This window comes from Schistocerca americana, chromosome 6 (assembly GCF_021461395.2).
Source record: "Schistocerca americana isolate TAMUIC-IGC-003095 chromosome 6, iqSchAmer2.1, whole genome shotgun sequence".
NCBI classification, from domain to species: Eukaryota; Metazoa; Arthropoda; class Insecta; order Orthoptera; family Acrididae; genus Schistocerca; species Schistocerca americana.
The window spans coordinates 310,015,742-310,159,920 of record NC_060124.1 but is presented as its reverse complement, the minus strand read 5'-3'; the positions used below and the strand labels follow the sequence as shown (position 1 = coordinate 310,159,920).

The following is a 144,179-nucleotide window of genomic DNA, read 5'->3' as shown; positions in this document are numbered from 1 at the left end:
ATAGAGGTGATAACGTGGAGAGAAAAGGGGGTTGGAAGATATGGACAGACAGAGTGGGGGCAGGAGGAGAGGGTCACTTACAGGGGGGGGGGGGGGGGAGGAGATGGAGTGAGAGGGGAAGGGGAAAATGTACAGAAAGGGAAAAGATAGACTCATTGAGGGGAGTGGGGGAGATAGTGACAGACAGGGGAGGGGGATATAGATAGAGAAAGGAAAGAGGAGGACATGGAGAGAGAGTGGGAGGAGGAAGAGGTGGACAGAGAGAGGGAAAAGAAAGAGATGAACAGAGAAGGGGGGGGGGGGCAGAAAAATGTGGACGAAGGGGAGGGGGGCAGGATCGTGAGGGAGGGAGGAGATGTACTAATAGAAGGTTAGAATGAGTACATACCTGGGTAATGCCGGATACTTAGCTAGTTCCGGGTAGTAAAATAAGAGCTCATACAAAAAGGTACTGACAATCTTTCATCCTGCTTAGCATCAACGAATCGAATAACAAGGGGAGCAATTGGTAGTAAGTCACTACTTACTGTCGATCACGTACCATTTGAGGAGTGCAACAAAGATTTTGAATACACATTTGACCAAATTTATGGATTACGCCACTGTCGCTTTCAGGACTTCATATTTTGTGGATCGTATTCTGTATGGTAGCGCTTGGAAAGCACGAAGGTGAATGAAATATAATGTGGGATTTTTGTTTTACACGCTTTTCTGTAAACGGTGAGCGGCGTGATCTCAGCTCTTCATTGCTTTTGTGCCACAGCCAGAACGTTGTCGTATCATTTCTTTAGTCAGAATCCCAATGTCAGAGAAAGAGGTCCCATCATGTGTTGCGCATCGCGTTAGTCAAGTTTCTCACAACAGAGGCTGCAACACCATCCGAAATTTTGGAAAGACTTGCGGCGCAGTTCGGTGAAAACATCCTGAGAAAGTCTCAAGTGTACGCATGACACAAACAGTTTTTTCGCGAACGAGAAACGCTTGAGAATGCAGTTCATCAACGTCGCCCAACGATCAGTATGACTAAGGAGAATATTCACGTTGTTAGCCATCTTGCTGGATTTTGGAAAGTGTCTGCAAGGTGGGTGTCTCGTCTTCTCACCGCAGGGCACAAATTTCATCGTCTCGAGATGTGTAGACGGCTACTGACCACAACCACTTCTCAGAAGGGGAACATTTTTTGCACAGGATTGTGACCTGTGACGAAACGTGGGTGCACCATAACCTCCCGGCATGGGAAAACGTAGCATGGAATGGCACAAAAAGGACGAATCTACACCCATCAAAGCCAAAAACCATATCTCCGAGGGGAAGGTTCTTGCAGCAGTCTTCTTTTTTTATTTTAAATGAGTTTTTCTCGTCGATTTTCTGCAAGAACGTCGTGCTATGAACCCTTCATACTGTTTCCAACTTTTGGACCAAACAAAATGTGTACATAATCAGAAAAGGCCTGTTTTTCCGACCGGGAATATGATCGTGTTTCATGACGACGCTCGACCCGACACAGCTACCCGAACTCAACAAAACATCAGAAGTTTTCTGGACCACTCTAGAAAGTCCCCCATACCGTCTGGATTTATCGCCCTTCGATTTGTATTTGTTCGTACCACTAAAGGAAGCAGTCGGAGAACACAGATTTGGCGACGATTGTGCTGCCGAAGTGTTCGTGAGCAAATGGCTGCAGTCACAATCACTTTCATTTTGCGATAACGGGATCAAACACCTGCCTATCCATTGGAAAAATGGTTCAAATGGCTCTGAGCACTATGGGACTCAACTGCTGAGGTCATTAGTCCCCTAGAACTTAGAACGAGTTAAACCTAACTAACCTAAGGACATCACAAACATCCATGCCCGAGGCAGGATTCGAACCTGCGACCGTAGCGGTCTTGCGGTTCCAGACTGCAGCGCCTTTAACCGCACGGCCACTTCGGCCGGCCCTATCCATTGGAAAAAATTATTTCCCATTCAGGAGACTCCGTATAAAAATATATAAATTCGTGTGTATCAGTTTTCCTGAAGCTTAAATAAACTTGTAAAAAACAAAATCCAGTTTGTATTTGATTCGCCGTCGTATTTGGTGACACTCTGTCTCAAAATTAGTTGCCCTCCCCATTTCAATGTCCATGTTTATCTTCCACGTTGCCAGTAACAAGTGCAGAGCCTGTTTCTTTAGTTCCGCCGCCAGCTCGTGGTCTGTACGAGGAAACGTCTGCGTTGCTACTGCTTCTCTCGCCGCGGCATCCCTTCCGAAATACTGCCATCCAGTACGTGTCCGCAGGCCCTTCTTTCCGTCCTACGTAAACCGATAGGCGCCGCGCACTCGGTAAACACAGAGACGCGATCCGCTGGCAAAGCACGCCTTCCCGCAGGCCACCGCTGCTGCTGCCAAGTGGGGGCTGGTTAAAACTCTCTGCGTTAGCAAACAGATCGCCAGCTCTTTCATTCGACTTGTAAGGTCGACGCCCTATCGACTGGGGATGCGTCCATTAAATGCGCGGCATTTGTTCAGTTTTAATGGGGCCGAAGAAAGCCAGGGCAAGGTCGTAGCGCAGGAAAACATATAGTAATTCGTCTAGAACTACGTTCCGAGTTGCGTCTATATTTTATGCGTCAATATAATGTACGTGCTGGTGGATACTTTCTCTATCAAATACTGTGGTTTCTTCACTTCTGTTCACTAACTGCACGTGGACAGAAAATCGTAACAACGTACATACAAGGCGTGATCAAACAATAACGGGAATTCTTGTTTTTCTCAAATAATCTTTATTTATTCATCAAAATCAACTTTGTCTCCTTCAAACTAGTCCTCCTCATATATAATACAGTTGCGCCAGCGTTTTTTCCAAACTAGGAAACATTTATGGAACTCACCTTACGTTATCAGCTCCTTCAACTACCCTGTTTTTATCTCATCGATGGTGACAAAGCGACGTTCTTTCGTGGTTCTCTTCAGACTAGACAGAAATCGCAGGGGCGCATTTCCAGCGAATACGGTGGCTGAGGCAACATAATTATTTCGTTTTTTACCAAAAAAAAATCACAAACAAGCACTGAGGTGTGAACGGAAACATTGTGTAATTTCCATGATTAGTTTTTCAACCATTCTAGTCGTTTTCTTCGGACTGCTTCAAGCAAACGGCGCATAACTTCTAGACAGTATTCCTCATTGACCGTTCCAGGCAGGAACTCATGATGTACTAGCCCATTGTAGTCGAAGAAAGCAGTGAGAAGAACCTTCAGGTGTGATTGAACTTGTCGAATTTTTTTCGTTCTTGGCTCTTCAGGCAGATTCCACTGGGGCAGTTGGGCGTTGGTTTTGACGTCATAGCTGTATACTCACGTTTCGTCAACTGTTATAACCTTCTTTACAAGTTCTGGACCATTGTCGACTTCATTCAGCAATTCCCGCACGATGTCTACGAGACGCCGTTTTTGGTCGAAATTCAACAATTTTGGAACAAACTTTGCTGCTACACATTTCATGCCCCAAACATCCGAAACAATTGCTTGGCACGAACCAAAGGATATGCTGACATCATCAGCAATCTCTCTGATGGTGATTCGGCGATTTTTCAGAATCACTTTCTCTACTTCTTCCACAATGTCGTCAGTAATTAATGTGCTAGGGCGGTCTTCATCTTCAACGTCTTCTCGACGCTCTTTGAAAGGTTTATACCAACTGCAGACTCTTGTCTTACTCGTAGTAGCCGAAATTCACACTCAACATTACGAATGTGGTGCTGCACTTTATTTCATTTTTCAAGTAAAATTTAATGTAAATTCTTTGATCCGTCTTTTCCAAAAGTAAAAATTTGCCTAACGTTCGAAAACACTTACAACCTTTTCGACTGTTAACAATTAGCTAAATATTGAAAACTGCTAAAAAGCATACGTCAGAAACATTTGTACCAAGATATAAAAAATTGAGAATCGGATGTATAAAGTATGCGAAATTAAAAAATTCCCTTTACTTCTTGGTCACACCTCATATGTGCGTGTTCTTATTTCATACAGGGTGAACCTGAACTCCACCGACCAAATATCAGAGGCTGCTCAGAGATATTTCCAGAATATTTTGGCACAAGGAACCAGCATTCTCCAATGGCTCATTCCAGTGTGACAACGTAATTATGAATTATTCAGTTTGTTACTTCAATAATCTTTGTCACTGCGAAAATAGCTTCATAATATAGGAATAATCTATAATAGGCAACCACTACAATGTACAAACGTACCATAACAACAAATGGAAAAGTACTGTGATGTCACTGCTGGACCATTACAGCACAGTGCTGCAGTGATGTCCTTCTATTGCCCATGATGAATACGTGCATGAGGTGCATATTGGTCAACTATTATTAATCGGTTAACTTATTCAAACTGCTACGTATCACTGTTAACATACAACACTGACGGAAAAATAAACACGAGAGAGAACCAGTCAGTACTGATTGCAAGATTGACGGCAAAGAGTTAAGTGTGCGTAACTGTGGTCAATGGCAAGTACAGTGAGCTACTGAATAGAACAAGTTCGCTTCCACGAAAGACATGCAGAGCATACTGTCGACATCGCTCTGTTGTACAGATATTTTGAGTTCAGTACAAATACAAAAATAAATGAGAGTAAGAAATTACGTAGAGTGCAATTACTCTATAGCACCAATGACCACATGTCCCTTACACCAAAATATTCGGAAAACATTCCTGAACAACCCCTGCGGATTTGGTCACTTGTATATGCAGTCTACACCCGAGTGATTTGTATTGAGGTGCAGGGCATTAGGAGACTGTGATTACTAGAGCCTGGATTTTTATGTGTAATCACATAATACTCTTTCCCATCGTTACTACACATGTGAAAGTTGCAGTTGTTTACGAGTTATGTTGTCAGCGTTGATATATTTCATTTTATCGTTATATATTTTAATATATTTCACTAAAATTATAAGTTTTTTTAATGGCATTCTAGTGCAATAAAACGTAGTTAATGACACTTTCAGATGGATTGCGTGTGGTCGAGCGGTTCTAGGCGCTTCAGTCTGGAACCGCGCGACTGCTACGGTCGCAGGTTCGAATCCTGCCTCGGGCATGGATGTGTGTGGTGTCCTTAGGTTAGTTAGGTTTAAGTCGTTCTAAGTTCTAGGGGACTTATGACCTCAGATGTTAAGTCCCATACTGCTCAGAGCCATTTGAACCATTTGATGAATTACGAAGGCTATTTTTCTGCTAAATTATCTAATATTAGGAATTTCGATTCTCGAAAGCAAAGCAGATACAATAACAATACTGTATATGGCATACTAGTAGCCTTATTGGTGTAGTAAAGGGTTTTGTTTACTGTCGAGATTGGCAGTGGGGCAAATGAAAGAGTAGTGGCCTGAAGTTTCCCGACTACTAGCGACTTCTACCGATTCATAACTCGAGAGTGCTTACGCCAAGATAAATCTTAAAGAGTTCACGACTGTTTGTGAGTCCGTGATGTCTTATTTCATCTAAATTTACCAGTTGTGGAACTATGAAACCAAAATTTGGTTGGAATAATTACACGTCTGTTATTTGAAACTAACAAAAAATATTTCATCCAAAACAATCTACATTGCTATTTATACATTTCTCCCATTTCTCCGGCAGGTTATGAATGCCACGCAAAAAAAAGAAAAAATGGAAGAAAAACCAGTTCTTCTTAAAGCGAAACACTCAGCGAGCCATTTTCGTACATTTTCATACGAACTGAGGCGCTGGTCAGCGAAAGCGTGTCCCAGTGATGCAAATAGATGATAGTCGGGCAGAGTCAAGTCTGAAAAATATGTCGCATGCCCTAGTATTTCCGAACTGAACACCTCGATAGTTTCCCTGAGCCGTTTAGCTGTGTGTGATGGGGCGTTATCATAGAGCAATACGAATCTGTGTTGACTTCTTCCATATTCCGGTCGTTTTTCACGTAATGCTCGATTTAAATCGATAATTTGCTGTACGAGCGTACGACATTGTGAGCCGGAAGTCCCCCATTCGGGGAAGTTAGGCCGCCGAGGGCAAGTGGCCGGCCGAAGTGGCCGTGCGGTTCTGGGTGCTACAGTCTGGGACCGAGCGACCGCTATGGTCGCAGGTTCGAATCCTGCCTCGGGCATGGATGTGTGTGATGTCCTTAGGTTAGTTAGGTTTAATTAGTTCTAAGTTCTAGGCGACTGATGACCTCAGAAGTAAAGTCGCAAAGTGCTCAGAGCCATTTGAACCATTTTCGAGGGCAAGTGCTTATTGCATTCGACGCCACATGGGGCGACTTGCGCGTCGGAGATGGAGATGAAATGATGATGAGGACAACACAACACCCAGTCCCTGAGCGGAGAAAATCTCCTGCCCAAGCCGGGAATCGAACCCGAGCCCCTTGGCCTGGCATTCCGCCGCGCTGACCACTCAGTTAACGGGGGCGGACTGCTGTTTGTAACGATCAGTGTTAACGGTCTCACCAGGTTTCAGCAACTCGTAGTAGATACACCCTCCTGATCCCACCAAACACAGAGCATGTGTTATTTCCAGAGCGATTTAGTCTTGCAGTGGATGTCGATAGTTTGCCTGTCGCCCATGATTTACGATGCTTAGGATTCTCAAAAGATATCCATTTTTGGTCACCCTTCGCTATTCGATGGAGAAACGACCTTCTTCTGTATCTGGCGAGCAGCATTTCACAAGTGGTCTTTCGATTTTCTTGCTGTCTTTCATTCGGTTCTTGCGGAACCCATTTTCCCACTTTCTGCATCTTCTCTGTACCTCTCAATCGGAGAGAAACGGCTTTCTGCGTCACATTCAATTGTTCCCCGAGTTCTTTTTTAGTATCATCTTCATCCAATAAAGCCTGCAATTCGTTGTCTTCGAACTTTTTCGGAGGTTTCCCGCGCTCGTCGTTTCTCACGAATCACCACTTTTGAATTTTCTGAATCACTCTTATGTGTTTTCCCTAGAGCACGTTCGCCGAAAACTACAAGCATTCGATGCGATTCTGCAGCAGTTTTCTTCAAATGATAACAGAAAACCAATGCTTTCCGCAAATCGAAGTTTGTAGGCACAAAACTTGACATGTTTCCGGTTTTGTAATAGATGCCGATGTTTTGAACTTGGGTTACTGCGTGTTGACGTTCGGTGTCAATTGTTACATGAAGCAGATGGCGCTGGAGACGAGGTCTCACGGGCTCTACACCGACGGCTAGCACCATCTATAGCGATATTCCGGTTTCATAATTCCACACTTGGTAGATTTTAAGTTCCGATGAACGACATTTTCATTACTGATGGAGAGATTGTTCTCTTTCGAGCACGCAATGAAGTCCCTACTTCAACATCATACATGTGTAGCGTGGCGAACACAAAGAACAAAGCAGTGCTATCGTCTAACAATAAGAAGCAAATGTTGTCGACTCAGAAGCAAAAGACTCCAAGGTCCACAAACGGATTTTTCCACGGTATTTGATCTGCTAAAGAACAAATTTCAAATGACTGAATACTACACATTTCTACATAAATACTACGGACAATAGGTACCTGATGAATAGACATTGAGGAAAACACTACTTAGATTTTTGTTACGAGGAGGCTCTGAAAAGTATATGCCACATTAAAGATACCACCACATATGGATAGCCGTCGACGAAACAACGAACGTATGTGGACATTTCATTGGCAATCTCGTCGTTGGCAAACTCGATGGAGAGGAACGTGTAAAGTAATTATTGATTTCCGGCAAAGTGTTAGGATGCATAAGGCAAAGCCGTGCATTCCGGGTATGCCAGGTAAGCGCCGCTTACCCATACGAATTTCCAGCAGTGAAAATAACTCAATTTTTTCTGTTATCAGTCCTCTGTGTTCTGGAAATATAAATGTTTCTTCCGCAACTCGTGTTTCTGCAATAGAAAAGTTGCAACACTTACCGCTGAGCTAAGAGCTGTTGTTGCATGGTGGAGCACATATGTGTGTGTGTGTGCGTGTATGGGCACAAGCGACAGTTTTAACGACTCGGGGAAGCTGTGAGCGGTGAGGCTTCCGCTGCCCTGTTAGCTCACGTGTGGCGTGCGCATGCACCGCAGGCAAACTCCCGGCCTTCCACTGCCCAGTCAGCTAGCTAACGCATCGCGACAGTTTTTTTTTTTTTTTTTTTAAGTGAAAGTCAAGTTATTGTTTGTAGACATTCCAAGTTCAGAAACAATAGTTTTTTCTATAGAGTGAAACAGAAGTTTTAATTAGAACTGTTGCGTGAAGGCGTTCGAAGTTCAGAACATAATATGAGTATAACGTAAGTATGGTATTCATTTATTTATTTTACGTTTCATTGTGGCGGTTTCTTAATTACGATACGATGAACAATTACAGTCTTAAATGTATGAGACTGATACGACAAAGTACTATTTACATATAGCTTCCGAGCATATATTTTTTCGAGGGTGGGAAGGAGTAATGGACTGCGTGTGTGGCTCGTAATTTGAAGACGCGAGTTCGAATCTTGGCATCAGCAAAAGTTTTATTTTTTTGCCTCGGTCTCATACGTATATCACTGATATATAACACTGTGAAAATGTCTCAAGGATCGTAAAAATTTCATTTATTAATTACGTTTTTTATTCTCTCTAATTACAGTATGGTAGAGGCGGAGTGTATAATACAACAGTTGTTGCTGAAGATGAACCTCCTGCTAAACGGAAGCGTTGTACATCCCTCCATTTTAAGAAGGTTCCTCTATTCTGATATTGTTGACAATGTAGTTGTGCAAATTGAAGAAAGGTTTGAATTATTGCATCAACTTGAATTCATATCTCTGTTGGACCCAAAGACGTATGAAACGTACAGAACAAATTTCCCTACATCTGCATTTGAAAAATTGAGACAAACTCCTAAGGACGTGTTTGATTTTGTTCGACTGACAAATGACTAAATGGTTCAAATGGCTCTGAGCACTATGGGACTCAACTGCTGAGGTCATTAGTCCCCTAGAACTTAGAACTAGTTAAACCTAACTAACCTAAGGACATCACAAACACCCATGCCCGAGGCAGGATTCGAACCTGCGACCGTAGCGGTCTTGCGGTTCCAGACTGCAGCGCCTTTAACCGCACGGCCACTTCGGCCGGCGACTGACAAATGAACTATCCGTGTTATATGCATATGAAAACTTTAGTAATGATCTCCCACATGAACTTGTGAGATCACTAAAGAGCAGACAATTAGATACAGCTCTGCCTGAAGTGTATAAACTAGGTTTACTTTCTGTTTCTGTCCAAAGCACAACTGCATCTGTAGAAAGGTCTTTTTCTGCATTGAGAAAATTAAATCGTACCAAAGGTGCACACAGAGTCAACAACGTCTTTCTAGTTTGGCACTTCTACCCATAGAAGCGGATGTTCTTCACAATCTAAGAAGTAGGCATACCTTCTATGACGATGTGATCACTGAGTTCACCAGACAAGAAAGAAGAATGGAATTTACATACAAATAAAAATTGATAATAATTTAGTTACGTAGATAATTGTAAAATCTAGTTCATTAATCGAAATTTGTCAAGTACACGTAACAATAAATATCGTGTTAAATGTAATAAAATCTCATTTCCGATCCTTTCCGTACATTGACCTAAATCTCAAAGTCGTTAAGTATTACGGGCTGAGGGACTTCATGAAGAAGTAGCCGTTGTTATGCATTCAGATGTTTTGCCTAGGTCCTGAACGCAGAAAATACCCTACGCTTGTTCTACCCACATTTGATTCGTTTCTCCGAACTGGCCCATGCAGTGCAACGTACCACAAAAGAAGTAAAAAAAAAATTGTTTCATGCACCAAGGAAAAAGCCTTACATCATCATGTGCCGCTCTATGAAGAACTGCTGCTGAACCTAGCGTTGCTATCTGAGCCTGTTCTAACGAGGTGGGGTCCTTGGATTGAAACTGTAGGTTTTTATAATGAACATTTTCAAACCATTGAAATCTGTGATTGATTCAGTTCTGAGAGAATCTTTAATTCAATACGAGGAAAAAAAGGAAGGAAGATTAAGGTTTAATGTCATTAGAGTCGGAGCACTATAATCCAGATGGCATAAGAAGTTCCCCGACAGCTCGCAGCACTGTTGCCAACTTTCACTGTGAAGCAGTAAGGGTTGCAGTAGAAAACAGTAGGTAGCCGTTCAAATGGCTCTGAGCACTATGGGACTTAACATCTGTGGTCATCAGTCCCCTAGAACTTAGAACTACTTAAACCTAACTAACCTAAGGACATCACACACATCCATGCCCGAGGCAGGATTCGAACCTGCGACCGTAGCAGTCGCGCGGTTCCGGACTGAGCGCCCGGAACCGCTAGACCACCGCGGCCGGCGGTAGCCGTCAATAGTGCTGTGACAGTGAGGTACTGCCATAGAGACGTTTACAAAATCGTGTTACGGTATTACAATATCATTTTTCTTTGTCAAAGTGGACAAGTCAAATAAATTTGAGAGTGCAATAGGGAACTTTGTGAAATCTCGCCTTTTGTCAAAGAAATAGGATCAAATCCGGTACCTCGCACTAGCCATAGCAATAAACAAATGTCTATCTTCTGGTGTCTTCCTAGACTTCCTTAAACTGGTGTGCACAGTACCAATATATAAGAAGGGGGATCCAGTGTCCAGCTTCAGAACAATCTCAGTGGAACCACTACTAGCAAAAGTTACTGAGTCTGTGATGCACTGCCTGGTACTGAATTACTTCGAGGAAAACAACTTATTCCAAAACACACGGCACGGATTCCGCAAAGTGAGATCAACAGTGACAGCCACACTGGACTTATTAAAAATGATTTGACAGAGTTTTGAAGAGAGAGAGAGTGTGGCACTGACACACTGTGATCTCAGCAAAGCCTTTGACTGCATCTCACACACAACACTAATAGTCAAGTTAAGATGCTATGGTGTTGGAGGTGTTGTTCTATCAACACTCCAATCTTATTTGGAAAACCGAAAGCAGGTAGTATCAGTGCACGGAGCAACTTCTCTTGAACAAAAACTGGAACATGGATCAGTCTTAAGACCTCTCCTATTCCTCATATATGCCAATTATATGAGCTGTAATAGTCAAATATTGCAGTTTGCAGATGACACTACCCTTATTGACAAAGGACATACAGCTGCAGAAGCTCTTGGTACATCAAATTTGATGTTTGAAAAAATAAAAGAATGGTTCATCATAAATAAAATGAAGATCAATGAAGAAAAAACCCAACATTTGATACGCAGTCTAACCAACATTGAAGAGCAAGAAAACATGGAGACTGTCAGACTACTGGGCTTCAAGATTGACAGCAAACTCTCCATGAATGATCACACTGCATGTGTATGCACCAAACTTTCTTGTGTGATATATCTTCTGAAGAAGCTGAAGAGGTAATAACTGACCAGTTTCTGACAATAGTCTACCATGCACTCTTCCACAGCCACATTAGCTATGGACTGTTGTTGTGGGGACACTCCTCAGGCTGCAAAGATGTGTTGCTACTACAAAAAAAAAAAAAAAAAAAAAGCCATCAGGATCATATCCTCTAGCAAAAGACTGGACCACTGTAAGCCTATTTTCACCAGGCTAGGCATAATGACTGTTTTTAGCCAGTATATGTTTTTCTGCCTCATTTATATAAAAGAAAATCAAAGGTATTTTAGCATAAGACAAGAAATACATAATCATGATACTCACTGTAACAGGAACATTGAAGTACCAAGGTGTCGCCTATCAAGTACACAAGACAGCTATCCAACAGTCACCCCAAAAATGTACAATCAACTGCCTCCATCTACATCTACATCTGAAATCCCTGCCACCTGAATTATTTTGGAAAAAAATTGCTCAAGACTTGAAACAACATGTACTATATTCCCTGGAAGAGTTTTTCAACAGTGATTCTAGTGAATGGACAAAATAATAAATATTATTATGTTTTATATATAATTTTGCCTAAATTTAATTTTCTTTTTATGTTTTCAGTTAACTGCACATTTAATTTTGTTTTCCTTAAAGAACATATTTTGCCAAAACGAAACTTTGTGTGTGATCTACATGGTTTTGTAAACATTTGCTTTATGGTATTTTCATTTGCTGCTATGAAATTTTATTTTCCTGTTTAGTTATATTTCATGTTCTATGTGTTTTTGTGCACTGCATAAATATTTTCTTTTATTTGTAATATAAATTTTGTATATGTGACGCAGTCTGCCCAGCCATGGCTGGTAAACGACGAAGATAAAGCATTTGATCATAAAATGTGACCGCTTGGAGTGCTGACATTGTGACAGGCTGACAGCTATTTGACGTCTGTAGTGTGTGTGTACAAAGACGGTGCAAAATTTAGTTGTTGGTCCCCCCCCCCCCCCCCCCCATCCCACTCTCTCTCCACCCCCACCTCTTCCCCTCTGGCATGTCCCTGGACTCGTACACGACCAGTGAACATTCGTGCACCGGAGATCATCGCCAGTGTTCGTGTGCACGTGTCCTGTCCTGCTTAGAATATCTGTGGCCGAAGAGCGGCGTAGTTTTCCGCTGCCGGCATACCTGTATCAGGTTTCAAAATAACAATAAAGAGAATTAGTGTGTTTCTTCTACTCTTTCTATTCAAGGCATGGCATAACTTTAAGAGTAGCTGTTACATTTTTGGAAAACGCCACTTGACGTCCGATGTTCCAAAAAACGTTGAGTGTCGTTACAAAATCATTATGGGAAATATTTGGCATGTGTCCTTATACTTTAAATTTCTGTAATCCATTATTGAGAAGTATATTTTAATATAACATTTGGTTCTGCCTCAGTACCTTTAAATATGAGCTGTGCCTTCTGATAAATTTGTACATATTTTGTGCACTGATATTACATAAAAATTCAGGCTCTACTGATCACATGTTCATGAAAATTTCTGAGTGGATTTTAGTGGCATATTAGGTCTTTCTTTGACTGTCAGCTAGTTGAGATTTTGCAACATTTCTGTCACACCGGCTTACAGGTCAAACAATATTATGACACTTCCTAGTGATAAAATGTATGCCAGACTGGGACTCAAAGACGAAACCTTGCTTTTTGTGAATGAATGCTTTTATCTACTGAACTATCCAGGCATGTGCAACTGTCTTCATAGTGACAGTTCTGTCACTACCCCTCCGCTATTTCCAAATTTTATAGGCTCTGACCTGCACACTTTTCTAGACTAGCACTTTGAGAAGAAAGAATGTAAAGGGGAAATAGCTTAGCCACAACCCAGGGCTTGCTTCCATAACTGATCTTTTCCTCTTCAGTAGAATGTGTGCTGTTTTGAATCATCACTGCAGAATATATACTGCAGTGAGACTCAAATTCTGAACCTTGCCTTTCATATTCAATGCTTGGAAAAGTAGGTACTAGCATAACTGAAGATATGACAATGTATTGTGAGTTGTGCAAGGATAGTTGAATCAGAAAGAGCCTTGCCTGTTTAAGACACTTAAAATTCCACTTCTACTTGCACTAATTAATATTCAGTGTATTACATGGCAATTTCATTAATAGAAGAATAAGTGTGGGAATTTTTGATCACCATATTGATTTTTGAAATTTAACCTTTTAAACAGAGTTATAACTTGCATTACTTTCTGTTAAAATACTCTTTGGAGGTCCTGCACATTTTGTAAAGGATATTGGACCATTTGTTTGAGTATTTTCTGTATAGGCTGCCAGAACAAAATGGAAACATTATCAGCTCTGAAAGGACAGAAGATGATGTCAGATAATAAAATCATCATTATTTGTAAGTGAAAATGTGTGCTTAATTGGATTCATATCAAAAAGTAGTTACATATTTTTTCCATCAGTTTCTAACAGATATCACACACAAATTGTGGACTAAATGATCTGCACAATTGGCATAGTACCATTTTTCACAGATAGTTCTTTTCATCCACCTTTCACTTTGTAAATCATCAAAGAATTTTCCTGAGCAATAGGCACATGTTGGATCTTGAGCCATTTTATCGCCATTGTGGACATAGTTAGCACACCACTGTTCGCGCTATCTGTAGTGAGCTCTTCAAGCAGCTTGTGTTTAGTTCCCTTATTAATGGATTCCTCCAGATGCTGCCTGTTATTGAACCTTCTGGGCTTTGGGTCTCCCACATTTTGATACTGCATTCTTCAAAGTAGGGACTGGTGATATGTCTTCAGCAGTGATACAACTTTTCCAAGTTCCTGGAACTTTCTGTTGGGCTTTATTCACAGGGATGTGGTTGTTACAAGAAATGAAGTTGAATGCTGAATGGAATCAGATGAAGAGACATTCAAGTTATTTGTTTTTGAGGGAGGGATGGATACCGACCTAGATGCATTGCTTCAGATGTAGCTGGAGAATCAAGAATTTCCAATTGTAGTAATTGGTTCAGCATACTGCAGAGCTCGGATACTTTCTTCCTCTCCTTTGATCGAATCAGGATCAAAATCCTGGAAGATTATTCATTTACAGAATTTAGTTCCATAGCCTTGAACCCATTCATAGCTATCTGACCTGTCTGAACCTTCAAATATGCTCTACCAAACAGCTCAGAAACCTCATAATATGTTACCACATTTTTATTTTGCAATTGACAATCCCCAATTTCCTCACTGTAGTAATGTCTTAATGGCAAGGGGCTGGAGCTTGAGAGTGATATGTTGTGGTTGGTTGGTTGTTTGGGGAAGGAGACCAGACAGCGTGGTCATCGGTCTCATCGGTTTAGGGAAGGAAGTCGGCCGTGCCCTTTCAGAGGAGATATGTTGTGGTAGGTAAATATGCTGACATGAGATTTCTGAGCTCCATTCATCAGATGAAGATTTCTAGTAGGGCTGAAGTGGCCATTCAAAATGAGGAGAACTGAAGGTTATGCAATGAAAGTGAAGTGATCAAATTAGTCCAAAAAAGCTTCAGAACTAATCCACCCAGACTACTGGCATCAGAAAATATGTCCTAGATAAGCCCATCTTGCCAGAAAATGACTGAAGTCATGGTAATATCATAAGAGGAAGGATAAATATGCCACTCAGACTCATTGAGACTACAGTTGTAATTAAGAAGCCCCTCTCAGGAGATGTCATTGACCCTATTTGTCACGTATCATTCAAAGCAAGGATTATGGGCAGCTTGCCCTGGACTACAGATAATTCCACTTCATCCCAGTTAAAAATACGTGAAGGAGGGCAGTTATGAGCTTCTAATGCTTCTTCATAGAGATCAAAGAATTTCACTCCCTTTCTCTATTGAAGCCCTTGACAGTAGCAACAGATGTACCAGTCAGAGTACAAAGGAATAATTTGTGACCATGTCTTTGCATGAAGCGTTTGAATGTCTTTATCTGCAACTTCTTTCACGATAAAAAACAGACTTGAAATAATATTCAGTTCACCCAGCTGACATTCAAGCCTCTTAACATCATTCCTTGTGCAAACAAAATATTTCTTCTCCATCATTAGCAAATTTTCAATTATATTTTTTTCGAGTTCATCTGGTAATACTGGTTTCCATCCACATTTAGACAGTACAGCTTCAGTGAGACAGTACAGCGTCAGTGGGTTCAGTGTGTGATCAGACATAATCAAGTAGCTTTGCATCACTTACATCGAATCTCTTGAAAGAGATGGAAAGAGGGAAGTGCATGATCACCATCTGGCAGCGTACCTTCCCTCAAGCTTCTACACTTTGCTCCCTTCCCATCCACCCTTTACATCCTGCAACACAAATTATCCCTTAGAGTTAGATGTGGTACACACATTTAACATTTGTTCCTAACCTACTTCATTTAACAGTAAACATTAATTTTATACTATTAAAATACTATTTTTAATAATATGTGATTTTTCCACCCCCTGCAATGTAGTCCTAAAGAAAAAATGAATAGGACCTTTTATGTAGTAATTAAATGTAGTTTAATGTTATATAGGGAAACATTTCACTAGACATTGCAGTTGTTGACCTTTCAAATGCCACTCCACCCCACCAGTCAGGATTTTTAGTATATTGCACACGACACCTCCTCCAACTACTGCACAAAAATTTCCCCTATTTGGTCTTCATTGAGTGGGCTAACTCTTAATAGCACAAATTGCATTTCTTAATTATGTAAGCTTTTATTAGATCACAAACAATGCCTCTGATCCCATTTCTGATAGCTTTTCTAGGAGTGTTATACTGACACACTCAAATGCCTTTTAAAGATCAAACAATATGTCTAACACATTCCTTGTTCTTGATGGCAGTAATTACATCATCAATAAACTGAACAGCAGTTATCACACTTGATTTGTCTTTAATGAAACCACTGTTCCTCAAATATTAGATTACGTTTATTTAACATCTTGACTGCTGTGATGTCAGACGCAGCCACTGCAGGCGCCTCTGCTGCATGGTCGCTGGCCTCGTGGAAGTCAACTTGTTAAAAATGTGGTATTTCTACTGGATATTACCTTTTCTTTGCTCTTTTAGAAGAGGCGCAAGATAGAGAGTGGTCTATAGCTATCTACTTTCAATATGTTTCCTTTCTTGAAAACTGGGGTTACTTGGGCTATTTTCGAAGGGTCAGGAAAACTTTGAAAAGTGCTATTAATTGCAGTGGAAAGGGGTCCAGATATGTTTGCCGTATAATAGGATTTTCTTATTTAGCCCATCATATTTCACAGACTTAAAGAGTTTTGTGATGCCTTTACTGTGTTTTTTGTATCATTGGTGAGGTAAAGAGAGTATTTATCTGTCTTTACAAGTAGTTGATAGAGATTAGTTAGAAAAATATCTGTACTTGCACATGGATGTCTGTATATACAATACCCACAATTATAATATATTATCTTTCCCACCTATAGTTTATAACAGGCAGTTCAATGACACAACACTTACATTTATAGCACAGCAATTACTACAACTTTTTGCAAATACTGAAACACCACCACCAAGCTTGATCTCCCAGATGAAAGATGAGCAAAGATTCATTGTTAATGGGTGCATAGTGAGAATTTTTTCTCCAGGACACCAGTGCTCAGTGATAACTAATACATCTGACTTATTAAAACATGCTATGGTTTCCTAATCATTGTGCTTATTTTGTAGACTTCTAAAATTCTGGTCGATAAACCTCAAATTGAATGTTTCTTTACCTGAACTTTTTTTGTGTAGTATTTTGTAACACAGAGGTGTCACCATTGCATCAGCGTGTAAATTATTAATTATGTCACTTAAAGTATTATTTTTACACATATTACTTGTCTCGTGATCCCCTTTCCTTCTGCCTGCAACTAAAAAAATTCAAACTGGCATGCAGCATTATTTTTTGCCTGTGCACAGTGTTTGACCATATTTCTTCTAAAACGAATGTCTTCTATACTTTTGCTGGTATTGCTGTAGGTGATGGTGAATATGTAGCTTTTGTAGTTACTGCTCATGCCTGGTCTGGTATTTCTGATGTTGATGGCTGCTCAGTTGTTTGTTGAGACTGGAACTGATGCTGCTCCTGTTGGCTTCACTATTGGAAGTACACCCACTACTTTTGCCTATTTTTGTTTCTGTTGTCACGTCAGCTGAGGTTGTATTTTCTATACCACTGCTTTCAGAATGGTAGTTCACTAATGCTGATGGCTGCTCTGCTGTTTCAGGACACACCACTGGAAGGCTGGTTTGTACAGATTATTACCTTGCAGGGTGAGTTTTTCTAATGTTTCAGTGATTTTTCCACTGAGTAGTCTCTTGGAACTTTGTTCAGATGGATTCTACTATTCATATACTTTTGCATAATATCCACACTAATGAAATGGGCATTTGAGTACAATTTGCAGATCATATGGGACCATCTGTTTGCCTTTTTAATTTCAAACTTTACATAGGAAGTAGGAATGAGAATGTGTCTGCATGTATCCCTGTTACAATTACGATGTCCTTTCTTGAAGAATGAAGAACTTGCCTTAGGTTACAGACTGCAGTCACCAGTTCATTACTATAATCATTGTTTCCACCTCCAATCAACACAATAAACTGTCCCGCTCAATGTTTTTGATAACTTCACGCATGGGTGCCCCACGTTTAACACTGCCACGTGAATTCACATTGAACTCATTATGCAAGAAGACTGCATCAATAGCTGCCAGAATACACAGCTGTTTCTGTAGTTTACATTATTGAGAAAGTTCTTACTTGTGTTTACAAATTTGTGCAAAATTCTTCACTTCACATTTTTCCACAGTTGTAGCATTGACACCTGTAAGTGGGTTCTCACAACTGGTACTACTACTACAATTTAAGCTGTCTCAAAATCGAGCATTTATAGACACTTCAGTGCAGAAATGTTTCCCACATTAACTGCATTTCTTCTCTAGTTCATCAAATCTACAGCTTAACATGCATATTTTACTTAAAAGCACCACAATTACGTCGTCTTTACAGTATTTTTCATTTTGTTTGTGAGCGAGCCGCCACTGATACATCATGAACAAATCCATATCTTCTAATTTGAAGTGCTAAAATGATACACAGTTCTGCACTTCACACAAATTATTCCTTTTACTGCATGCTTCTGCCAGTGGCAAGAATCTGAGTTACTTTTTTTTTTTTTTTTTTTTTTTTTGCGGATCTTCCTAAAATGACATACTAGGTACACACGCAATTTTTGTGTCGCACTTTTCTGTTTCACCTGTGCTTGTTTCAAATACTTTTGTGGCAATATACATCACACACAGCTGGTCAGAATACAAACCAAGATATCTGCAAGACTAACACTTCTGGTCTACTTTCATCTCATAAGCCACAGAACTGCATTTTATCGAAGAAACAAACTGTATGTGGGACTGAGGCTTGCCAATACTTTACCAAGTTGAGTCACATCACTCGCCACCATGAAATTTAAAACAAGACCAAAAAGAATATTCATTGCTAATCCACACTGCTCATCTAGTGAGTATCTTTGTTTTGTGCAGAATAAAGGCAATTTTAAGTAGGCTTTATGTGTGTTTAGATTCATTTAATATAAACACCTTATCACCCAGCTTTGTTCAGTCATTTCTTAAATAACAAATCTCAAATAATTCTTAGTTCCTTACATGAAATGCTCTCTACCTTCAAATCAAGGCTCACCTATAACTAAATTACTTATAAACCTGTCTTGCCATGTCACTGTTTGCTGCAAAAATTAAAAAAAAAAAGTAAATACACATATTTATTTGTTAGAATGTATGCAAGAAATTCTCTCCTAAAGATTAAAAAAGTGATTACAGACCAGTTTCTGATGATTGTCTACTATGCTTTGTTCCATAACCACATTTTGTATGGATTACAGCTATGGGGTCATTCGGCAGGCTGCAAGGACATGCTGCTATTGCAAAAGAAGGCAATAAGAATTATTACATCGAGCAGCAGCCAGGGACACTGCAGACTGTTATTCAGAACATTGGGAATAATGACTGTTTATAGCCACTATGTATTATCATGTCTCATCCACATAAGGGAAAACCTAGACACCTACAGCAAGAGGCATAACAAATCAATAAACATAACACTCACAGCAAAGAAGACATAAATTTACCAATCTGCCGACTGTCCAAAACAAGAGACAGTTTTCCGGTGATTGCTGTGAGGATGTTCAACAAACTACCTGTTGAATTGCAGACCCTGCTGCTGGGCAACGTCAAGAAACAAATTGCTGAAGCCCCTAAACAATGCCCACTATACTCGGACCAAAAATTCTTTTGACTGTGAAGAAAGCGAATGGACACAGTGAACACGACATATCTATATACATTACCTGTATAAAGTTTAGATGTTATTCTGTAATTCATTATATTGTAAATCACTTGATTGTAACTTTGACACAGTCTGTCCAGGCATGGATGGTGAATGACAAAGACCAGTTAATAAATGGTATGAACTGACAAATTCAGAAAAATAATCAATGCATCATCTGATGTTGAGTAAAAAAATTATTATTATTATTATTGTTGTGGATTGGCAAGAGAGCCAACCCACTATGAGAGGAAGCCGAAAGGCACGCGTTTTAGCTCACGCAGGCTGGCGTGAGGTCTGAAACAGGTCACGGAAATTAGACTAGCAAAAAACGTACGTAGCTGCTGGAATACTTAACTTTAATCCACAATTGGTGAACATCGCTCTTGACGGTACATGTTTTACAGCATCAATAGTAACTGGTAATGGCGCCTTGCTAGGTCGTAGCAAATGACGTAGCTGAAGGCTATGCTAACTATCGTCTCGGCAAATGAGAGCGTAATTTGTCAGTGAAGTCTCTACTAGACCTGTCGTGTGGCGGCGCTCGGTCTGCAATCACTGATAGTGGTGACACGCGGGTCCGACGTATACTAACAGACCGCGGCCGATTTAAAGGCTACCACCTAGCAAGTGTGGTGTCTGGCGGTGACACCACAATTATTACTATTATTATTATTATTATTATTATCAATATATTGTTACCACATATGATACAGACAGTCTGTTAGAACGTATCTGTTTAAATAGGGGCTGGTCCTTGTTGCATATAAAATGACTGTTTGATTTTGTCCATTATAAATGGTTTTGTGAAAGCCTGTAACTTTGAAAAGAATGGGTTTGTTTATAAATAACTTTTCGTCTAATAGTCATGGTTTTCTTTTATTCATATTTTACATGACACTTTTTTGGAAAATGATTTCCATTTTCAAGTATGTTCTCTCTTTGTGCTATGCCATTTTTACTTAAAGATGACATAGTACAAAGAGAAAAACCACTTGAAAATGGGAATCATTTCCCAAAATGCATCGAGTAAAATATGAATAAAAGAAAAGCATGTTTGGTAGCAGAAAAATAAGTGTAATGGGTGTTTCTTTTATTAATTTATGTACTCTGCATCTATATGTGATTGGTATATGACAAGTTAGTTGGCAACCATTCCCTAATACATAATTGGTGAACAAAGAACAAATGTTTCACATGAAATTTTACCACATAAACCAACAATACATTTAATTTGCAGTTAGTTACTCATATTGAAAGGAAAAAAAAAATGAACCGTACATAGCTTTGAAGTTGTCTTGCTTCCACAATATTCCAACAATCAGCAGAAATTGCGAATGCATCTATTTATAAGTTCCATGGTACCTCTGAATACCTCATTATCAGAAGTTTTCCTAGCATAGTAGACCTTTATGTGCAACTCAGGCCTTTCTGGATGCATTTTTACTTACATTGAAGTGATGAGTCGTGGGATACAGCCTAATACTGTGCCAGACTGCCATCTGTCCGCTGTAGTGCACCAACTAGATGTGGCATGGACTCAACAAGTCACTGGAAGTCCCCTGCAGAAATATTGAGCCATGCTGCCTCTATATTTGTCCATAATTGCGAAACAGTTGCACGGTTTTGTGCATAAACTGTCCTCTCAATTGAGTCCCACAAATCTTCAATGGAATTCATACTGGACGATCTGTGTGGCCAAACCATTTGCTTGAATTGCCCAGAATGTTCTTCAGAGCAATCGCGACCAGTTGTTGCCTGCTGATGTGACGCACTGTCATCCATAAAAATCCCATTGTTGTCTGGGAACTCGACGTCCACAATGCTACCATCAGCTCTTGCCAACTGAAATTTGGACTCGTCTGACCACACCATGGTTTTCCAGTCACCTACAGGCCAAACAATATAGTCACGACCCCAGGACAGGCGCTGCAGGCAATGTTGTGCTCTCAGCAAAGGTACTTGCATTGGTCATCTTCTGCCACAGCTTATTAATGCCAAATATTGGCGCACTGTCTAGTGGATACATTTGTCATATGTCCCACATTTATTTCTGTAGTTATTTCACATAGTGCTGCTTGTCTGTTAGCCCTGGCAACTCTATGCAAACGCCACTGATCTTGGTCATTAAGTGAAAGCTGCTGACCACAGTGTTGAGCATGGTGAGAGGTAACACCTGCAACGTGGTATTCTCACCACACACTTGTGTGGATCACGGAATATTAAATTTCCTAACAATTTCCGAAATGCCATGTCCCATGCATTGAGCTCCAACTACCATTCCACATTCAGAGTCTTTTAATTTCCACTGTGCGGCCATAATCAAAATTCAAACCTTTTCGCATGAATCGCCTGAGTACAAATGACAGCTCCATCAATGCACTACCCTTTTATATCTTGTGTACACAATACTACCGCCATCTGTATCTATATCACTATCCCACAACTTTTATCCTCTAAGTGTGGAAAACAAGATGAATGTTTCAATTATAGCATTTATTCAAACAATCATCAATCTCATTTCAACAAAGTATTGATGATACTCATACACAGAACCTGAGCCATTTCACATCCGTAACATTTATGAGTAGAGATCAGTTACTTACGGTCAATTTTTTGTCACAACAGATACCCTGAATCCTGATCATGTAAGCAACTCAAGCTGAGCGAGTGAAATATGGAGATCACCTTTAACAAACAAATGATTTGAAGAGACTAATCCTTTCCCTACAGCAGCACTATTTTATCCAGTATTGGTAGTATCCTTAAAAAATATGAAGGTAAATGCGCTTTTCATCCTTTCACATGTGTCTGACCTTTCCTGGGTTCTGCGAAGGACAACATGGGCTTCATATGACACAGTATTCTTGAAATCTTTGAGAGTTTGGAAAATCTCAACATCGGTCAAAGTTCTTACACTATTTGGGACTGGGAGCAATGATAAAAAATAAAGCACTGTTGACACCACATGTAGTTAGGGCAGAGAAAGTGTTTGCATTTTTGCAATTGATAATTTAAGTAAGAGAATGGTATAATACAATGGCAAGGCATGGGATGTGCGCTGAGTATTCCGCAATTGTATCAAATACAGAGTGTGATGTAACGGGAGGAATAAGGAGGTGACCATGTGCATATTAAAATGTGGTGGTCTATCCAATGGCCAAATTTAATCATGTGCTGTATCCAAGTGCCAGCACTAGGGGCTGTAGATTGGCACCTGCAAACTTTGATTTATCATGATACTTTGCACCCATCTCAAGGACTGCATCAACTGTCAGCAGCATCAGCTAATGATGTTGAAGGAGTACTCAATCAAAATTTTTTGAAGTTTCAGTGACTCTATCTGACACAGTGCCTGGGACCTGCAGCAACAATAATAATGTTCATCCAAAAATGCATAACTACAAATTTTAAACAAGGATATTTGCTTTAGTATAATTACTGTGTAGACTATCTAGTTATTAGCACTGTAGGATAACATAACACTCAAGAACAAATTTTTAATATCAAAATACTTTGAATATACATGTGATTAAATGCATATGTCTCAATATGTAAAACATAAAGCAGTCAACAAATAAGTTCATGAGAGAGGCACTGTAGGTACGAAGTACATACTCGTTAATAATGCTTAACCAATCAACAGCACAGTTGCAACAAATGTAACACAGTCAGATGAATAAATACTGTAGTCTTCAACATATAAATATAAAAATATTTGCATACAATAATATTAACAAATAACCATTTGTGCAGGCTTAAAAAGACTGTACTAAAGGAAATGCTGCCCAGTGGTCATCACAGATCAAAAACAGCTTTGGCTTTGTCTGCTATCATCATGGCAATGGCTAGACTTGATGTAGCTCCAGGTGAAGGAGCATTCCGGCAATGGAGAATACGTTCACCAAACTCCCCTATTGCTCCAGTGTCAAAGACAAAGTCATCAACAAGCTGCCCTGAAGTATCCATGGCTTGAGCTCGAACTCCAGCAGGTCCTCTGAAAGACATGTACTTTCATTACTCAATGAACATATCATTTACTTCAAGATTACCACACAAAAAAGCAGGTTCAAATGAAATTATATATAATAAATTTATGTTGTAGCACAGGCATGTAAAAGCATGGAAATCGGTAATGTTGACTGACTGACTAATCTTGCATTTCTTCAGCTGGTGAAGAGAAGACAGAAGTTCAAATTTTGCATAGATCGCTGTCATAAGTAAAGCAAATTAATGGGATTACTTGTAACTGGGAGAACAAGAACTCTTCAGAAAATCTGCACACTATTGCCTGTTAGCTAATAACTTGCTGTTTTGTGTGACATAAAATTAAGAAAAATCGTAGAAAGGTAAGGAATCAAAAGAAAGAGAGGAACTTTAGTAAGCTGAAAGAGCCAGAAGAGTGAGCATTTTAAAGGGCGGCATTAGGCAAAAATTAGCTGAAACCAGGGAAAAGAATAGAATAGATGACAAATGGGTAGGTTTGAGGGATGAAACAGTGAAGGCAACAGATAATCAAACATGCAAAAAGATGAGGCCCAGAAGATACACTGAATTTAATAGATAAACAAGTAAATATAAAAAATGTGGCAACTGAAAACAGACACCTAAAAAAGTTAGAATGGCAGAAAGTGCAAACTGGCAAAGCAGGAATATGTAGAGGAGAAATGTGTAGAGGAGAAATGCAAAGTGTTGTATGGCCCTGAGAAAGGAACAGTGAGCTCATCAGCTCCCTTACCCTACTAATTAGAGACAAATATGGTGTATGCAGTGAAAAGTATGCACCAAAAGGTAAATTATAAAATGTAATACTCAGCCACCCTGTTACACTCTCTCTTGCCTCACAGTCACACTTTCAGGTAGCAGACCAAAGTCAGTTTATGATTAAAATATACAGACAGTAACAACAGAGAAGCTAACATAATGTAACAGGGAACTATGCCCAGTTAATAAATGGGAAAATACAAGGTGAAGCAATCTCCTTGGAAAAATATTAAAACTGTCTATCTAATAAACTACTGAAATAATCAATTTTTGACAATATAATGTGATTGGACAGGTAAAAAAAAAAAAAAAAAATATACTCACCAAGCAGCAGCAGGAGAACATGCACAAAAATGTTTAACTTATGCAAGCTTTTAGAGCCAGTGGCTCCCTCTTCTGGCAGAAGAGGAGAGAAGGAAAAGGACTTGAGAGGTTTAGGAAAAAGGATACAGTTCAGATAAGTCACCCAGAATCCTGGGTCAGAGGAGACTTACCAGACAGGATGAAAAGGAAAGACTGATTGTTAGGAACTGCACCAGATGATATTTGAAAACCTAAGATCTTAAAGATGGAAGACAGGGTACTTCCCAAGACAGAGATTACTGCTAAAACATCTTGCACGAGTTAATAAGAGTGAAAAGCTAAGAGCATTGTATGTAACGGAGGTGGGAGGGGGGACAGGGAAAACTAGACAGGTCGACAATGAAAGATGTAGAATACTAAAATAGAGTGAAGACAGGAGTAGTTACTGTGAAGAAATGCTGAGACCGAAGGAATTAGTGTAAATTAAGGCCAGGTGTATAGCAAGAACCAAGGGCATGTTGTAGTGCTAGATCCCACCTGCAGAGTTAAGAGAAACAGGTGTCTGGGGAAAGAATCCAGATGGTGTGTGCAGTGAAACAGGCACCGAGGTCATGACCGTCATGTTGTGCAGCATGTTCTACAGCATGATATTTGTATTTCTGGTATACACCCTCTGCCTATGCCCATTCATCCTGACTGACACCTGAGTGGTAGTCATGTCGATGTAAAAGGCTTTTAAGTGTTTACATGACAGCTGCTATATGACGTGTCATTTCACAGGTGGGTCTCCCTTTGATGGTATTTGTTTTGACAGCTATAGGGCTGGTATAGGTGGTGGTAGGAGGGTGCATAGGCCAAGGCTTGCAGTGGGGATGGTCACAGGGGTAGGAGCAACTGGGTAGGGAGATGGGTACAGAAGGATCATGGGGTCTGACAAGGATATTGCAGAGATTGGCAGGGTGACATAAAGCTATTCTAGGTGTGATGGGCAAAACCTAAAGACGCAAAGGATCTCATTTCAGGCATAATTTTAGGAAGTCATGGCCTTGTTGAAATAGCTGATTAATACATGAAAGAGCGTGATAATACTGAGTGTCAAGAAGTGTCTCCTGAAGTTCTTTTTGAAGGGATCAGCAGTACCAGGATTGGATGTGATGGCCTGGGAAATGTGCTTTTGAACTGGGCTGGTGAGGTAATTATGTTCAGTGAAGACTGAGGTGAAAATGGTGGCGTATTGCTGTAAAGAGTCTGCATCTGAACAAATAAGTTTGTCTCAAATGCCAAGGCCGTATGGGAGGGAATGTTTGACATGGAAAGGATGGCAACTGTCAAAACGTAAGTACTGTTGTTTGTTAGTAGGTTTAATGTGGACTGAAGTGTGTAGCTGGCCTTCGGTGAGGATGAGGTCAACACCAAGAAAAGCGGCATGGAATTTGGAATAGAACCATGTGGAATTTAACAGGGAAAATGTATTTAGAGATTCCTGGAATTTTAACAGGTCAACCTCACCATGAATCCATATGGCAAAGATGTCACCAATGTATCTAAACCAAACTAGGGGCTGAAAGCTTATCGATCCCAAGAAAGCCCCCTCCAAGCGACCCATGAAAAGTTTGGCACAGCTGCTATATGACGTGTCATTTCACAGGTGGCTCTCCCTTTGATGGTATATGTTTTGACAGCTATAGGGCTGGTATAGGTGGTGGTAGGAGGATGCATAGGGCAAGGCTTGCAGTGGGGATGGTCACAGGGGTAGGAGCAACTTAGCTGCTACATCTGCTGCTTCATTACCCTGAATTCCCTCTTGCCCTGGTAATCAGCAGAATGATACCTCCTTCTACTGCCTCTGTAAGTGAAAAAGTATACCACTGATCAACTGCATACACTTTTTTGTTGGGTACGTGTGACAAACAACCTGAAGGGCACTTAGGGAGTTGTTGCAGTTGTTGCATCCTGGTTCCCACAGCCATACCCCTGATCCATTTGTATGTCTGCCCCTCAAAGATGAAGTAATTGTTGGCAAATGTAAAGTTGATTATGGTGAACATGAAGGATGTCTTAGGCTTGGAATCAGTGAGCACTGACTGAGGAAATGTTTAGCAGCAGACAGACCATGAATGTGGGGGATGTTGGTACAGAGGGCGATGGCATCAATGGTGACAAGAAAGGTTTATGGAGGGAAATGAACAGGCACGGATTTCAGATGATCTAGGAAATGGTTGGTATCTTTAATACAGGAAGAAGTCTTTGTACTATGGGTTGTAGGTGTTAATCATCTAAGGTAGATATAAGTTTGAGGGGTGCCCTATGCTCTTTCTACACCCATCACAGTACCCTATGGCTCCTACAACTGTGACCATCCCCACTGCAAGACTTGACCTATGCACCCTCCTACCACCATCCATACCAGCTCTATAACTAGCAAAACATATACTATCAAAGGGAGAGCCACCTGTGAAACAACACACCACAAACCAGCTGTAATGTAAACACTGTTCAGCTTTTTAAATCAGCATGACTATCATACAAGTATGAGTTAGGATGAAAGGGCATAGACAGAGGATGTATACTGGACATACCAATATACTGTTGCAGAGTATGCTCTGCAACATGACAGTCATAACCCCGGTGCCCATCTCACCACACACACTATCTGGATTCTTCCCCCAGACACAAGTTTCTCCAAATTCCTTCCACAGGTGGGAACTAGTGTTACAACATATTCTTGGTTCTCACCACCCACATGGCCTTAATTTACATTAATTCCTCCAGTCTCAGCATTTCTTCACAGTAACTACTCCTTTCTTCACTCCGTTTTAGCTTTCCACTTCTTTCATTCTCTGACCCATCTATTTTTAGCCATTCCCCCTCCAACCGCTGTCACATACAATGCACTTTCCTTTTCACTCTTATGAACTCATGCACAATGTTTTGGCAGTAATCTCTGTCTTGTGTATTACCCTGTCTTCCACCTTTAAGCTCTCAGGTTTTCAAATCTCATCTGGTACAGTCCCCAAAAATCAGGCTTTCCTTCTAATCCCGTCTGGTAAGACTCCCATGATCTGGGATTCTGGGTGACTTTTCTGAACTGTATCCCTTTTCCTAAATCTCTCCAGTTCTTTCCTTTCACCCTTCTTCCTTCCCCTTCAGCTATTATGTCGGAAGGAGGAGACTCAGGCTCCAAAAGCTTGCATAAGTTAAACCTTTTTGTGTGTATCTTCTCCTGCCACCACTTGGTGACTACATTTCTTTACCTATCCAGTCATATTATATAATAAACTACTGTGAAGTTCAGACATCAAACACCAACAACATTCAATTCATCATCTCCTAAAATAGATGGCAGGTCTGCTGGTAAGTTGGATGCAGCGCTTATAGTCTGATACACAGCACACACTGTTAAAATGTGATGTACAGACACCTACACAGCACAAGCCAGAAACTAGCGTATTCTGCCTCCTGCTGGAGGAGAAATCCATACATCAGAGGACATTGTCCTATCTGGAGGACTGTTAACTGTACGTCCTCTCACTGCATTGGCCAGAAAGAGGAACACCACAGACGTTGTTTGTTTCACTGACCGCAGCATGTTGTTCCCCAACCCTAACTACTACTCCTCCCACAGACGCAGGATCCTATGCCTCAGGTGAAGTAACTGCACAGACATGGGCAGCATGCTCAGAAATTGTATTTTCCACACACGTATTCTTAGCTGCTACATCTGCTGCTTCATTACCCTGAATTCCCTCTTGCCCTGGCAATCAGCAGAATGATACCTCCTTCTACTGCCTTTGTAAGTGAAAAAGTATACTACTGATCAACTGCATATACATTTTTGCTGGGTACGTGTGACAAGTAGCCTAAAGGGCGCTTAGGGAGTTGTTGCAGTTGAGGAATTTGGTAGCATGATAACACTGGATCTGCTACAATCCCCCACACCACAAATAAGCATGTATATAATTGTCATATACAGTGATTGCTTGAGGCAAGCAAGCCTTGAGAACATATTTTGGAAATGACACAACACAGACAGTGGAATTCCCTGTCTTAGACCCAACAGTGCAAACCAGAATACATTCACAGTGCCCAGATAAAATTCTGTAAAACATTGATTTAAAAACATAGCCTGGGGTATAATTCCTTTTGTATGCTGACATATCAAAAAGAACTCTGTGAATCTTTATTAACCAAGGAATTGAACAACTCCAACCTCGTAGTACAGAAACATGGTCCACATTAAGAGCTGCTAGATCCTGCCGCACACGAATCCCAAATGGCATCATTGCTCGTGGTCTGTTTCTGAATAGTCGGTCCATTAGAGGGAAAACAATGGTATGGAATGCTGGTGGCTGTAGGGTTGATAGTAGGCCACATATATAGTGCATCAGAAGCATTCTGCCACTGAAAGATGAACAGTGGCTCACCAGCCTCAACACAAGAGGCTGAGAATCAGATTGGTTCTGTATGCTCCTCGCACAAACACCTCGTAATACTGGAGCAGACATGTTTGGTCTGCTTCCCATCATCCTTGGCTGACGCATTTCAAAATAATTCAATGGTTTTAGACCTGTAGCCTTTTATTCTTCAGATATGGCAACCATGTCAGCTTTCAATCAAATGTGAGACAAAGAAACTTTACCAAACTTTTAAAATCGAGAACACTACCCCTCATTTTAAGAATAGGCAGATTAAGAGGGCAACAAGAACAGCTAACTCATTCTCCAAAACAATGACTTAACTGAAATCCAAATTGGTCATTAATTCTTAAATATTCATATATTCTGAAACTACAACATTCAGTTTATGTTTGACTGAAATTTAGTCCACGTACGAGGGTTTCAAAAGGATAAAAAAAAAAAAAAATTATTTAAAATGTTTGATGGTCTGTCTCTCAATCTCAATATATTTCAGTTAAGTCACATTTCTCTGAGGAAAATTTAAAACATGTGCTATCTGCTCATTCCTCCAAGCACCTTATCATTAACTGCTGCTGATGAGATCTAATTGCAGTGTTGAATGAAGAGCAGAATATGGCAAAGTCATCCACAAACAATGAACATCAGATGGAAGACTCAACCACTGACATAATATCATTTATGGCAATAGCAAACAGACTCACACTTAAAACAGATCACTGAAGGACACCATTTTCTTGTTCAAACTGCTCAGAAAGAGTAACACCGACATGATACACAAGACATAAGGTGGAAAGGAAGGACCGAATGAATATTGGTGGTCATTCACTGAAGTCACATTTGTGAAGCTGTCCTAGGATGTGAAGTTTCCAAGTAGTGTTGTAGGCACTCTCAAGTTAAAAAAAATATATATGAGGTGCTGTCTGGGTAGGGAAGATAAGTTATATTTCCACCTCCAGCAGGATGAGGTTGTCAAGAGTAGAACGATACCTCCACGTATGTCAACTAAGTAATTCCCATGATTCTGGGACCTAAGTCAGATTCTGGTTGACCGTGTGTTCTAGTGTCTTTCCTACACAGCTTGTGAGGGTCGCACTTATGTAACTATTGGGCAATGTGAGATCCTTTCCTGGTTTCAGAAGGGGTAGTAAATTGTCTTCTTCCATGATTCAGGATTATTACCAGTTAACCGAATTTATTAAAAATATACTTTTAATCCTGTGTCGGGTACTGTAATATGCTGTAGGGGATTTGAACCTGGTGTAAACTCCTAAGTTTTCACATAGGAAAGGGACAGCTGTAGTCCTCGATTTTGTTGGAATGGAAATTCCAACCACTCCTCTCCATTAATTCCTGAAAGTGGCAGAAAGCTAGATCCTGGTTTTTGGTGGCAGTGATCAAACTGAAGTACTCTGTCATTGTCTGTGCTGTTTCCAGATACAGACTGGAGACATCCTAGCTTCAGTATAGTATTTATAGGTGCTCACACACATTCAGCAAATATCCTCTTTATGGTGTCCCATACCTTTGTAGAACTAGTGGAATGATTTATTAAGCCCAGAAATGCTCTTCATAGCCTCTTCTTGCTCTTTTTGACTGTCCTTCATGCTTTTTCCCTTGTAAATGAAAAGGCTGCAAGGTTGATAGCAGATGGGTGGCATTTGAAGTATTGCAAAGCCATCTGTCTAGCCCTAATTAAGGAGACACACTTGATGTTCCACCATGGGATGTGTTGCCTCTGAAACTGGCCTGAGGACTTTGTGATAAATGCATCAGCGGCATGGTGGAATATGCTGGTAATGTGATGCACTCAGTCTTGGATGCTGTATTGGTGTTCAAAAATAGCTAGCTGTTTCTGTAGCATCCAGTCTGCTCTGCTAAGCATCCACTGTGGTGGATTTCTTTCAGGATCAGCTCTATCTGAGAGGTGTAACAAGACAGGGATGTGGTCAGTCGAATGCAAGTCATCAAGCACTTCCCACTGAGCAGCATCTATATGGGCTGTGGTGGAGAATGACCCCATAGCAGGCTGATGTGTGCTATTAACAGAAATAAGAAGGCAAAATTCTTCTGACACAAGGAGGATTTCAAGAATTCAACCCCTGCCTCACCCTCACAGCACATTATGTGCATTAAAATCTCCTACAACCAAGAATGGTTGTGAAATCAGGTCAGAAAGAGCCTCTGTATTTGAAACTTCATTAGATGGCAGATACACATTACACAGTATAACTTCAAATGAAATGTGCAGTGTGATAGCAACTGCCTGAATAGCTTTTCCAAGAAGAACAGAAGCAGAGTCGTAAGTGTCATTCACCTTTAGTCCTGTCCTGACTGAGGTCATCTGTTCGATGGAGGCTGATCACTCAAGCACAGGGACATCAGTATGTTTAACCCTTTTAGTGCCAAATACGATCTGATCGTGATCCAGATTTTTGGCGAAAAATGCCAGTAACGATCTGATCGTGATGCCTTTCTCATTCATTTTTTCCGCGCTTGAAGGCAAAGTTGTTAGTATTTCCTAGCGAATGAGAAAGGCATCACGATCAGATCGTTACTGGCATTTTTCGCCGAAAATCTGGATCACGATCAGATCGTATTTGGCACTAAAAGGGTTAAAATGTGTTTTCCTGTAGACACACACACACACACACACACACACACACACACACACACACAGGGATCTCCCCCACGCCAACAGCTTTGGTTCCTCCACTTGTTCTGAGCCCGTTCATTTTCCACTGGAGCACAGGAGCCATCCATAAAGCAAAATGTAATAATTCTAGCATTACTTTTCCTCAATAGCAGTTGTCAATATCATTATTATTTTTTTGAATTTTGGACAGGTCAATATTATCTCAGCTCCTTTTCTGAAAACTTCCATATAATTTTATACACAATATGTTATACTTTAAGCTAAAATTTTGAAAAGGAATTACTTTATTTTCAATGTTACAATCAATAAGTACTAGCTCTCAATGCACAGTTAAAATTATTTTTTTTACAAACATTTGAAATTATGAATTATTTGGCACACTTAAAATTTCTATTAGTATTTACACAATTTAGTACTGTTTACTACATTTATTTCTGGGTTCATTTATGAAATAGTAAATGAACTTAACAGAAATTCATTTTTCAAGAAAAATTGTAATGCATTTTGTGTTGCTTCTGTAACAAGTGATGTTAAATAAAATATGGCGTTTCAGTCTTCGATCGCTATTCTTTATTTTCAATTACCGGTTTCGGGCTAGCTGCCCATCTTCAGGTCATATATTGCAGTTACTCTGTAACTTGTCGGTACAGAACACTCGGTTCGCTGTCATAAATAAAGTAAATTAATGGGATTACTTGTAACTGGGAGAACAAGAACTCTTCAGAAAATCTGCACACTATTGCCTGTTAGCTAATAACTTGCTGTTTTGTGTGACATAAAATTAAACATAGGATGCAGAAAAACCAGTAAAGATAGGAGACAAGCAAGACAGTACACATTTCTTCAATCCTCAAGTCCAAGCAAATTTTTCTCCCTAATCTTGCTACAGGTTTACATGGCGTGCTTTCCTTTCTGCAAAAGAACTATTACTTCATCGAAGTTTGTCAAATGTTTTGCTACATGAAAAAACGAAATGTCGTCTAATACTGATAAAGCTGTTAATACAAATAGTACCCAAGACTGGTGTGGTTACTCAATCTGATTACGTCTATTTTGTCACTGTGTGCTAGATAAAACAAAATAGGCCTTTCTAATATTACAACAATTGCACCACACACAACATGAGCGAGTCTGTTTTGGCAATAATGATCATTTTTATAGTACGACAATATAATTCACGAAGTGCCAATACGAAATACCTATTTGGCCTACTACAATGAAAAAGCTTTATGTTAGGAAATAGTTTCACATTCATTCATATGCTCCAGTTTCTCATGCATGAGACCGAAAAGTAGTAGAACGAAATTTTTGTATAAATTTGGAATCGTCATATTCTGCCATAATTTGTGTGACGTCCCAGTTTCTTCTCCTTCTTCGTTCTAACAAACAATCATGTCATCACTAATTCTGTAACTATTCCTACTACTGTCAAAACTCATTCTCCAGTTTACTTTACTAACCCTGCCACAACCACCGGTTTAGTTATCCAGCAATTACTCTCCGGTTAGGCCTTATTACGTGTTCGTACAATGCGTTTTCCGCGCTACTCCCAGAATGGAACTTAAGAGGCTGCCAGCCAGGGACTACAACTGGCCCTGTCTCATGTAGTGATCTGGCCAAAAAATTTTTTTGTCAGAATTTCACTTTCTTGGATACACCATGAAGATAATACTAATCTGTCTTGCCTGTTATTCCTGTTAGTTGTTTATTTCCACTCTGGTAGTCTGAATCTATGGATTTTGCTGGTAATTATAACAACGGTAAAAATTTGCAACGCTAAACAAGCAGCAGTTGGCATTCACCAGTTAGGCTTTGTTCCGCTCAGCTCCTATAGGCCCGTACCGTTTTGTCTGTAGGAAAGTTCATTTCTAGATGCGCAGAGACACCACGTACACTATGCAAACATTCAAAAATCAGCTTCTAATTCATTCAAAAATCAACTTAGACCGTGTTAAAAAAAAATGTTCAAAAACCAGCAGAAGTGAGTTTCAAAATCATACAAACAATCGATAGACCGACGTGTGCTGGACGCTAGGTGCTTTGTGAAACAAGGTTTTTTTTTTTTTTCTCTCAAGAATATGAATTTGCCCCCCCCCCCCCCAAACTGCCACCCAGTTCAGATACCTCGGTTTGCCACCCCCCCCCCCCCCCCCCCACCAGATCCGGGCCTGCTGCGCTCGTGTGAATCTGGCATCTTGGGCATGCCAGTAAAATTTTTCCGGGTACCATGTGGCTGATTGCTGCTACTGCTGCTTACACAGCCAACAGCCACACTTATTTAGCCAGAAGCGGGAGACGGTATTACTCATATGCGACTCAACTGCGCACGTGCATGAGCCCGTTCGTAACTGCTTAAATGAATCTAATGTAAACAGTTGTGACGTCACGCTCAATGGAGGCAATTTGTTGTTATGAAGCATTGCATAGTCTTCCTAAAGCCTTTGGCACATTTCGCTGTTGGCAGATGCTTGTATGTGCACTGTGTTATTTTATATGATGCATTTCCTTTGCAATTGAAGTTTTATTTCCGTTTTTTTCTCCCGTTCATGTTTTAATGCTGCAGTATTACCCTGCAGTAGCGGGATACAGTAATATCCTTTGTTAGAGGATCAGTTCTTAGCAGTCAAAATTACAAAAATTTAACTGAAAACTGAAACAACGAAAAATTCCCGGAATATAAAAAAATTCCTGGGTTTTTCCCGGTTTTCTCCCGGATGAAAAAATTCCTGGGTTTTTCCCGGATCTCCCGGTTGTCCCAGGTCGTATACACCCTGTCTATTATTCGTTACATATGATTGAACTTACTGATATATGATTATGAACTTTATTCATTTTGTTGTGACAAAACATTTCTGCTAGTGTGGTTTGGTTCATGGCTCAGTCCCCACATCTTAAGCATAGGCCCTAATGTTTTTAATTACTTTCTCCCTTCATGAGTCAACATATCTATAAATATTCTGGTCTATGTGGCTGATTGATTTTGTGCTACACTCCTACTTTTGATTGAGTTTATTCTTCTGGTCTGTAGCCATCATTGTGAGTGTTTTGAATTGGCTCACTCACCCTACACTTACACTCTAAATATTTTTTCTTCTCTTTTGATGATTTTGAAGGTGTGACTTTATAGATGTAAACTTGCAATTTGTAATTCTAGTAATTTACACTGCCTCTGCACTTATTTCTATAGTTTAGTGTTGTAATATTGTAGTTTTGGCTTTGTATCAACTGTCCTGAGACAGAATGTTCCACAGATCCGAAAATCTGAATGCCATGTCCTCATATATATGTATAGATTATGACTTGTATAGTAGATATTTTTCTTAGATTTTCTGTGATATGTTATGTATCAGATACTTCTATACAACTGTATTCTGTTTTCTGGCATGATTTTGTTCACTGTTTGGCAAACTTTTTAGAAGGTCACAAAATATTGTAAATACATTGTTTCCATATTATGTGAGGGGGATATTGTAACGGGACATCCCCCTCTATCTTACTGTTCCTCAACAGTAGTTGTTGATGCCAATATTATTTTTCGAATTTTGATCAGGTCAATATTATCTCAGCTGCTCTTCTCAAAACTTTCATATAATTTTATACACAACATGTTATACTTCAAGCTAAAATTTATGAAATGGAATTACCTTATTTTTGATGTTACAGTTGATAAGTACTAGCTCTCAATGTACAGTTAAAATTATTATTATTTTTTTTTTTTAAATTTGAAATTACGAATTATTTGGCACACTTAGAATTTCTATTACTAATTATGCAATCTAGTACTGTTTGTTACATTTATTTTTGGATTCATTTATGAAATAATAATCAAAATTAGTAGATATTCATTTGTTGAGAAAAATTGTAAACCCTTTGGATTATGGTTATTACAGCAGAGTGAAGTAGTAGTAAACACGTCTCTGATGTGATCAGATGTATTTTTGTATTTTGGGTGAACAATGTAATTTCAGTTTTGTTAATGTGAAATTCAAAAGGCTGTACGATATACTAAAATGTGACAAAATATATTAACATAACAACAAAAATTCTTGAAAAAACTATCTTCAGATTTATTTAGATAAATTCAACCATGAGGACCTAAAATGTGGGAATTTCAGCTTCAACAATCAGACACCTAGACAAGAAGAACTGGAGCCAACTCTACACAAAAAGCTATATAAACTAGAAAGTTTATTGTAATCTTCACTCCTCTAAAATATTTCATAAAATACTTTGCTTATTGTGAACAATAACTGGAATTAAGAAAGGAAGGGGGAGATTACATATATCAACAGCTATTAGATTGATATTGTTTTATTGGGCAACCAGTTTCAATGTTCCAATCACATCATCTTCAGGCCTGCTGCATGAATGACACCAGGTACCATTTGTATATGTTTTACACGTGGCACCAATACTCTTAGTTTCTTAGATATCTGAACTTCATGAGTATGTGTGCTCTTCACGCATGTGACAGGAGTGAGTAGGAGTTGCTGCCAAGTGTGTAAAGAGCACACATGCTCAAGTAGTTCAGATATCTATGGAACTAGATACAAATGCTGGTGCCTTATCTTATACATGCACGAGTGGTGCTTTGTGTCATTCATGTGACAGGTCTGAAGGTGATGTGATTGAAAAATCAAAATTGGTTGCCTAATAAAACAATATATTAATATAATGGCTGTTGGTATATTACAATTAGATTTCATTGACCAGCCACTGTCTCACACTCCTGAACCTAGGACAAAATTGCATTTATTTATAAGGCAGGTTTAGGTCTTCCCCTTTCTCTTCTGTGTGTAGAAGAAGCCATTTCACAAATGGTACAATGGAGAGGCCCGGTGAGATCATTTAAGCAATTCTCAAAGTAAACAGTCATATTGTCATCTGGGTGTTTTTCTGTCTTACGGTCATCTTGCTTTGATTGAGCCTTCCTGACAGTATGCTTCATCTTAGTCTTCTCCTTCAGAGTTGGTAACATCTTTAGACCAAGGCAAACTGTTCTTCTGCAGTTGCCTTCCAGTGTGATGTCTATGGCATGGGCTGAAGTGTTGCTTATGACTGGTATTTGTGATGAGATGGCAACAGTTTCTTTCAAATTTCTTTCTCCAAGGTGCATTTGCAAGACCAGTTTTTTCTATCAGAAACCATTGTGACGTCTATGTGGAAACACTTTTTCAGGTTTATTTTTGAGAGGTGCAGGAAACGAAACTGTAGCGGCTGGTTGTTGAAGATATTTGTACACTTTCTTCATTCCAGCATACAGTACAGTACATTGTACACTCTCTGCTCCAAGCTGTATGTGAACCTGAACAATTGACATATGACACAAGAGTTCAGAGGAGGTACAAATAGCTCCTTCAACAATGTCAGCCATAGCACTCTTACCACACATAGCTTGATTTTTATATTCCACAGTGGTTTGCCTGAGTTTATGGTATGTGAAACACGTCATGGGGTTGGGGAAGTATGGTCTGACTTTTAGTCTTATGAAGCCTGCTTTAATGTAATCTGGCAAAATCAGCCAACTGGACAGCAATGTAAAAAATTTTGATTTTGACAGTGTTCCACTCTGATCATGCATTACTTTTCACACTTCAATGACCCCTTTGTTATCTGTCCGCTCCTCCTTAAGCTCTGTAGTGTCCATATGCAAGCTGTCACTGCATGTTACTACTGCCTGACTGTAGCAAAAGGTGCAGTTCAGTGCAACCTCAATAGGACACTTACCGTATTTACTCGAATCTAAGCCGCACTTTTTTTCCGGTTTTTGTAATCCAAAAAACCGCCTGCGGCTTAGAATCAAGTGCAAAGTAAGCGGAAGTTCTGAAATATGTTGGTAGGTGCCGCCACAACTAACTTCTGCCGTCGAATACATGTAGCGCTACACAGGCATGCTTTACAGGCACAAAGACAAATACTGGCGCCAAAACCTCTGCGTCAGTAAATAAATTAAAAAAAAAAGGTGGAAGACGAGCTTTTTTCTCCGCCCCGAATTTCGACCACTGCATTTTCATACATTATCCAATGAAGTAAATACAAATTCCATATTGTTCATCTTCGAATGTAGCAGCTTTTCAGTGTACTACGAAAATCCGACTGGCAAGACAGTTTGCGATGTTTGTCAGTATGGCCAATTCTACGTTCTGATTTTTTTTCTACCTGTGAGAAGAGATGGTTGCTAATGGGAACTTTTGTGAATTCTGAATCACATGCAGTATTCTCTTCACCATAAGAATAATACGAATATAAACATTTTGCCACGTATTCTTTCGTGTTTGCTGCTATCTCATTTAAATCCTGTCCGCCTAATAAACTACGAAACTAGAGTGAGACAACACAAACGCGGAAGTATACACATATGTCATGTTCATATTCGTATTATTCTTATGCCTAATAGTGATACAGTCAGAAATGAAGGGCAATTGACTAGATTTTTAAATCTAAGATGACCCTAATTTCTGTACAGAAAATAATGTACTAAAGAGGCGTCTGCAAAGATTTTCAAACGGAGAAAAATTTTCGCCAAACTCTCGTTCAGAACATCTTCTATCATACTCAGTTTATTATTTGGTTCTTGTTGATCATTATCAAAGAAAGCAGCAGTGTAAATAACAACAAATAGCAGTATCTTGCCATTGTTTCGCTACTGAGACAATTACTCTCTCTTTTTTTTTTTAAATTGTAAGTGGCGGTAGCACGCACAAAAGCAAACCATGCCGCGAGCGGCGACAGGTCGTGAACATTCATTATCGGAATGCGACAAACAATGCATGACACAGTACAGTAATGCATTTTCAGCTTAGAGTGCCGAAAACACCTATAACAAAGAGAACGGCAATTATCAGATCAAAGAAAAATAAGCAATCAATTCAAACCAGACGAAGCATGTGAAAAACGAGGGGTACCCACATAAATAAGGACGGAGCGCCTGACGCATAGCAATGGCTACCTGGTAAAGCTTAACTGCTAAGCTTACGGCTCGAACCAAACTACTGTAGCTGTATCGTCATTCATTCGACCTGAATTCTGTCTCATATTACAATGGACCAACTTTGTTTCGATTTGGAGGTGCGGCCTAAAACTTTTCTCTCCCCTTGAATTTCGAGTCTCAAATTTCAGCTGCGGCTTAGATTCGGGAAATTATTTTTTCCTTTATTTCGAGTCTCATTTTTAAGGTGCGGCTTAGATTCGAGTGCGGCTTAGATTCGAGTAAATACGGTACTCAAAAGTTTTGACTTGAGGAAGCAAGTGGCTTGCTGTGATATAGCTGCTTTGACCAGTAATGTTCCATTATACAACCACTTAGTACCTTCAAGGGTTCCAGCCAATCAGCCAAAAGTAGTTACAGAAAAAGCACTTCACCCAGACAGAGCCTCGTATATCTGGGTAAGCCTTTACAAAAGATGTGCAGCAGGATCCACAGAGGGTGCCCACTAGCAACTGTTCCACACCACTGGCAAATAGCACTCCCGCAAGATTGGGGAATTTTTTTATAGAGGTTTGTAATGTCCTCTTGATCCCCCTTGCCTGTGATACACAACATTCCACCACCATGCCACACAGTGGTCACTGAAAAATGCCCAGAGCTTACGACGACAGCAGAATGGCGGCACCTGCCACTTACTACTTCATTAGGAAATCCATACCCAGTAAACGATTGCTGAGCTCCCTGAGATGCTTGACATTTAGAACAACACAGGGGAGCATGTGTGGCTTTACTAGAATATTGAGGATAAGACGAGCATTGCCCCCCCCCCTCCCCCCCATCCAAAATCCTGAAAGGTGGAAGTAAACAAATTTGAACACAACACAATATTATGGAAAGATAAGAGGAAGTAAATGAAGATGGGATGGGAAATATGATACTGTAAGAAGAATTAGACAGGGCCCTGAAAGAATTAAGTCAAAAGGAGGCCTCTGGAATAGATGACATTCCGCCAGAGTTGTTGAGATCCTTGAGAGGTCCATCCATGATAATAAAATTCCACTTGGTATACAAGATGTACCAAATGAGCAAAATACTTCAAGAAGAATGTAACAGTTCCAAGAAAGGCAGGTGCTGACCGGTGTGAATATTACCAAAGCCATGGTTAGAAAGCTTTTGACAATACTGATTTGACAAACTACAAGGAGTAAATTGTTATTTACAAACTGTAAAGCAACCAGGCTGAAGTCACAAGGCTCAGAGGACATGAAAGAGAGGCAGTAGTTGAGAGAAAATGGGACAGGGTTGTGACCTATCCCAAGGATTATTCAATCTGTACCTTAACCAAGCTGTGAAGAACATGAAGGAAAAATCTGGAAAGGGAATTAAAGCTCATGACGAAGAAATAAAATCTTTGAAGTTTGCCAATGTTGGAGTAATTCTGTTGGAGACAGTAGTAGAGGACTTAGAAGAACTATTCAATGGAATGGACAGTTTCTTGAAATGAGATTACAAGATCAACATCAACAAAAGTTGACTGAAGGGTAACTGGATGTAATCAAGTTAAATCAGGTGATTCTTAGGGAATTAGATTAAGAAATGAGACACTAAAAGAGGTAGATGTGTTTTTATTATTTAGGATGAAAAATAAGTGATTATGGCCAAAGCAGAGGGGATATAAAATGTAGACTGCCAATAGCAAGGAGTGTATTATTGAAAAAGAGAAATTTGTTAACATCAAATACAAATGTAAATGTTTGGAAGTCTTTTTTTAAATATTTGTGACAATTTATGATTTTCACAACAACTGTCACTTTTTTATAAACAACCAGTTTCAGTCAGACAACTAAACATCCTCAGGTATAACACAACTTCAATTGCATGAAATGTGTCATATCATGAGAACTCGTATATACATAAGACCCAACTGGTATTAAAACCACAGCATGTTGTAAAGCATCAAACACAACTAATGTAATAAGTTGATGTGGGCGAAGCATATGGACAGGATTTGAAAGAATGTGCCTCGATTGTAGCCTTTTACAGGAGTGAAACATGGGTGATAAAATAATACAGACAAAAAAAAGGGACGCCACTTTTGAAATGTGGTGCTACAGAAGAATGCTGAAAGTTATACTTGGATAGATCAGATAACTGACGAGAAACTACTGAATCGAATTGGTGGAGAAAATAAATTTATTTCAGAGCTCAATTAAAAGAAGGGTCCAATCGATAGGAGATATCCTGAAAAAAATGGTTCAAATGGCTCTGAGCACTATGGGACTTAACTTCTGAGGTCATCAGTCCCCTAGAACTTAGAACTACTTAAACCTAACTAACCTAAGGACATCACAAACATCCATACCCGAGGCAGGATTCGAACCTGCGACCATAGCAGTCGCGCAGTTCCAGACTGAAGCGCCTAGAACCGCTCGGCCACACTGGCCGGCCATATCCTGAAATGTCACAGAATTGTCAGTTTGGTAACATGCAGAACAGACTAGCATAGAGAGCTGCATCATACCAGTTTTTGGGCTGAAGACATCGACATCATCATCATTATCATCATCATCATCATCAACAACAACAACAAGTGCCACAGTGACATGAAAACTACTTGGGCACTTTCAAAAAGTGTTAAATATTTACACACTTATGATTGTTAGAATCACAAGATCTGAGTTTAACATATTTTTCTGAATTGAATTTTCCATTTTATATAATCACCTATCTACTCTGATGAAACAAGAAATGTGTATGGAGAGACTACACACGTTACTTCAAACATATCTATATTGTGATGAGAAACCAGTAAAAAGTGAATGCTACTGCCTAATAGAATGCAAAGTTATGGTTAAATTTTTAAGGTCAAGACACTTACAGAAATAATCAGTGTAACTACTTTACAGATGAGCAATATTATTTGCTTGAATGACTTTCTGTGATTTACTTTTAGTTGTAGCCCTCCTGCCAATACCTACAGTTCAGAAGAGGAGATGGTATGACAACTGGATTTGCAGCAATTCTTAGATTCCATACATTCCAGTACAACCTATCCATTTGCTTACTCACAGTGATATCCTTGACCAATCATAACAAAAGCAGATGGTAGTCTGAATCACCTGGTTGGTGAATAAATGAATAAGTATGATGGGGGTAACTAAACAATAGGCTTAAGATTCATTGCAGAATGAATTTTTTTCTCAGGGGGGGACTGCAGACTGGAATGAAATTTACACAAATTAGAACAGTTTGTCACAGAGAACTAAAATCTGGATTGTATTTCTATTTAAGTGGAAGTTTGGGTTTGAATACTGATGCCATATACAATTTTAAACTGTATAGAGTTTTGTTTTAGTTTCATTTAGACAACTAGCAAGAAATGGACATGAAGTGATATCAGATTACTAACACTGCACACCAGTGCTCAAAGCTCTGTTTTAAAATACATAGATCTCACTGTACAGTGGCTGTATTGAGCTCTTTGTCTTCTCCTGCTTCTTCTTTTTTACTTTTATGATAATAGGCAATTCAGGACAATTCGTTTTATTTTAAAAGTTGAAAATTACTCAAGATTTTAACAAAATTCCAAAATTACTCAATTTTTGTTTTCTAAGAATATATTTTAATAGGACATACATACCTTTCAACATCAGAAAATGTAATTTCTGGTATGTACTTCTGCAGCTCTTTCACTTGGAGGAAAGGGAATGCTGACTTTAGCATCTCTTTGCTACCAAACCCAAGATATTTAAATGCCAGTTTTCTAAATCCGGGATATGCTAAAACCTCTTTTAACTCCTTCCAGTCAAAATCTTTCCACCTTGAAAAATAAATATAAATCATTTAAATGTTCTCTCTCTCTCTCTCTCACACACACACACACACACACACACACACACACACACACACACACACACACACGCACACGCACGCACGCACACACACACACACACACACACACACCAATTACAGCAGCAATGAAATACATCATTGACACTAGTCTTAAAAGTGCCAAGAACAATGTTGCACAAATGAAATAGCACTGATGAAGGTCTAACATTACCTGTGGGATGCATAACTCACCTTGAATCAATGCAATTTCTCTCCCTGATATTAAATTTACCATATGCAACATCTCAGAATTAATCTAATGATTTTACACCACTGAGGACACAAGCAAGTATAATATTTAATTATATCAAACACAGAATACTATTGCTATGCTCTAACATATTGCATACCTGTAGCCTTCCCGTTTAAATGCAAGGATAGCATTTGGTCCAAGCCATACACTGCCATCCATTCGGGGTGTAAAGTGGACTCCTAAAAATGGATACCGCGGATCTGGAACCTTAAAAAAAAAAAGGGAAAATCAGTTAAACTGAATTACAAATAAACTATTGTGATCTACATCTACATTGATACTCCACAAGCCACTGCATGTGCATGGCAGAGAGTAACCCATACCACTACCAGTCATTTCTTTTCCCGTTCCACTTGCAAATAGAGTAATGGAAAAACGACTGCCTATATGGCTCCGTATGAGCCCTAATTTCTCATATCTTATCTTCATGTTCCTTACTTGCAATGTATGTTGGCTGCAGCAGAATTGTTCGGCAGTCAGCTCCAAATGCCGGTTCTCTAAATTATCTTAATAGTGTTTCTTGAAAAGAACATTGCCTTTCCTCTATGGATTTCCATCTGAGTTCCCAAAGCATCTCCGTATCACTTACGTGTTGTCTGAACCTACCAGCAACAAATCTCACAGCCAGCCTCTGAATTGCTTTAATGTCTTCCTTCAATCCATCCTGGTATGGATCCCACACACTTGGGTAGTGCTCACGAATAGGTTGCACCAGTGTCCTACATGCGGTCTCCTTTACAGGTGAACCACTCTTTTCTAAAATTCTCCCAATAAACCAAAGTCAACCATTCACCTTCCCTACCACAGTTCTCATATGCTCATTCCAGTTTATATAGCTTTGCAACATTATGCCCAGATATTTAAACACTTGACTGCGTCGACCAGGTCACTAGTAATACTGTATCTGAAAGTTGCAGGTTTGTTCTACCTACTCCTGCACATTAACTTATATTTATCCACATTTAGAGATAGCTGTCATCACACCAACTTGATATTTTGTCTAAATTGTCTTGTATCTTCCTACAGTCACTCAGCTTCGACACCTTACCATACACCATCAGCAAACAACTGCAGATTGCTGCCCATCCTGTTTGCCAAATCATTTATGTATATAGGGAGCAATAGCAGTCCTATCACACTTCCCCAGGCCACTCCTGATGATACACTTGACTCTGATGAACACTCGCTGTCGAGGACAACATAATGGGTTCTATTGCTTAAGAAGTCTTTGAGCCACTCGCATACCTGTGAACTTATTCCGTATGTTTGTACCTTTGTTAACAGCTTGCAATGATGCACCATGTTAAATGCCTTCCGGAAATCTAGAAATATGGCATCTGCCTGTTGCCCTTCACTCATAGTTCACAGTATTTCACTTGAGAAAATTGCAAGTCGAGTACTGCAGAAGTGATGCTTTCTAAATCTATGCTGATTCATGGACATAAAGTTCTCAATCTCAAGGAAGTTGATTATATTCGAACTGAGGATATTTTCAAGGATTCTGCAGGAAACCAAAATCAGGGATATTCGTCTGTAATTTTGCTGGTCTATTCTTTTACCCTTCTTATACAATGGAATCACCTGTGCTTTTTTCTAGTCGATTGGGACTTTGTGCTGGGTGAGAGATTCACAATAAATGCAGGCAAGGTTTGGGGCCAATGCCATAGAGTATTCTTTGTAAAACGGAATTGGGATTCCATCCGGACCTGGTGATCTATTAGCTTCAAATCTTTCAGTTGTTTCTCTATGCCAGGGATGCTTATTACTATGTCATCCATATGAGAATCTGTCTGATGATTGTATGAAAGTATGTTTGTATGATTTTCCTGCATGAATGATTTGTTGAAAGTGAAATTTGAAACTTCAGCTTTTGTTCTGTTATCTTCAATTGCCACTCCAGACTGGACAACAAGGGACTGAATGGAAGCCTTAGACCCACCCAGTGATTTTACATAGGACCAGAATTTTCTCAGATTCTCTGCCAGATCTTTTGCTCAGGTGTGACGCTGATAGTAGTTGTATGCTCCACACGAAGATCTTTTCAAAGATGCACAAATCTCTACCAACCTTTGCTTGTCATCATTTGTGCATTCTCTTTTGAACCGAGGGTGCAACAGCCTCTGCTTCCTCAGCATCTTTCAAATTTCATTATTAAACCATGGTGAGTCTTATTCATGCATTACCTGCTTTCTAGGCACATAACTCTCTAGACCATGATTTAAAATCTGCTTACACTTAGCCCATAATTCTTCTCTATCCATCTTACTGGAACTAAGTGATTTCAATTCACTATCTAGCAGAAACACTCTCCTAGCCCACTTGACTAATTTATTAACTTTTGTAACCATAGCTGCTATGATCATATCATGATTGCTAATCCTTCTTTCTATATTGACATTGTTGATAAGGTCTGGAATATCTAAGATATTTCCATTGCACGTGGGCAGCCAAGCTAGCTGCTCAAGACAGTTTCCAGAAAAGTGTTCAAAAGTATTTTGTATGACTGTCTGTCTGTACCCCCTGCAATGAATCCACAGACATTTCAGTCTATACTCGGTAGGTTAAAGTTGCCTCCAACAAGTATTGCATGAGCTGGATATTTACGCACTACTGACCATAGACCTCCTTTCAATGATTCTAGAACTGTCCCAGTGGAGTTAGGTGGCCAGTAAAATCACCCAACAATTAACTTGGTTTCATTTACACCTGTTACATGCAACTAGATAACTTCACTGCCACACTCAACTTCGACCTCAATAGAAAGAACATTTTTGTCAACTGTAATGAACACCCCCTCCTGATGTCTTTGCAATAGAGATTCCACGCCTCGCCAAGTATCTCAGAGCTTTCCGCTTCGGATTTCAGCCGGCTCTTGGTCCCAAGAGTAATTTGAGTGGGAGAACTTTCCTGGAGGGCAGTAAATTTGGGAACTTTATTACAGATACTTCGACAGTTTACTGACACAGTTTTGACAGTTGAAGTGTCTTTACTCTGAATGCAGTCTGCTCTGACTTCCCCTGCTGCGTATCAACTGGTGAGTGTTCATCACAGCAGCCTGAAAAACCCTCACATGCACTCCACAAGTACTCTGTGACCTGAGTAGTTGCTTCCTTTGTGTAGTGCATTCCTGACCTATCAAGGTGAATCCTATAAATCCCCACACCATAACAGAGGTCTAGAAATTCACTGCCAAGACCAGTACAGAGTCAACGAAGCCTTTGGTTGAGACCCTCCACTCGGCTCCAATCAAAGGATCCCAACCAATTCTGAGAACGTTGTTGCAAATTGCAAGCTCTGCTTGCACCCCGCACACAAAGCCACCTCTGCCAGCAGCCTGTGTGAACTGAGGATGGCCTCAGAACCCATGTGACAGGTATCGTTGGTGCCGACATGAGTCACAAGTTGCAAACGACTGCACCCTGCACGCTCGATAACCGCAGGCAAGGCCACCTCCACATCTTGGATAAGGCCCCCCGTCAGACATACTGCGTGCACATTGGCTTTCTTTCCAGCAGCCCTAAATGCTATCTGCCAAGGCGCTCCATAACACGCCTAACGTTGGAGCTCTCGATAACCAGTAACACCCCCCCCCCCCCCTCTCCCTGCCCCAATGTGCCTGCTGTAATGTAATTAACTGTCAGAGATAAACTTTATCTCATGCGAAAAGTACGATGCCCACAGTAGAGAGTTAAGGTAACTTCATTATGTTGCCATACAATGCGTTTAATTTATTTATTTATGAATATTTTCTTTTATGATAAATAATGGATTTGTTTGAGATGATAAATGTTGTATATTTATATGTATTTATTTATATGTGTCTTTGGAGTGTATTAAGGTCAGAAGACCAAAGAATCTGGAATGCAGGAATGTCTGCAACTTCCTGGCACATGTTGGCTTGCCCGCCACTTCTTTGTCAGTATTGGAGGGACATGGACGTGTTTACGTTACCAGTACAGTATAATGCATTTTTAGAGTATCAATGTTCGTAGTGAAAATATTGTAGTGACTAAACAAAAAGTACGAATAAATATTATTTTTAGCCGAAAGTAATTCGAATCCGGTAGTGTTTATTTCAAACAAGGAGAAAACCCAGACCATGCTTGTTAGAGTAATGTTTTGCAGACGAAACCCCTAGACAAACGAGATCTGCAGTGTGTAATCTTTCAGCAGCTACTAATAAATAAGCCTTGCTGAAATTGTGCTGGAACTACTCGTACTATTCTCAATTACATACACGTGGTGCGAATGTGGTCCTACCACAATATACCGCGAAAGATTCCACATCATTCAGTTATCAAGAAACGAGATAGGGAACAACCAGTACACTGCTTAGACCCTGCTGAAGGAGCAGCCACCTGTCCACTCACAGGGTGAATCGGCAAGGCCAGGTGCCTAGTATCCACATTGATCCTCTGCCTCAATCAACGCGAACGCCTTACCATTGGCACTCACCCTGCTGTGAGAGAGAATCCACTGTATCGGGTACGCTAGGAGGTGCCTCAGAAGCAGAGCCCTTGGGCAAAACAAGTGACACCTGAATGTTCCATATGATGAGCTAGATTCTCCACCACCGCTACAGCCCAAGGCAGCAACCTGAAAGTGACTGACCATAGACAAAAGCGCATTCAGCTGTTCGCAAACTGCGGCCAGTTCCTCCTGTATCCGCACTCAGCATGCACACATCTTAACCATCCTAACAAGACTAACTGAAGGAGTATACTACAAAAGCAGACAGCCTCCTAGATATGCAACTTGCTACCCTTCTGATGTATCACCAAAGCACACTGATGTGTTAATGAGCTATGTAGCTGGCTGTCCAGTGCACAACTATTGCACTACAGACTGAATCAATTCACCCTTACAAAAACATGAGATTGAATAACTTGACAGAAAAAGAAACAAAAATTTTAATAAATATACTACAAGAAAAATACAGAAAAAGATAAACACTTAACTTGCCACTCTGTAGATGTATATGACCTGTACATCACTATTTTGGAAATTATAATACCGGAAATAATATATTCATACAGTATTACTAAATATAAATATTATTCATGAAGAAAGAAAACTCAAGTTTCTTTAAAGAGAAGAGAGCAATGGACAAAGACAGAGTTTGAAGTTGTCTAAATTTGAAGACCTTATTTCAATAGTGGTACACTAATTTTGTTCATTTCAAGACACTGAGGATAAAACGTAACTGACTGATGATATTGCAGCAAGGTATGAACTGCCATCAGTCAATTATGTCTAGGCCTCAGTGTCTCAACAAAGAATACAGCTGAAGGTATACCACGACAGAAGTAAGGTCTTGATTTCTTATTATGGAATACATTTTACAAACATGAGACAAAATTATAAAGTAAAAACAGGAAAATTCCACAATATATACATAAGGTCATACTATGGAAGTCATTAGATGCTTACAAAACAACTCTAGATCTGTGGCATTTGGAACTAGTGATCATTTCTTCAGGCACAGAGTAAATCTTGATACAAAAAGCAACTCTAGATTTCATGTCTTGTTTCTCTCTCATTCTGGTAGGGTTTGGTAGTTGGACTTATTAACAGCAGGATTTGTACACTGATAGTTTACATCCACTTGAAGTGAAACACTAACTCCCATCTATTATAGTCTTGATATAAATGTTGTCATATTCTTAGAGACTGTTTCACTACATGAGCACACATCCATACTCAAAATGGTCCCATGATAGACTAATCACAAGGTTGTCATATTTCTGGTGCCTTGGAATTACTGACTCTTTTCTAAGGCAAAAGCAAAATGTACCTCCTGTCGTGCAACATTGTCCTCAGCTGAAACGTGTCAACCTAGCTGTTCATTAGAGCCATGACTGTCCTTTAGTCAGGCACTGAGTTTAAATTTATCTAGATTCACCTCACATTATTGGATTCAGCTTCTTACAGATCCTGATAAGTTAGGCCCTACTCTCACCCTCACCAGCATCATTATATTATAAGATTATTTAAGACTCTTAAAGTTTCAAAAATATTAAAACCCCTCACTGATATGGGAAAAAGGACAAGCAGAATATAAAATGTAAACCAAGGATAATTTATCATCTGTGACTTAGTACTTCTTTCACATCTTTCAATGATTTGTTGACATGAAAATGCCGAGTTGCACTGTGGTGGATTATTTCTGCTACCTTTTGTGGATATGTGAAAGCTGTGATTTCTTCTAATCACTGTGGACGGCCTTTTATTCATGGAATCTATAGTACAGGGCTATTACAAATGATTGAAGCGATTTCATAAATTCACTGTAGCTCCATTCATTGACATATGGTCACGACACACTACAGATACGTAGAAAAACTCATAAAGTTTTGTTCGGCTGAAGCCGCACTTCAGGTTTCTGCCACCAGAGCGCTCGAGAGCGCAGTGAGACAAAATGGCGACAGGAGCCGAGAAAGCGTATGTCGTGCTTGAAATGCATTCACATCAGTCAGTCATAACAGTGCAATGACACTTCAGGACGAAGTTCAACAAAGATCCACCAACTGCTAACTCCATTCAGCGATGGTATGCGCAATTTAAAGCTTCTGGATGCCTCTGTAAGGGGAAATCAACGGGTCGGCCTGCAGTGAGCGAATAAACGGTTGAACGCGTGCGGGCAAGTTTCACGCATAGTGATGTGAAAGATTCAGTGTTTAAACCTCCTCTACCAAGAAACGTGCCAGAACTGTGAGCTCGCATCAACAATGCTTTCGAACTCATTGATGGGGACATGCTGCGCCGAGTGTGGGAGGAACCTGATTATCGGCTTGATGCCTGCCGAATCACTAAAGGGGCACATATCGAACATTTGTGAATGCCTAAAAAAACTTTTTGAGTTTTTGTATGTGTGTGCAAAGCATTGTGAAAATATCTCAAATAATAAAGTTATTGTAGAGCTGTGAAATCACTTCAATCATTTGTAATAACCCTGTATATTTTGGTTATAAAAGGGCATAACACTGCAGTAATTATTGTATAAAATTTGAATGGGATTCTGTCAGGTTCAGGGACCTTGTTCAGTTTTAGTTATTTCAGCTGTTTTGCAACAACACTGACTTTAATACCTATATCACTTGTCTCTGCAGTTGTGTGACACACAAACTAGAGAAGTACTCACACACACTAGTAAAAATGATCTTCAGCTTTTTCTGTCATGGCTCTGCTATCCTCAGTTACAATTCCTGTATCATCCATATTGTGAGGTAACGGGCAAATTGTGACGTCCTGAAAATATTCTAAGTTCGGAATTGACATGGTCACATGGGACACTCGGCAGGTGGGCCGCTCGGCAGGCTGACCACGTGGTGCCAGATGTTGGCTGAAGCAAGAGGAGTCCAGCCCGATCGCACTGGAGGTCGAAGTGGCCGATTACTATTGATTGCGTCAGGCCAGAAGTACTCCACAGTGACACGAAAAAATGGTAGCAGCATGCTTATAAATATATTTATTCATCTATGTCTTTGTTTATATCTGATACATACTATTCATGAAGAAATTGGTTAAATATTTACTGTGTTTTAGAAAGCTCAGAGACATTAGGCTACTGGCCTACCTTTTGTTGCTATTCCTTTGATATATGTTGCTTTAATTTGTTTATGTATTTAATAATGTGAGTTAGAGCGTGTTTATGGTCCATCCGTAGGAATATTTACTTAATTTCAAGCTATTTAAACGTAAATCCAGTACTTCACATGTGTTTCAATATGTTTGTGAGTGTATGTTGGCTTGTAGACGTGGAGGGAGTGCTCTAGCCAATCACAGTGCTCGTTACTAAGAGAGATGTATGGAGGTTGGGGAGAAGCATCATTTCCGGAGAGGACACGGGTAGCTCTGAACAGGGCGGCGCGAGGGAGAGTCACACAGGCCATGGGGAGTGCTGGACGTGAAGGCGCGCGGACGCACAGTTGCTGGAAAGACTTGAGGAGTGGAGCAGTTTGCGCGTGATCGTGATAGGTAGAAATACTTCACAGTTCCGACTTGTGTACTTGTGAAATTTCCGTGGCTTCTGCAGTGAAGACGTAGTAAGCGTTTGGAAGTGAATATCTCACGAGCTATGTTGTTGTTCATAACTAATTATGTGAAGTAGGAATCTACTGTTTCCCTGTTATTCAACTTATATTTTATTTAACTGCTGGACCATCGACACCAATAAGTGTTTTGCAGAAATATACTGCATTCTCAAAAGTACTTCTACTATCATACTCATTATTTAAAGTCATTAAGATAGTACCTGCAGATTTTATTTAATTACAATCTTTCATTTATAAATTTCTATATTACATCCAAAACTTTGTTGTGAATGCTTCAACAGTTAACCAAGAGGATTTTAATACTCTCAAATGTGAAGGAGAATTTCTTTGGACCCCGCACTGATACTTCCAGCTATCCTACAGCTATCAATATCTGGGATGGAAGCAGAGTCACTTAATATAAAAAATCTTGTGTGCACCTCACACACAGTCATCTATCTGGGTAGCAGACTGCGATGTGTAGTGCACATCTGACCCATTTAGGGGGTACCCTACAGTTCTCAAATCCATGGCTTAAGTCTAGGAAGTCACAGTCCAGCTTGTCACCAAACCTCCATAGTTTCTGGTTCAAGCCTTCCCCTCAACAGATTGTAAGCTTTGTTGAAACTCCATGAGCAAGACTGGTATTTTCAACCTTCTCTGCCAGTCACTGGAAAATCAAAGAATGACCTTAGAGCCTAGATGACAGGCATCATTGGTCTCAATGTGTGCAACAATGTGCAGTTCATTATACCCTGTTCCTCAATGGCTACAAGAATTGTATCTTCAGCATGCTAAATGAGCCTCCCAGTCTTACACATTGGTTGCACATGGTGTTCTTTTCCATCCTTTGCTGCCACTTCACTTAGGGATAACTATTCACCATTCATTTGAACTACTAATGATTAACAGACCTCTTCCCTTTTGTGTCTGCCCCCTTGACACACAATCAGCACATCTGCCAACAGGTGAAGTGGTTTTTATTGACTCAGTATCAGTTTCAGTGGAAGACAGCACCTTAATCTTGTGTTGGTTGTAGCATCCTGAGCTCTCCCTGGTCCCTTTCTTCCCTGTACAGGAAGCCCCCAATCACTGACACACCACTCACAGTCAAGTGGATGAGTAATGACAGATCCTGTATCTCCTGCAGAAGACACACGGTCCACATGAGAGGATAGTGCCTGAGGTACATTTGGTATCTCCGGTACATGACTCTCACTAGCCCTCTCAACAAACTCTTTCACAGCAGCTTCCAGTTGCTTGAAAGCAGTGAGAGCAACTTCCAGCTGCTTATGAACAGCAACTGATTCGTCCCATGGTGGAGAACAGCAAACACAGTGAGACTGCATTGTGTTTGGTGCAATACATTACAGAACAGTAAATTAAAGTCCTTGTCATGTAGGAAGGCAGCCCATCATTAGCCACTGGCAGCCAATAGTATTCACTCTCTTTCCTTAGCGGCTAACAGTGAGTTACAGCTAGACAGCGAAAATCCCGCTCCTGCCTCAACTCTGTTGCCATACTTCACAACAACAGAATTATTCATTCAACTGTCAGTGTTTCTCATGTAGCAGTATAGCTGTGAATGTGTACCTGCAAATGATTTAGTACGATTAAAAAAGTCAGGTGATGGCAATGCACATGAAGTGCTTCATAAGCAGGCAAGAGGGATTATTTACCGCATTTATAACTTTCTCATACATGAATTTGAAAGTAAGTCTACCAATGTCTGAAGACACAAGAACAGACTGCAGAAGCATGTGGTGTCAGCAAGAGCTGTACAAACCATAGAAAAAAATTGGTTTCATGTCACCTGGAAACAATCGAAATTGCAAGAAATCTGCAACACAAATGGACAGTTTTAAGAATGATGTTTTATAGTGCTCCATGTGAATGGTGAATGCCTGACATCACAAAACCTTGTTACGGTTATGCACAAGAAAACTGGCTTCATAGGTAAGTACTCTGTAAATGTAAAAAAATTTAGAAGACATTGGTTCCAAATATGTTAGGAAGAGAGTTTTCATTTCAAAGAAGTGACACAGGTGCACCACGAGCTACATCCCATATAAAGATACACAAGAAGGAGATAGTTTAGCAGTGTACTACCTTGATGAAACATGGGTCAATCGGGATCATTCTAGGAAGATCTGTGGGAAAATGAGTGATGATACTATTGGTTTTAAAGTTCTCATAGGAATAGTTTCTCAGATAATTATTCTGTATGCTGGCTCTTCTGGTTTTGTTCCTGAACGTAATCTTGTATTTAGGTGTAAGAAAAACAGGAATGACTACCATTCGGAAATCAACGTTGTCAGTTTCATGACGTGGTTCAAAATTCTTGTCAAACCTTGCTTTGAAGTGGGTCATTGACAGTTATAATTCAACTGCTACAGAGAAACACCAAGTACAAACACCAGAATGTGGATTTTTTCCTTGGCTTAAAAATAGATATACTTCACATAGTGTAAACCAGACTTGTGCTGGTCTTCTGCAGCTCATTAATTTATAAAATTCGTGCGACAGAATGTACAAACTTGATGTCGTTGCATGGGAATGGGTCACACAGTTTTGCATTTATCCATGTGTCACTGTCAGTATAGCCCCATGGAATTGATTTGAGCAAAGGGCAAAGGCTATGTGGGAGAAAAAAATAAAACATTCAAGATAGCAGAAACTGAAACGCCTGTGCATGAGGCGATGGACAACACACCCCTTCAGTGTGGGCACAGTCTATGCAACACGCTGAAAAGTTTCAGAAAGAATAATTTGACAAAGAAGTGATGATGGATATAAGCCTTGAACCTGTCATCATAAATTTACAATCAGACAGTTCGGAAACAGACTCAAATACCAGTGATGATGGTATTGCAATGTAGACTTTGGAACAAAGTAAAGTAATAATATTTTTTAGTTTTAAAATCTGGTGGTTTAAAAAATATGTTTGTCAACATGTCACTTACATACATAGTAAACAGAGCATACTAGCTTTATTTATTATGACTTTGCATCCTATGAACTATGCAGACTATAATTCAACATACTGCCGAAGGAGAAGTTGAGCATCTCAAAGCATGTTGTATGCTCTGATAACATGCGAGAATGCGGCTGGATAAAAAAGTCTAGTATTTCCACATGTAAACCACTGACATTTTCAAGGCACGAGCTGGAAAATGCCTTAAAATGACAGTAACTATCAGTTGTCAAGATATCGGTGGTTTTTTATGTTATTGGTTAGCATTCCATGGATATATTTGTAGCTGATGGTTAATTGTTTGCTTGTTCAATGTATTACAAATGCGATCTCTCACTGTAATGTCAAATGAGTTAGTTTACACCCAGAATGCCTGTTGACAGCGGTAAATATGACAACTTACTGACCATTTTTACAATAGCCTCTTCTACCAGTAAACTTATACACATTTTTAAAAATTCTACTGAATGCAAGCAGTTATCAAGCAAATATGATTTTTGTTTGTCCTTGAAGTTAATTTTGTTGTGTATTAAGTATTTACCTACAATATAGTTCAAATCACAGTAAATGATAATTATTGCACACAATTTCAATGGTCTTGTTGTTCGACAATTGTCATTTTGAGGAAAATCGTACTTCATGTCTTCACAAAGCTGTGTCAGCTGTTCTCGCCTCCCAACATTATGCAGACTAAATCTACGGAGCAGTGGATGCTACTACATCTTTAAGACACAAAGTAATATTTCTCTCATGATGATTAACTGAAATCGGCTTTAAGATTTATTATTCCCCTCATAGATTTGAATGTATAATACAAAGGACCATAGCAGAATGAACCAGATTCTTGTCTGCAGAAACACTGTTTGGCAACATGGACTTAGTTTGCCAGGTCTCTGCTGCCGCATGTGTGCAATTCTCATCCCTCCAAGCTTCCTTACAACTCTGCCTCTATGCACGAAAGTGCCATCATATGTGACGCGGGCTATATAACTTTAAACTACGCTTGCTGATTCTTCATTTATGGGTCTGGTCGCCTTTTAGAACTGAAACACTTAACAGCCACAACATCTATTATGAGAACAGAAAACTGTAGCACAAAATTTATTGTTTCTCTGAAACATTTTTCAGGTCATGTTCACGAACAAATTAGAAAACAGTATTAATTTACAATAAATATAGACAATACACACTCTTGTTAAAAGAGGACACTAATGTTATTTACAGTGACAATAAATCACAAATGCCAGTTTACTACAAACGAGGTTATGCACAACTCAAATTACAAAAGTTCTAGAAAATACACTTTTTCTCACTTAAATATATGATGAAATTAGAGAATAATTGGTTTTGAATGAGGATTATGTGGCCAAAAGTTTCTAAAAAGCACAAATTAAGTTTACAATTGAAGATATAGTGACAGCGTTCTGCACCACTCGCAGAAATTCGAAATAACACAATATATCATGATACACACGTGTATTAACACACCATGCACTTCATGAAAGAACTGTCCAACTGTAGTGGCCTTATTTGTTCATTTGTAAAATTATACTACGATTTTATAGGCAATTTGTGTCTAGTGGAAAAGGCTCTATACTCAAGACACCACAAAAAATTCAATATCTTACCAAATGAAGAGATTATGAGAATTTTTCTATAACTGGAGGCTTATAACTAATTTTTCTTCTCATACACTGAGTAGACTGTACTCAATTTTTATGGTACTTTTTCCCCATAATGCATCAATTAGTACAATATTTAAGTGGTTTTAAGATTTCTTTTAAACACATATGCTATTCCAACCAGATAAATAATTGTTTTGTAACAAACGTACTGCCTTTAATACTTCCTGTTCACATGGTTCCACAAATTTAAAATTAGCATGTAGTGCAAGGTGATCTGGTATCTTCACATGCCAATCTTTAATACTAGTAAACTGGCCAACAGTAAACTAGTAACAACAAAGGGAGAGCGGCTGTATATACAAAAAATAAAAACTGGACCAGTGCGAGTAGGACTGGTGCTCTGAGGATCCTGTACAAACTTAATTAAGTATATTATTATAATGAAAATAATAATAATAATAATAGTAATAATAATGAAAAATGAAAGGATTGTATGGCATTGTTGGCCGGGAGGCCCCATTTGGGGTAGTTCGGCCACGTATTGCAAAAGGGACAGTAAACCTTAGGACCTTGTATAAATTTCAACTGGTTTCCTTTATCTGTTCCTGAGAAAAAGGGGTCTTAACAGTCAGACAGACAGACAACCAGAGATCCTCTAAGGGTTCCATTTATATGGGACCCTAAAAATGGAGATATGTGTAAGGTCCTTAATACTGTTGTAGCACGACCCAGCCTTCAGCTGGAAAATTATTAGTCTTTAACAAAAATAAGGAAAAGTGCAATAGAGCACTGCATTAACATATGCAGGTCAGTAGCCAAAAGTGTGGTAACATGCGGGTCACAATAACAGACAAGTCAGCAGATTGTGCAGCAAAGATATCTGTGCTCAGTAATAAACCGTGCTGTACTGCCGTAACAGTGTACCAAGAATGGTGGTGTCACCACACCACGACTAGTATCTTTTTTTGGCAATCTGACTAGGCATTATTGAAACAAATGGGGACTGGAGGCACGTAAATAAGTACAGATTTTAAGGCAGAGAACATTTGTCATCACTGGAAACCAGCAGTACCACCATAACGCCAGAGTGACACTAGTCAGTGAGACGACTGGGCTAAACCAGCAACAGCCATGGGCTTGAGTCTGGATTACGCCTGCCACCTGCACTTGGTGTCTCAGCACTACCAATGTGCTGTCTGTGCCTGCCACATGGTCCCTGAGTTCCTAGTGGGGCTTGGCACCACAATGCCAGCTGTCAGCTGACTACTGTCCGAGAGCACTGCCGTCTTCAGGTGGTGATGCAAGCAAAGTGAGGGACCACCGGGCCTACACAATGTTGAGGGAAGCAGCGCATGTGAGTCTCCTCATGCTACCAATGCAGCTGCATGCAAAGCCGAGAGGCCATCTACCGAGAGAGGCGCCACTGCAGCATGACATGACACATTGCTGATGTCAATATCTGTAGCCTACAGAGGTTGCCAGCCTCAGCAGTGCAAGATGCCAGCCCAACAGCACCTGGCAGACACCGTTCCCCATTCATCAGCTCCAGGTCAGGTCAGAGAGGTGAGGCATCCAAGCCTACCTCATTACGACATGTACCAAAACAATAGAGTTCTTGGTGATTGTTAACAGTATTTGCCGTGGATGCCCTCCAATCTGTCACCACTATTCTGAAATTACCGATTAGTGTCAAGAGGGATTACAGTCAGCAGTGGAGGGGTGCCACTCTGACAGCATCATCAGAGCCACAGCCCACAGTATCATCATTAGGGCGAGTGACAATAGCTTTTGCTCTTGTGTGGTGATAGTTTAAGGGACATAATTATACGAGGGTTACCTTTGCAAGACCAGCTGACTTACTACAGTTTAAGTGGAGTTCTAAAGATGAGTGTTTGTGCATAAGCATTGTACTCAGTGTAATTTGCTTGGGCACTCTGCCCCTTGTGCTGATTTGGTTGCAGTGAATTGCTTTATATTTAATCATTTTGATGCACAGTTAGACAGAGTGATGAGTCCAGGTGCTTCACAATTAGGTATAAGAAGTAGGTGGATAAAGTACTCTGCAACACCTGTTCTATCTAAATTAGTTATGTTAACTATGTACAAAAAGATACATTGCTACTTACCGTAGAGAAGACATGTTAAGTTGCAGACAGGTACAATTAAAAGACACTCACATATAGCTTTCAGCCAAAGTGTTCAACAGTAAAACACACACACAGCCAAAGTGTTCAACAGTAAAACACACACACACACACACACACACACACAAACAAGCAAACACACCTCACACACACAGAACTGCTAAGTCCAGTACCTCAGTCAGGAATGCAACTATCATGTGGAATGCAAGCGGCATGCACAGTTGATAATGTGATTGTAAATAATGTATTAATGAAGAAGAATCGAGAAACATACGGATCACAAAATAGAACTGCCAATGTCTCAGGTTCTTGGGGTGAATACGGCTACTGGGTCATTCCATGTCAGTTCAACCGGGGTCTCCAGCTCAGTCTCAGATTTGACTGAAATTCATTACACTAATTCTACCATGTGTGGAACACTCGTGAACAAAGTATTAGTTTCCCCTGCCAATTAGTTCCAGAATTATGACTTATGAAAGAAGGTGGCGTGACCCAGAAATTGCAACCCGCATCTGGCAATCTATCTTCAGACCCAATTTCAGGCCTTAATAACTTTGGAACTATTCCATACAGTCCAGTGAAATTTTTACAACCCAGTAACATCCATTTAGAAAACACACTCCATGAATCAAAACACCAACAACATATTTCTGAGGGAAAATAAAAAATTCCAAAATGTGATTTAAAAAATGTAATACGTTAAAAGGTGCCCTCTACGGCAAATACAATTCACTCAAAAACGGTATAAATTTTTTGTGGTAAGCTTAATGTGGCCTAAACACACACATAACTCATCATGCCCATATCAGTCACAAAAACTGAGTTACATGCACACAAAAATATAAAAATTTGAAAAAGTACCTGAAAAACATGGATTTTCTAAGTGTGGTAGCACAAAAGGGACAAGTGGTATCCAAGCCAAATTTCACACATTTCATAAGTAGACCATAATGATAGATATCTCAAAATTTCAGCATGTTATTGCAAGGCATTTGTGTATAATGGAAGTTGACATGTGTATTTGGTGATGTGGCCATTGTTCCACAACACAGTTTTGTAAAAACATATCGTAAACTGTTCTGCCTCTTCTTATCCTCTCCCACAACTGTTTAATCACTAAGCAACAACATACAGACAGATTAACACAACCTATCATTAATGTTCACTGCACCTTAACTGCTAAAAACCAGTCGATTGTGCTTCCAACAGAAGTTCTCCCACACTTTAGCTACTGTGTATTCTGTACATTGAGTGGCAAATTGTACTGTCTTCCTGACACTGTGGTATGAACTGGAACTGTTGTAAGAATATGTTCAAAAGGAATCCAACACCTGTCTGCCAAACGTAGCCAATGATCCTAAGTACCATTCGTCATCATAAACAGCAATAACATAGCAACCTGGTTGTATGTTGCTGCTTTTGCTTCTGAATCCTGAGTCAGAAGCACTGTGAAGACACATGTTGTGCATGAACATACAGTTATAACCAGACAGTCTGCTCATCTGCACATTGTCAGAGTCCGCTGGAGAGAAGTGATGATTTCTCTTTGTGCCTGCAACAGTTTTAACGTGTTCTAGTCTGCTTTTTAGCAACTCTTTGACTGGTTTCACCTCATCTTTCGAAACATAGAATGATTGTATGCCAGAGATATTTTTTCTGTACCCAGGTAAATAATTGAAGAGGTGTTAGAATGTGACCTCCTGTAGGGTGCTGCAGACTAGCTTGTGAGGCCATGCGCTTAATGATAGCACCAATACCATCACACACATTTTTACCATGACTTGTTGCGAAAAAATTCCATCCTGTGTGAATCTGAAAATATGGTAATGCATGCATATATTTTTGAGACTTTTACAGTTTTTGTACTGACTAGCTGCCCCATCACTGAAGTATTTCGCAAAATGTATGTGAGGCAGCCTGTTTTTCACATTTTAATATTTTGGGGGATCTAAAATTTAAAAACCTCTCTCACACCGGCCTGATTTAGCTTCACTGGTCAGGATAGTAAAAACCATGCATATATTAAGGGATTTTCATTCACAAAGCAGGCTTATCACATTCACACAGTTCAATACTGTTCTATCCTGATTAAATTGAGCTTAACTTAAATTCTGTAAGGCAGTGAAGCAATTTCGAAGTCTCGGTGTGGCGAAAATTGTCAGTCGATCTCCTGAAAACATTTGTAATAATTATTAACTTTCGGTGATCACATGGGAAAGACTGAAGATCTGCTGGTAAGACCACGTTAGCCTATTTATTGAAAGTAATAAGCTGGATATCTTGAGCATACAAAACGGCAGGTTCGTCCAGTGTAAATCAGACGTTCCCCACTGATCCCGTGCAACACAGTGTTGTAAGCAGACACTGTCAACACTAATCAGTTAAATAATACGCGAACACACTTACTTTAGTTTAGTTCATGTACTAAATTCCTTCTCATACAGAATCTCATCAAGATGGCGACTAGCTCAACAATACATACATATACATCTTTGTTCTCTCCCGGCTAATCGGCAAGACCTGAATCCCTCTTTTCATAAGAGAAAACATAGATAGCAGACAAGCTATTCCATGGAGTAAATGGATGCTCCAAGGAATAATAGGGCTTGAAACTACTTTGCATTGATAATCATCGTATATTAAAGTTTAGGAATCGGTAAGATAAGAAGAGCTATTTCGAGTTATGTACTGAGTTATATAATTTATAAAAAAATTCTGAAAATATCGCGGAGAGACCGCTGCAAGAGACATTACAACATATGCCATCACAGTGCAAATGTGGGCATGAACTGCAATGGCATCATGAATTAAGTAGTCACTAAAAACGCACAAGTTCATGACAGACATATCACCTGATTCACCCCTATAGTAAATCGCAAATGGCTGGAGAGTAGCTTGGCTGTTGTCCCAATGATATCCTTGGATGGCATCTTGAACTATAAACGCATAATTTTCAGAAAATTCTAATATTACTATAATTTCATCTTGTTTCAAATTATCCTTACAAAACTGGAGATAAGCTGATTGTGCTGTTGCTGTGAAGCTGTGTGTGGTCAGTTTGTCAGTTTTTTGACAACACATTTCAACAAAATCTTCCACTGTACTTTGCTTTGTTTCAAGACTTGTGCGATTCATGTGTGTCCATTGTTTATAAGAAACTCAGTTGCTTACCCTGAGCCTGCTGAAGTTGTGGAAGCACTCCTTGGGTTGCTTTTATTTTCCTACCTTGCCTTGCCATATATGTAGAAACATTGAATTCCTTTGCAGTGTAGTCAATAGACCAACTGGAAGGTGCAAGGGTAAGAATAGCTACTTTTTTCTGGCGTGTGAGTATGGTACATTTTTCTTTCAAATCATGCACAATGTTGTCCAAATCAGAGCATTTCTGGCATGATTTCTGTTCGTTTGGAGCAGATAGCTCTTCCTCTTCCACCATTAGTGTGTCAGGTATTTTGTTTTTTAATTCCATTTGAGCTTCTTGTAGTTTTCTTCTACCATAGCTGGGCCTGTCTCTTTTCCCAACTTTGTGTGTCTTCATGGGAGACAAACCAAGAGCAGTCACTGAAGTATTTAATTTCTCATCCACTGTGGTTGTAGGTGGCTGATACTCTTCGTCACTGTCATGTAAATTATGAGAATATTCTTCATTTTTTAGCAGTGTAAGACACCTAGAACATAACTATTGTCCTGGTCTCATGTGAAGTCCCATGCACTGATTCACTTTCAATACTGATTTTATATCAATGTCTCTGAGGCTACATTTCACTCACTGTCTTCTTACGAATCCGAAATGGATCAAAACAACTTCTTTGTAGGAAAGAATACTTATCCAGAAACACTTTCATATGATGATAACAAACACTAAAGTTTCCTTGAACTGTACTTCTTGTGCCCACAGGATGTATCCCGGATCTCCATAGCAACAAATCATGGTCCGATTCACCCAGATCATACAGTACAAAGCGAATGCCACATTTTGTTCCATATGTTGTTTTTATGAAATTCAGATGCTTGTGCTCTACCAATACTGCAACTTGTTTGAACAAAAACACCACTAGTACACTCTTCTGCCTCCTACCCACTTTCCACAACAGTACTGTCCAGTTTCAACTAGAATCTTAAAAACATGAGTAACCTGTAATTGTTGCTTGTTTCCTTTGTTGTTCCTGCCTAATAATGACTCATTCTGTCCTTGAAAACTACCATTATTTAACTTTCTGTTGCCTAATGGTTCCCAACAATTGCTGCAGCTTTATCAGAAACAAGCTGTCTGCATCATCACTATTACTTGCTAAATCGTGTTAAAAGAAATGTAACCAAATGCATCTCTGTCAACTTTAATTGTACACAAATTCTTTGCAATAACAAATTGAAATTTTGCCACATATTATATTATGATCTACTTATGCAGTGTGTGAAATTTGGCTTGGATATCACTTGTCCCTTCTGTGCTACCCTACTTAGAAAATCCATGTTTTTCAGGTAATTTTTCAAATTTTTGTATTTTCGTGTGCACGTAACTCTGTTTGTGTGAGTGATATGGGCATCATGAGTTCTGTGTGTGTTTAGGCCACATTCAGCTTACCAAAAAAAAAAAAAACAACCGTGTTTGAGTGAATTATATTTGGCCTAGAGGGCACCTACAATATGTACCTTTTAACGTATTTCATTTTTTTAATCACATTTTGGAATTTTTTATTTTCCCTCAGAAGAATGTTGTTGGTGTTTTGATCCATAGAGTGTGTTCTCTAAGTGGATGTTACTGGGTTGTAAAAATTTCACTGGACTGTGCAGAATAGTTCCATAGTTATTAAGACCTGAAGTTGGGTATGAAGATAGATTGTCAGATGCAGGTTGCAATTTCCGGGTCATGCCACCTTCTTTCACAAGCCATAATTCTGGAACTAATTGGAAGGGGAACTTAAAATTTTGTACATGAGTGGTACACACCTGGTAGCATTGGTGTGCTAAATTTCAGCCAAATCTGAGACTATCAGCTGGAACATTTTCTCAAAAGTGGTTGAACTGACATTGAATGACTCTACTGCTAATCTTGTTTTTCCCTTCTCTGCTTGGGTGTCAGAGGATGTGGTAGTATTTGTGGAAGATCTCAAGTCATCGGCATTGGTTTGTTGAGGTAAGCAGATTGCAGTTTGCGAGGTTACATTTGACAGTGGAAGTGAAGTTGTTTGTCAGATGTACAGAAACATTACGTAATGAAGAGAGTTTTGATCAACTGAGACATAGGTTAAAACAATGGTACAGAGAGCAGAATTGTCAAGGTTATAGGTGTGGTAATACAGATGGAGGACTTCGTGGATTATTAGGAAGTTGAATGTTCACACCTATGAGTTATCGCAGAAGAACAAGACACACAAAGCTGTGCTGCACGAGGCCCAGCATTGAGCACTCGATGCTTTTCTGAGATGTCTGGTATCAGAAATATCTGCAAGAAATAGCTGTGTATTTTTACACAGTCCAATCTAGCCACTGTCACAAATGATGATGATGATGAGGATGATGATGATGATGATGATGATGAGGAGGAGGAGGAGGAGGAGGAGGACAACACAAACACCCAGTCCCCAAGCAGAGAAAATCCCCAATCCAGCCGGGAATCAAACCCGGGACACCGTGTCCAAAGGCAACAATGCTAGCGACTGGACCATGAGCTGCGGATGTATGTGCAGGGGTGCCTAAAGATTTCCCTACTGGAATACGATACTGGAGATTGAGGGGGGAGGGGTTGAAGATGTGTATTTCTTTGAATATAAAGTGTTTTGAATGTAGATCAGTGGGTCGTATGTAAATATAGTGCTACCAGCCATGAAAAATTGATGGGCTTAATAGAGGTAGCCAGAATGGTGGTAGGGGAGGTGTAGGTCACAGACAAGGATACAGGAATGGTAATAGAGGTGGTCCAAAGAGAAGTAAGGGTCTGTCAAACTTAGGACGGAACTCCAGGGCTGCCTACTTGAGTACACAGTAAAAATAAATACAGTGAGAATGAATGCAGAGGCAAAATATGCCATTATGAGTGTAACAGATGGTAGGAAATAAAAGTTTTTTGCCGCAGTGACGCATGTGTCAGTGGCCTCAAGAGAGATAGTGGGAAAGAGGCAATGGAACCCACCATGCTATTTTATAATTTGCATGGGACAGGGGACAGTGATATACGACCGTTTCTACATAGATATTACGCAAGCCGCTGTATAGCACTTGTAATTTCCTTTCCTCCTCCACTAGCAAACAGAGACTACCTCTACGCTTCCATATGTGCCATAATTTCTTGTATTTTATCTTCGTGGTCCTTACGTACAATGTATGTTGGTGGCAGCAGAATTGTTCAGCAGCCAGTTTCAAATACTGATTCTCTAAATTTTCTCAATAGTGTTCTCAAAAAGAATTTTTCCTTTCCTCCAGGGATTCCCATTTGAGTTCCTGAAGCATCCCTGTAACATTTACGTGTTGTTGGAACCTACTGGTAACAAATTCGGCAGCCCACTTCTGAAATATGGATCCCAAATACTCAGGCAGTACTTAAGAACAGGTTCCACCAGCATCCTACAAGCAGTCTCCTTTACAGATGAACCATCGACCATGCGCTTTCCTTACCACACTCCTCACACACTCATTCCATTTCTTATAGCTTAGAACTTTACTCTCAGATATTTAAATGATGTGACTGCATTAAGCAGGACACTACGAATGCTGTATCTGAACAAGAAAGATTTGTTTTTCCTATTCATCCACATTATTTTGTTACTTTTCTACATTTAGAGATAGCTGTCATTCATCACATCAACTAGAAATTTTGGCGAAGTTGTCTTGTATCCTCCTACAGGTATTCAACTTTGACACCTTATACACCACAGCATAATCAGCAACAATCACAGATTGCTGCCCATCCTGACTGCCAAAGCATTTATGAATATAGAGAACAACAGCAGTACTATCACACTTTCCTGGGGCATTACTGGTGATATTCTTGTCTCTGATGAAGACTCACCATGTGGGACAACATACAGGTCGCATAACTTAAAAAGTCTTCAAGCCACTCACATATCTGTGAACCTATTCCATATGCCCATGCCTTTGTTAATAGCCTGCAATGGGGCACCTATCAAATCTTTAATAGGTCCATTGTGGTCAGTAGTGGTGAGTTTTCTGTTCGAATCAACCATGTTTAAGAAATGAGTAGAATTGGTGTTACATGCAAGTGAGAACTACAGCAATATCCTAGCACTGGAGTTTGTGCATCACCATTGGGCCATAATTGACCTTCAACAATGTGTAGCGGAACTTCATGGGAAGACATTCTGACTACGGGAAACTGTTGTCAATATTGATTTGCCGAGAGCACTGTTTAATGTAGAAAACAATCCATTTAAAGCATTAGCTATGACATTACGGCTTAATTCACATGACTGTGTCAGGAGGCATCGAGAAGACACTATGGGTGAATGTGGAGCCTGAATTACCAGTTGATATATTAAGTGGAACAGAAACACTTGAGGGTTGTGAAATATTGGATGCAGCATGTTGTTTGGTAAAATGTGATGTTGTACACATACAAGAGAGAGATGGCAAAGTGGTACCTATCAATGTGAATAATTTTGGCACCGAAGAAGTTAACTTCTTAAGGGAACATTATTGGTTACATTAAATATTCCGGATGACGAAGGTTGTCACAAAGGAGGTGTTAGCTATGATGAGGCATAGGACACTCCGAGGACTATATTTTGTGAGAAACTGAAGCATTTAAAGGGAATGGCTAGGATGCAGATGGAGGATCTGTTGCTAGAATTGCAAGATTTTCCCCCATAAGAACCATTACCTGATACACCAGTAACACAACACAGGATTCTGAGAGGAAATGAAGCACCAGTGTATTGGAGGCTTTACAGAATCCCACAATCACCGAAACCAGTTTTTGAGGAATTTATAAATCAACAGGCGGCTGATGTGATTGTAGAAGAGAGTACTGGTCCCCAGGGGGAAGGTGGTGGTGCAGAAACTGTGACTGTGCTGTCAATACTTTCCTAGTATCCATGTGCATCAACAGGTTTGTCCGTGCTGACTAAGAAACAGGCCATGTTGATAACATCTGTGAATGGCACAAGCAGTAGTTGGTTGGTGACAGGCAGTGGAAGCAGTTTCATGAGTGAGTGACAAGAGGAAAGACCCACTGATTTGAAGTACAACATGCTTTCGACTGGAACCTGGTGTGCAAAGCGACAAAGCAGAAGTAGTGGTGGTCATCACAGTCATGAAGTGCAATTTGATTGATTTGGAAGAACCCTAGCTCAACCTGTTATGAGCTGAGGGCTGCAGATGATATACTAAGTTCTGTATCTTTCACTGTCCAGTTGAAAACTGGTTACAAGGTTCGGAGGCTTTCCATGGTTCTTCATTGGTTTGTCTCCTTTATTTTAGTTTAGTAACTGTCACAGTGTTTAGTGTTCAAAAATTTTACTTCAACAGCCAGTACAAAATTGTATTGGTTTATGAGCAAGTGCAACAATGTGTTAGCACACATAAGTGTATTCGAACATTCCTTGCAAGTTAAAGGATAGAGGTCAGAGTGTGTTAGTGGCAGAAAATTTCATTTGAACAGCCAGTATAAGGCTGTATCTAATTTGAGGGTAACTGCCACAGTAAGTTTGCACTCTTAACTGTATTTTAATATTTCTTGCAAATCAAAGAAAAGTTGTCACTGTGAGTTAGTGGCTGAAAATTTCATTTGAATAGTCAGTATAAGGCTGTATCTATTCTGAGCATAACTGTCTCAGTGTATTAGCATACGTAAATATATTTGAACATTTCTTTAAAATGAAAGAATAAATGTCACAGTGTGTTAAGCAGCCCAAAATATAATTTGAACAGCCAGTATAAAAATGCCTGTTCTGAAAGTAACTGTAACAGTGAGTTAGCACATGTCAATGCATCTGACCATTTCTTTCAAGTTAAAGTATAAATGTCACAGTGTGTTAATGGCTGCAAAGTTCATTGGAACAGCTAGCATAAACTGTTCCTAACTGGTGGTAGTTGCCACTGGGTGTTAGCTCCCACAAATGCATTTGAATTTGCATCTCTGGTTAGAGCATATGTGCTACTATCTGTTAGTAGTGGTTAATTCATTTGATAAAGACTGTACAAAACTGTTACTACATTGGTAGTAACTGCCCCAGGCTGCAGCATTCGTAAGTGGAGTTGAATTTTGCTACTTTTCGAAGTATGTCATATACTGTTAATGATCGAACAGTTTGCATGGGCTGTACACATTGGTTCGTTCTTTGAAGGCAACTGTTCCAAGTGAACTGCTACCTGCAAGACTGTTTAAAGTCCAATACATTCTCTTCATGAAAGAGTAATTGCTGCTGTGGGCTAGTGCCTGTAAATAGCATCTTGAGGGAAGCCTTAATATTTTAATATTTTAAAGTGTTTAATATTCAGCATATGTTGTTTAACAAAGAGTAATTGCTACAGTGCGGTAGTGGCATAGTTCTTAGCTGAAAATGATAGTTTGTGGCCTAGTGCCTGTAAGTTTATTTATTATTTGGTATACATTAATTTTAACAAAAGTAACTGCTGCAGAGGGGTAGTCTTCACAAATTTCACTTTGGGGAAATTTTTTAAAGTGACTGTTGCTCAGTGACAAATTCTTTGTAACTTCGTTTGTTAATAATTTGTTGTTCTAAAAGTCCAGTGGCTTTCACTCTAGGACCCTGTGTCCTAGCTTACCAGCTCTAAGGTACTTCTGTCTTTTCACCCTGCATGCAAAGGTGGTATCACTTACCAACCAATGCTCAACCCTAATCTGGAATATATCTATCAGTTGAGTAGTGACAAGGAGGCCCGCTTGTTGACTTGTAGGGTTAATGGCTTATCCATCAGATGCACTTCAATGAAAGTTTGTTCTGGCCTGCAGGCAATGTATGTGGCTTCCTCCTCTTCTCCCCCGCATGCTATGTCCCATGCGCTGGTGCTGCATGCTGTAAACAGTAGTAACACAACTCCATGCCTCTAATTGGCAGCCCACTGTGTGGGAGACTTCAAATAACTGTGCAATATTCAAGACCTCTTCTAACGTAGGGTCCTCTAATTGAAAGGCACATTGCTGCACCACCTTATCCTGCACCTGAACGAATGATTGTGTCCCCTAGAGTTCATATAAGACTTAGTCATAAGGAACAGACACTTATGACTGAGACCATGAAGCTCAGCCACCTAAACTCGAAACGACTGCTGCAGCTGTTTGCGACATTGATAGAATTCAACACGTGCGGCAAACACTTGCATACGCCTGTGGTGACAGGGGAACAGCAAACTACACATAGTGTCAAAAGAAAGTGACACTGGTTCTTGTAGAGGAGTAAATAATACATATGAGGGGGTTTCCATAGTAAGAAAAGAGCTCTGGCAGCCTCCATGTCAACCTCCTGGAATGGTATGTTATGTTATTGTGTGCTTGTGAATCTATATTTATTTCATGGAGGATGCTCATGATTGCATAATATGGAGGATTTCCAGTGCTTTGCTTATGGATTTATGAACATCCCTCAAGAAATAGAGATATATTAAGAAGTACAAAATATGAAATAATACGCACACACTTGTAAGCCACGTGCAGTAGCAGTGTGTTGTCATCTGTGACAGTACGCCATCAAAGAGCAATAATGTGAACTTCCAATAGAGCTCAACATGGACGAGTGCCTATTCAAACCCTGCCATGTTACGCTCAGAATCAGTCATCTGTTATTACTGCTTGCACACATTTGCCTTATCTTGTTGCGTTCAGTGTATGTTCGGTGATTGGAATACATGCCACAGTATAAAAAAGTTGTATTAACATTCTTGGTTGTGTTGTGCATCCAGGTTGTGAGACAAGTGATGAAACACGTGGAATTTTTCTCTGCATGGGTTTCAATCTCTGGCTGGTCCTCCATCGCTTCTACGATGTCTGACTGTGCAACTGATGAGTTTTTATGCCGGCTAGTTAATCAGCAAGGGGTTCTTGCTGTGGTGTTGCAGCATCTCAGTCAACAGCAGGGGGGATGTGTTCGCCACAGCACAACACAATCAAACCCAGGCACTGCAAACAATTGCCTCTCTTTTGGCCAGTTGGCCAGTCTGGGTCCATCTCACTCTACATCACCTGCCATGTCTCCCCTTGCATCTCCTGTTTTGCCTGTCGCTACCTCGGTCATTTATCCCCCACTGTTTCTGGCTTACGATGAGTCTGCTGAAAAATGGAAAGCTTACAAAAAATGGTTGCACCAGCATTTTCATGCGTTTGAATTGACTGATGTTACCTTGTGCCATGCTTTCTTTTTGTCTTGGTTGTCACCCCATGTGTATCAACTCCTTTGCCAACTGGCCCCCTGTGTAGGGTCAGTCTTCACTCTACTTTGATAACGTATATGCCCTCATTTCAAAATACTACTGTCAATGGACGCACATCATTGCCGCTGAAGTAGAGTGCTACAAGTCTCACAAGAAACCAGAACAGTCCTATGAGACTTGAGCAGTCAAGCTTCATGGTTTAAGCCATCATTGCCACTTTGTCACTGATGTACATAAGGAGTTGTACGCCGACCAAATGGTTCACAATGCAATCATTTGGTTGGTCCCCAATTGTGAGGGAACCCCTCAATGTGAAAACCTCTCCCTCTCGGGCATTCTGATTATTGCACAATCGTTTGAGGTTTCTAGGACTGCAGGTACTCAAATTCAATCATGATGTGAAGTTGCAGAAGTTCAACCCATTTCCACTTCCCCCTGCCGTTTTTCAGACAGTTTACAGGGGAATGATAGGATGGCAGTGCTCTGCGCACGAGCAAAACATCACGGCAGCTGCCTCAATTCACTGCGGCAGTCATGGCTGCAGAAGCAGCGCAGTAAGTCCAGTAATGAACAGCAACGTAACTGCTCCACGCTTCCCTCTTGTCCATCGTGTTTTGTCACTCATGATAGGTCAGACTGTTCTAAGCAGTGGGCCGTTTGCCACCAGTGTGGCAAAATGGGCCACATTGCTCCTGCTTGTACTGCAAAATTTCAACAGCCTATTGCAGTCACTGACATTGATGTCAAATTTGTACCAGCAATTTCCATTGCAATCCAATAAGCTTTTTATTGATGACAAGGTTTATCAGGTTTTGCATATGCCAAGTCAACACTGGTGCTGCTGTGTCACTACTCAACTTGCAAATGTACATGGACTTGAGTCCTCTTTCCTTTAGCCCAATTGTCATGAACATTAGTTACCTACAATAAACAAAACGTTCTGATATTAGGTAGTTTCTCAGTCCCAGTCATGTAAATCAGTGATTTGACCACTGACTATTCTGGTGGTGAACAGTGTATGCACCGAAAATTTGTTTGGTTCGGACGCCTTTAATCTTTTCGGGTTTATTATTTCCAATTACATTAATCTCGTCACTCATCATGCGCCTTATACACATTACGCTATGAATTTTCCGCCTTGTTTTTTGCAGATTTCTGTTGTGCCAATAATTTCAAAGCCAACATCACCATGAATCCTTTGGCCAGAAACCGTTTCTTTTGGGCTCACCCAGTGCTGATGGCACTCTGTGACCAAGTCAAGGCAGAGCTCGACTGTCTCATGACCTCCTGGGTCATCCTGCCAATTACATCCAGCATACAGGCTACACCCTTAGCCATTTTCGAGAAGCCACTAGGACGGTAACGCCTTTGCGACAATTTCAAAGGTTCCATCAATGCTCAGTCTATCATGGACACATGTCCCTTTTCGCAACCTTACAAACCTTTTGCTACGCTCGCTTGGTGACCAGTATGTTTTAAGATCGACCTCTCAGATGTATATTTGCAGCTTCCCTTTGATGCTTACTCTCAATGGCTCTTGGTCATTAACACAAGATTGCCTTGTATCAATAGCATTTGGCGTGGCCAGCACCCAAGCAATTTTACAACAGTTTCTCGAACAACTCATGAGGTCTGTGCCTGGCTGGCGCAAACTATCTTGATGATATTGTGGTCTCCGGCTCCTCCACTGCTGAACATTTCAACAACTTATGTATGCTTTTATTGGTGTTACAGGCCGCCAGCTTAAAGTGCAATTTGGAGAAGTGCCACTTGTTTCAGCCTTCTATTGTCTATCTCGAATTTGATATCTCTAGTGCTGATAACAGCCCTCAGTTTGTGTCGCAAGAGTTTGTCTTCTTCTCCAGCACCTACAGGGTTCACCAAATTTTCACCCGTCCTTCCACCCACAATACAACAGGTGAGGCTGAAAGGTTAATTGTTAGAACATTCAAAATGCAAATGAAAAAGTACATCAATTGGTCCCCGAACAACATTGCCTTGCCAATTTCTGTCTTCCTATTGGTTCATGCCATTCGGCAACAACAACCCCGCCAAACTTCTCCACGTGCATCAACCCCCAACATTCCTGCACCACCTGCGTCCCAGCCATGGACACCGACCCATGCAGCCGTGCCCCCATTTCCGGCCTGAAGTGGTTGTATGGGCATACGGGTTTGGTTATTGCCAAAACTGATTTCTGCCATCATCTCCCAATGCCAGGGCCACCGCAGTCTCTGCGACATCCACAAGAACAAGGGCCTTTGTGCACGTCATTACAATCAGATGTGCCTGCACATGGCTGACTGGACAACACCGTCCAGAACACCGATGTCGCCACACCTGTCTGTGTCACTCGACATATCACCTGATGCAGCCAGGTCCCTGCCACAACATACGAGCGGGACCCCATCACCGGTGGACAAACCTGGTGCAGCTTCTCCAATATTGCTACAAGCACTGATGTAGCCGCCATCCACACTGGAGCCATCTTCTCCACCTCAGCCATGAACTGTGGGGGCACCACCACAACCGGGCCCTGGACATGTGGACATGAAGCTTGTGCAGATGTCATCCATCTTACTGTACAGGTTAACACAAGAAGGCAGACTGTGATGCTGTCCACGCCCAAGTACTTCTGACCATATGCTCCAGTATCAGCACAGCACCTCAGAAAGAGCCTCATGAAGGAAGACGCCATAGACATCTCATGACTCCTAGCTGTTCCCCAAGCGAAGAGGAATGAAGTAATGCTCACACACTTGAAAGTAATGTGCTTTAGCAGTGTGTTGTCATCAGTGAGAATGCGTCACGAAATAGCAATACTGTGAACTTCTGACAGAGCCCGTCATGGGCAAATGTCTATTTAAATCCTGCCACACTAGGCACGCACTCAGTTATCATGTTATTACTGCTTGCATGCATTTGCCTTATGTTATTGTGTTCAGCATATGTTATGATAACTGGAGTATATGCGACAGTCTAATAAAGTTGTACTAACATTCTTGGTTTTGTTGTGTATCCAAGTTTCAACACAACAACCTTCTAATTGAACTGAATGAACAAACTGACCTCAAGCATAAAAAATATATTGGAAACTTTATTGATACTATAAAACAGGAAGATGGATAAAATTAACAAACCAGACACACTAAGTAACACACATTCACCGTATTAGTGTAAACACCGCACAATAAATATGTCAAACATATCATGGGGAATTTTCTGAAATACCAAAGGACAAGAATACAAATGGTAAAACACATCAAAAGTGTAAAACTCAATATGGTTTGTTTGAAGAAGATACAAATCCTGCCCTTGGTCAAAATTCAGATTTCAGCAGAAAAAGGCTGGTACCTCACATCAGACAATATAGAGCAAAATTATGCCTACTGTTATGTTCATATTTTAAAGCAGATGAGTTACAGTAAAAAAAAAACATAGTTGTATGTGTGTATCCATATGAGTAAATATCAGCTGATTAAGAACTTATAAGCAAATGCTTTTTGCTCCTTTTGCTGGTGTAAAACCTGAGTATAGTGCTCATGTTAATACAACAATGATAGGCTATGTGCTATTAATCACTGAAAGCATAACATTGAGATACCTTTATGTACTTATGAAACAAAGAGAAACTATGTTTTAGAAGCTGAAGGGAATATTGACTAAAAAAGAGTATTGTTTCATGTATTTTGAGCATTTGGAATATATAATATTCTCAAAACGTGGATAAATGCATAATATGTATAAAACTTACAGGATAAATGTTCCCATTCACTAGATGGCACTTATTTTTCTTTAGAAGTAGATATTCCCCTCTGAAAGGAATTATTCGTGGGTCTCCACTACAACCACTCATTTTTGCCAGTACATCAGAGTGCAGCCCAGAACACACAATAACATAAGCTGCACTCACTGCCTGAAATAAAAACAACTATAAGTAAGATGGAAATGTTATGATATACTTTATAAGAAAGTTTTACTGAAATTTTTAATCATAGATTACAGTTAGAGTGCATTTACAGCATTGGCAGCTCTTGAATTGTATGCTGAAGTTGGTAATTCAGTGTTTTTAAGAGAGAACCATAACTACTTTTACTGATCTAGTTATTACAAATGATGGACTCATAGCAAATCCCGAGATGTAGGTCATGTTTGAATGTAACAATCTACTTGTAGGTTGGTAAAACCAATTAATCTCAAAAAAAGATATACATTCATTACTGCAGTAATTGACTTGTACATCTCATCTCTGACTTCATAGAAAACTGCTATAATGTGATTAAATTTAAACTTAACAAAACAAGATACAAGGTAACATTATTAAGAAGCCACAGGAAATTATGAACGAGCATTCCGAATTGCTACCAGCAACAGACTCAGGATTCACTGTATTTATTTCCCAGCATTCACACGCTGTTGTTACCTACATCAGCAAACTACGCAACACCCACTGATACCATTAGGGCACTTTTATCAAGATTTACAGAATACGTATACACATAGAAAAGTTTCCATCTGATATCAAAACATTTTCTTTCTTCCTCGTGCTTATTGGATACTCATTCTGTATCTCTCCTCCTCTTCTCAGAATCACCATCTCAGTATCTAAATTGAAAATAACAATAGAAATATTAATGATAAGTAATTTAAAAATCCTCCCCCCATGAACCATGGACCTTGCCGTTGGTGGGGAGGCTTGCGTGCCTCAGCGATACAGATGGCTGTACCGTAGGTGCAACCACAATGGAGGGGTATCTGTTGAGAGGCCAGACAAATGTGTGGTTCCTGAAGAGGGGTAGCAGCCTATTCAGTAGTTGCAGGGGCAACAGTCTGGATGATTGACTGATCTGGCCTTCTAACACTAACCAAAACGGCCTTGCTGTGCTGGTACTGCAAACCGCTGAAAGCAAGGGGAAACTACGGCTGTAATTTTTCCCGAGGGCATGCAGCTTTACTGTATGGATAAATGATGATGGCGTCCTCTTGGGTAAAATATTCCAGAGGTAAAATAGTCCCCCATTCAGATCTCCAGGCGGGGACTACTCAAGAGGACGTTGTTATCAGGAGAAAGAAAACTGGCGTTCTACGGATCGGAGCGTGGAATGTCAGATCCCTTAATCGGGCAGGTAGGTTAGAAAATTTAAAAAGGGAAATGGATAGGTTAAAGGTAGATATAGTGGAAATTAGTGCAGTTCGGTGGCAGGAGGAACAAGACTTCTGGTCAGGTGAATACACGGTTATATATAAAAAATCAAATGGGGTAATGCAGGAGTAGGTTTAATAATGAATAAAAAAATAGGAATGTGGGTAAGCTACTACAAACAGCATAGTGAATGCATTACTGTGGCCAAGATAGATACGAAGCCCACGCCTACCACAGTAGTACAAGTTTATATGCCATCTAGCTCCTCATATGATGAAGAGATTGATGAAATGTATGACGGGATAAAAGAAATTATTCAGATAGTGAAGGGAGACGAAAATTTAGTAGTCATGGGTGACTGGAACTCGACAGTAGGAAAAGGAAGAGAAGGAAACGTAGTAGATGAATATGGGTTGGGGGGAAGAAATGAAAGAGGAAGCCGCCTGGTAGAATTTTGCACAGAGCATAACTTAATCATAGCTAACACTTGGTTCAAGAATCATAAAAGAAGGTTGTGTACATGGAAGAAGCCAGGAGATACTGGAAGGTATCAGATAGATTATATAATGGTAAGACAGAGATTCAGGAACCAGGTTTTAAATTGCAAGACATTTCCAGGGGCAGATGTGGACTCTGACCACAATCTATTTATTATGAACTGTAGATTAAAACTGAAGAAACTGCAAAAAGGTGGAAATTTAAGGACATAGTGTAGGGAAGCAGCCTACTCACGCCGTAATAAATTCACATCAGTCTTTCCATTGTGTGCCAGCCAGTCCGCTGTAATTAGCTCTGACGTCATAAATGTTGCGCAATACTTCAAAAATCAAGTAAATAACCTGAAACGGTTCTAGCACGTCAGGAGTAATACTAAATTAATATGTGTTGAATATCAGTTCGATAACTTTAACCATTTTCGAAATTTGGACTTTTTCTGTAAAAATCATTGGCGCAACAGAAAAGAGCTAGAGACTTAAAAAATTTATATTTAGATTCCTTTTTCATAATAATTTAATAGAAACAGTACTTTGGATCTCACAAATTAAGATTTTAGTTGAAATTCATAATTTTCTGGTTTGTGTCTTAAAAATTAAGGAAGCAAGATAGATTAAGTAGGCTAATAAATAAGGCTAGGATGTTTATATTTAAATAGAATGGAGATCCGCTATAACCATAAAGATGTGAGAAGTTTCATTTGAATAACTATAAAACTATAGCGTATCTCCAAAGGGCAAGTTCAGAGCTCGTCTACTGCGTGCAGTGTAATTAAATTAATTCTTTCACCCAAAATATTTAACTTAGCCACGTCAAACTTTTATTATGATTACTTACCTGTGTGTTGAATGCACATTTCAATTGAGAGCTTCATCGGCCATCAGCAAAAGAAGCTATGATTTATTCAATAACTTAATGTGGTGCATTACTAGCCCAGCGGCTAGTCGGGAGAGCCGATTTGATCAGGCATTCCCTTAGCTGTCCGCACCGCGGCTTTATATATAAGAACGCTGCGCGAGGAAGCTAGGCCCCAGTTCTCTCCAGACGCTGAATAGCACACCATCTGTGTCGGGAGCCGCGTCGCGTCGGTATAATTGCTATAAACAGCCTCGGATGCCGTATTAAGTTACTCGGGATACGCGTAACCATGAAATCTTTTTTGAGTGAAGTGTTAATTCTGGGATGACTTTAATGATCGATCTTCAGTTTGCGTATGTCGTATTTTCACGTGCCGTTGCGGGACAAACATTCTACCATTATTTAGCGTGGCATTTGATGAACATTATCATCAAATTATGGCGAGCATTCATTTAAACATTTAATTTGGACAGTTATAGTTGCATCAGCGCATTAGACTCTGAACTGCTCTGTTAGCCAGATTGTGTGGATTCTTTTTTTTTTTTTCATCTGTGACTTTCAGAATACAGAGAGAGTTTTTTTCACGATCGTTTTTGATTATGAATCCCAGACAATCTCCTAATTCCTCAGAGCTATAAGCTGCAGCTATAAGTGTGTTTCTCAGATGAAGTGGGCACTAGGAATTCTAATTACAGGCTTCACGTTTTGCTAATCACTTTCTGGTTGCCAATATTGTAGTTAGAGAGCCAGTGCTGAGAACGGCAAAACAACAGCATAAATAATAGGAACACTTATATAACAATTAATTCAACCACCCACCGCCCCACATATGGTGCATCGGCCGGGAAGTGTTTCAACATTCAAACATTTATACAACAGTAAATTTTCTAACCGCCGCCTCACAATAGGACCTGGATAAACTGACTAAACCAGAGGTTGTACTGAGTTTCAGGGAGAGCATAAGGGAACAATTGACAAGAATGGGGGAAAGAAAAATGCAGTAGAAGAAGAATGGGTAGCTTTGAGGGATGAAGTAGTGAAGGCAGCAGAGGATCAAGTAGGTAAAAAGACGAGGGCTAGTAGAAATACTCGGGTGACAGAAGAAATATTGAATTTAACTGATGAAAGGAGAAAATATAAAAATGCAGTAAATGAAGCAGGCAAAAATGAATACAAACGTCTCAAAAATGAGATCGACAGGAAGTGCAAAATGGCTAAGCAGGCAAGGCTAGAGGACAAATATAAGGATGTAGAGGCTTATCTCACTAGGGGTAAGATAGATACTGCCTACAGGAAAATTAATTAGACCTTTGGAGAAAAGAGAACCACTTGTATGAATATCAAGAGCTCAGATGGAAACCCAGTTCTAAGCAAAGAAGGGAAAGCAGAAAAGTGGAAGGAGTATATAGAGGGTCTATACAAGGGCGATGTTCTTGTGGACAATATTATAGAAATGGAAGAGAATGTAGATGAAGATGAAATAGGAGATATGTTACTGCGTGAAGAGTCTGACAGAGCACTGAAAGACATAAGTTGAAACAAGGCCCCGGGAGTAGACAACATCACATTAGAACTAATGACAGCCTTGGGAGAGCCAGGCCTAACAAAACTCTACCATCTAGTGAGCAAGATGTATGATACGGGCAAAATACCCTCAGACTTCAAGAAGAATATAATAATTACAATCCCAAAGAAAGCAGGTGTTGACAGATGTGAAAATTATCGAACTATCAGTTTCATAAGTCACAGCTGCAAAATACTAACACGAATTCTTTACAGATGAATGGAAAAACTGGTAGAAGCCAACCTCAGGGAAAATCAGTTTGGATTCCAAAGAAATGTTAGAACACGTGAGGCAATACTGACCCTACGACTTATCTTAGAAAATAGGTTAAGGAAAGGAAAACCTACATTTCTAGCATTTGTAGACTTAGAGAAAGCTTTTGACAATGTTGACTGGAATACTCTCTTTCAAAATTCTGAAGGTAGCAGGGGTAGAATTCAGGGAGCGAAAGGGTATTTACAATTTGTACAGAAACCAAATGGCAGTTATAAGAGTTGAGGGGCATGGAAGGGAAGCAGTGATTGGGAAGGGAGTGAGACAGGGTTGCAGCCTCTCCCTGATGTTATTCAATCTGTATATTGAGCAAGCACTAAAGGAAACAAAAGAAAAATTGGGATTAGGAATTAAAATCCATGGAGAAGAAATAAAAACTTTGAGGTTTGCCGGTGACATTGTAATTCTATCAGAGACAGCAAAGGACCTGGAAGAGCAGCGGAACGGAATGGACAGTGTCTTGAAAGGAGGATATAAGATAAGCATGAACATAAGCAAAATGAGGATAATGGAATGTAGTCGAATTAAATCAGGTGATGCTGCAGGAATTAGATTAGGAAATGAGAGGCTTAAAATAGTAAATGAGTTTTGCTATTTGGGGAGCAAAATAACTGAGGATGGTCGAAGTAGAGAGGATACAAAATGCAGACTGGCAATGGCAAGGAAAGCGTTTCTGAAGAAGAGAAATTTGTTAATATCGAGTACACATTTAAGTGTCACAAAGTCGTTTCTGAAAGTATTTGTATGGAGTGTAGCTATGTATGGAAGTGAAACGTGGACAATAAATAGTTCGGACAATAAGAGAATAGAAGCTACAGAAGAAGAATACTGAAGATTAGATGGGTAGATCACATAACTAATGAGGAGGTATTGAATAGAATTGGAGAGAAGAGAAATTTGTGGCACAACTTGACTAGAAGAAGGCATCGGTTGGTGGGTCATATTCTGAGGCATCAAGGGATCAGCAATTTAGTATTGGAGGGCAGCGTGGAGGGTAAAAATCGTAGAGGGAGACCAAGAGATGAATACACCAAGCAGATTCAGAAGGATGTAGGTTGCAGTAGGTACTGGGAGATGATGAATCCTGCACAGGATAGAGTAGCATGGAGAGCTACATCAAACCAGTCTCTGGAATGAAGACCACAACAACAACAATTTAAAAATGACATTCTGTGATGAAAACAAAGTTTCAGTGCTAATTAACAAAGGGTTTCTTTGCCTCTAGCTCTTTTGGCTTGCACAGGCACAAAGAAGGAGACTTTAGGCAAGTACATTTTTTGCCATGATTGTTGTTTATTTGGTGCACCTGTAACTTTGACTGCAATTGTCTTCATGTTTACATTTTTACATATATCCATTTCAAAATTTATCAGCTAATTTACAGAGAACAATGCAACAGGAAAACAAAGAATTTCAAAAACGACAAAGAATTCTAGAAATTTATGAACTATGTTTAACAGAGGATATTTTTCAGTTTCCTAGCCAGTGAAACGGCTTGTGGCCTGACAGCCTGTAGGAAACATACTGGCCAGGAAAACATGGCCATTCACAGGATGACCACACAAGATGTCAACAAAAAGTCTGACATGGTTCACAGGTTCAAGTACACCGATAAACCACAGGAACTTGAGAGAAACTAAGACCAAAAGACAAAAGAACCCTCCCAACCTCACTAAGAACACAAGTAACAGAAGGACTGACTTTCTATAGCAGAAAGGAGTAAAAGAAACCACATTCCCCCTCATTTACACACACACATAGGTATATTGTACAGACGTGTGTTCGCAATCATAGTACTATGTGGAGTACTTGTAATAGCGAATACTCAACTCGATGAATTTATACTGTGTAAATTTCGACGTTGTCAATGTTGTGCCCACTTGTCACTAATACAGTTCTTATATGATCCAGATGGACTGTCTAATTCTAATAGCAGGTCAGGTCACCTGGTAAGAGGTGAGAGGAAGCTAAGTAGTCAGCAATATGCGAGGGAAGGTGAAGAATATCAGAGGATTCTGAGGAGATGAAGATATTAATCTCAACGACAAAGAAGGTGGGCGAGTCATTTTCTCCTGACAGTTATACCTCAACAGTAGTAAAGGCGGAGAGAGTGGACCTCACTACAGCAGATCCAGTGAAAGAGAGAACCTATCAGGGAAAACATAAATCCACGTCATGTCAGACAAGCAGCTACATGATGTGTGCCTGTCTGCATGTTGATGGTGACTCCAAAAATCAATACGGTTTGTTACCAGACTGGTAGGCTAAAGGCATCTGTTCCACTATTGGAGAGCCTGATAAAACCCATCTGGCAATTTTCTCAGAGATGTACCTGTCATGAAGGGATTAACACCCGTTCCACCTCTTTACAATTTACTTGTAACCAAGGTATGATGGTAAACACTGAATAGGAAAGCATTCCAGGAGGCGAACAATCCTTAATCACAGGAAACAGTGGTGCAACTGGACCATCAGATTCTGCATAGCCCAGAACAGCACATAAGGAAGAATCAGAACTTCCTAGAACTTCTCACATACGGCCTAAACAAAAACATTTGCTAGATACACTTTACTAAAGACCCGGAAACTTAAACAATTGATGGGGAACAAATTTCACAGCCAAAAGGAATCTAACAAAGTCCATACCAAATTTTACATCCAATCTGAGCAAACATCACTTCTCTCATTTGGATCAGCAAACAACATCTGTACTATCATAAATGCACATGTATCTACCAACAAAGGCAACAGAAAAAGTAGAACAACTGTGAGAAACATTAGAAAAAGAGACATCAAAAATACCAAAGCTCCACATAAAACTACTCATAGGAGAGTTCAATGCACAGACCAGCAAAAAAGAGACATACAAGGCTAGTAGGAAATTTTCCTGCGCACAAACACGTCAACAACAATGGAAAAGGGCTCATCAACTTCTGCAGACAATTTAACACTAATGTCAGGCTTCTTCAGAAAATTAGCACAGAGAAAGAAGACCTGGTCTTCTCCTAAAACAAAATTAGACTCATATCAGCTGAATCACGTGGCAGTAACCAAACAAACCATAGAGAAAACCTGAATGCGTGGGTCAGAAAAGGACTAGGCAAAGACTCAGACCACTACTAGATAGAAATAAAAGCCAAATTTCTACAAAAAGACTGAAACACAAAATTACAATAGTCCATGTAATTGACACAAAATTCACACAAAGAGGATTGTAAACTGGCCTGACATCAGAGAAGCAATGATAGACATGATAACAACCACCAAGAAGAAGGAAACATAGATTGTGGAAGATTCAACAGGAAAACTCATTACCAACAACAAAGACAACTGCGAGTTACTACCAAGTTCGAGAGTCTTCTAAACTGCGAGGAATGGACACGACAACTAATTTTCAGTCTCAAAAGGATAATCCACCTTCAGAACCACCATACTGAATCACACTGAATAATACATTAGCCTACTGAAAAACAAGTCGGCCATGTGAAGAAGCAATATTAGATGAGATGTGGAAACTGGAAAGGAAGCAGGCAGCTGAAACCATTTATGAAACTATTAAAGACTGCTAGTAGAAGGGAAGAATACCAGATGAATGGAAACAAGTCATAATCCATCCACTACATAAAAAAGGAGACAGACAGATACTAATTACCAAGGCATATCTCTACTTCCAGTCACCGACAAAATTGTACCTAATACTATTAAAAATACAGAAAACCAAGCACAATACCCAATTGACAAGTACCAAGTGGGGTTCAGAAAAAGTAAATCATGCCCAGAGCAAATGCTTAACTTGAAAACAAGCCTCATGATCAGAAAAATATAGAACCTTAACGCAGTCTTTACTTTCACTGACCTCAAAAAAGCCTACAACCCCACAGACTGACAGTTGGCAATCAGCTGGAAGAAGCAAGCATCAGAAAACTCATCAGTGAGTGAGTTGAACAGACACTCACACACAAAAATTTAGAAGCTAAATTCCTAGGAGAAGTTTCTGAATCCTTCAGAACTAGCACAGGAATTTGGCAGGTCTCTTGCTGATTCTCTTCAATCTGGTATTAGGCAAGATCATTTGAGTGTGAGATACAGAACTAAAAGAGAAAAACACTGATGGTATTCATCTGGGACAAAGAAGAGGAAGATTCAAGTTGAAATATCTCACTTTTGCTGGTGATATTGCAATACTTTCTGAGGGCAAAACAGATGATAATACAATGACAGAAACAATTCGCAAAATTGCAGGTAAAACTGGATTACAAATATCACATGAGAAAATACATTGAACATAAGCACAACAGAGAACAATATACAAAAACACAACACAAAACATCAAAAGAGCTATTAAGTTTAAGGATTTAGGAGAATGTATACAATCAAACAGATTAGGTAACACCACAAATGTAGGAAAGACTCAAGACAATTGAATTAGCAATGTCACCTAAAACCATTATAATAAAAGATCATTATTGCTCCATGCAGAAATTAAGCATTCTGTAAACTTAATTAAATCAGAAGCACTGTACGGATCTGAATGGCTTCCACTGAATAAAAGAAGTGAACAAATTCAACCCGAAAACGCAGAAAAAAAAACACAGAAAAAATTTTAGGACCACAAAAGAACAAAGATAACAACTGCACAAGAAGAGCAATGATTTATACAAAAACACAGATACAATCACATACACTATAAGGAAGAGGAGATTAAAGTTTTATGGCCATCTTCACAGAATAAATAACAACAGGCTAACCAAGAAAATTTTCAATTTCATTTCCAAATTAAAAAATTCCACAGGATGGCTGGGAGAGACAATAATGGATCTGAGTAGACATAACGTCAAGAAGGCACCATAGAGGGCAGGGAAAATTTCCAGCTTCTGATCAATACTACAAAATTTCCAATTCTAACAACAAGAACCACAACATGGGAGAGTGATGTCAAATGAACAGGAGAAGCTCATAAGGCAATGCACGAAGAAGTTCTGGAAGATAAGATGAAAAAGATTGTACCATAGTCTTAGGATCTAAGAGTTGTAGAATTGGCCAAACTCTTTAATAATAATAATAATAATAATAATAATAATAACAAAAGAAAATATTTCTTAAATCAATTGCATGCCACTTGCATTTCCCAAATTTTCACAAGAATATTTTTGAAATGCTGTATTCCTCCGAAATTCAGTTGCTTTTAAATTACGCTAAAGGGATGTACTAACCAATGATGGAAACACATTACTATTACTATATTAAAAATTTTATCTATTTGATTTTTATTGTTATTGTAATTATTATTTCTTTCTTTTCTCAGACGTTATGTCTGGTCAAACATGGAAAGTGACGCGGGCCTTGATTAAGCGTCACTTCCTTTTAACTGTATGGTATGTGTTATATTGCATTTAGGAACTTTCGGGTAATTGAACATGTATCAATAATTACAGATTTCTGTAGTTGTATATATAAGTTTGGATGTAGCTGTATTGCATTCATGTACTGGTGGATATTGTGTGGTATGACTCCTGTAGTTGATAGTATAATTGGTATAATGTCAACTTTATCCTGATGCCACATATCCTTGACTTCCTCAGCCAGTTGGGTGTATTTTTCAATTTTTTCTCCTGTTTTCTTCTGTATATTTGTTGTATTGGGTATGGATATTTCGATTATTTGTGTTAATTTCTTCTTTTTATTGGTGAGTATGATGTCAGGTTTGTTATGTGGTGGTGTTTTATCTGTTATAATGGTTCTGTTCCAGTATAATTTGAATTCATCATTCTCCAGTACACTTTGTGGTGCATACTTGTTTGTGGGAACGTGTTGTTTTATAAGTTTATGTAGTAAGGCAATCTGTTGATGTATTATTTTTGCTACATTGTCATGTCTTCTGGGGTATTCTGTATTTGCTAGTATTGTACATCCGCTTGTGATGTGATTAACTGTTTCTATTTGTTGTTTGCAAAGTCTGCATTTATCTGTTGTGGTATTGGGATCTTCAATAATATGCTTGCTGTAATATCTGGTGTTTATTGTTTGATCCTGTATTGCAATCATGAATCCTTCCGTCTCACTGCATATATTGCCTTTTCTTAGCAATGTGTTGGATGCGTCTTGATCAATGTGTGGCTGTGTTAGATGATACGGGTGCTTGCCATGTAGTGTTTTCTTTTTCCAATTTACTTTCTTCGTATCTGTTGATGTTATGTGATCTAAAGGGTTGTAGAAGTGGTTATGAAATTGCAGTGGTGTAGCCGATGTATTTATATGAGTAATTGCTTTGTGTATTTTACTAGTTTCTGCTCGTTCTAGAAAGAATTTTCTTAAATTGTCTACCTGTCCATAATGTAGGTTTTTTATATCGATAAATCCCCTTCCTCCTTCCTTTCTGATTAATGTGAATCTTTCTGTTGCTGAATGTATGTGATGTATTCTATATTTGTGGCATTGTGATCCTGTAAGTGTATTGAGTGCTTCTAGGTCTGTGTTACTCCATTTCATTACTCCAAATGAGTAGGTCAATATTGGTATAGCGTAAGTATTTATAGCTTTTGTCTTGTTTCTTGCTGTCAATTCTGTTTTCAGTATTTTTGTTAGTCTTTGTCTATATTTTTCTTTTAGTTCTTCTTTAATATTTGTATTATCTATTCCTATTTTTTGTCTGTACCCTAGATATTTATAGGCATCTGTTTTTTCCATCGCTTCTATGCAGTTGCTGTGGCTATCCAATATGTAATCTTCTTGTTTAGTGTGTTTTCCCTTGACTATGCTATTTTTCTTACATTTGTCTGTTCCAAAAGCCATACTTATATCATTGCTGAATCCTTCTGTTATCTTTAGTAATTGGTTGAGTTGTTGATTTGTTGCTGCCAGTAGTTTTAGATCATCCATGTATAGCAAATGTGTGATTTTGTGTGGGTATGTTCCAGTAATATTGTATCCATAATTTGTATTATTTAGCATGTTGGATAGTGGGTTCAGAGCAAGGCAGAACCAGAAAGGACTTAATGAGTCTCCTTGGTATATTCCACGCTTAATCTGTATTGGCTGTGATGTGATGTTATCTGAATTTGTTTGAATATTAAGTGTGGTTTTCCAGTTTTTCATAACTATGTTTAGAAACTGTATCAATTTAGGATCTACTTTGAATATTTCCAATATCTGTAGTAACCATGAGTGGGGTACACTATCAAAAGCTTTTTGGTAATCAATGTATGCGTAGTGCAGCGACCTTTGTTTAGTTTTAGCTTGATATGTCACCTCTGCATCTATTATCAGTTGCTCTTTACATCCTCATGCTCCTTTGCAACAGCCTTTTTGTTCTTCATTTATAATTTTGTTCTGTGTTGTATGTGTCATTAATTTCTGTGTAATGACTGAAGTTAATATTTTGTAGATTGTTGGTAGGCATGTTATGGGGCGATATTTAGCTGGGTTTGCTGTGTCTGCTTGATCTTTAGGTTTCAGATAAGTTATTCCATGCGTAAGTGTATCAGGGAATGTGTATGGGTCTGCAATGTAACTGTTAAATAATTTAGTTAGATGTGAATGTGTTGAGGTGAACTTCTTTAGCCAGAAATTTGCTATTTTATCTTTTCCAGGGGCTCTCCAATTGTGAGTAGAATTAATTGCTTGGGTGACTTCATGTTGCAAAATTATCACTTCAGGCATTTGTGGTGTCATCTTGTATGAGACTGTTTCTGCTTGTATCCACCGTGCATGCCTGTTATGTTGTACCAGGTTTGACCATATGTTGCTCCAGAAGTGTTCCATGTCTGTTTTGTTTGGTGTATTGTCTATTTTAATGTGTGTGTTATCTATTGTCTGGTAAAATTTCTTTTGGTTTGTGTTGAATGTTTGGTTTTGTTTCCTTCTATTTTCACTTTTTTTGTATCTTCTAAGTCATTTGGCCAACGCTTGTAATTTCTGTTTCTTTTCATCTAATTGCTCTATCGCTTCTTGTTGTGAGATTTTACCTAACCTTTTTCGTTTTTTTTTCTGACATTTCATTTCTTATAAATTGCATTAGCTGTCCGATGTCCTTTCTCAGTTTTTCTATTCTGATCTGTAGCCTGTGTTGCCATGCTGGTTTTGTGGGTTTCTTCTGTGTGTTGGTTGGTTCTGATCTCTGCCTAGTGTGTATATTTAGTGTAGTAAGTGCTCCTATATAAACCAGTAGTTGTAACTCTTCCATAGTTGTGTTTTCATTTATTTTGTTGTGTATGATTGTGTTGATAGTTTTTATTGTTGTTTCGACTTGTGGGTTATTTGGAGGTCTATGCAAGAATGGTCTAATGTCTGTATTTGTGTCTTTGTATTCTATATATGTCAGCTGAAATTTTTCTTCTATATCTAACATGTGTATCACTTCGTGTTCTATTTGTGCTTGTTCTGGTGGCTGCCTTAAGATTTCGTTTTGCTCTGATTGTTTAATTGATGCGTGTTGTTCTTTGTTTGTTTGCTCTGGGATGTTTGAATCCATTACTGTATTTTCTTCTTCTTCTGATTGCACATTATTTTGTTCCAGTATTTGTTGTACTTCTTGTTTGATGTTTTCTAATTCTGACTGGGGTATCCTGTTATTTTTGATTATTACACGGATCTGATCAGCTAGTCGTTGTTCTGTTAAAAATTTTAATTCTGCGTATCTGGGTATCTGAGGCTTCTTTAGTTCTGTCCTGAACCAACTAATCACACTAAAAGAGGGGTTAGCCCTATTAGTGGTTTGTTCTTTTCATCGCCTTTTACGACTGGCAGAACATTATTATTATTATTATTATTATTATTATTATTATTATTATTATTATGAACATCTAGGGTTGTGCCTCTGTGGTTAACAACCATAGTTGTTAATTGGAGCTCACTCCATCCAAGGTTAACTACCTTCGAAAGTCAACCATGGAAAGGTCTTATAGGAAAAAATTTCCACTGTCCTGCCAAAGAAAGCTGGAGAAGGAAAGAAGGTGGGTAGCCACCTAGAAAGCTTCAATGAGTCAGAGCATTGGCAACCACCCATTCTTATGCCAGTTCATAAGAACAGGATCAAACAAGAACAGATCAACTATATTGCAACTCATAATATAAATTCTCTAATTAAAGCAGGAAAACTAAAAAATTTGACAGATGAATGTGATAAACAGAAAATTTTAGTAGCAGGACTCCATGAAATGAGAAATACTACAGAAGAACCATTCGAATCACAAGGTTACACAATTTACAATGGAATGAGGGTTATGAAAGAATGTCCCCAATTTGGAACTGTGTTTATAGTCAAGGTGAAAATAATAGATTTGATTATAGATTTTCAAGCCATCTCCCCTAGAATTGCAACTTTGAGTTGAAAAGCATCCAACAAAATTTATACCATCATTAATGCCCATGCCCCTACTAATGAGAAGAATTCTCTAACAAAGACTAGGAACGAAGTAGAAAAGTTTTGGGATCTCCTTGACCAAACATTAAACCAAGTAAAAAATTAACAATGTTAAGATCCTGTTAGGGGACTTCAATGCCCAACTCGGAAGAGAAAGGAAATACCGGGATATCATTGGGAACTGGGCTCCACATAAACAAACAAATAAGAATGGTCGAAGACTTGTTGAACTCTGTAGGGAACACACACTGATCTCAAAGTCGACATACTTCAAAGGAGGCCAAACAAACTTAAAACTTAGAAACATCCTGATTGGAGAAAAGGAGTATGGCAGCTGGATCGTGTATTTATGGACATATTCTTCCACAGAGAAATCTACAATGTTAAAGTATTAAGAGGGGTAGATACAGGTTCAGATCATTACATTGTCAAAATCAAAATTAAGTCCACACCACTAAAAAAGAAACCGAAGTGCAATAAACGAAAGAGGAACTTTGAGCCCCTCCAATTAATTAGAAATGATAAATATAGAGAAGTCACACAAAACATAAAACTGACAGATAATTTAGAAGAACTGGTTCAAATTCTGCTTGTTGCAGAAAATTTAGCCCCATTGAACCCACTTGAACCCACGTAAAAAGACAAACTCAGAATGGTTAAAATTTCAAACACACAAAACAGAATAAAATGCAATCAACCTCAAAAATATCAGGAAAAAGTTAACACGAATTATCAGGCAAACCAAGAGACAATCACAGAAAGATCTAATCCATTCAATAGAAGAAAATTATCACAAAACCAATTCCAGAGACTTTTACAAAATGCTAGGAAGACAATTACAAAAATTTGCCCCTCCCACGTTAATGCTGAAAAGGGAAGAGGGAATAATGGCACACAATGACAAGTAAAATGTCATAATCATGGAAAAAGCATTTAGTAAACTTCTGAATTGTGAAGAACCCCAGGAACTTTTAGCAATTAACACAGACACACCCATCAAGACTCTACCCGATCTCATAAATCCTCCAACAATCCAAGAGGTGGAAACAGCACTCAGAGAGATGAAAAATTATAATGCATGCAGAGAAGATCAAGTTTTTGCAGAAATGTGGAAATATGCCACCGATACAGTTCAAACATCCTTACACATAGCCGTAACAAAAATCTGGATAACAGAAAAATTCCCCAAACATTGCACCACAGCCATAATCCACCCACTCCACAAAAAAGGAGATAAAAGCAACCCAGATTATTACAGAGGTATCTCTCTCTTAGACTGCACATACAAGATTTTCTCCAGAATCCTATACAAGAGGATCAAAGAACAACTAGAGGAAGAATTAGGTGAATACCAAGGAGGCTTCAGACCTTGGAGAAGCTGTGCAGAACAGATCATCACTTTAAAATTAGCCACAACATATTACAAGAAATGAAATAAACCTCTTGTGATAACCTCCGTGGACTTTAAAAAGGCATATGACTGTATCTATAGATCTTCAATGTTAAAAATCTCAAGAAATTTTGAGCTTCATACAAAATTAACCAGTTTGATAGAACGCACCTTAACCAACACTGTATCAAGTCAAGTTCAGGGGAGAAATCTCTCATCATAAAAACAGGTTTAAGACAAGGAGATTGCTTGGCACCCCTGCTGTTCAACTGTGCTTTAGAATACATAATGAGGGAATGGCACAAGACTAATCCAAAGAACATCCGAACTGGAAGGCCCAAAGACAACATAAGTTTAAATTGTCTAGGATTTGCTGATGACCTTGCTCTCTTGTCCAACAGTATTCAGGAAACCAAACACCAAGTTATCTCACTACAGGAAATAGCACAGAAAATTGGTCTTGGAATATCCTTTGAAAAAACAGTCATCCTGTTAACTGACCCACCACTCATAAACAAAATTGTCATGAGAAACCAAGAAATCAATATTGTAGATAAATTTAAATATCTGAGAGAAATCGTAACATGTAACCTCAATGAAAAGCCAACATGGCATAACAGAATAAACAAATTGACTAGAGCATAATATATCACCAAGAACACCTACAACAAAAAGAGCCTGTCAATAGCAACAAAATTAAAACACTAAAAAACAGCCACTCAACCAGAAATAACGTATGCAAGTGAAACCATCTTCAAAACAACTAACGCTGCACAAATAGACAAAATACTCAAAATAGAGAGAAGAATCATCAGAAAGTACATCAACAAATCATACTGAAAGATAGACACTGGAGAGTAGCTACAAATGAAACAGTCTGCAAGGAAAAAGAACTGGTAATGAGTACATTTCATATTTCGGACATCTAATCAGAACACCAGAGAACAGAATCATCAGGAGAATAATAGAAAAATTGTGGAATAGTAAGTGCAACATTAAGTGGATTACAGAAATCAAGGAAGATATGGATGAGCTACAGATTACACTGGAAGACCTAAGAAACAAAACTGACAAAATCAGGAAATTCACAGACAAACAAACCAAACTGCAAACGAGAATCAACAAACAGACAATAGGAAGGGTGATTTCCGATGAAGAAAGAAGGATGAGATCTGAGAGAATGAAGTATTATTATTATTATTATTATTATTATTATTGCACACATCTGTGAAATACTATGTGGTGTATGATGGGTACCACTCATTTGCTCTACATGTCAATCCTTGTTTTAACGTTTAGACAGCTCAGCAAACTGATCCTATTTCTGTAGAGGGGGAAGCCAACCATTAACTGTACCTTTTTGAGACTCATTTTGCCCTTTTATCAAATATTACATAGTGTAAGTAATTAAAATTGGGATATTTAATTTGAAGCCACATTACGTAATAGTGTAGTGTGTTGCACATAACATGACAGGTGACAGAAAGCAGCTCAGTAAAAAAATTGACCAGCCATTTGATTTGTCCGCAAATAAGTAACAGTCAGTGGATGATTTATCCCAAGTGTAGTTTGCATTACAGTTCTTGCATTTGCAATTGTTTGTACTGATCCTTTTGCGTATTTGTTTCTTGTTTCAGTACATTCCCAATGAAAAACAATAATGCTAACTATGGAAAATGAAGAAACTTCACAAGCCAAGATTACTAAAAAAGCATTTTATTGGATAACTGATTTCAAGAGAGCTATGCTGTCATCACTGACCTTATGTTTTAAAAAGTTTACAACATATTGTCCATCAATGTTACAAGTTGTTTCACTTTGCATATGCACTTCCCACTACTCGAAGATCACAACACATCAGCACATCAAATATAAAAGTATTATGTACAAATATAAACATAACTATATTGTGCCGACTACACGTGTTCATGTTCACCCCCAGCTAGTATCTCAGTTGTCAGCAGGTGGTGAACACAAACACTTGCAACTGGTGCAATATAGTTATGTTTATGTCTGTACATAATATTTTATGTTTTACATGTGGACATCCAGTGATCTTGATGGTAATGGGATGTATATATGCAATATGAAGGAAATTGCTACACTGATGGGCAGTATGTTGTCAGGGTTGCCACAAGTTTCCCCAAGTGAAATTCCTTGATTTACAGACAAGTCTTAGAATTATTCCCTGACAAATTTTAAGATCTCAAGGATAAGTTGAGACATAAGTTGATAATCTATCTTTGCAGCTACGGTTCAAGGAACAATAGCGCAATGAGGAAATATCTAAAGGAAAAAACTTTCAAGCACATGGCGTTTCCTGATGTGAGCAAAAATCTGAAGTACTAACATCAACATCATTTGTAATGAACTGTTTTTAGATGGAGAAAACAAGCCAAATGGTATAGATGTTTCCTTAAGATCACTAATACTATTTTATTTCAATAAAACGGAACACATTTGGTGACAAAAATACACATTTCCTTGGAGTTGCAAAGTGATTTAGAATACCGCCACTGATTTCAAAAATAACCTCAGAAAAAGTAGGCCTCTTGAAAGAACTGTATAAGGTGAGGAAGAATTGTGTAAACCAATGCTGTAGGTGATCACCAATAAAATGTTGGTTCTACTATGTTCATTATTGTTGGTTATTACCCACTGTGTTATATCTATTATTTTACAGGATTTTGTGATTTTTGTTCTGAGAAATATATATGTACATAGCGTACAAACTGTCAGCAACTGACAATTTTCTTCTTATTATTGTCCATACTTTCTAACATATAAACCACCTTTTAACTGACAAAATGTCTATAAAATGCCACACTGTACAACATACTTGTGGTGAGACAGTTGCAATTCCTGAAGTCCATCGCCCATGGCCTCTAGCCTACTGAGGAACACTGCAGTCCTGGGCCCACTGATAAACTATGAAAATCTGCTGCATTACGCCACACACAAACACGCCCGACCTGTGGGCAATTTGATGAGACTAGATCTGACGAGCAGGACCTGCATATTAGTGGGAACCGAATGGCTTCAGATTGCCAGGTCCGATCCATTTCAGATACCTGCAGAAATGGCCTGTGGTTCTGGCCTGTCACGGAAATCCACTTGTGTGGCCAGCTATTCATGAGCCATGGATAGCATGTTGACGAAATGAGATGATGGTGATCAATCCATGCAACACATAACTTGTTCAAATACTCTGAGAATTAATAATAATGAGGATACATAACAAATCACCTTAAAGATGATTGCTGAGCTGCAAATAGGCACATAAAAAAAGACAATCACACTCTCACAACTAAATTTTCAGCCACAGCTTTTGTCAGAAAATGAGAAAGAGAGAGAGAGAGAGAGAGAGAGAGAGAGAGAGCATGCGGGCGTGCGCTCTCTCTCTCTCTCTCTCTCTCTCTCTCTCACACACACACACACACACACACACACACACACACACACAAAATATCACTCAGACAGAACTCATGCACACGACTGCTGTCTCCGGCAGCTGCGTCTACAGCCTCTGAGAATCAGATCCAAACAAACCACTTCTACCTCACTGTCTCTTGTCAGCAGCTGCTAGGCTAGCGGCAAGAAGTGATGGCAGCACTGACTGCAAGCTGAGGGAGTGCTAGGAAGGGGAGAAGCAGTAGTAATGAGGGAGTAGAGAAGCAGCACACGTATTCAGCTGTACCCAGCCAGCTGCAATGCATGACACCACAGTAAACAAACCATTTCATCTACTGAGACAAAAATGAGATTTTTCCAGGGGTTTTTTTTTCCCCCAAATTTCCCGGTTATTTCCCTGATGTGTTAGAAATTCCATGATTTCCAGAACGTGTGGCAACCCTGGTTGTATACATTTTAAAGCATAAGATCTAATGATTACAGCATAGCTCTGTCAAAACCAGTCATCCAATAAAATGCTCTTTTAGTGATCTAGGCTTTTGTCATTCTCCTCAGCCACCATACATTGCAGATCGCTCCCAAACTGACAGTGCCAGGAATATATAGGGTATCCCACCTAACCTTTCACTGACAATATCTCTGGAACCACAACAGATCTTCACAAATGGCTTTCATGGGTATGAATGTACATTACATGCTCACAAAAGTAAATACTATGAGCCACATTAAACCATGTGCGAATATTGGTTTCAACACAAACTTCCTGTTTTTTTAAATGGACACTCCATATTATTCCACATGCAATCAATAAAAAGAGAAATCACAATAATAATGATGTTAGTTGCATCGCAATACATCAATTACATCCTGATAAATTGGAATGCGAAGTTGACACATGAAATGTACTGCTATTGCACTTCCTGCGATGCAAGTGTGACCCACATGTTGCTCATGACTGCGCTGTGATTGACATACTACGATGCAACAAATGCTGCACTTACATATTGCTATGTACACTGTTAGTAAACTGGGAAACATACAAATGTCAAGTCACCCAAAATGAAAACCAGGACACAGTTTACTCATACGTGCTTTATTGAAATTTTTGACAGTACTACAATCCACATAACAGTAATGAAATACCGATAACCACCAGCCAGAGTAAACAAAATTAATGACTGTCAAAGGGTCGCACAAAGGGACACAGGCTATTTGTACATCAATTACAGAATGGTACATGCGATGTAAGGGACAGGTCACTGAATATCTTTAATGACTGCGACACTATTGAATCATTGCAGGTGGTGCAATGCACACACAAACATACAGTAGTACCAACAAAACAAACATGTCTTCTCCGTAATACACAAAATGTATGCTGGTGTGCAAAAGGATACAGCAGTGTGAAGAGATCGCCATTTGTTTGGCAATACTGCTGTGTGCACTTCATCATGGATCCACTCACAGCTCTTGGAGTTTGTGGTATTACTGCAGTGCATGCTGCGGTAATGTGGGTTTTCATGTTGGCCACTGTTGCTGGGACATGCAGATATACCACATCTTTCACATGTCCCCGGAGAAAGAAGTCCACAGGGGTGAGGTCCAGCAACTGTGCTGGAAATCCCTGAATGGGACTGCCCCGTCTGATCCACTGATGTAGGAATTGTTGGTTTAGTGTCTGTAATGTCACAAAGCCATTATGTGAAAGGCATCCATCACTCTGATACTACATCATTTGACGCAAATGAAGGGGTATGTCTTTCATCAGTCCAGGTAAGGAACATCTCAGGAACTGCTCACACGCTCATCCACTATGAGTGCAATCAATGAAATACTAGCCAATGATGTGGTGTCCTACAATACCACACCATGCTCTGACACTCCACTGACACTGATGTTCAACCCGGCGAATCCAGTGTGGGTTTTCTGGAGACCAGTAGTGCATATTGTGTAAGTTGGCTTTCCCATGGTTTGTAAGAGTGGCCTCATCAGTAAACAGAACTCTATGCATAAAGTAATGACCTTGCCACAGAACCCACTGATAGCATACCAGCCGATTGTAAATGTCGTCATCATGGGGGCCCTGATGTAGCACCATATGTATGGTTGATATCTATGCCTGAGCAGAATACACATCACACTTGTTTGAAGGATTCCCATCTGTCTCTCCATTTCATGAATGCTTGCTGCCAAAACAGCTACCTCTGCTGCTTCATGTGTTACGTCTCTACTCTGGATCCGTGTTCTTAGAGACAACCATTCTGTTGTGCAAAACCTTCTAACAATATTCATGAAGGTAAGGCAGATCGGATGATGCCTATTAGGGTACCACTGGGCATACACCTGTGCCACACATGTACCATTTTAGTGACATTCTCCAGATAGTAATATCATGTCAACCATTTCTTCATTTTTGCCACTTGTGAATATCATGTCGAATGCCTAGAATGGATGGTCAGGTAAATTAATATCATGGTTACAACAGTGACACCAATTACAGTGGTACAGTACACCATTGCCACATACCTGTACGTACTTCCACACACAAAAACCTGCTTCATAGTGAGCTATTCCCACACACAGCACCAATTGTGTCCCACTCCTCTACACAACTGCAGAGGCAAAGGGTTGACTGTACTGGTGTAACGGGGTGGCGTACACCAACCGGTACTGTTGCATAGTCTGTATGTGGATAAATACAACGTGCTCGATGAACATCATTATGTACATATCAATGTTTGTGAGAGAAATCCCTATTATTACTTTTGATCCTCATGATAAAAGTGGAAGTAAGAATACATACGTCAATCACATCGCAATTACAAGCAGCATGAGGATCACACTTGCATCACGAGAAGTGCAATAGCAGCTGATTTCATTTATTTCATGCATCAATTTCATGTTCCAATTTCTCATGATGTAATTGAATGTCGTGATGCAATCAATGCCACTATTATTCTAATTTCTCTTGTTACTGATTGCGTATGGAATAATATGTTGTGTTCATTTAAAAGACAATTTTGTGTTGAAACCAATAGTTGCACACAGTCTAGAATGTCTCATAGTATTTACTTTCATGAGCCCCTGCTGTACATTCACACCTATGAAAGCCATTTCTCAATACCTATTGTGTTTCCAGCATTAGTGGCAGCGAAAAGAGTAGGTGAGAAAACTTGTAAAATGCTACCTACTACGAAAGCAACAGAAATAATATTTAGAAGGAATGAGTTTTGGTCATTGGAGAATGTGACTAATGAAATTGTTAACACTTTACTCTCATTTAACACAATCACAAAATGCTTTAAATGTTAATTAGTATCAGCCTGCACTGGCCATTCTCATAACCATAAAATAATTTATTTTACATGTCTCATGATTGCCAGAGCAGATCAGAATTGGTTAATGTTTTGAAGTATTTTCTGATTGTGTCAAATTAAAATAAAGTGTTGACAAAATAGCATTTGATAGATACATTATCTTCAACAATACAGTGACATCATTAACAGAAGCCCAACATGTTGTGTTCTGGTATTCTCCAGTACAAGGAATAGTGATTTTAGTGTGCCAACGGACAAATGCAGACTGGCTACATAACATTCACTAACTATGCCTTGTTCTCATTTCTGCCTACCATCTTAAAAGCAACTAACTATAGCAAGTGTTTATCAATAAGTAGAAACTTCATCTTATTAAATATCAAATACCTTACATTGTTTTCAGATGTGATATTCACAGGATATGTCGTTGAACCCTTTGTAACAGGTTTCCTCTGTTCTTTAAATCCTGTAACTTTGAAATTGAGATATATTTTTCCTCCAGCATCCTCAAAGTCTTTGCCATAATGTTCTGTAACCAAACCCCAGTCAACAATTCCTGTATGTGGAGAGTGTATTGCTTTAACACCCTAAAACAAAAAAATATATGCCAATACACTATCTACAACTGTGTTATTTATACCATATCTACACACATGTAACAGTCTTACTTGTATACAAATAATGATAGTTTTACTGTTGAAGATAGAGTACTTACATGGCAGTGAGGCTCGATTTCTTGGATCTCATGACCAGAAATCATTCTAATATCACGAACATTATTTTTCAGCCCTCTTTGATACAGCTCTTCTAATGCTGGTATTTCAACTGGATCAGTGGCAACTATAATTTTACCACATTTCTTGTACGGAATATTCTTTTTATCAAAGTATTTGTATGACAAATGGCAACCTTGCACACACAATTTTGCCTTAAGTGACCCTGGCTTATAATATATACCAGCATGAACGACACCACTGTTGTTACCACTCTGGTGAGCAGCAAGCTTATCTTCTTTCTCTAGGACTGCCATTTTGAAAACTGGATACCTCAGCTTAAGTTCTCGAGCTGTGGCCATTCCCACAACGCCGCCACCAATGATGACGATATCGTAGATTTTATCATCGGGACAGCTGTTTGACAGAATACCTTTTAATATAAACAAACTGTAAAGACTACACAAACATGTTTTTTTAGGTATCATGTTTAACAATATGATTTTTATATCATGGAAGAATTTTTTTCCCCAAGTTCGCTGGCTCTGAGCACTATGGGACTCAACTGGTGAGGTCATTAGTCCCCTAGAACTTAGAACTAGTTAAACCTAGCTAACCTAAGGACATCACAAACATCCATGCCCGAGGCAGGATTCGAACCTGCGACCGTAGCGGTCTTGCGGTTCCAGACTGCAGTGCCTTTAACCGCACGGCCACTTCAGCCGGCCCCAAGTTCGCCAAGCACTCTGTGTAGTGCAGTTGTTCCCAACCTTTCTGAGACAATTACCCCTAAGTGTCATCAGATGTTAGCTAGTAACCTCCCACCCCCACCCCCCTTACCCCAACACCCACCATCATAGTGAATCTTTTTAATGAAAAATAATTTTCTATGAACACTTTCATATTTAAAATGATGAAAGGTAAGTTGTCTTACTAAACCATTAACTAATGAGACAATAGGTACTGTTTATTTCTAACAATCTTTACTTATGGATTGGTGATGCAATTCCCCGGGCAGTGCAGATGATATCTACAACTCCTCCTCAAAAATGGAAAGCTATGCACACTGAGGGTAGATGCTTCTAACAGAACAAGTGGTAGACTTCAGTTTGCTGGTGGAACACTGGGGACATGCAATCAATCAACAAAGGAGATTGCTTACAAGTGACTTGGGTGAGCCATTCTAGAATATTGCTTAGATGTGTGGGACCAGTACCAAATAAGATGAATGAGGGGTATTGAACTATACACAGGAGGACAGCATTAATGGTCACAGGTTTGTTTGACTCATGAGAGAGTGTCATACAGGTGCTGACGAAACTGAACTGGTAGACTACTGAAGGCAGACAAACTACCCCAAGAAAGATTATTAACAAAGTTTCATGAATTGGTTTTAAATTGTAACTCTAGGAATATAAGCAGCTGAGCAGCAAGTCGTATACTCCTAGCTCACTCGTTTGTTACATAGTTTAATTCTTAATTTCTTTGCGTGTTTTTGGTACTTGCATTGTTTAATTCATAAATTTCGGGCGTATTATAGTATTTGAGAGTGTAGCATCGCGTTTTAGTACCTGAATAGTGTAATTTCGCTTAGTCTCCTTCCGCCGCCGAGCAGTGTCAGCAGTGCACAAGTAGCAGCATTACTGCATTTACTAGGCAATCTTGTATTTTAATAACCGTTTAAATTTTGTCGATTTGTTTGCGCTCGTTGTAGATTAGTTCAGACGTTCTTTGCAAAACAGTTTTTAGCATGGATAGGGACTGCAACTGCTGTGTTCGGATGCAGGCTGAGTTGGCATCCCTTCGCTCCCAGCTTCAGGCAGTGTTGGCTTCGGTCTCACAGCTTGAGGCTGTTGCCAATGGGCATCACTGTGGGGGTCCGGATGGGGGTTTGTCGGGGACGGCCAGCTCGTCCCACGCATCCCCTGATCGGACTACGACTGTGGTTGCCCGGGATACTGCCCGCATTGAGGCTGATCCCTCACCTGTGGTAGAGTGGGAGGTCGTTTCAAGGTGTGGCAGGGGACGAAAGACATTCCGGAGGGCTGAACGGAAAGCCTCTCCAGTTTGTCTGACGAACCGGTTTCAGGCTCTGTCTCAGGCTGATACTGATCTTCGGCCTGACATGGCTGCTTGTCCTGTTCCAGAGGTTGCCCCTCAGTCTGCAAGATCCGGGCAGTTGCAGAGGGTGGGCTTACTGGTAGTTGGGAGCTCTCAACGTCAGGCGCGTAATGGGGCCCCTTAGGGAAGTGGCAGCAAGAGAGGGGAAGAAAACCAATGTGCACTCCGTGTGCATACCGGGGGGAGTCATTCCAGATGTGGAAAGGGTCCTTCCGGATGCCATGAAGGGTACAGGGTGCACCCATCTGCAGGTGGTCGCTCATGTCGCCACCAATGATGTGTGTCGCTATGGATCGGAGGAAATCCTCTCTGGCTTCCGGCGGCTATCTGATTTGGTGAAGACTGCCAGTCTCACTAGCGGGATGAAAGCAGAGCTCACCATCTGCAGCATCGTCAACAGGACTGACTGCGGACCTTTGGTACAGAGCCGAGTGGAGGGTCTGAATCAGAGGCTGAGACGGTTCTGCGACCGTGTGGGCTGCAGATTCCTCGACTTGCGCCATAGGGTGGTGGGGTTTCGGGTTCCGCTGGATAGGTCAGAAGTCCACTACACGCAACAAGCGGCTACACGGGTAGCAGGGGTTGTGTGGCGTGGGCTGGGCGGTTTTTTAGGTTAGATGGCCTTGGGCAAGTACAGAAAGGGCAACAGCCTCAACGGGTGCGGGGCAAAGTCAGGACATGCGGGGACCAAGCGGCAATCGGTATTGTAATTGTCAACTGTCGAAGCTGCGTTGGTAAAGTACCGGAACTTCAAGTGCTGATAGAAAGCACCGAAGCTGAAATCGTTATAGGTACAGAAAGCTGGCTTAAGCCAGAGATAAATTCTGCCGAAATTTTTACAAAGGTACAGACGGTGTTTAGAAAGGATAGATTGCATGCAACCGGTGGTGGAGTGTTCGTCGCTGTTAGTAGTAGTTTATCCTGTAGTGAAGTAGAAGTGGATAGTTCCTGTGAATTATTATGGGTGGAGGTTACACTAAACAACCGAACTAGGTTAATAATTGGCTCCTTTTACCGACCTCCCGACTCAGCAGCATTAGTGGCAGAACAACTGAGAGAAAATTTGGAATACATTTCACATAAATTTTCTCAGCATGTTATAGTCTTAGGTGGAGATTTAAATTTACCAGATATAGACTGGGACACTCAGATGTTTAGGACGGGTGGTAGGGACAGAGCATCGAGTGACATTATACTGAGTGCACTATCCGAAAATTACCTCGAGCAATTAAACAGAGAACCGACTCGTGGAGATAACATCTTGGACCTACTGACAACAAACAGACCCGGACTTTTCGACTCTGTATGTACAGAACAGGGAATCAGTGATCATAAGGCCGTTGCAGCATCCCTGAATATGGAAGTTAATAGGAACATGAAAAAAGGGAGGAAGGTTTATCTGTTTAGCAAGAGTAATAGAAGGCAGATTTCAGACTACCTAACAGATCAAAACGAAAATTTCTGTTCCGACACTGACAATGTTGAGTGTTTATGGAAAAAGTTCAAGGCAATCGTAAAATGCGTTTTAGACAGGTACGTGCAGAGTAAAACTGTGAGGGACGGGAAAAACCCACCGTGGTACAACAACAAAGTTAGGAAACTACTGCGAAAGCAAAGACAGCTCCACTCCAAGTTTAAACGCAGCCAAAACCTCTCAGACAAACAGAAGCTAAACGATGTCAAAGTTAGCGTAAGGAGGGCTATGCGTGAAGCGTTCATTGAATTCGAAAGTAAAATTCTATGTACCGACTTGACAGAAAATCCTAGGAAGTTCTGGTCTTACATTAAATCAGTAAGTGGCTCGAAACAGCATATCCAGACACTACGGGATGATGATGGCATTGAAACAGAGGATGACACGCGTAAAGCTGAAATACTAAACACCTTTTTCCAAAGCTGTTTCACAGAGGGAGACCGCACTGCAGTTCCTTCTCTAAATCCTCGCACAAACGAAAAAATGGCTGACATCGAAATAAGTGTCCAAGGAATAGAAAAGCAACTGGAATCACTCAATAGAGGAAAGTCCACTGGACCTGACGGGATACCAATTCGATTCTACACAGAGTACGCGAAAGAACTTGGCCCCCTTCTAACAGCCGTGTACCGCAAGTCTCTAGAGGAACGGAGGGTTCCAAATGATTGGAAAAGAGCACAAATAGTCCCAGTCTTCAAGAAGGGTCGTCGAGCAGATGCGCAAAACTATAGACCTATATCTCTGACGTCGATCTCTTGTAGAATTTTAGAACATGTTTTTTGCTCGCGTATCATGTCATTTCTGGAAACCCAGAATCTACTATGTAGGAATCAACATGGATTCCGGAAACAGCGATCGTGTGAGACCCAACTCGCTTTATTTGTTCATGAGACCCAGAAAATATTAGATACAGGCTCCCAGGTAGATGCTATTTTTCTTGACTTCCAGAAGGCGTTCGATACAGTTCCGCACTGTCGGCTGATAAACAAAGTAAGAGCCTACGGAATATCAGACCAGCTGTGTGGCTGGATTGAAGAGTTTTTAGCAAACAGAACACAGCATGTTGTTATCAATGGAGAGACGTCTACAGACGTTAAAGTAACCTCTGGCGTGCCACAGGGGAGTGTTATGGAACCATTGCTTTTCACAATATATATAAATGACCTAGTAGATAGTGTCGGAAGATCCATGCGGCTTTTCGCGGATGATGCTGTAGTATACAGAGAAGTTGCAGCATTAGAAAATTGTAGCGAAATGCGGGAAGATTTACAGCGGATAGGCACTTGGTGCAGGGAGTGGCCACTGACCCTTAACATAGACAAATGTAATGTATTGCGAATACATAGAAAGAAGGATCCTTTATTGTATGATTATATGATAGCGGAACAAACACTGGTAGCAGTTACTTCTGTAAAATATCTGGGAGTATGCGTGCGGAACGATTTGAAGTGGAATGATCATATAAAATTAATTGTTGGTAAGGCGGGTACCAGGTTGAGATTCATTGGGAGAGTGCTTAGAAAATGTAGTCCATCAACAAAGGAGGTGGCTTACAAAACACTCGTTCGACCTATACTTGAGTATTGCTCATTAGTGTGGGATCCGTACCAGATCGGTCTGACGGAGGAGATAGAGAAGATCCAAAGAAGAGCGGCGCGTTTCGTCACAGGGTTATTTGGTAACCGTGATAGCGTTACGGAGATGTTTAATAAACTCAAGTGGCAGACTCTGCAAGAGAGGCGCTCTGCATCGCGGTGTAGCTTGCTCGCCAGGTTTCGAGAGGGTACGTTTCTGGATGAGGTATCGAATATATTGCTTCCCCCTACTTATACCTCCCGAGGAGATCACGAATGTAAAATTAGAGAGATTAGAGCGCGCACGGAGGCTTTCAGACAGTCGTTCTTCCTGCGAACCATACGCGACTGGAACAGGGAAGGGAGGTAATGACAGTGGCACGTAAAGTGCCCTCCGCCACACAACGTTGGGTGGCTTGCGGAGTATCAATGTAGATGTAGATGTAGATGTACTACAACCCCATATGTATCGCTCACATAGGGATCGTAAGGACAAGATTACAATAATCACAGCATGCACAGAAGCATTCAATCAATTATTCTTCTGTGCACTGTACATGAATGGAACAGTAACAAACCCCAATAACTGGTACAATGGGACATACACTCCTTGGTTGTTTACAGTTTATGGATATAGATGTAGAACATGCTACCTCTGCATCACTTTTCCCCCTACTGACATTTGTTTCATCCACATCTTGCATCCCATTTAAAGAGAACCAAACTAAAATGTGTGCACAATAATTAGGCCTACTGTCTGTAAATCACTTGATTGCTATACTTCTTACTTGCGAATGGGCAGAAATTGGAAGACTTCTGGCAGTCAGCTAGCTGGTAACAACAACAACAACAATAATAACAACACTGTGTAGGCCTTACAGCAGTTTAGTACCTATTACAAAGTTACTATTGTGCTGAGCTATCAATTAGTTTGTTTATTGTTGCAAAATGAATAATGAAGCAATAACTGATCAATTTTGGGAACTATGTACAGCTTCAAGAAGGCTCCCCCATGAGATATTTAAGCATATGTGATGTATACGTCCCAAATTTTACTGTTACGGTTGCATGGAACAAAGTATTGAATATGTGTGTAGTGAATGTACTACGTGAGGAAGATGATAATCACACATTTCTTACACAAACTGTAACCTCCACTGCATTGTATTACACGCTAATGCAAGTATTAGCCGGATAATTATAATGGACATGACCAATGTAAGTATTTTTTATAAAACATAACAATTCGTAAATTTTATAATCAGCCTTATGAAATAGCGATAATACTAATGATCAATTAAAAAGTAACTTAGTTTCATAGTTGAAACACAGTTGAAACCTTTAGTTTTTACCCATCAGAAAATTACATGTCGCACCTTATGGAGTAATTACCCTCATGCTAACTGGTGTAGTATAACACCACAAATGAATCAATTTAGTGTGTCATTGTGAGTTAGTCTGAATCAAAGTCTGTTTTTATTCACCTCAATAAGCACACGAGACAAAAAATTAGGTGCCACCATGAGGCATCATGACTAATACCACATAATATCACCTGTAGCCCCGATAATGGCCTCAATTCAGCAAGAAGATAGCTCACAAGTTAGATGTACCACATCCAGCTGCAGGAAGTCGATGAAGATTTGATCCCACAGATCTACAAAAGAGCAGGAATATCGACTGCTACATTTCACCTCATGTTCTAAGCAGTGCCAAAGTTTCTGTGAGGTTAAGACCACGGATTGATGGGCCAGTCAAGTGTGACTGGGTACTGAGTGTTTGTCAAACCATGAATGTATGAATGCAGCCCTGTGAACACTGTTGTCGCCTTGGATTGCAGCTCAAATCAAGTATTTGTGCGGTCTGCAGTTCTCAGCCGTATTTTATAATATGCATCTAGTAACTAACAGCTGAGCCCAAAAAGTCAATTAACATTAAATCTTCTAAAAGAGCATAGTTTTCGTGCTCCGTAGCAGACAAAAATAATTACCGAGACAGTAATATTTTATGATCACTCAATTTTAATTGATACTGATGAATGCGATTGTGAGTAAAGTTGGCTGCTACCACAGGGACAGAGGGGTAAGTAGCACAGTTATTGCAGGTTTAAAGGATGTGAGAGGGGCAATTTTTTATTATTTGTCTTCCAGTACTGTCAACTCACAGCCATGTGTGACTCATAGCGATCAGCTGCTATGGTATAAATTTTGACATGGAGGTAAGATCTATCGTTTAATGCTTATAACACAGTGGTCATCTTCAAATGTGGTACTTGTTTGTGGCATGGAACATCAACTTACAGCTGTTGTAATACAATGCAGTGAGCAAAAGAAAAATGACATTGAAAATACTTAATAAGTAGATTTAATCATGTCTCGTAATGCGTATAATCAATCAGGGTAACTTTTTCTAGTCAGAATACCTTTGCACCATGTAATACTTTTATTTCAAATGGCTGGCGTTCTACCAACTTGATTAATTTTGTATTAACAGTAATAGTTTGATTACTTCTGTGACTTCTAGTTACGAATTTAATTGTCTTTTCAGTGTTCTACTAACTCTTATGATAGTGACTGAAACTGAACAATATGGAATTGCAGTGTCTGTATTGTAAAGATGTACAATGCAATGTTCCTTTGGGCATGGCTGTTACTTGTGCTGGGATAGATGAAGCTTTTAAGATGACCACTCACACAAAACACAAAAAGATTTTCACTGTCTTCATTCCATTAAATAGCTGGAAGTGGTTCATGTTCACAACTGCAAAAATATTTCATGAGATCGAACAAAGGATGGTCAAATAAAATCTTCTTGGTTTTCAAGCCACATCAATTTGAATAAAATTCTTGAGCTTTTGATGGTTATCCCCACTGTTGTCATCAGGAGTAAAACTACTGAGTGCTGAGGCTGTCACAACTTTCTGCTTATATAGCTACAATTACGGCTGCTGGCACCAATAACAGAGGACCAAAATGATACATTGTGGAAGGTGAACAACAATGGATGCTTAACACTTGTAGGGCGGTGGGCGTGGCAGTTTCAAATGTGGTGCCGGACCCTTGCACCACCTGATGTGACTCGGTCCTGTGGCAAGCCAGAGTTGCTACAAGCTGCTCAACTCACCTTCTGCCCACGTGCCATTTCGGCTCTCTCATATTGATGCCAGTGACTATAATCGTGGCTGTACAAGCAGAAAAAGTGCTAGCTCCAGCAGTCAGTAGTTTAGCTCCTGATGACAATGGCAGAAATAGCCAGCAAAAGCTCGAGAATATTATTTGAATTGGCATGGCTTGGAGACTAAGAAGATTTTATTCAGACATCCCGCTGCCAAAGACTCCGAGGACACAATGCATGGTCAATAAATATATATTGTTGTTTCAAAGTAAACCTGCAATACTGAAGTAACACTTTGTTTCTGCTCCTTATTTACACCTGATTTTCTTTTGACAGGTCTAAAGCTGGTCAGAGCATTAGACGTTGCAGAAAATACTAAATTTTTAAGACTGGTCTATAGTTAACTTGAATGACGGTGTAACTTTGTACCAGTATTAAACCCACAATTTTACTCTGCTAGGGATTTAATTAGTGTACATTTTCACTTTCCTTGGCACTCAGTAACTACAAGTGTAGGATGTTACAATGTCTGTTGTGATGTGTACTTCCAACTTTGCATTCAGTATTTTCAAAACATGGAAAAAAGTGGTACAAAGTGACCCTGAGTGAGCGTAATGCATTTAAATATACGTGCAAATACTGTTATTAATCAATTTTTCACCCACTTACATACACAACAAAGCGCTTCATCAGACAATTACAACTTTGGGGTCACTGAGATAGCAGCAGTTTGCAACAGAGAACAGTTGACATGAAGTGTTCTAAATGGTGCTGACTTTCAAAAAACATTACTACAGAGGAGGAGAGGTGGCCAACTTATTGCCCCCTTGCTACAGCTAGTCTATTGGGGGCTCATAACATACTAACATATTAACATATGCAGGTAACCAATTAATAAGGTCAGTATATACATGGCTCTATGTGAACCCCCCCCTTCCCACAATTTCAGTATTGGCCCTTGATCAAATCAGTTTCACTACCGCCGGTGTACATCATGAATATGTAGAAAAAGAAAGGGCAATGCCTGATTGCCAAATATGTCGAAATAAAGATCCTGACTAATAGAATGAGTGGGATAAGGCCATGTCATACAAAACACCCCCGAAATATCACAGGACCACCTCCAGATTGAACAATATCTTCCGCACACTGCGGGTTAAATACATCACTGGGAATTAGCTGCTCTTGATGTTTTGCTTCATTTGAAAAAAAAGGCAAAGTTGGAGAAATGGGGTACGATTCCAAGTGTCATGCCTTAGTGCCCACAAACAAGTGTACAAAGTGTACTTATGTTTTGTCAACATCTGACAAAAAACTTAGTCAAGGGTCATTCCATGTCAATTCAACCAATTTGAGAAAATGTTTCAGCTGATAGTCTCAGATTTGGCTGAAATTTAGCACACCAATGCTACCAAGTGTGGAACACTAATCTACAAAATTTTAAGTTCCCCTGCCAATTACTTCCAGAATTATGGCTTGTGAAAGAAGGTGGCATGACCCGGAAATTGCAACCTGCATCTGGCAATCTATCTTCAGACTCAACTTCAGGTCTTAATAACTTTGGAAGTATTCCACACAGTCCAGCGAAAACTTTACAGCCCAGTAACATCCACTTAGAGAACACACACTATGAATCAAAACACCAACAACATATTTCTGGGGGAAAATAAAAACTTCCAAAATGTGATTTAAAAAATGTAATACGTTAAAAGGTACATATTGTAGGTGCCCTCTATGCCAAATATAATTCACTCAAAAAGGGTATAAATTTTTTTTGTGGTAAGCTTAATGTGGCCTAAACACACACAGAACTCATCATGCCCATATCACTCACACAAACAGAGTTACATGCACACGAAAATACAAAAATTTGAAAAATTACCTGAAAAACATGGATTTTTGAAGTGGGGTAGCACAAAAGAGACAAGTGATATCCAAGCCAAATTTCAAACACTGCATAAGTAGACCATAATATAATATGTGGCAAAATTTCAACTTATTATTGCAAGGCATTTGTGTACAATTAAAGTTGACAGAGATGCATTTGGTTACATCTCTTTTAACACGATTTAGCAAGTAATAGTGATGATGCAGACAGCTTGTTTCAGATAAACCTGCAGCAATTGTTGGGAACCATTAGGCAACATAAAGTTAAACAATGGTACTTTTCTGGGACAGAATGAGTCATTGTTAGGCAGGAACAACAGAGGAAACAATCAACAATTACAGGTTACTCACGTTTTTAAGATTCTAGTTCAGACTGGTCAGTACTGTTGTGGAAAGTCAGTATGGAGGCAGAAGAGTGTACTACTGGTGCTTTTGTTCAAACAAGTTACAGTATTGGTAGAGCACAAGCATCTGAATTCATAAAACAACATATGGAACAAAATGTGGCATTCGCTTTGTACTGAATGATCTGGATGAATCGGACCAAGATTTGCTGCTATGGAGATTCGGGATACACCCTGTGGGCACAAGGAGTATAGTTCCAGGAAACTTTAGTGTTTGTTATCATCGTGTGAAAGTGTTTCTGGATATGTATTCTTTCCTACAAAGAAGTTGTTTTGATCCATTTCGGATTCATAAGAAGACAGTGAAGTGTAGCCTCAGAGAAATTGATATAAAATCAGTATTGAAAGTGAATCAGAGCATGGGACTTAACATGAAACCAGGACAAAAGTTATGTCCCAAGTGTGTTACACTGCTAAAAAATGAAGAATATTCTGATAACTTACATGACAGTGATGAAGAGTATCAGCCACCTACAACCACAGCGGATGAGAAATTAAATACTTTAGTGACTGCTCTTGGTTTGTCTCCCATGAAGACACACAAAGTTGGGAAAAGAGACAGGTCCAGTTATGGTAGAAGAAAACTACAAGAAGCTCAAATGGAATTAAAACACAAAATAGCTGACACACTAATGGTGGAAGACGAAGAACTATCTGCTCCAAAGGAACAGAAATCATGCCCGAAATGCTCTGATTTGGACAAAATTGTGCATGATTTGAAAGAAAAATGTGTCATATCCACACACCAGAAAGAAATAGCTATTCTTACCCTTGCACCTTCCAGCTGGTCTACTGACTACACAACAAAGGAATTCAATGTTTCTACATACATGGTAAAGCAAACTAGGAAAATAAAAGCAACCCAAGGAGTGCTTCCACAACTTCAGCAGGCTCAGGGTAAGCAATTGAGTTCAGAAATAAAGGTGCTAGTGTCGGACTTTTATGAAAATAACGACTACAGCGGAATAATGCCTGGAAAAAAAGGCTACGTAATGATGAAAATGGGAAATATACGTGTACAGATGAAAAAAGACTGTTGCTATGCAACATATCAGAACCATATGTAGAATTCAAGGAAAAGTATCCCAATACCAAAGTAAGTTTATCACCTTTTTTCAATCTTCGGCCAAAATGGGTTGTGCCTGTAAGTGCAAGGGGCTCACATAATGTTTGTGTATGTGAAACCCATCAAAATGCTAAGCTGATGTTAGTTGCTATAAAGGACACTGGTCTGGATTACAAAGGTGCAATGAAGCTGCTAGTGTGTGACATCAGTTCCTACCAGTGCATGATACACAGGTGTGAAAAGTGTCCTGGTAAGGCAAATCTTGCAGAACACATGAATAACAAACTGTATGCTGAACTCCTTATGGATGACGATGAACTTGTTTCTTATAAACAATGGACACACATGGATCGCACAAGTCTTGAAACAAATGTGTTGTCAAAAAACAGACAAACTGACTACACACAGCTTCACAGCAACAGCACAATCGGCTTATCTCCAGTTTTGTAAGGATAATTTGAAACAAGATGAAATTATAGTAATACTAGACTTTTCTGAAAATTATGCTTCTGTAGTTCAAGATGCCATCCAAGGATATCATTGGGACAACAGTCAAGCAACTCTCCAGCCATTTGTGATTTACTATAGAGGTGGATCAGGTGATGTGTCTGTCATGAACATGTGCGTTTTTAGTGATTGTTTAATTCATGACGCCATTGCAGTTCATACCCACATTCGCACTGTCATGGCATATGTGAAAAACAAGCTGCCTCACATACATTTTGGGAAATACTTCAGTGATGGGGCAGCTAGTCAGTACAAAAACTGTAAAAATCTCAAAAATTTATGCCTGCATTACCACGATGTTCAGATTCACGCAGAATGGAATTTTTTCGCAACAAGTCATGGTAAAAATGTATGTGATGGTAGTGGTGCTACCATTAGGCGCATGGCATCATGAGCTAGTCTGCAGCACCCTACAGAAGGTCAAATTCTAACACCTCTTCAATTATTTACCTGGGTACAGAAAAATATCTCCGGAATACAATTGTTCTATGTTTCGAAAGATGAGGTGAAACCAGTCAAAGAGTTGCTAAAAAGCAGACTAGAACACGTTAAAACTGTTGCAGGCACAAGAAGCCATTGTCACCTCTCTCCAGTGGACTCTGACAATGTGCGGATGAGCAGACTGTCCGGTTATAACTATAGGTTCATGCACAACATGTGTCTTCACAGTGCTTCTGACTCAGGATTCGGAAGCAAAATCAGCAACATACAACCAGGTTGCTATGTTATTGCTGTTTATGATGACAAATGGTACTTAGGATGTGTTGCAGAGTGCTGTGAAGCAGAAGGTGATGCATTTGTGAACTTCATGGCACCAGCAGGACTAGCAAGATCATTTCATTGGCCACGTTTGGAGACAGGTGTTGGATTGAACATATTGTTATGACAGTTCCAGTTCCTACCACAGTGTCAGGAACAGTACAATTTGCCACTCAATGTTCAAAGTACAGTAGCTAAAGTGTGGAAGAACTGTTTGAAGCACAATCGACTGGTTTTTAGCAGTTATGGTGCAGTAAACATTAATGATAGGTTGTGTTAATCTGTCTATATGTTGTCGCTTAGTGATTATTTTATGGGAGAGGGTAAGAAGAGGCAGAACAGTTTACGATATGTTTTTACAAAATTGTGTTGTGGAACAATGGCCACATCACCAAATACGCCTGTCAACTTCCATTGTACACAAATGCCTTGCAATAACATGCTGAAATTTTGAGATGTATATCATTATGGTCTACTTATGCAGTGTGTGAAATTTGGCTTGGATACCACTTATCCCTTTTGTGTTACCACACTTCAAAAATCCATGTTTTTCAGGTAATTTTTCAAATTTTTGTATTTTTGTGTACATGTAACTCAGTTTTTGTGACTGATATGGGCATGATGAGTTATGTGTGTGTTTAGGCCACATTAAGCTTACCACAAAAAATTTATACCCTTTTTGAGTGAATTATATTTGACATAGAGGGCACCTACAATATGTGCCTTTTAACGTATTACATTTTTTTAATCACATTTTGGGATTTTTTATTTTCCCTCAGAAATATGTTGTTGGTGTTTTGATTCATGGAGTGTGTTCTCTAAATGGATGTTACTGGGTTGTAAAAATTTCACTGGACTATATGGAGTAGTTCCAAAGTTATTAAGACCTGAAGCTGGGTCTGAAGATAGATTGCCAGATGCGGGTCGCAATTTCCGTGTCACACCACCTTCTTTCACAAGACATAATTCTGGAACTAATGGCAGGAGAAACTAATACTTTGTTCACGAGTGTTCCAGACATGGTAGAATTAGGGTACTGAATTTCAGTCAAATCTGAGACTATAGGCTGGAGCTCCTGGTTGAGCTGACATGGAATGACCCTCAAATACCGATAGAGATATAACAGTCTTTTTTCAGTGTGCCTGCCTGCCAATCAAAGCCTGCTCTGTGTTAGTAGTAGCAGTCTGTCCTTTCCATATTGTTCTTATACTCTGAATTTTTTCTCCAACCCTCAAATGTTATATTGGATTCCTCTTTCTGTTAGGCCCCTTCTCCTCATCCCTGCTTCTGGTTACAATGAGAATGTGAAGTGAGTGAAAGTAAAACACAGGTCGTAGTATTAAACTAAAGAGTGAGAACTGCTTTTGGTGATTGAAGTAGTTTTCACCCCAGAGGAATGTTACAGCTGCCATTTATATTTGTTTCCCATCTAGGAGTGTAGAGCAGCATACAGTGGCATACATGGTTTTTTATGTATGTTTCAGAGTTACTAAGTGGATCTACGTACATATTCAGTGAGTTATTTAGTCACTGAATTTGTTGGAAGGTAATCAATGTGTTATTTAGTTATGGGTCATTCCATGTCAAGTGTCCCAGTTTAGAAGATGATTCCTCGTCGAGCATCTTGAATTTTGATGAAATTTGTACAGGGTGTACCTGAGGGCCCTACATGAACTTATGCAAAGTTTCAGGCTCACCTGTAACTTTGCTGAGGTGCTACAGCCATTTTCATGAAGACCACTTTTACAGAGACTGAAAACTTGTGAAGAAATCGTCAACTTTGGCATTCCACTGTTCCTAATGTAAAAGACTCTTGTTTCTGGGTAACTTTGTGTGCTCTACACACAAATGTTGCAAGCAGAGTTCAGAAAGCAATGTATTTGGCATAATCTCAGTTCAAAGTGGGCAACAAATCATGTCATGAGAAATTTGCCCCATAGTTTAATGAGGTATAAGTAGTGGAGAAAGTGCACAATGGACCTGGTCTTTAGCCAAACTACTGTCTGTCTGGGTGTTTAGTATATCACAAATTTTGGCCTGGCTTGTGTGTTTAATTACTGTGCTACCATTCTGTAAATTTGCAAAAAACATGAATGTATCAAAATATACCCGTGTTCGAAGTTATTTATCTCAAAAGGGACACATACCACATTACAATCATTAACACCATTCAACAGAGCACATTTCATTCTATTAGAATAACTTATTTTCATTTTGGTGTCTCTTTGGGTAAGGTGCAGAAAATTTGCCTAAACTATTGACTTTTTTGGTAATTCAGAAATTCCTTACGTTGGTCCATGGTAGCTATGCCACTACCAATCTCAAGACTGGTGACCCCATCACCAAGGGGTCACGCCTGATAGCTATGCAAGGTCAGCCATGGGTGGGTTTCTTTACTGCAGGTTCCCAAGCCTGAAAGTGGGTGTCTAGCAAGTTCCCAAGCAGGAATGTAAATATCTAGCACGTTCCAAAGTCTGAATGTGGGTATCTAGCAGGTTCCAAAGCCTTTTTTGGGTCTCTCTGTGGTTCCCAAGCTGTAATACAGAATTGTTCAATAGTTAAATGTTTTAACTTTTTGCTGATGTTCAAAACTATTGCTTCTGGCAAATTGTATTGCCATCCCATCATTGAAGCACCTGGGACTGGTATGACTGCAATTATCTGTTGTTCTGGGATCTAGCATATGTCTCTTCTAATAGGCCAATGAAATGATTGAGGAGCTCCATGAGGATGCATGAAATTAATCAAGGCATCTTTTTCTTCACATGAAACTTCACAGATATTTCCTATCCACCATTTTCCATCATAAACGCAAGCAACATACTGGCCAGACTGTAGTTCATTAATGGTAACATGTTTAGTAGCAACTTTAGCATGTCGGTTAACATTTGCTATAAAGGACAATGTATCATTTGATACTATGTGAATCCTAAGTCGCTTTTCATCAATTGGCACAAAATGGTGATGGTCTCTTGTACCAGACACTGTACATCCATCCTCAAAACTTATCTCTTGATCAATTTTTGCATCTTCAAAAATGGCTCTGAGCACTATGGGACTTAACATCTATGGTCATCAGTCCCCTAGAACTTAGAACTACTTAAACCTAACTAACCTAAGGACATCACACAACACCCAGTCATCACGAGGCAGAGAAATTTTGCATCTTCAATAATTTCTTTTTTAATATAGATAAACTCAATGCCATGAACTTTTTTTTTGCAATATTCAAACAGATCAGTTGGTGTTAAGATTTGGTTGTCAATTGGGCATTGAAGGCTATCTCTTGCTGCTAAACGCCCCCAATTCCGTCACGTGGTGATTTCCTATGGCTTGTTCCGAAAAAATTCCATTCTGCAATAATGCCAAAATCTTTTTGATGATGGCAAAGATTTAGGAAGTTCTTAAATTTTTTGTACTGTGCTGCAGAACCGTCGCTAATGTAATGAATATGCTTAATTTCTTTAAAAATGCATTAAAGGGATTTGATCAAGTATGTTAAAAACACATGCACTGCAACTGTGTCATGTCGGAGGCAATCACTGATTATGCAGTAGCTGACACTCTTTAGGTCTTCATTACCTTTGTAGTAAATGACAAATGGATGTATTGTAGCTTGACGATTTTCTCAATGGAATCCCTGTACTGCATCTTGGACAATAAAGGACAAATTTTCTGCGAAATCCATTAATATAATCAATTCGCCTGGTTTGAGACCTTCTTTAGTGAACTGCAAATGCTTGTTCTGATGCTTTGCAATGTAATGGTGAGTAGAAAGGACCAACAGTTTTGTAACTAATAGTTCAATGAATTCTTCAGCTGTCATTTCTCTGGTTTCAAGCGTATCTCTATCAGTGTGAGTCCATTGTTTGAACTGAATTGTATCCTCAGGATCAACATCTGCAAAAGTGCTTTCCAAATATTCACTTAGAGCTTCTGTTCCTGGACATACTTCATAGCGATGAAGCATGCAATCCTTTGTTTCCAAATTACAGACAATTTTGCTCAGTAAAATTTTGTAATCTTCTTTTATTGGGCTATGTGCCAACATTAGTTTCACATTTTGATGTATTGTGCAGACACAAACTGAATGTGAACCAGCTGTGCCTACAGTCACACACCACTTTGGCCTTAATTCACAAAATTTGGAAAATCCAATTTCCGGTCAATTTTTATAGCGGTACGCAACAAACATTTCTTTTAAGTTGCTTAGTAATAAGTATTTCTGTTTTTTTAACCTTTCCTCCATCTATCTGAACAGTAATACAGTCCTTTTTTCCTGGGCAAATCCAACTAAACTCTTCATCATAAAAATGTTCTATGACTCTTGCCTTCACATCCTCAGAAAGCACTTTCCCACATTTACCTTTGGGCTGTGCCAATATTCCCTGTTCAGCTTTTAACTCTCTAGCCTTCCTTACCATTCTTTCTGAAACACTAAATTCTTCCATTGTCTTTTTGATAGACCAGCTTTGGGGAACTAAGGTCAAAATTTGAATTTTCTCGTTATTATTTGATATATGTAATTTTTCTTTCAATTCTTGGATCAGCTCAATGTAATCTGAACAAGTCAGGCATTGCTTGCTTGTGGATGGTTGCTCCATTTCACTGGGGTCAAGTCCTCCCACTTTTACAATTTTCTTAATAATTGCACCTTCAACTTGATGTATTTTGTGCTTTGCATATCCTTTTGTATCCCTTGCACCAATTCGATGAAACTTTAATGGTGATATTCCAACAGATGTTAAGCTTGTATTCAAATTGTGACCAACATTAGTCTCATCATCTTCATCTGACTGATTTGTAACGTCCATTTGTTAATATTTCAGTACGTCAAATTCTTTTCTACAGGAAGGGCACATTTTTTGGCCTGGTTTAATATCAGACATGGTTATCCTTTTTAGTAGGTCAGCTGTTTCTATGTTGATTGAGCACAAGCTTTTTCGTGCAGTGTGGTTTTTCTTGCCAAATGGGTTGCAGCATGATCTTTGCAAAAATTCAAATCTTTTTAGGAGTAACGCTTCATGATGGAAGCATAGTTGAGTATTTTCAGTAGAGTGTAAACCACCCCGTCTAGTAAGTAATTCTTGTTCTTCTAAGGAAAGTTGCTTTACAACTTTCAGTCCTTTTAAGGCACTGTATGTTGTTAAATGGCATGGGGAATCAGTATTTCCAAAACTGCATACATTAACTTGATCTTGTTCTTCCATTTTAGCAACAACTTGATATGCTTCAGACACTAAAATCAAACTGTCGAGTCCTAAATAAATAAAAGAAATAAAATTAATAAGCATTCAGCTTCTCAAAAATTATGTAGCACTCTCCAGTACAGTTAAAGGGTTAAATTTAGCAATGAACCTGTCACAAACAGGTTTAAAATCACTGAATAAACAGGCAAAATGAATATTTAAACAATGAAGACATAATCAACAAAACTCTCAATTTTAGGCGACATAGATGTAAGAGAGGGCCTGATGGCCCTAATCTTGCCAGGTTAAATAAATCAATAAATAAAATAAATAAATAAATAAATTTTTGCCCCTTACCCAAAGAGACACCAAAATGAAAATAAGTTTTTCTAATAGAATGAAATGTGCTCCGCTGAATGGTGTTAATGAATGTAATGTGGTAGGTGTCCATTTTGAGATACATGACTTCGAATATTTTGATACATTCATGTTTTTTAGCAAATTTACAGGATGGTAGCACAGTAATTAAACACACAAGTCAGGCCAAAATTTGTGATATACTAAACACCCAGACAGACAGTACGGTAGTTTGGTAAAAGATCAGGTCCATAGCGCACTTTCTCCCCTACTTATGCCTTGCTAAACTATGGGGCAAATGTCTCGTGACGTGATTTGTTGCCCACTTTGAACTGAGATTATGCCAAATGCATTATTTCTGAACTCTATTTGCAACATTTGTGTATAGAGCACACAAAGTTGAACCGCTATATCCAGAAGCAAGAGTCTAGCTCTTTTGCATCAGGAACAGTGGAATGCCAAACTTGATGATTTCTTCATGACTTTTCGGTCTCTGTAAAAGTGGTCTTAATGAAAATGGCTCTAGCACCTCAACCAAGTTAAAGGTGAGCCTGAAACTTTGCGTAAGTTCATGCAGGGCCCTCAGGTACATCCTGTACAAATATTATCAAAATTGAAGACGGTCGAGCTGGGAGCCCTAGGACACTTCACGTGGAATGACCCTTATGCAAGTTGATGGATAAATCTTCCACAGCACACAAGAATGAGAGAGAATATTTGTATAGTAAAGAGTGCCCAGTCATGAAGATTAAAATTCTTCTGGGTGTCATATCACATCATTGTGTAAAATATTTTAATCATAAACTTAAAACCAAAATTATGATTGTATTACAATGGGCTTGCTCAGTGCAATACTGGTTTAGGTGGAGAAAAGGTGGCTCTATGTACTGCAGACAACTGGTGTCAATATGTCATACTTTCGAAAACTTATGAGCCCTAACATATAATAGGCTAGTCGTGATGGATAGGGGAAGGTAGGAAAGAAGCTACACATGGGCTAGCCATCTTGCCTGTGACTGGCGATAGTCTGCAAATTAGCTCTTCACTTCTGGTGAATGCGTTTATCTCCTAGCGTGTGCAGAACTGCACTGACAAATCCTCTGTAACTGTTTGTTTAGAAAGTCACACCCATGCCCGGTGAGGCTTCTGCCTTGTGACTCTTCGTGGCCTGTTGGACTGAGATAGCTTGCACCCAGGATTTGTAGGTGTCCTCTCTACTGATGTTGTCAGGCTGCTTAATAATTTCAATCACCTCTCAAATCTTGCACTGCCACATCCGCGCCTCTTTCGCCAGCACACAGACAAGTGAAACTATTAAGCAGCCTGACAACATCACTAGAGAGAAAGGCTACAAACTTAGGGCATCCTGGGTGCCAGCTATCACACCATGAGCAGTCACGGGGAAGTAGCCTCACTGGGCACAGACATGGCAGCCTAAACAAACAGCTATAGGGGAACTTTCACTGCTTTTTTACACACACACACACACACACACACACACACACACACACACACACACACACACACAAAAGAAAACATGCCCACCATAAGCTATGTGCTGATCAGCAGCCTGTTTCACTGACAAACTGGCTAGCCCATGAATAGCTTCTTTCCTACCCTCCCCCTTTCTGGTGTGTCTAGTCCATTATATTTTTGATTCCATAAAGTTTCAAAAATATGACATAGTATCACCAATTGTCTGTAATAAATATAGCCATCTTTGCTCCACCAACATCAGTCTTGCCCTGAGGACGGCCATTGTAACACAGTCGAAATGTTGATTTTAAGTTTACAATTAAAATATTTTATGCAATGACGTGGTATGACACCCAGAAGAATTTTAATCTTCATGACACTGGCCACAGAAACCTATGTAGTTATGTCAGTGTCCAGTCATTTTGAACATGCTTATAAACAATGTAGGAGACAATAGATTGCTACTTACCATAAAGAAGACTCTTCAAGTTGCAGGCAGGCATGGTTAAAAGACACTCACATGTAGCTTTCAGCCGCAGCCTTCATCAGTAAACACACACACACACACACACACACACACACACACAAAGCAAGCACACCTCACGCACACATGAGTGCCAACTCCAGTACCTTGGGCCGGGGAATGGTATTCTGGCCCAAGATGCTGGAGTTGGCAGTCATGTGTGTGTGAGGTGTGGTGTGCTTGCTTGTGTGTGTGTGTGTGTGTGTGTGTGTGTGTGTGTGTGTGTGTGTGTGTGTGTGTGTGTGTGTCCTCTCTTTACTGATGAAGGCTGCGGCTGAAAGCTACATGCGAGTATCTTTTAATCATGCCTGTCTGCAACTTGATGTGTCTTCTTTATGGTAAGTAGCAATGTACATTTTCCTACATTGTTGATATTCCTACCTGGAGTTTCCATTATTTGATTTGAATGTTTTTACATTGAGAAGACAAGCTGCCCTAATAAAGGAGCTGCAACATAGGATAAACCACAAAGGAATGGGAAAAGTAAACTATTTAGTTTACTGGAATTGCAAAGAAAAAATTTAAAGGCTTTTTTCGGTTAACACAATGTTAGTGTCAGTGTGGATGCAACAGTATCAACATTATTCTAACTCAACCCTTGCTGTAAAATGGAAGAATCATTTTTGGGTAAATGTCTGAATGAAGTGTAAACATGACTTCCTAGAAATTACACAATGCGTTTTTGTCCAAATTTTCAGAGCGAAACAAAAAATGGAAAATCAGCAGACAGAGTATAAAACTAACCAGCCTGAGGCCAATGTTTGCAAAAAATATTTAATTGCTTGAAAGTAATCTATCTTAATTAATGATTTGAGGGAGAATTGAAATATTTCTTGAATAGCTTCTACTAACTGTGTAAATGAAGTGTTAAAAAGGTCATCTCTTCACAAACACTAGCTATTTTGTGCACAAGAAAAGTTACATTGATGAGATATTTAGTTGCCAGATGGGCTTCCTTCAAAGAAAGTACTAAATTTAGCACTTTTTGAGAACAGCAGACATCAGAAAGACAAATTAAGTATCAAAAAGTTTCTTTTTCCAGTGCAGAGGTATTTTGCACATAAAAAATTATATTGGTGTGATATGTAACTGTCAAAAATAGTTCCTACAAATAAAGTACTAGGTTAATACTATTTTGAGAACAGCAGATGCTAGTAAAGGATGTGAGACGTCAATAAGGTCATGCTTTGTGAACAAAACTTGAAAATAAGGGAAAAAATGGTCAAAAATATTCTGAAATGATTTGTCTAAAAGTAAGAAGTAATAAGAAGGAAAATATATTACAGAAAGATGCTTGAAATCATAAAAGTGTGTGAGGTGTATCAATTGTTTCTCTAAATGCTTTTGGATTAAAGGAGACAAGTCACAGATGTGTTGTGTTGGAAGCATTTTGGTCAAGGCAGTGTGAAAAAGGGTTCACTGGAAGAAATCCAGAGAGAGAGAGATTACAAGTAGACTGCACTTAGAAGGATGAGTTCTAAGTTTTACATTTACATTTCCAGTCATATATTTACGTCATATTTTGGTATAATTTACTCTACACTGCTGTGTTTTGAAAGAAAACAATCATATGCTGTATTTCATATTCTGTTACACAATTTAGTGATTAACAAATACTCATCAGGACTCTTTCTGTCTACACATACTGTGTCACTTGATTTAAAATCCTCATTGTGAAAGAGCCGGTGTAACTACTGGAACAGCTTGTCTGGGTTTCTAGTGATGTATTTGTGTTCCTTGTGATATACACAGGGAAGAAGTGGGGGAGGGGGGGGGGGGGGGGAGTGGTGGGAGCAGAGCACTTCAACAATCATTCTTCTGTTTGCCCTAAGATATATAACTGTGGTGAACTGATTTATTAACCACTATAATGAATGATAGCTGGATGTTATTTGTGTTTGTGATGTTCTATTAATTTTCTTCAATCAGTGCAAATTACGGTCTTACATTATTATTACATAATTTACTACTCTGAAAAAATTGTGACTAACCCATTTATAGTCCATCCAGTGCCACATATTTCACAATATGCAAGTACACAGACTGATTTTGAAGGATAATGTCTATTAAGTTTAGTATAACTGGAGCCCTATTTAAAAAGAACTTTCCTTCTCACCACATTAATGCAAATGTATTTTTAGTTTCTGAATATTCTTACTATCCTACTTTATGACTATGACTAGAGTGTCAAAAATGATTTACATGTGAAAAGAAAGTTTCACTTCAGGTTTTTGACAAGGACACAAACTCAATACAGAAATTAATTTTGCGAGACTGCAGAGAATGTTTATCTTTATGCTTTCCCTGTTTATAGTTTAAGATGATTGTATGCACAATATTACACTTGGAGCTGATCTTTATTATGTATCTTGAACAAACCTGACATGGCATTAAACCCTAATCTTCCTTCCTTGGAAAGCAATGAAGAGTAAATGTACTTGAGCAAATATGAAAGCACTCCCAAGAAGTCTTTCTAACAGCCAGTCAGCAACTCTTGTTACAGAAAACTTTTACTGATGATGGTTCCACTGTCTCAGCAGAATATTTCACAAAATGACAGGAAATAAATCTATGCCGAATATAGAATCAACTCTGACTAGAGTTCAAGATAGTGAGAGACCCTTCCCAGCACAAAGTTTGATCTAATGAGTACCTTTATCACTTATCAATAAGTTGTCTCCATTGTAATTTGGTGCTCTTATGAACATAAAAAGATTTTTGATGCAGTAAGTGACTAATTTGTTAGGGTTTTTGTTGGAACACAAGGTAAATCACTTGCCAGAGAGCTTGTTCAAATATTGGTTTCCCTGTGGGTGGTATGGGTAACTTCAGGCCTTTTATTAGTACATCTGTAGCATTGTCAAACCTTATACATCTTAAGAGGCTCATTAACAGCTATAGTTGGTTATTTATGTAGCTTAAAAACAGGAGCCTACATAGTTAGCAGCTAGCGTTACGGGATGTCATATTTAACTCCCCTCGCCAACTACCCCTTTATTCCACTTTAAGTTAAGTTTTACTACAGTAGAGAGCCAAATAATTGCATTTCCTGTTAAGAAGATATACCAATTCAGGATGCCAGTGAAAAGCTTTCCCAATTACATTATTTTCTTAAAAAGATCTCAGATAATGTAAATTCCCTCTCTTCCCCCCCCCCCCCCCCCCTCTCTCTCTCTCTCTCTCTCTCTCTCTCTCTCTGTTGAAACTTCATTCCAGAGTTTTAAACATAAATTTAAAATTTATTTGTGTTGGTGACAAGAAGTTACTTATACATAAGTTCTGCAAATCATAATAGAACATGATTATTTACATCTCATTTGTAAGTGCAACATGTAAAGATTCACTGTCCACAAGAGTACTGTATGTATGATACAATAGCCAAGTTTCATTAAATGGTGTCAAATAATCAGAAGTGTTCAATTCTTACTTACGCAGTTCCTAATAGAAAAATCCATACACATTTTGGATGAATATCCAAACCAATAGTACCAATTTCCTCCAGTTGTTAAATCTGAAGATCTGTATTATCTGCAGTAACATGATTCTTATTACCTATTTTTTTCTGTTTTGGGGCAGTTACTGCACTCACAAACAAAGTTGACACTTGGCACAATGGCTGATGGGAATGATCGCAAAGGCATTTCCCATTTACCGTCGTTCCCATCAACCAACACGCCGAGTGCCAACTTTGTTTGCGTGCATATTAGTGTCATGAACAGTAAGCACTTTTGTCCTTAACCCACACAGTAATTTAGACAACATAATCTAACATTACTCATTAGAAATTATTAATTTTCCATCGACTATTTACATTCGCCAACGGGTTCTTTACTTTCACAAGATCTCTTTTTTTTTTTTTTTTTTTTCTTTTAAATGTCTGTTAACCTGTCTTATTTGTTCATGACACATATTAACTGTAGACTATATTCAGGATTTGAAATGAATAAATGAGTAATATATGACTCATTAGTATGTGTAATATTTACTGCTGGCTAGCACTGAAATTTTCACTTATTTCAGTCCATTACTTAGCATTTAAACTAGACATGACAAAACTTACAGGCATATTAAACTGTGTGCGAGACCAGGACTCGGACACACTGGCTTTTGCATGCAAGTGCTCCACTGACTGAGCTAGTCAAGCACAACTCAGGAGCTATGTCTCCTGCTTACCTTGCAAGACTCACTCCTGGATGACAGGATATTGCGGAAACATGGCTTAGACATGCCGATCAGTGCACACTTTGCTGAATTTGAAAACTCATTCCAGAAACAATCCCCCAGAACACAACTCTGCAATATCCTTTCTTCCAGGAATGGCAATGCCACTAGGTACTTTTGCATCTCTTGGAAGGCAAGCGAAGAAGTACTGGTGACAGAAAAATTGCAAGGGTGGATCGTGAGCTCTTGCCCAAAAAAAAAGGCAGAGAACCCAGTTTTGCAGTCTGGTACACAGTTTTAATCTGCTAGGAAATTTCATATCAGTGCACACTCCGCCATAAGGTGAAAATTTATTCCGGGCATGATGTTTCCCAGATGGTGGTCACTGTAGCACCAGACATCACTTATGTGGTGACCGGTAATTGTTAAGTTCAATAAAAATTTGAAATACACCTAGTAAGTAATCCAAGATTATTAGAAGATGCAAATATGTGTAAGTAAGTCTCTAAGTAACAAAACGTAAACATATTATCAAAATAAAACTACTGAGAAATAATGGCAAAGAGGGAAAATTTATTAATGGGCTATATGCAGAATAAGTACTTATTTCATGGTAATTTCAGTGTAATAGCTTTAATTGTGATTCTGGGAGCTGATTCTGTCATAAATGGGTTTGGGTATCAGTAACTACAGCAATATTTAATTTGTTTGTTTATTTACCTGCCTAGTCATCATGTACACAGTATTACATCCTTTATGCCATCAGACATCTTATGCATATTGTGACAATGTATTTCTAACAGCTCTCCTTTGTATTGTAAAAGTACTCTGGGCCATCAGTTGCCCCAGAATATTATTCCATATTTTAGAAGTGAATCAAAATATGCATTACAAACACTTTCCATTATCGTCAATACCTCACAACAGTTACTAAAATGAGTTGATATGAATCAAATGCCTACCTTATTTCTCATCACTCTGTATAAGTCGAAAAATTTAGTCTCCTTGCTACGTGCCTCTATGTACCTTGAGATGGTTATTAATTGTGATTCTTGGGTAAGCAACATTTTTATTTAGTGCGTTATGGAAACTTCTTATTTTCAATTAGCTGAGTACAGAGAGACTAGTCAAAGGTGTTAATGTGTCGGTGTGCATTGTTCTTTGTATAATTTATCATGTCAACGGTAAGAATAACTTGTTACTTAAACCTTACAATTACTGGAGGGTGGCGCAGAACTGAAAGTGGCTTTGGGCACGTTCAACACGACACTATGATAGTTGCCACTTGAACTGTTATGAGACTTATTAAAACGGCAGTAGTTACTGATTATGAAATACCTGACAAGAGCATTCAGTGTTTCATGTCTAAAAGGAGCACAGATTTGTTATCAAGAAAGTTAATCTATTGCTACAATGAAGTTTTATGATCCACTGTGTCTTTTCTTTACCTGGCAATTTTAACTGAGTGCCGACGATATAAGTTAGGTAGTCTGTCGCCGCTTAATGCAAATAAGCACCGTGAACGTGAAGCAAACTGCAAGTTACGCCCACAACAAATGGATACCATTGTCCGAAGCCTTTGCAAAGCCACACTAATGTTATAGTTTATTCAGTGCAGCATTCCAGTGCGCGAAGAGACGCGTTAATTTGTGTTCCGTGCACCTTTACATAGCTAGTACTCTTTATATTTACAAACACGATTTAGTTACCGGCGATAACGCAGTTTACGCAATAGCTTTGGATCACAGTCAGACGAAGATGTTTCACAAACAACGCTCGAGTTCAGATTTCTGTTTCCACGAAAGCGAGCTCTATGAGATAAAGCATAATCTTCACAGTGCTTAGTCCATCTGCAGTGCCACTTATGTAACATTATACAATTTGTAGGAGAAACTATGATGCCAATCTGAATGTTACATTTTATTTCAAACATTGGAAAAAAAATTTCTATATCTACAAGTTGTCAATACTGATGTTTCTCATACAACTCATTGACAACCACCTTCGCTTTGGTACGTCTCTCCTCGCATATACTGCAACATTCCAGAGACTATAGACTAGTGGGTCATGAGTTCATTGGACTCTCTTCTACACAGTTGTGTCGCACCATACGTATGCTGTATGTTACACACATCTCACAGACAACAACAACCAGTGTCGGTAGAGTTGTGACAATAAATAATGCTACGATTTGAGCTGGTTGTTTCTGCTGGGGGGTTTCTGCAAGCAAGTACCAAATATCAGGGTACTGCAGAAAAAAATAAGGTTTTATTACACTAATATGTAGAGTTATGCCTTTTGGTCACAGTATTGAAACAAATATTATAGTCCTATACAAGATCATACGCAGCTTCTACAATACTAGGTGAATATTGCTACAAGGAAAAATATAAAACAGAGTGCCCTGTATTTCTGAACGTGCGTGTTCATTTGTGTTCAGTTAAGCTTATATTAGCTCTTTTCTTCTTCACATGGATGTTCATTTCGCTGTTCTGAATTCCAAAAAAATACTCTACTTTATATACATCCATTCATTTACATCACGTGCATATGATATGAGCTTTTTTTCTATAAATGCAATGCGGTGTGTAGGCCCCACGTCTCAAGACAACTGCTTATAATCTACAAGATGTACCAAAATCAGTGCTACAGTACTTCTAAACCCACGTAATATTTCTCATTAATAACTTTTTGTTATATGAAAATGGACTAGAGTGTGTGTATATCTAATTAATAACACAACAACCTCCACTGTTCATGGCTTAACATGACATAGGTTCAAGAACAATGGTTCAAATGACTCTGAGCACTATGGGACTTAACATCTGAGGTCATCAGTCCCCTAGAACTTAGAACTACTAAAAACTAACTAACCTAAGTACATCACACACATCCATGCCCGAGGCAGGATTCGAACCTGCGATCATAGCGGTCGCGCGGTTCCCAGACTGAAGCGCCTAGAACCACTCGGCCACACCGGCCGACGGTTCAAGAACATAACTGACGTCTCATTTGGCAACTTCATCCCACTACCCCCACCCCCCAATCTCCATGACACCTCTTTCCTTGTGCACTTTAACCCATGTTAGTTGACTTGCTGATTGTGGCATGTGCTGCATAAAACTATTGTATTTGGCCACCCCTTTCAGCTAGGCACCTCATCATGCAGTTTGCGTCGCTTGGACCTTAGACTGTCTCTTAGTCTAGCATAGAGAGGGTAAAATCATGTAGGCATAAAAATATTAACCGAAATCTATTGACATGAAGATGCTGGTAGACAATGAGAACAAATTCATAAACAAAATGAAAACTCTGTTGCGATTACTTTCATTCCATATAAGAATTTTTGAGCTGCTCATATCATTCACCCAATCTTTGTGCTATATGTTCGTGTGTGTCTAGTGTCTAATTTATAGCTGTTCATGGAAACAGAGTCAGCTCACATCTTTATTATCATTTTTTAAAGTAGATCATCTTTATAAACTGTTAACATCAACAGGAAGATAACAACAATGTGATCTACAGATTTTAAAAATAACTAACAAATATTTTACATGCAACTGATACTAAATAAAATTTATTCGCCATTAGTATTACATTCATGTAAGATATTTAAAAAGCTCCTTACATGTTTCAAGTTAGAATTGTGTTATTTAGAGGTCTTTAATAAACCACTATCTTAGTAAGGAACATTGCATTAACTTGAATACACTGATAATGTGCAATGTCTAACAAGAAAGGATCAAATAATGATGCATGCTGTTCTCTAAATTTAAAGATTGTATACTGTTGTATATTATTCTTAAAATGAATAAGTGAAGTTGTCCACAACCGAAATGCTGGTCTGGATCCTAAAGTGCATTACTCATGCTATGCATGGTTCTATAGGATGCAGCATGCCCTTGCATTCATCTAACTTTTACAGTCTGTTATTGGGGTAACTACCATTTAATGCTGTCTTTGAACCATGGTGAGAGTATGCATTTTTTTCACATTTCCAGTGATGAAAGAAGCAATAACTGCTATAAAATTGGTTGTTTAATAAAAGTTAATCCTGAGAAAAATTATTAATCACGTTAATAACTGTACAACACTGATACTGAAACACATTGCATTTGAGTTGAAAAATGAAATAAACTTCTTTTTTTATATTTTTGCCTTGGCTAAACTTTTCTGCTCAAGCATGAGATCTCTGATTATAATTTGCATTTGCCGACACACGTGCTAGAGGATTATTTCTTACCACTTTTTTATAATGCATTGTAGTCCAAGTCATGGCTCTGGATCTCGGCCGTTGAACTGGAAATGAAAATCTGAAAACTACATCTTCTGCTGCCTCGTTTGTCGTCTGTGGAAAAATTGTTTATTATAATTTAGGGGGGTGAATTCTTCGCTTCCGCTAATTTTATAAATTAAAATTTCCACATAATGGCGTCTATGGCTGCAGTGGCGGCTGCAATCGTTGCACTGAAAATTACTTGAAATACAGATATTTTAAAGGAAGTTGATCTGAGATAGGTCTCACCTCTTACAAACAAAAATGAATATTAACATGAAACTAATATATTATCAAGTTAAGATTACAATTGATCTTACATTTAAAAGCACTCGCCAATATGTCCGGCTTCTAGCACTGAAGACAAGAGAGAGTGAACAGATAAAAGAAGATAACTGAACAGTCTTTTTTCATCTACATTGTCCATTATTGTCAGAGTGCATCCTTTTTATTCTTTGCACTCGAAAGTCCTTAACAGAATTTTGTACATTAATAATAATAATGATAATAATACATGAGAAAAATTATCTACCACCTGAGCGGTCATTATTCATGCACGATATAAAATTTAATGTAAAAAAGACTAAATTTATGTTATCTGACTTTTCACTTCATCTTATGAAACCTTTTCAATCAAAACCATGTCTATATAAAAGAAACTCGTGTTTCCTTGAAGTTCTACAGGTATTTTAACAGAGGGTGAGTTCAGCTGATGAAAAGTCTACGGACTGAGATCCTGTGAGACACGAGATTTCACTCTTTAGACATAACTGGTTTGGCATCTTATTTTCCCGAGTGTAGAAGTTTGGAATATCTTAAGTGCGTCAATATTATTTGCACTGGGCAATCAGACTTTCTTAATTAAGTGACAAGTGTGTTCTAAATACTTACTACAATTCATAGTTATATTGGTGAGAGCGCCACAATGCCTACTAACTAGTTTTCGCCCAAGCCAATTCTTTCTGTTCGCACAATAAGACTCACACACACTTTGGCTCTAAAACCTGTCAGTAACATACCAAAGATATTACTGAACTATGGATTAAGGGCAACAGGCAGATTCTATATTTCTATATATCTGGAAATCATTTGACACAGTGCCCACTGCAGGCTGTTCACAAAGATACAAAACTTCTTGAATAATAGAACCCAGTTTGTCATACTCAATGGCAGGTGTTCATCAGAGACAAAGGCATCGTCAGGAGTGCCTCAGGGAAGTGTGATAGGACCGCTGTTGTTCCCTATATACACTCCTGGAAATTGAAATAAGAACACCGTGAATTCATTGTCCCAGGAAGGGGAAACTTTATTGACACATTCCTGGGGTCAGATACATCACATGATCACACTGACAGAACCACAGGCACATAGACACAGGCAACAGAGCATGCACAATGTCGGCACTAGTACAGTGTATATCCACCTTTCGCAGCAATGCAGGCTGCTATTCTCCCATGGAGACGATCGTAGATATGCTGGATGTAGTCCTGTGGAACGGCTTGCCATGCCATTTCCACCTGGCGCCTCAGTTGGACCAGCGTTCGTGCTGGACGTGCAGACCGCGTGAGACGACGCTTCATCCAGTCCCAAACATGCTCAATGGGGGACAGATCCGGAGATCTTGCTGGCCAGGGTAGTTGACTTACACCTTCTAGAGCACGTTGGGTGGCACGGGATACATGCGGACGTGCATTGTCCTGTTGGAACAGCAAGTTCCCTTGCCGGTCTAGGAATGGTAGAACGATGGGTTCTATGACGGTTTGGATGTACAGTGCACTATTCAGTGTCCCCTCGACGATCACCAGTGGTGTACGGCCAGTGTAGGAGATCGCTCCCCACACCATGATGCGGGGTGTTGGCCCTGTGTGCCTCGGTCGTATGCAGTCCTGATTGTGGCGCTCACCTGCACGGCGCCAAACACGCATACGACCATCATTGGCACCAAGGCAGAAGCGACTCTCATCGCTGAAGACGACACGTCTCCATTCGTCCCTCCATTCACGCCTGTCGCGACACCACTGGAGGCGGGCTGCACGATGTTGGGGCGTGAGCGGAAGACGGCCTAACGGTGTGCGGGACCGTAGCCCAGCTTCATGGAGACGGTTGCGAATGGTCCTCGCCGATACCCCAGGAGCAACAGTGTCCCTAATTTGCTGGGAAGTGGCGGTGCGGTCCCCTACGGCACTGCGTAGGATCCTACGGTCTTGGCGTGCATCCGTGCGTCGCTGCGGTCCGGTCCCAGGTCGACGGGCACGTGCACCTTCCGCCGACCACTGGCGACAACATCGATGTACTGTGGAGACCTCACGCTCCACGTGTTGAGCAATTCGGCGGTACGTCCACCCGGCCTCCCACATGCCCACTATACGCCCTCGCTCTAAGTCCGTCAACTGCACATACGGTTCACGTCCACGCTGTCGCGGCATGCTACCAGTGTTAAAGACTGCGATGGAGCTCCGTATGCCACGGCAAACTGGCTGACACTGACGGCGGCGGTGCACAAATGCTGCGCAGCTAGCGCCATTCGACGGCCAACACCGCGGTTCCTGGTGTGTCCGCTGTGCCGTGCGTGTGATCATTGCTTGTACAGCCCTCTCGCAGTGTCCGGAGCAAGTATGGTGGGTCTGACACACCGGTGTCAATGTGTTCTTTTTTCCATTTCCAGGAGTGTACATAAATGGTTTGGCAGACAGGGTGTGCAGCAATCTGCAGGTGTTTGCTTATGATGCGATGGTTTATGGTAAGTTGTCGAAATTGTGTGACTGTAGGAAGATATGACTTAGAAAAAAATTCCAGTTGGTGTGATGAATGGCAGCTAGCTGTAAATGTGGAAAAATGTAAATTAATGGAGATGAGTAGGAAGAGTAAACCTGTAATTTCGGATACAGTACTATTAGTGTCCTGCTTTACACAGTCACGTCGTTTAAATATCTGGGTGTAACATTACAAAGCAATATGAGATGGAATGAGCATGTGAGAACTATGGTAGGGAAGATGATTGGTCAACTTTGGTTTATTGGGAGAATTTTAACTGGTTCACCTGCAAAGGCGACTGCATATACGACGCTGGTGCGACCTATAGTAGGGGACTTTTAGAGTGTTTGGGATAAGTACCAGGTCAGATTGAAGGAAGAAATCGAAGCAATTCAGAGGTATGCTGCTAGATTTGTTACCAGTAGATTCAAACAGCATGTAAGTGGAGTTGCTTCAGGAACTCAAATGGGAATCCCTGGAGGGAAGGCAATGTTCTTTTCAAGAAACTCTATTGAGAAAATTTAGAGAAGCTGACTGCTGAAGAGTGTGCTGCCACCAACACACATTGCGTCTAATTACCACGAAGATAAGGTACAAGAAATTAGGACTGATGGGGAGGCAAACAGACTGTCATATTTCCCTTGCTCTATTTGGTAGTGGAACAAGAAAGGATACCAGGGTACCATCCACCAGGCACCGTATGGTGGCTTGTAGAGTATCTACGTAGATGTAGATGAATTACAGAACATGACATGACTTCTGAAGGAAAATGAGTGATTATCCTCGCTTTAAGAAACTTACATTATCACATGCATCTTACCAGATCGTGGCTAGGACGACAAAAAGTAAAGATGGCGGTTATAAGGGAATTATGTCAGACAAATGATGGATACTGCTTTACAAAGATAACTTAGTTACTTAACTTATTCCTCCAAACATTAAGTGTTGTGACTCTATGTTCATATACATGAGCCTTTTCTTCAACATAAATAACACACTTCATAGGTAGTCTATTACATTTTCTCTTGATTAAAAACAAATGCAGTGTTTTTGTCTGACCTTCAACATTTTCAATAATAAATGGCAACCAGTCTTTGACATCTTTAGAATTGGCCCACATTTGGATATCTTTTTCTTTTTCAGAACTTCCACCTTTAAATAGACCTAAGTATCTCTTCACTTGTTTTTTCCTCTTTTGTGTAATTTTCTTCATTCTGATTTTTCATCTTTCCTGAGGTTCCTCTTACTCTAGAGTATCTGTGATAATGCAACTTTGACATTTATGTCTATTATTTGTTACTTTATGTCTGTTTTTGTCACATGGCTCCTTTTTTTGTCATTTAGGCTAGAGGCTAATAGTGCATATGACCAGGTAGAAGAAATCGTTGGTTCATTAAAACAGCTTCCCCCACGGCACAATGAGTGAAACTGCCAGTATTTGTTTTACTTTGATTTCTAATCATTTTGAATCAGGAAAACGATAACACTTCGTGTTAAAACGCGAATTTTGTTACACAACACTATGTAGTAATTTTGGAAGTGTGAGTATGAAAAACTGTCATGGGCACACTGAGACACTACCTTACTCTGCCCTAAGGGCTGTATTTTTGAAGACAGTAAAAGCAATCTAACCATAATGTGTTATCATCATCAGATTACGAAATATACAGCTTGAAGTATTTGGATTGCAATCATATTTCGACTTCTGACTGATTTATGTTAATGCTGAGATATTTTAGTTTCAGATCTTCCACACAAAGTTTACTTTTTGTGACTTAAAAGAGATGGTATAATTTTATTGAAAGGAATCAACACTAACCATTCTGAGCAAGGTAGCTATGGACCTAAGTACTTCCTCCTACTGCCATTGAGGAATCAATATTGCAGATATAATACATGCAAAGGACATAGAAGTGTCTTAATGTGACCCATATCTCATGACATATCTCTCTGTGACCTATGACTCACTGTGATCCACTGTCCCCTATTTTTTTGTCACAAGTATTACAGATAATTTTGAATGTGTTGTGTAAGGTGTAGAGTTTGGTTTATAGCAATGTATCACATGTGAATTATTATAACTGTGTTATTCTTGAGCTTCTCCCGGCGTATTTGACAATCAAAATATCCACAAGTGTACTACCGGGCTACAGTGTCCAACGGGCACAATATTTCGGCGATCATACATGTCACCATCATCAGGTGAACTGACGGACTGAGCTCCTGTGAACGTGCCGGCACGGAGATCCGTACGCTATGGCTGCTCAGAGGGAACTGGGTTCGGTCGCGGCGGCGGCCGATTTAAATACCTTCCGCCCGCGGCGCGCTCCCTCCGCTGTCCGCGCCCCGCGCCACGGTCGCGCGGTGGAACAGATTGCGACGGCACGGGGGCAGGATATAGGGTTAAAGGTAAACCTAGCTAATTAGCCCAAATTGTTGGGAATCCCTACCATCTTTAACTGTAAATGAGACAATTATCAACTTGTCTCCTCCAGCAAAGAGTCTAGGAGTAATAATAGATGAAAGTCTAAACTGGACAGAGCATGTATCTGCAATGTGCAGGAAGGCATCAGCATCTTCCTATACCCTACAAAAACATATAGGTTTTCCCCTCCTAACCAGAAAAAGAAGCTTGTGCAAACATATGTACTTCGAATTATTGATTACAGCCATGTTTCTCAAGAAAGCTCATGGCACCTGTAACTTGCTATGAGGGCCTATGTCGTTATATCTATGGTGTTTGACTCTTTGAATATATTTCAACATCATCTGCACAGCTATCCTTGCTGTGTGCTGACAAACGCAGAGATTTCCATACCTTTGCCCTTCTACTGACTCATCTATGTACGCTGTACATCACATCTCTCGTCGACCTTAACGCTGTAGCCAGAACAACATGGAAGAAAAGCCCATTCCTATCACAGCAAAAACCTTTCTGTCCCACTCCATCGTTCAACCACTTTATCGAAATCCTTCTCAGTAGCAGAAGCCCGACTCTGGAATAACCTTTCACATTATGTTAGAGAACTAAACATCATCTCCAGCAGTGGCTAGCACACTGGACTCGCATTTGGGAGGACGACGGTTCAATCCCGTGTCTGGCCATCCTGATTTAGGTTTTCCGTGATTTCCCTAAATCGCTCCAGGCAAATGCCGGGATGGTTCCTTCGAAAGGGCGCGGCCGACTTCCTTTCCTAATCCAATGAGACCGATGCCCTCGCTCTCTGTTCTCCTCCCCCCCCCCCCCCCCCCAAATACAAACATCTCCAGCTTCAGAAGACAGTTAAAGGTGTATCTACCAAAGCAACAATAACGATTACCAATGTCCCTGTACGCACTCATCATCCTTGTACATCCATCGTTCAAACCATATCTTCCTCATTTCCCAGTATTCTTAACGTCCCTTTCGCCAGAAGTCACTGTATCAGAAAACATCTATACTGTAGTCCTATACATTCTTTTTATATCTATCACTATCAGTATTATTAGTATTGTCAGTATATTATTACTGTTGATATTTATTATTACTGTCACTGTAGTGGCAGCAGCAGTAGCACAAGTGCTACATTGGTACATAATCGATAGTATTTACTCACATTGTTACTATAAAAACTGAAATCATTGTAATACTATTTGTCATATTGAAACTGTTATTTCTTAGGTAACTATGATGCAAAGAAGGTATTGTATGTATGAAACCCTAGTCCAATATAAGAGAGAGCCTGATAGCCCTAATCTCATCAGGTTAAATAAATAAATAAAGTCAGTATTACCGACAGCATAAAACATTAAGAACAGGTAAACAAATAAGTCGTGCAAGTGGTGCTTCCTATACTTGTGCAGTAAACAGCAAAGCAAACATCTGTTGGAGTAAAATTCATTAGGGAAGTGGAGTCACAAAAAAGTGAGACATTTGAGCGTTTATATGAATGAGTCGTCGTCGTCGTCGGCTGATACTCGTATCCGAGTTTTCATTTCTCTCCTGAGATTTCCTTTGTCACGGTTCAGGCGTGGAAGTGTCGTTGATGGCTTAGCAATCCAATCCTAGCGTGGAACAGGCGGCCACAGACATTACAGCTGATGGAAGGTGGAGGACGTGGCTGAGCCTGGAGGAGTTTACGTCTCTGGCGTTTGTCATTCTCCATTCTTCGACGTTCCAGCTCAAAGTTTTGAAGAGCATTTGAGGTAACTGAGCGCCAGCGACTTCGGTCTTCTGCTATTGTGGACCAGTTACTCGGATCGATGTTCAAGTTTTTCAGATTTTTCTTGTACTGATCCTTATAACGTTTGAGAGGGGCACCTCGTGGCCTTTTACCTGTGCTCACTTCGCTGTACAGCATTTGGCGTGGAAGTCTGTCATTTTTCATCCGCTGGACATGTCCGACCCATCTGAGTTGATGCCCAATGATAAGAGCTTCCATGCTATGCATTTTTGCTCTCTCTAGAACAGCCGTGTTGGATATGAAGTCATCCCATTTTAGGTTCATGATATATCTTAGCTTCTGTTGGTTGAAGCGTTCTAGTTTCTTCAGATCGCAGCGATACAACGTCCAGGTTTCGCAACCATATAGCAGGGTGGAAATGACTACAGCTTTGTACACCATCAGTTTGGTGTACAGTGTTAGGTCTTTATTCAGGAAGACACGCTTTGTAAGACGACCAAATGCTACATGTGCAGCACGTATTCTATTCTCCACTTCTTTTCCAGATGAGCAGTTGGATGACAGTATGCTTCCCAGGTAGAGGAAATGGTCCACTTGTTCCAGGAGTGTATCATAGATGGATATGCTGAAGTCAGGAACGGAGGAGCCAGGAGTTGGCTGCGCCATCACCTTTGTCTTTGAAATATTGATGGTGAGACCAAATCGTTCGTACGCCCTGCTGAAGGAATCAACTGACAGCTGCAACTCTGCAGGTGAATGAGCTGGAGAGGCATTGTCATCAGCATACTGCAGCTCTGTCACACGAGTGGTACTGGTGAACCTTTTTGAATGGAGTCTGGACTGGTTGCATAATCCTCCATCAAATCTGTACTTTAGTTCTATTCCTGCATTGTTTACGGTTGTCTCGTAAAGCATAGCTGCCAGATACAATGCAAATAATGTAGGTGCAAGAACGCATCCTTGTTTAAGCCCACTTGTTATTGGGAATTCACCAGTCATTTCATTCTGGCAGAGGACCTGTCCAGTCATATCAACGTGGAGAGCTTCAATCAGGTCAACAAAATGTTCAGGGCAGCCGAAGCGTTTTAAGACCATCCACATGGCTTCTCTGGGAACTGTATCAAAGGCCTCTTCTAGATCGTAGAAAACAAGTAGTAAAGGCTTTTGCTGTTCTCTGCACTTCTATATGAATGAGTAGTGTCTGATGTTTTGGGCATGTCCGATAGAACAAACACCACACACTCATATAATTGATTCGCCTCCATGGGCTATAAATCTACGATGTTCAGTGCAGATGCATAAATACATTCAGCCTCCAGTGTCAATCTAAAATTAGCGAGCACAGAGGACATGGATGAGGACAGTGGTGAAGGTGGGAGTGTGGATCATCTGAGGAGCGAACCAGGATAGTCGGCGCATTTGTGACAAATGCTGTGTCCAGGTGGCGCCAGCAGTCAACGCAGCTGCCTTGTAAGCAGGAGATCCTGCTTGGAATCTCAGTGTGGCACACATTTTCACTCGTCACCACCAATTCCGCATAAAGTCTCGTTGCAACTGATGTCATCAGTTCCTTCCCTTTCCTTTCCCTTCTCCCCCTCCAATTTACATAGCTTTTAAGCGCCCCCAAAAGAACTTTCGGAGCAGCAGAACATTTTGGAAAAGAAGGGAACTGTCTCCAGAAAAACGGAATGAATGAACACCCTAACTTAGCACCCATCAACTGATGGGACATACCTTAGCCTACTTGGTCTGCTGTGCCAGCCTCCCACCCTGGTGGTGTACACTTCAAATCTGCAACTGTGCAGCTGCTCAGCCGCCATTACCTGTGTGGGCATCCTTCCTGCTCACTTCTAGTCGTGTGGGCAGACATTTCAGCTGTGAGACATCTTATCCAAGCTGGGTCCATCTTGTGCTTCTGCATGCCTCAGTGTGCCCACTCCTGAGCATTTAGTCAGTTAGTTAGTTTTTTACGTGTTCCATTGTTCAATCTCATGGTAACTATTATGATGTGGGACTTATCCAGTGCATAAGAAATACTCGCATGAATCAAGGTTTATTTTAAAAAAGCTTAAAATTTTTATTACTTGCCCTACTCCCTTAAATGGCACAAAATGCACATATTATACCTATAGATTTATTTATTCTTATTGTAGAATTCATCTGTGGTCTAGAAGGAGTTGTCAAGTAGATATGATTTCAATTTATTTTTAAAACCATTACTGCTGTCTGTCAGACATTTTATTGCATCTGGTAATTTATCGAAAAGTCTTACAGCAGAATGTCTAACTCCTTTCTGTGCCAAAGATAGGTTAAGTAAAGGATCATGTCAGTCTTTCTTCTTGTATTACAATCACGAATGTCACTGTTATTTTTAAACTGGTTCTTATTGTTGAGAACAAACTTCATTACTGAGTAAATGTACTGTGAGGCTGTTGTAAGAATTCCTAACCTTTCAAACAGATGCCTATAAGATGTGTGACTATGAACCCCATAAATTTTTCTAGTCATTATATATGGCGGTAGTATCTGTTGCCGAAAGAACAGTTACCGTAGATGACCATGCAGCTTTGCTAGAAATGAAATGATAATTAAATGGACACCCTAGCTGCAAACAGGCGTTGATGTACTTCATTGGGGACATGTTGAAAATGTGTGCCCCGACCGGGACTCGAACCCAGGATCTCCTGCTTACATGAGTATGATGGGCGAACATCTATTAGGTGCACTACGAATGTAGTGGTGTGGACATGTTGGGAATGTGGATCTCACTGGGAGTGTGCAAGGGATAAGTCCCTGCAGACGCACTATCCTCTGTGCCCATGGTGGCTCTGATGGATAGAGCGTCTGCCATGTAAGCAGGAGATCCCGGGTTCGAGTCCCGGTCGGGGCACACATTTTTAACATGTCCCAGATGAAGTACATCAACGCCTGTTTGCAGCTAGGGTGTACATTTAATTATCATTTTTTCTAGTCACTTTTTTTTTGAGCAGTGAATATTTTTGACTAAGTGTTGAGTTACCCCAAAATATTATTCTGTATGATATCAAAAAGTGAAAGTATGCAAAGTGTGTTAGCTTACTAATTTCTGTATCCTCAAAATTAGCAATTATTCTGATTGCAAAAGTTGCATAACCTAGTCTTTTTAGGAGATCCAAAATATGAATTTTGCAATTAAGTTTCCATAATATGTACACCCAAAAACTTACTATGCTCTACCCTGGCTACGACTTCTGTTGATGTGTTATATTTATCGAAGGAACTGTACTCCTTGCAGCAGAAAATTTAATGTACTGTGTTTTTTCAAAGTTCAAAGCAAGCCCATCTGCAGAAAATCAATTACTAACTTTCCCATAGACATTATTTGCATCATTTTCTATTGGAATTTCTTTTACTGGATTACTAATGAAGCTTGTATCATCAGCAAACAGTCAGTTTAGCTTCTTGTTTCAGTTAAGAAGGGAGGTCATTCACATATATCAAGAACAGAAGGGAATCTATGTTCGAGCCCTGTCGAACACCTAATGTAATTGCACTCCAGTTAGATAAAGTGGCAAACCTCCTTAAATCACTTAAACCATATAAAGAAACTTTTTGCTTCCTGTTCTGTAGATATGACTTAAACCATTCACAAACTGTTCTATTAATACCATAGAATTGTAATTTCTGTAACATAATGTCATGGTTCACACAATCTTATGCTTTGGCTAAGTTACAGAAAATTCCTATTGGTGTCACTTTCCTACTTAAAATCTCTATTATTTGAGCAGTGAAACTGTATGTTGCTGTCTCAGTGGAACATCATGTTTGAAAACTGAACTGTGATTTACTAAGTATCGCATCACTATTGAGATGGCTATCCACTCTTGAGTACATTACTCTTTCCACGATTTTTGAAAATGCTGTAAGTAAGGATATGGTCAGTAATTATTAATGTCTGTGGCGTCCTCTTTTTTTTTTTTTTAGAGAGAGGCCTGATAATAGAATATTTTAAGCTTTCTGGTAAAATACCTTGAGTTGGTGATGCATTACATATGTGACTCAGAACATCAGCTGTAACTGCTACACATAGTTTTAATATCTTGTTAGAGGCGTCATCTACTCCAACAGAACATTTATTTTTCAAAGATTTAATGATTTTCCTAAGTTCACAAGAGGTTGGTAGGTGAAAATTAATTTAAGATTTCTCAAGACTGGCTTTTCCATGTACTGCTTGGCTTTTTCTTTCGAACTATTCTTACCAATTTTTTCATTTACACTTAAGAAATGGTTGTTAAATACATTACTTATTTACTGTTGGTTAAAATAGTCTCATTATCTTTAATAGTAATACTATTTACCCCAGTGGTTACTTTTCCTGTCTCCCTTCTAACAACATTCCATACTGATTCGATTTTGTTGCCTGATATTCTGACAACTTTTCTCAGTATGTTACAATAATTTTTACTGTGTAAAATTACTTCTGGGTCTTTTCTAATTCTTGCTGTCTCATACAGTTTTCTTTTTCTTTCTGAAGACACTTTAATACCTGTAGTAGTTCAAGGTTTCTTTGAATATTGTTTGGTGTTACAATGGGTAATTTATTTGGGCAACAATGTTCAAAAATGGATATAAATTTATCAAGAAATATGCTGCATTTATCATTGGCATTTGGCTCATTATATAAATCTCCCCAATTAAGGTTTATTAAACTTTCTCTGGTGTGCTCTATAGGTACAAGGTTGAGCAAACTTACACTTTTACTTTATGGCTTCTGAACTGTACACAGTGCTAAGTTTTGTAAGTTGACCAATTGTGCATCATGGTCCTATAATCTATTTATCACAGGGAAAACATCCTTTTGTTGTACAAATAGGCCTACATTATCTATTAGAGTGCTATTGTCTTGAGCTACACATATAGGGAAACTGATCGCTGATTCTAAGTTATATGTCATTAATAATGCTTTTATTTCACTTTTCCTATAAGAATTGTTTAGGAAGTTTACATTGAAATCACCAAAGATTAATAACTTCTAGTTTTTGTCTGACATACAGCATAATAGGGAATCATACTTTTTATGAATAGCTCCCAATCTCCTAATGGGGGCCTATACACTGTTGGTAACATAAGCACTACATTATCTAGCTGTAGCTCACATGCACAAACTTCAAAGTGCTGATCGACACGAAGTTTGCTTACTTCTACAGCTTTGTGTTTATATCCTTGTTTTGTGTAAATGGTAACCCCTCCTTTATCCATGCTAGATCTGCACGTGTAAGATGCTAAATTATACTCATTTATACCGACACTTTCCATCCCCACAGTGACATGGTTTTCAGACAGACAAAGTATATCAATCTCATTCTTATTTTTGAGATCATCTAAGCACTCCAACAGCTCATCTACTTTATTTTTAATTCCCCTGATATTTTGATGAAGTAAGTTGATACTACCCTTAGCTTTATCCCTGTCTATTGTGCATGAAGCTTCTTTTATCCTATTTTTCTTGATTGTTGTCTGTCTTGACTTTTGCTTTAACCTAAAAAACTTGTCTGTCTGGGACCATTAACCACAGGGATCATCCCTTGTGTGATTGTGTCTCCACCCCCCTCCCCCTTAAAGTATTTGCTAATAGAGAAGCTAAATTATCTTCCACCTTCCTATTTAGGTGCAGGCCATGGTTAGTGTGTACCCATCTACCAATAGCAGCAACTCGAACAACACCGAGGCTGTCTCTAGACTGTGTAACGACCACTCTAGGCTGTCGCTCTTTGCTGGAGTCAGCGACCCTGCCAAGTTGTTGCTGTCGCCGTTTGATTGGCTGTGCGACGCCGCAAGCTGATGGGCCACCTGTTGGCGGACGCAGCACTTTGCAGGCCACATACAGCTTAAGTTCTGCGGACGTTTGGGTCTCCGTGCATCTTCACGACTGCTATAGTTTACTGAAAAATAAATGAATGTTTTACCAATGATGTTTTCCTGGCGATATGCCGGATGCTATCAGGCACCTACTCACTGCTTCACTGGTACCCTGTATTTGACACGGTGCCCCACTGTATGCTGTTAATGAAGGTACGTGTATATCAGACAGGTTCTCAGATATGTGAGCGGTTCGAAGACTTCTGAAGTAGTAGAACGCAGTACGTTGTCTTCAACGGAAACTGCTCATCAGAGACAAGGATATCGACAGGAATACCCCAGGGAAACGTGACAGGACCGCTATTAATACACAAGGACCACGAAGATACGATAAATTATGGCTTATATGGAGGCATACAGAGTGTCGTCCTTCCTTTCGCTCTATTTGCGAGTGAAACAGGTAGGGATATGAGTAGTAGTGGTAGAGGATACCCTCCCCCACGCACCGTACGGTTTTTGCGGAGTATGTGTGTAGATGCAGATGTACATGCCCAGGATGGTGAACTACTGGCCTAGTGACCTCTGTGGAGCCACTTCCATACGCACCATAGAGGCCCTCTATCACAATCCACCATGGTTTATTTCAGAGATTCGATTAAAGTTGTCTCTCCTCTAGGCTTTCTTTTTGCGAAGTTTCATAAATTCTTATCTAGAAGCGCTCTTCAAAAAGTAAGTTACACATTGTTAAGGTAGACCAAGTATCTTGTATTAAATGTTGCACTACTAAGTGTTACAGATAAATGACACTGTTATTTAACGTAAGTCAGCAAGTCTCTATAAACTGAGATCGGAACTTAGTGCCAATAGTTCAGTTCCTTGACGATAGGAATTCGCTTCTTGGTCACGGAGTCATCTGAGAAGTGCTATTGAGCATGCTCATCGTCAGAAAATCTGCGACGGCTTCGAATCAGTCTGTAGATTGCCTGGACATTGTCGTCTGTAGCCGTTGTCGATGGCTTTCCTTCCTGAAAAGCACCAACACATCTATCTGTGAGGCCTTGGTCAAGTTGTTGGCACCATTTCACTACAGCTCGACGCGACGTTGCATTTGGTCCACATACAGCCAGAATTTCGTGATGAATATATGTGTTGGCTTGAACATGAACCTTTCCAAAACAAAAGTAATATCCAACAAATGGGTCCCAGCTGGAGATGTGAAAGTCAAGGACAGTCTACTAGAAGAGGTCAGTGAATATGTCTACCTTGGCCAGATTATAAATATGAAGGAAGACATAAGGCCAGAAATCTATCGACGCATCAAGCTTGGCTGGCAAGCATTTGGGAAGAATTCAAAAGTATTCAGATAAAAAATGCCTGTAAATCTGAAGAAAGCAGTATTTGATCAATGCATTCTTCCTATGATGACGTATGGCTGCGAGACATGGACACTGAACTCATTCACAAAAGGGAAACTTAGGACAGCACAGAGAGCCATGGAGGGATCAATGCTGGGCTATACAAGAAAGGACAGGAAAAGGGCAGATGACATCCGGCCTGTGACGATGGTTAATGACATCTTAGAGAGAGTAGGTTTCCTTGAAATTGCAGTGGACTGGCCACGTTGCAAGAAGAAAAGACAACAGATGGACGAAGCTAGTACTGGAGTGGTGTCCGAGAGAGCACCGGAGGCCTAGAGGAAGACCACCAGACAGATGGGACAAAGACATCAAGAAGATCGCTGGTAACACCTGGCAGAGAACTGCCCAAGACCGTCCCACTTGGAGAAGACTTCTGAAAGCCTACCTGAATCCACGACTCGAAGAGGCCACATCATCTAATGATTGAATTGGCTGATGATGATGATGATGATGATGATATGTGTAATTTAGACGTGTTGCCCGTAAGAATCGCACTATGATGCGACTGCAAATTATACAGGAGCATAACTGCAGCTGTGGGAAACCGAGAACATACACTGAGGTGACAAAAGTCATGGGATACCTCCTAATATGGTGTCGGACCGCCTTTTGCCCGGCGTAGTGAATGATCTCGACGTGGTACGAACTCAATTAGTCGTTGGAAGTACGCTACTAAAATACTGAGCCATGCTGCCCCTACAGCCGAACATAATTGCGAAAGTGTTGCAGGTGCAGAATTTTATACACGCACTGGCCTCTCGATTATGTACCATAAATGTTCGATGAGATTCGTTACGGGCGATCTGGGTGACCAACTCATTCACTCGAATTCTCCAGAATGTTCTTCAAATCAATCGCGAACAATTCTGGCCCAGAGACATGCCGCACTGTCATCCATAAGAAATCAGTCATTGTTTAGAAACGTGAAGTCCACGAATGGTTGCAAACGGTCTCCAAGTAGCCGAACATAACCATTTCCAGTCAGTGATCGGTTCAGATGGACCTGAGGGTCCAGTCCACATTATTATGGAGCCAGCACCAGCTTGCACAGTACTTCGTTGACAACGTGGGTCCATGGCTTCGTGGATCTGCGCCACACTCGAACCCTGCTACCAGCTTTTAATAACTGAAATCGGGACTCATCTGACGAAGGCACGGTTTTCCAGTCGTCTAGAATCGAACCGATGTGGTCACGAGCCCAGAGAGGCTCTACAGGCGATGTTGTGCTATTATCAAAGGTACTCGTGTCGGTCGTCTGCTGCCAAAGCCCATTAGCGCTACATGACGCCGCTCTCTCCTAACGGAAACGTTCGTCATACGTCCCACATTGATTCCTGCGATTCTTTCACGAAATGTTGCTTGCCACTGATAACCCTACGGAAATGCCGCTGCTCCGGGTCGTTAAGTGAAGGCCGTTGGCCACTGCGTTTTCCGTGATGAGAAGTAACGCCTGAAATTTGATATTCTCGGCACACTCTTGACACTGTGGATCTCGGAATATTGGATTCCCTAACGACTTTCGAAACATAGTAGGCCATGCGTCTAGCTCCAACTACGTTCCGCGTGCAAAATCTGTGAATTCCCATCGTGCGGCCATAACTTTGAAAACCTTTTCACATGAATCACCTGAGTGCAAATGACATCACCGTCAATGCACTGTCTTTTTATACTTTGTGTACCGCCATCTGTATGTATGCATATCGCTGTCCCTTGACTTTTGACACCTCATATTCTCTTCCGACAATGCGTCACACTTGTTTTGCAGTGGTCTTAGCGTAAGACAACGCGTGTAACTTACGTTTTGAGATCCCCTTGTCTTATAGAGTCAGAATCACAGTTTGTTATATACTATCTGTGTAGTAATATTGCATTTTTCTCAAGCAATTTTTACTTGAGCAAAATATCGTGCAAAACTTAAACGCCTTAGGGATAACAACAATGCAGTGTGTAGTTTTCTATGTACAGCTGTTATCACCTAAGCATGAAGCACTTACAAAATTCTTGTTTGATAGCTATCAACCCACACACGCATATGACAACAAATTAATGCCTGAGTTTTGTATATATATATCTGTATTTATGTCATGAACTTCCTGCAAAAACAACAAACATTTTTTCACGAATATAATGTACCCAGTATTGTAGTTTTTGGTCTAGCAATTAAACAGTTGTTAAACACCGATTTTTTTTTAAAAAAAAGCAAACCGTACTTGTCTGATTAAATTTTCACGCTTCTTATTACTTGCTTATCTTTATTAATTTATTTTTTACGATTAACAGATTCAGAAGGATGTAGGTTGCAGTAGGTACTGGGAGATAAAGAAGCTTGCACAGGATAGAGTAGCATGCAGTGCTGCATCAAACCAGTCTCTGGACTGAAGACCACAACAACAACAACGATACACTAAACACAAGTAACTGTCCTCGAACGAGACGTGAAAGCGTTCTAGGATGAGGAGCTAGTCGAGTTTTGTGACGTCACAGTGAGGAATAACTCGTTCCACAGCATTCCGAACGACTGAATAAGACCTGTCAGATTTTTGTTTCGAGGGGAGGAACGTGGCCAATGAGATGCAAGATTGCGTTCTACGTCACAAGCAGATCTTAGAAGATTATAGCACTTGCAGCTGAAGTCCATATTTCGTGGGTTTTACATTATAACTAAAGTGCTATGAATATATGATCCTTCAAAGAACCATCACATTGGGAAACTCTCGAAAACGCGTCATTCTAAAACGACGTGTTGTAATAAAATGACAGGAAATGTCATATTTGTGGTTGAATAATTTTCGTGTTATAATTTGTGTGATATAAAAGCATGCAATTCCAAGCATTGGCACATTGAAGCTCTGTCGAAATTAAATGCCAGTTAATGATGTACATGAAAGACATAGATGTACATCATACCAGCCTACCACAGCGAAGTGAATAGAGGCATGGAGCTGTAAAGTCGAATGTAGTTAGTTCGCGTTTTTTCTCAGGAGTGAGTTTGTTCGAGTTTAGCATCATACCAGGGAACACAGGCAAACGAGTTGAAAGGTTTCTCTCTATGTCACTGCCTGATTAAATCATAATTAAGTTTTTATTTATTTATTAACCCAAAAAACTATCCATATTGTGAGATATAGAATTCTGTTATAAATATTGTGTATGTTACACAATCAGCACACAGATATGTACATTAGCACATCTGTGCACACACACACACACACACACACACACACACACACACACACACACACACACACACAAACAAACATTAACGTACACAAACACACACTCTCACATATGTACACACTTTTACATGAAGTACAGAAAATTCAGTGGTAACATTGCACCAACTCTACCATCTGGTGAGCAAGATATATGAGACAGGCGAAATACCCTCAGACTTCAAGAAGAATGTAATAATTCCAATCCAAAAAAAGCAGGTGTTGACAGATATGAAAATTACCGAACTATCAGTTTAATAAGTCACAGCTGCAAAATACTAACGCGAATTCTTTACAGACGAATGGAAAAACTGGTAGAAGCCGACCTCGGGGAAGATCTGGATTCCGTAGAAATGTTAGAACACGCGAGGCAATACTGACCCTACGACTTGTCTTAATCTTAAAAGATAGATTAAGGAATGGCAAACCTACGTTTCTAGCATTTGTAGACTTAGAGAAAGCTTTTGACAATGTTGACTGGAATACTCTCTTTCAAATTCCGAAGGTAGCAGGGGGAAATACAGGGAGCGAAAGGCTATTTACAATTTGTACAGAAACCAGATGGCAGTTATAGGAGTCGACGAGCATGAAAGGGAAGCAGTGGTTGGGAAGGGAGTGAGACAGGATTGTAGCCTATCCTCGATGTTATTTAATCTGTATATTGAGCAAGCAGTAAAGGAAACAAAAGAAAATTCGGCGTAGGAATTAAAATCCATGGAGAAGAAATAAAAACTTTGAGGTTCGCCGATGACATTGTAATTCTGTCAGAGAAGGACTTGGAAGAGCAGTTGAACGGAATGGACAGTGTCTTGAAAGGAGAATGTGAGATGAACATCAACAAAAGCAAAACGAGGATAATGGAATGTAGTCGAATAAAGTCAGGTGATGACGAGGGAATTAGATTAGGAAATGAGACACTTAAAGTAGTAAAGGAGTTTTGCTATTTTGGGAGCAAAATAACTGATGATGGTCGAAGTAGAGAGGATATAAACAGTTGACTGGCAATCGCAAGGAAAGCGTTCCTGAAGAAGAGAATTTTGTTAACATCGGGTATAGACTTAAGTACCAGGAAGTCGTTTCTGAAAGTATTTGTATGGAGTGTAGCCATGTATGGAAGTGAAACATGGACGATAAGTAGTTTAGAGAAGAAGAGAATAGAAGCTTCCGAAATGTGATGCTACAGAAGAATGCTGCAGATTAGATGGGTAGATCACATAACTAATGGGGAGGTATTGAATGGAATTGGGGAGAATTTGGCACAACTTGACTAGAAGAAGGGATCGGTTGGTAGGACAAGTTCTGAGGCATCAAGGGATCACCAATTTAGTATTGGAGGGCAGCGTGGAGGGTAAAAATCGTAGAGGGAGACCAAGAGATGGCTACACTAAGCAGATTCAGAATACTGGGAGATGAAGATGCTTGCACAGGATAGAGTAGCATGAAGAGCTGCATCAAACCAGTCTCAGGACTGAAGACCACAACAACAAAAACAAATGATTTATTGGGCTTTATCAAACAAAAGAACCTGCACAACTTGCAGTAAGAGATGTTGTACCTTCTTATTTAAATTCTTGTATTTCACAAAATCTAAAAATTTTTCTACTGAATAGGCGAACTTCTTCTTTTGCCTTTGTCCCACACGCACACGGAGTCAGCATAGTAATGAACGGATTTGGCATGGTTAATTAAGGGGTAGCGGAAGCCCTTCCTGTTGCTACCCTGTACCCCAGATGGGAGGCAATATGTGTACCCCAACTACCTTCGTACAGTGTTAGCTATTTGTAAGTGTCTGAATGTAATTTCGAATTTTCTATGAACCATGCAACTGAGTTGAGACCTGGGTACCAGCCCAGTATTCATCTAGTCCGAAGTGGGAAACCGGCTAAATATCACATCCAGGCTTGCTGCCTAACCAACCCTCATCATTAATGAATGTATCAGGCGGATTCAGTGTAGGGTCAAGGCACCTACCTAAAGCCAGGACACAGCTTGCTCACATGCACAGTTACTGAATGATCAAATAGAAACAGCCTTAGGGTTTTACTAAAAATAGTGAGAATAATAAAATAATTTTTCTCAAATGACACATTATCATAAAAGTGTTTTACAACGTTTGTAAAGGAAGCATTAAAAGCTGATGACCTTTCTGACTGAATATGTAACTTTCCTTTTTGCCTTGTATCTGGTTCATGGATAATGAAATTTGTATTTATGTATACTACAGACAGAGCGGTATGGTTAGCACACTCACGAGAGGGGTAATATGCATGTTAATAGAGCTAATATAGATCA

At 39.6% G+C, this 144,179-nt stretch overlaps 1 protein-coding gene across 1 annotated transcript; it reads right to left on the bottom strand.

Moving 5' to 3' along the window:
* Positions 1 to 23,237: 23,237 nt before the first annotated feature.
* LOC124619714 (L-2-hydroxyglutarate dehydrogenase, mitochondrial) lies at positions 23,238 to 122,138 on the bottom strand. Its single transcript, XM_047146274.1, has 7 exons — positions 121,675 to 122,138; positions 95,617 to 96,031; positions 95,294 to 95,488; positions 72,844 to 73,005; positions 43,065 to 43,174; positions 42,464 to 42,643; positions 23,238 to 23,754 (listed from the first exon to the last, which is right to left on the bottom strand). Exons 1-7 carry the CDS (start codon positions 121,791 to 121,793, stop codon positions 23,556 to 23,558), a joined length of 1,380 nt encoding a protein of 459 aa, XP_047002230.1. The 5' UTR covers positions 121,794 to 122,138; the 3' UTR covers positions 23,238 to 23,555.
* Positions 122,139 to 144,179: the final 22,041 nt, after the last annotated feature.

What these genes read in the sequence shown, in the direction of transcription:
- LOC124619714 (XM_047146274.1), bottom strand. Translation starts at nt 121,793, where the DNA reads ATGGTATCCATTTGTTGTGGGCGTAACTTGCAGTTTGCTTCACGTTCA. An exon ending in TTTAAACGGGAAGGCTACAG is followed by an intron (nt 42,644 to 43,064) that starts GTATGCAATATG and finishes TTATTTTTCAAG; the next exon opens with GTGGAAAGATTTTGACTGGA. An exon ending in ACATTTTCTGATGTTGAAAG is followed by an intron (nt 23,755 to 42,463) that starts GTATGTATGTCC and finishes CATGTCTTTCAG; the next exon opens with AGGACCTGCTGGAGTTCGAG.